Raw genomic sequence first — 144179 nt, 5'->3', positions numbered from 1 at the left:
AAGACAACCTGGCAAAATGGCACTACCTGGAAGCATCTTCCACCTTGTGTGACTGTGGAGCAGAACAAACTCTGCATCGGTATGCTTGCCCGCAAAACCATGCCTCATGCACAAAGGAAGAATTGTTTAAAGCTACTGACAATGCAGTTGCTGTTGCCCATTTTTGATCTAAAACTATCTAGTAGCTTGTGATCTCTTTATTTTATCAGTTTTATGGAGCCCCCGGTGGTGCAGTGGGTTAAACCCCTGTGCCAGCAGGACTGAAGACCGACAGGTCGCAGGTTCAAATCCGGGAGAGGCGGATGAGCTCCCTCTATCAACTCCAGCTCCTCATGCGGGGACATGAGAGAAGCCTCCCACAAGGATGATAAAAACATCAAATCATCTGGGCGTCCCCTGGACAATGTCCTTGCAGAAGGCCAATTCTCTCACACCAGAAGTGACTTGCAGTTTCTCAAGTTGCTCCTGACACGACAAAAAAAAATCAGTTTTATACTGATTTATGCAATGATTTTGACGCGAAATAAATAAATGGCAGTTTTAGACAAAAACATCAGGAGGGTCTAAGTATCTTCATGCTTCCTACAAATGGTTTAAACAAGTCAGATGAAGCTTTTAAAGATCACACTATTCTTTATCTCAGCTTTTCTAGTCGTGTGTCTTTTGGATGTTTTAGATGACAGTGGATGATGGAAACATTTGGAGAATGCAGTTCAATGAGGGAGCCTGTCCCAGGCTGTTCGTCCTCAGCTAAAGTGGTTCCATACTCCATTACAAGGCCAGTCACTTCTTATATCTTTGTTAGGAAGGCAAAACAGTATCCAACAGCAAAGACTGATATTTGATGTCGGAAATTCTTCTTTGAAACAGCTCCTGTTTCAAAAAAAAGGTTGATGATAACTAGATCACCATAAGGCTGGACAATTCAATCTCATCCCAATATGACTAGTTTATGGCTTATCACAGGTTATCTAATGTGGAAGACCACCTGTCCCCACAATCTTCCAGGGACTGGCACTATATTTATGCCCATTGGATCCAGTTGCATGTCTAATACTACATTTGATCTTAGCCAAAAGGCCGAGAAGCGATGTCTAATTAGTTGGCAGCTTTGATTGTGAAATGATGGCTGTGTGATCTCAGGGCTCAGTCTCTTCTGATGCCCGAGGCCACCCAGTACTTTATCTGACTCACAATGAGGCAGTGTCAAACCACACCCTTGTTCTTCTATGGTAATAATGCTATAAGACATCATAATAAGGCAACTAAAAAAAAAAGTCAGGACTAATACAATTTGGTCATACCTGTCCACTGAAGACACAGCCCCTGTCTACACTGCCATATGATGCAGTTTAAAACTGCATTATATGGTCAGTGTGGAGTCATATTATGTAGTTCAGTGCAGTTAAACTGCATTATGTATAGTATGACTGAATTGTATTAGGCCTGACCTTTTTTTTAGTTGCCTTATTATGATGTCCTATAGCATTATGACAATAAATAAAGATTATTATTATTATTATTATTATTATTATTATTATTATTATTATTATTATTATTATTTGCATCTATACTGATTATATGATGCAGTTTCAAACTGCACTGTATAGCATGGGCCACAGACTTCAAAAGGCTAAATAAGACAACACGAAGCTTTTCAGTGAGTAGCAGTTATCATATTTCTGTTAGGATTTGAAAAAAGGACTCCATCATATGGTGAGTTAACTGGAGAGGCATGTGCCAGCTACCGATTGGCTGAGTGTGCCAGGGTCCAAGGTTCTGGTTGGCTGCTGTATCTGGCTGGCTGCTGAGACCAATGGTTCTAACTGTCATTCTGCCATTTTCTCTCTTTTGGACAGTGAAGAGAAAGTGCTGGCTGCCAACTATCTTAAAGACTGACCATTTTAAGGCATGAGGCTTATTTTAAAGACTATTTTAAAAAACTATTTTATTCCTCTATTCCCTGCCTGAATTCAAATAGACCAATGTATATATTGTTGCCATGTTTGAACCTTTGAACTAAAGTAAAGATACTGATACTTATTTCACAAGCCTGAGTGACATTCTATTACACTGCAGGATGTATCTTGGTTTAAATACTGTGGTAAAGCTTCTGCTTATTCTGCTTATTCACATTTACCAACCCTCACAATTTCTCCTCCACCGCTCACTGCAGATATGGTTTCCTTATTCAGTTGCTAGTCCCTCTTTCTTTCCAAGCAAGATTATTCTTCCCTTTCATCTAATTCAGATTATTCTTTCTCATTCACCCAGTATAATCATGCCATCTTTTGCATTCCCCCGCTTGCAGTCACCAGCTTTGTCAGGGTTTGTGTTTATTCCTAAGGAATTCTTAACTGCTGCTACACAAACATGCCCATACTTCACTCTTGCCTCAGTGCCTCAAACCCAGAAGTGAATTGCACATTTTAAATAATAGTTTGCTACACATTGTATACTTTGGGTCCATGTGAAACATGACAGTGTTCTTTGAAATGTTAGCATGATGGCTTACCTGGTAAGTAACTTGAACCTGGGATTTCTTTTCTCCATCTTATTCCCTGATCACCCGCAATTTGGTAAGTAGGTGATTTTGGACCATTTTCTGCCTTTCTTGATGGACTCCTCAGGGTCATTGCTGGAAAGGTGGGACATGCATTAAACTAAAAAATAAATAAATAATTTCACCTCATGACTACTTTTCGAAATCCAGAATAACAATCCACACTGGAAGTTTCAAGTCTTACTGGGACATTTGATTTCCATTACTGATCTTCTCATGAAGAGATCATAGACATGTTCCTGAGGAACTTTACTTTTCTCTAAAACAAAGTATGAAAACCATTTCTGTAAAGTAGAATTTGGAGAATTGTTTTTTGAAGTACAAATCTAGAATCAAATTCTGGGAGCTAGAGAGGCCATTAGAAGAAGAAATTTTCCAAGGCCTGCCATATATATGCATTTATATTCCACCCTTCTCACCCCGAAGGGGACTCAGGTCAGAGCAAAACATATAAATGACAAACATTCAATGCTGAAACATACTAGACCATACACATATAAAAGCATTAAAATCACTTATCTTGACGTTGAGGATTTTAACGTCAAGATAAGTGATTTTAACGCTTTTGTATGTGTATGGTCTAGTATGTTTCGGCATTGAATGTTTGTCGCTTATATGTTAAAACTGTCTCAACAACCATATTGAATTTGGTTGGCATACTAAATTTCGATTGCTTCCTCATTGCACAATCCCAAAGGCTTGGTTCCACAGTTATGTTTTTATCATCCTTCCAAAGGACAAGAGGGAGGGGGCTGACCTGATCTCACTAGGAAGGGTGTGTTCCATAGCCGAGGGGCAATCACTGAGAAGGCCCTGTCTCTCATCCCCGCCAAACACGCCTCTGATGGTGGCGGGACCGAGAGCAGGGCCTCCCCAGAAAATCTTAATCTCTGCGGTGGTTCATAGGGGGAGATGCGTTCATATAGGTAAATTGGGCCAGGGCCATTTTGGACCCTGGGCCAAAGCCAGCACTGAGAGCAAACTGGGAGCCGGGGACAGGGAGAGCAATTAGAGAACGTATAGATCATCTACAAGTGTTGGAGCCCCTGTTGGTGCAATAGGTTAAACCCTTGTGCCAGCAGGATTGAAGACTGACAGACTGGAGGTTCGAATCCAGGGAGAGCACGGATGAGCTCTGTCTGTCAGCTCCAGCCCCCCATGTAGGGACATTAGAGAAGCCTCCCACAAAGATGGCAAAACATCAAAACATTTTGGCCTGAATATATTTCCACTATATGCCCTCTTTCTATTTAATGTAGAGTCACCATACGTGCTTCTTTTCCCAGTTCCTTTTTCAGAATTAAAATGTCTGTCCAGGAGATTTGTAAACTGTCCAGGGATTTAAAACATGCCTGGCTGCCGCCCATTAATGCTGCCTTCATTGTTCATCAGCTCCATCAAGGCTGTTCTAGGAGAAGAGTTGGAGACTTAGCAGTCAATGAGAAGGATAGAAGAGGAGGCTGAGCTTGCCAAGAAAGGCAGCTAAAGGGTGATAGAACAAGGGCTGCTTGGTGGAGCGTGCGAGGCAGTTGTCTGAAGAGGTAGGGACACGGAAAGGGAAGGTAAAATAGTGATTTAAGCACAACAAATGTTAGGAATATTTATAGAAGCAGATATCAGAGTTCATATGCTAGGAGCATTTAAAGTGAGAGTTGTTAATCTGTTGTTTGAAGTATTCCGTCACTAATTGTGTTTCCTTTTTGCTTTCCAATTTAAAAAAATAAACTTAATAAACTAATGCAAATACATTAGGATCCCCAGATCTGTAGTGCATTCATTCCCAGACTTTGCGTACATATGCAAAACTGCTGATAATAGCTAAACCCTGTTGAAATGAAAGACTTCTGGCCCAAGAATACCATATTGTTGTCCTGGACGTGGATAAATGAAACTGCAGATACAAGGATTGTAGTGTGTGAAGAACCATAGTGAAATAGATGGACTGGAATTATGTGCAATGACTATCGAAATGACTTGGATTATGACTGCGGATAGTGTAGTTTTGTGATTGTAGTGTTTTAAAATGTTTTTAATGTACTTTATTTTGATTTTAATTTAATGTTTATTTAAATTGTGTATTGTTGTTAAGGTATTTAATTATTGCCTGTCTGTAAGCTGTATTGAGGCCCCTTCGAGGTCAAGAAAGGCGGGGTATAAATATAGTAAATAAATAAAAAAGATGTATTGTTGAAGGCTTTCGTGGCTAGAATCATTGGGTTGTTGTAGGTTATTTTGGGCTGTATGGCCATGTTCTAGAAACATTCTCTCCTGACGTTTCGCCTGCATCTGTGGCAAGCATTCTCAGAGGTTGTGAGGTTTGCTGGAAACTAGGAAAAATGGGTTTATAAAAAAAAATAAGTGAGCCTTTTGGGGATGAGGACACTGCATAAAACAAATCCAGAGGTTGTTGGCTTTTATTATTCACACAAGAACAACACACAAGAACTACATTCTAACAGTGTTTTCATGCTAAGCAGCAACCACAGTGGTCTGCACTCCAGATTTTAAATTAAAAGGAGCCATAAAACTCTTGTTCCAAATGGTCATTTTCCAGGGCCTTGGGAATTTCTGGTTCTTCTGAGCTTGGGATCTCTTCAAGTCCTGAAATGAGAAAAAAGAACAGGTGCTGAAGGCTATATTTCAGAGGGTGCCTTAAATTTAACACAAGCATCATCATGCAGTTGTGACCACAGTGACTCCCACTTCTTACATAAACTCATAACCTCTTTTTACACTACAAATTTAATTCATTGTTCTACCGGTGTAACTGTTGTGGTTCCTTCCAAAGAACTCCATAAACCATAATTTGATGAGATTATCTTCTAAACACAGCCTTTGCTTCCTTCACAGAATTTCAGTTCCCAATAAGATTGGAAGGTGAAGTAGCAATACTATGCAGGCTTGCTTGGGAGAAAATCTAAATGAACATTATTCTGTACAGATTGTGTTTAAGGGTACAGTAAAAGGGTCCTTGTGGTCTAAATATCCTAAAGGTACCAGGTCCTGCCTTATATTGGAAGCTAAGAAGGATTGGCCCTGGTTAACACTTCAATGGAGTACCTCCACAGAATACCAAATTTTGTAGGTCACTGCTTTTTAATTGTGGTGGTTCCCAACCACAAAGTTCAATGTTGGAGTCTTGAAAAAATTGGCCAACTCCATAACAACTATTTTGTACAACAACTCTTGCTATCAGCTATGTAGTTTCTAAAATTTTCACTTGAAAATATTTCTTGTACAGTTTTTAAGATGAAAGATTTGGAATATTTGGATATTATTCTTAAATATCAATAATAAACATTTACTCCCATACAAGATTTTATATAGAAAATTGGGACACATATTTGAATTAGCATAAAGTGATTCAGAATATATATTTTGATCAAACAAACCAGGGGTAGAGTTAGGGTTCAACAGTAAATAAATGTCTTCTGAATTGTTCCATGACTGAAAAAGTTTGTGAATTATTGCTCTAAATCAGGGGTTCCCAAACAAAGGCCCGCGGACCAGATTCAGTTCTTCAAGGTCATTTACCTGCCACCCCACCCCATAACTTTAGATCAGTGGTTCTCAACTTGTGGGCCACGGCCCACCAGTGGGTCATGAGAATGAAAATCCAGTCTGCTAACCTCCTTTCTCTTTATTTTATTTTATTTCCACTCCTTTCCACAGAGCTAACCAGCCCCACCTCTTTTAGTACTAATGTTGGAGAATGGTCCCTGGTCAAAGTGGGTCCTGGTCCAAGTTGGCCCTGTTCAAGTGGGCCTTGATCAAAGGGGACCCTGGTCAAAGTGCCCCTGGTCAAGTGGTCTCTGTCAAGTGGGCCCTCATTAAAGTGTGTCCTGGTCAAGTGGGCCCTGGTCAAGTGGTCTCTGGTCAAAGTGGTCTCTGGTCAAAGTGTGTCCTGGTCAAGTGGGTCCTGTTCAAAGTGGCCCCTGGTCAAGTGGTCTCTGGTCAAAGTGGTCTCTGGTCAAGTAAGCCCTGGTCAAGTGAGCCCTGGTCAAAGTGAGCCCTGGTCAAAGTGGGCCCTGGTCAAAAAAAACATTGGTAGCCACTACTTTAGACTTAGGGTCACCCCAAGTCTGAAACAACTTGAAGGTACACATCATCAACAATCCTATTTAACTTGACTCTTTCATCAGCCAAAAGCAGGCTCATACTTCCCATGTCGGTTAAAATTGTTCTTCATTTTAAACACTGTATTGTTCTTTCATGTTTTTTCACACTAGAAATAAGATATCTGTACTGTGCATAGGAATTTGTTCATTTTTTTTCAAACTATACTCTGGGCCCCCAATAGTCTGAGGGATCGCAAACCAGTCCTCATCTTTAAAAGTTTGAGGACCCTTGCTCTAAAGGATTGAAGAGGCATCACTTTTCCCCCAGTTACTTGAAAGTTTCTCTGCAAGAGAGGTTTGCTCCTGGACATTCCTTACCTGGTGAGAAAAAGGGTTCACTGGCAGGGGTTGCCTGCTCAGCTGCCTCCTGCTGTGGAGTGTAGGGCTCTTCAGCTTCCACAAGAGGGATGGACGTCTCTGCTGGGAAAACCAGAGTAACTTCAGCTTTCTCTTCCACTTGAGTTGCCTGTGCCTCTGGCTCTCTTTCCTCTGCCACCTCCAGTGGTATCTCTGATTGTGTCTCTGGCTGTGGTTCTTCAGCCTGGCGTCGCCCTCGGCCTCTCCCGGCCCCTCTCCCTTTCCGAGCCCTTTTGCTCTTTTGCTGATCCCTGTCGAAAAAGAGCATAAAGGCATATCAGGGAAGATTGTTGCAAAGGGTCCTCTTTGAAAAGACTTAATGACAATTTGTGGCTGGCTCCTTGTCAACATTCAAAGATACAGAATGGGGGGACTCTTGGCTCGAGAGCAGTACGTGTGAAAAAGATCTTGGAGTCCTCGTGGACAACAAGTTAAACATGAGCCAACAATGTGAAGCGGTGGCAAAAAAAAACCAATGGGATTTTGGCCTGCATCAATAGGAGTCTAGTGCCTAGATCCAGGGAAGTCATGCTCCCCATGCTCTATTCTGCCTCGGTTAGACCACATCTGGAATACTGTGTCCAATTCTGGGCACCACAATTGAAGGGAGATGTTGACAAGCTGGAATGTGTCCAGAGAAGGGTAACTAAAACGATCAAGGGTCTGGAGAACCAAGCCCCATGAGGAGCGGCTTAAAGAGCTGGGCATGTTTAGCCTGCAGAAGATAAAACTGAAAGGAGACATGATTGCCATGTATAAGTATGTGAGAGGAAGTCATATGGAGGAAGGAGCAAGCTTGTTTTCTGCTGTCCTGGAGACTAGGACGCGGAACAATGGCTTCAAACTACAAGAAAGGAGATTCCACCTGAACATTAGGGAGAACTTCCTGACTGTGGGAGCTGTTCAGCAGTGGAACTCTCTGCCCCGGAGTGTGGTGGAGGTTCCTTCTTTACAGGCTTTTAAACAGAGGCCGGATGGCCATCTGTCAGGGATGCTTTGAATGAGATTTTCCTGCTTCTTGGCAGGGGGTTGGACTGGATGGCCCATGAGGTCTCCAACTGTATGATTCTATGATTCTATCTCAATACAAGCATTCCCCAAGTTATAAACATCCAACTTACAAATGACAAATAGTTAAGACCAGGGATGAGACAACAGGAAGTGAGCGAAATATACCCCTTGGAAGGGAAATTCACCCCTGAAAGAGTTATCATGGCGAAAAGGTGTCTCCACTGAAGCTTCATCACCAATCCTTGTTTCCACAACAAACCATTTTTTTTTCAAAATCCAATTCTCACAGGGACAGAAAGTGCGGTGAAATCTTCTGAACAGGGACACAGACATAAAAACAAACACCACAGGTTTGTTAACCTTTCCCTATGCTATCCAAAGAAAGACAACCTGTGCTTCACACGTAGCAAGACAAAGCAATTTAAATTTTGTTTTGTTTTGTTATTCGAAAGCATTTAGCTCATATTTTGCAAAACCATACTTGAAAACATGAAAGCAATGCTTTATGAAATCCCAGAAGCCAAAAACAGTATTAGAAGCAAAATAAATCATGTAAAAACAAAACTTTTGCAAAATAAATTATTTTGCAAAAAATAAATTATACAAATCTATTCTATACTTCTAATTTATAGATTATCCCCTGATGGGGCAATGTGTTAAACCCTTGTGCTGGCAGGACTGAAGACCAATAGGTCAGCGGATTGAATCTGGGGAGAGCGGGTTGAGCTCCCTCTGTCAGCTCCAGCTCCCCATGCAGGGACATGAGAGAAGCCTCCCACAAGGATGTTAAAACATCAAACATCCAGGCATCCCCTGGGCAACGCCCTTGCAGATGGCCAATTCTCTCACACCAGAAGTGACTTGCAATTTCTCAAGTCATTCCTGACACACACAAAATATATACATTGCAGAATCCAGGATATTTTGACACAGAACCTTGCTGCCTCCAGCTTCAATGTTTTAAATTATTTGATGAGGAAGACAAAACACCCCAAGAACTTTACATTCCAAAAGCTTGCATCCAATTTTGAGCAATGTGAATGAGAGGATGACAGCATAAGAAAAAAAGATAACAATTAGAAAGAAGAGAATCAGAAACCAAGACACTGAATGACAAATGAAAGCAAATGGGGCAATTAGAGCTTGTTTCAGCTGGAAAGATAGAACTAACCAGTAGAAAGACAGTTCCACTTAGGGCCCATCTACACTGCATATAATTCAGTTTCTGAATCCAGATTATCTGCTTTGGATTATATGAGTTTACTCTGCTATATAATCCTGTTCAAATCTGCATGCAGAAACTGGATTATGCGGCAGTGTAGATTGGGTCTCAATGAATAAACTTCCAAACATAGGGAGCAGAATTGTCTTAAGCAAACAAGACTCTGAGGCTCACATCTATTTCATTATCCTATTGCTAAAAGAGCCTTTTCCATAATAAACCATCACCTGCAACTCCGTTGCCACAGTCGCTCAGGTCTTGCTCTCTTAACAGGACTTATTAGTTGGAACTGATTTGAATGGAATTTAGGAGTGACCAGCTTGTTCTGGATTATAGACAAAATATCCCAAAAGTACCAGATCCTGTCTGATCTTGTAAGCTACGCAGAGTCAGCCTAGTTGGCGCTTCGATAGAAGACCGCCAATGAATGCCAACTGATGTAGGCTCTATTTCAGAGAAAGGCAATGACAAATCCAGCCCTGAGTATTCGTTGCCAAGAAAACCCTATGAAATTAATGGGGTCACCAGGTACATAAATATAAACAGTGTCATTACTGAGATTTAAAATATTCATTTATAGAGGCAATCCATACCCATGAGCAACATAACAGACAGCTTTGCTTCTAAAACAAAGTGTTAATTTCAACATCCTAATTTACCCCAGAACCCACTGGTGAGTGTCTTTTTCCTCTGCTTCCGCTCTCCTTTTTCTGAGAAGCTCTCGGTCTCTCAAACGGCGAGTGATGACCACTTCTACAAGAGAAAAACAATAAGAATTAAAATGTGGAATGAGTTACCCAGTAAGAGATCATTTGGGATGAATCTTCACTGCCACATAATTCAGTTTCTGAATTCAGATTCAGAACTGGGTTATGTGAGGCTACACTACCATACAGGGGGGCCCTGGAGGTGCAGCGGGTTAAACTGCTGAGCTGCAGAACTTGCTGATCGAAAGGTTGGCGGTTCGAATCTGGGGAGCGGGGTGAGCTCCCACTGTTAGCCCCAGCTTCTGCCAACCTAGCAGTTTGAAAACATGCAAATGTGAGTAGATCAGTAGGTACCGCTTCAGTGGGAAGGTAACGGTGCTCTATGCAGTCATGCCGGTGTTTATGGACGCCGGCTCTTCGGCTTAGAAACTGATATGTGCACCACTCCCAGAGTCGAACACAACTACACTTACTGATATGAGCACCACTCCCCAGAGTCAGACGCAACTTTTAAATACTACCATATAATCCAGTTCAAAGCAGATCATCTGGATTCAGAAACTGAATTATATGACAATGTTGATGGGTCTCTGGTAAATAATAAATCCCTTTAAAGCTGTAGCAGCTCGTGACTTCGATTCCAGTGAGCCAATTTTAGTTTTAGTCTGAACTAAGCTGTCTCAGGTGCCATACATCTCCCATATTAATTCATATGTCTAACATATTTATTACATCTCTTAGCAGAGCACTTAAAAATATATGTAACAGAAAAGGTATTTTATTGTTCTTCATTTCTGAAAGTGAAGAACATTTGCTCCCTTCCCCCTACTTATTATTTAAGCTCCTTCCTTTAAAAAAAAATAAAGAAAAAATATCGATTATTTTAATCAGAATAGACAAACATATTCCCAAACGTATTTTCAACTATAGTGGCCAGATGCAAAAAGGACAGTTATGTAAAAGAGAACTTTAGCATGCCAGCTGAAATTCCACCGTCAGCACAACTGGACTGTGAGAGGCAGTGTAGTGGTTTGGGCATAGGACTAGGACTCTGAGAGACCAGAGTTGAACCTCTGCTTAGTCATGGAAATCCATCAAGTGGGCAAGTCACACTCTCTCAACCTCAGAGGAAGGCAAAGACAAAATCCATCTGAACACATCTTTACCAGAAAACCATATGATAGGAGGAACAACACGACTAAATGGCAGTGTATGCTCAAACAATTGCCAGTAAAGTTACTTTCCCCATATTCTATTCATGTTTATCATCACATCATAGGCTATCATTCGTAGCCAAGTATGATTGCCTTCCATGATGGTGGGTCCGTAAGCGACTGTAGAGACCTATTCTGGATCCCTATGTTCTTTCATATCCATTTCCATGTTTTCCTCTTGACATGTTTCTCCCTTTAACATTCATGTTTACCCTTGATCTCTCCCGATCCTCCTGTCACTTCAGTTTTTATTAAAAGTGCATTATTGTCCACTTGAAGGCTCAATCCCTAAGCACCTCCAGCATGACCTGCAAAATATGCCAGGCTAACTAAAGGTTCGAAGCATAGACTGATGGTTACAGTTTGTTAAATACTGTATCTAGATGCTCATGTTCAGTCTTACCATGGGTTAGTTGTGATCCTAAAACAACTGCAATTCAAATGCACACAGTAGCATTGACAGTCCAGGTAGGACAGCATGGGAAAATGAAAGAGAAGTACTGCCCTCTAGTGTATTGCACCCATTTTTGTGCATATATTTAACTCAATGTGAACTGGGGACTCCTTAGCCCCATTGCAACTTGGGGAGCAGAAAGAATGGACAGCCAAGTTTTTCCTGCCACCCTTAAAATGTCTTTTCAGCCATCAGCCTTTTAGCAGGAGCCACAATGGAGCAATGGGTTAAACCTGTGGTTCTCAACCTGTGGGTCCCCAGGTATTTTGGCCTACGACTCTCAGAAATCCCAGCGAGTTTACCAACTGTTAGGATTTCTGGGAGTTGAAGGCCAAAACATCTAGGAACCCACAGGTTGAGAACTACTGGGTTAAATCTTTTGCTGGCTGAACTACTGACCTGAAGGTCGGTGGTTCAAATTCGCAAGAAGGGATGAGCTCCCGTCTGTCAGCTTCAGTTTCTCATGCAAGGACATGAGAGAAGTCTCCCACAGGATGGCAACGTATCCTGGCATCCCCTGGGCAATGTCTCTGCAGACAACCAATTATCTCAAACCAGAAGAAACTTGCAGTTTCCCGTTTCTGACATGATAAAAAAAATGGTGCCTGAAGATTCTTGTTGTATGTATTGTTGACAACTGTCATGGCCGGAATCACCCATATTTTAGCAGCATTTTCTCCTGACATTTTGCCTGCATCTGTGGCTGGCATCGTCAGAGGATCTGATGTTAGTGAAGCAGAGGATCTGATGGTAGTAAAGCATTACTATCATCAGATCCTCTGAAGATGCCAACCACAGATGCAGGCAAAACATCAGAAGAAAATGCTGCTAGAACATGGCCATACAGCCTGGAAAACACACAACATCCCATTCTTGTTGTAGATGCACAAAACATGGGAAAGACATTCCCAACATTCCCACCCCCCCCCCCCAAAGTTGAATGAGGGATGCAGTTCAAGGGTTAGGGTTAGTTAGGGAGAGAACCAAAGTGCATACAACTTTAGCAAAACTATGGGTTAACTTTCAATCTTCCCCTTCCCAGCATAAAAGTCATTACCTGGGACTGCATACTCCTCAGCGGTTGCTGCTGGCTGTTGTGGATTTCCAGAGTATGAATGGTCTTCTTCTAGGCTTGCCATTTGCAATGCTTTATTTTATATATTTATATATACAAAAGGAGTTTTCCCCTCATCTGGCACATCTAATGCTATAGTGCAAATGAGTGTTTCCAAAAAGAGAAAGAAGCTACCCACCCAACGCATCTTATCTGCTATGGACACTGGTACGTGAATACTGCATTTCCTTATCATGCCGCAAAGGTGTTTAAATTCGCGCTCCCAGAAAGGCATATCCCTGCCCAAATATGCTTTTACTTCTTTGCAGCAAACACTCCCTAACCACCCCGCAAAACAACAGCCAATTTCTAAAGTTTTGAGCTTTGGATGCTTTATTTATTTATTTACGACATTTATATGCCACCCTTCTCACCTCGAAGGGGACTCAGAGCAGCTTTTCTGCTTCACACATCAAAACAAGCTCGATGTCCTTGAGAACTAGAATTATTCACCTTGACTTAAGTGAGTGTGGGTCAAAGGCAATTCAGTGCTGCTCCCAACACCTCATAAGCTCTGGGGCCAGCCTGCCCTTTCCTGCACCTTCTTGGGTTGCTTTGAAGTGAGTCACCTAGCTGAGCCTGACATCCTGGATGGGATTTCCAGCTGGTGAAATGGTCTCTTCCATTTGCTTCTACATGATGGGATTGATTTCCCAGGTCACAACCTGCAGCATTTTACAAACCTGCAAGTTTGCCACACAAGAATGACTTTGCAAGAAAGCACCACAATATAAAAACTGCAAGGAATAGTATTAATTCATTGTAGTGACTTTTCATATCAAAAGCTGGGGGGAAATGCTGAATTATCTTTGCATAATCAGCATAAATTAAGTGGAAAATACCAGCCTGACACTTCCCAATTCAATGCTTTTTCTTTACTTGAAAGAGCATCCCTATAGGAATTTCTGTATAGTCAACTTCTTGTGGAAGGTGATTCCTTAATCGCACTACAGCATCTAGTGATTCCTAGGGAGGTGTTTTCTCTAGTAATCTCTAGGTCTTCCAGGATGACTCTATGCTCAACTCCAGATGAAGTTAATCACAGAGTTGAACTAAAGAACCTAGAGATTCCTAGAGATGATTTTAAAAAAATCAAATGCATGAATAATGAAATCTACAAAAATCAAATAAAAAAATGTGGAGGATAAAAAAATGCACCACTGGAGGAACTTACGTACATGTATTCTAGGAAAAAAAACCCCACAGTCTTTCATGGCAGAACTCTGTCATTTTTACCTTCGGTAAGCTGCATGCTTCAGTAAGGCATAGGAAAACAAAACATCTTAGCTTTGACCTCCTGACACAATTTAACATGTGTATATTCTAATGATCTAGAATTAAGCTGTGAAGTAGCACAGTAATGTAAACTGAATGGCAAATTTAATTTAACTTAAAATAAATTAGGTTTACTACACAAGTTTGCATGAAGGCATCCTTGCAAACCTTAAAAGCATTCAGAACAAGTACCGAGCTCTTCCTATGGTCTGTTCAGGGATGATAAGTACATTTCAGTTGTGACTCAGCACAAGTTTCAAAGGGGAGAAGGGAAGGCTAGATAATCCCTCCCTTCTGTACCTTTCCAATCCTAGCTGCGTATGTTAAGGTGACAAAAAGTATGTAACAGACAATATACCTTATTCAGTCCAGTTTGTTGAAATCTGGAAGTCCATGCATATGATATTTCCCCAAAAATGTGGGCTCAAGAGTCTCTTGCACTTGTTGCAGGTCTTCCAGTTATGTTCAGTATAACAGTTCAGCAAATGTTGATTAGCTTAAAGATTGACTCCTGACTGTTCATTCTTCAAAGTGCTGGATATATAAACATTTTCCAGCTGTTAGCAACAGAATTACTGAAAGGTTAAAGTGAGAAGCTTTCTGGCACCTTTTTAAAACAATAAGCACTTCCAGCCATCAGCTGGATGTTTCTTGTGTGCGTGTACACACGCACATATATGTAAAAATGTATTTGTCAGACAGATAAAATAATAGAACTATAAAACAAAGCAAGGGAGACAGAAAACACAGAAGAGTATCAACTGTAAAACAAATTTTTTTGTAATTTGCAGTATTAAAACTTCACAGCTACATTCTATCTCATTAGCTAGATGCTTCTGATGGGACGGTAACTCTTTTTAGGCATCCTGTCAGAATCAAACTGAGGTTTTATTACTAGATCTACTTTCCCGAGTTTCCTCAGTTGCACCCCAGATTACACAGATTAAAGACGAAGAGAGCTCATCTGTTCTTACATGTTGTTATGTGTAGTGCAGTTGGCAAATATAAATGGCAGACCTCATACTAATAAGCAAATAGTGAAGCTTTGAAAGTAATATTATGCTTAGAATATTGTTCATAAAATGTAAATTATAAAAGACACACTCTAAACACTTGTCCATTCCAGCACTAACCCACCCCTTTTTGTTTTTTTACATAAGTAGGTGATGCCAATGTGTAACCTGAGCGCCACCTCCTGGGAAAAATTCTGACATAACATGTCCAAGATAATTATAATCAAACCGCTAAAAGAAAAACCAGTGTTACTCCCCCTTTAGGTTCTTGTAAAAAGTGAGTGCCTAACCAAAGTTCCACCTGGTTGTGGAGATACAGTTGCAGGCATCTGAAAGCACTATTGCTCAAACCAGAGTAAAGACAAGGCATGAGAAGTAAACAGTTGGTATGGACAAATTTGTATCTTCTGCACATTTCTATGTTCGAAAAAAACTTCAGATCATGATGGTTACACAAACATAGTGGTCATACTGCTCTATGCCCATTTTTAGAAAGCAATAGATGGGAGAACAAAGCAGCATTTATTTCAATTAATCTTGTTCCACTGCATCATTTTTAGACCAGCATGCTCAGAAAGCCAAAATTGACTGTGGCCACTATTTTTGTTTTCTTAATGTTCAACTTTAAACCTGCCATTGTACTTTTCTCCCTGACTTTCTTCAGTAATTTTTTCAGGTCTTTGCTGTTTTCAATTGTGCCCAGTAACAGACTGGCAGCCAGTGGAGCTGCTGTAACAGGGGGGTTGTCTGCTCCCTGTAGCCAGACCCAGTGAGCAACCTGGCTGCAGCTCTTCGGACCAACTGAAGTTTCAGAGTACTCATTAAAAGGCTGCAAAAACATTAAGGGCCTTTCCACACAATCATATAACCCAGAATATCAAAGCAGATAATCCACAATGTCTGCTTTGAATTGGGTTATCTGAGTCAACACTGCCATATAATCCAGTTCCATGTGGATTTTATACAGCTGCATGGAAGGGGCCCAAATCTTCTCTTGGGATAGTTTGGTTTCAGTGTTTCTGTTTTCTTCTTGGGCTGAATACAAGTCTTGCCTCCTCAAACCTGGATTTAAAAAATCAATCTCATCCAGGCCTGTCACTCAGCATTGGATGATTATGATTGATCATCTCATTTTAATCAGCCTCTCATTGCCAAAATTTTACAGAGTACAAGCAAAATTTTTCAGTTATGATCCTCTGTTGCACTTCCATTTTTTATTATTTCCATTAAAAGTAAACATAGCAAAAGGTTGGACTAGATGGCCCACGTGGTCTCTTCCAACTTTCTGATTCTATGAAATATCCAACATAATGTATTCCAATTGGTAACACTTTTTTTTAGAACAGGTCTTCTTAAACATTTTCCACTTGCAACCTTTTCCCACCCAATAACTTTTTACACGAGCTTGGGTATATATGTATATTTTCAAAGTATAAAAAACAAATATTTAATAATAAATCAGCTTTTGCAAACTTGCTAAACTGGCTGGTTTTTCTTTTTGTGGAGTGCAGCTGAAGCATTTCATGCAGAGTCCACTGTAAACCCTGCATGTTATTGCCAAGATATTTGTGTAAATGGGTGGTATGCAGAAACCTTTTATTGTTGCCAATTTTTCTTGACCCCAACATTGATCTCAGGGAATCCCATTTCAGGTCAGGACCCACAGTTTAAAAAGCAATGGTTTAGAGGAATATCTCGCAAGGAGATTTTATTTATTTATTTTATTTACTACGCTTATATACCGCAATTCTCAGCCCAAGGGTGGCTCATTGCGGTGTACAACATGAAAAAACAGTGCAATTTACAAAACATAGTGCAAAATAGTCCACAATTCATCATAATCATAAAAAACATCTTATCAAAACAACATCATTACAAAATTACTACTACATTCCGAATCGTCTCATCGTCAAGCCACAATCCGATATCATTTCCGTTGTTCCATTCCTATGGCCAATTACCAGTCATTTGAGATGAAGGAAAGCAGGCTGTAAAGTTTGATAATGTCCTATATGTTTACTCTTTGGTCTTGATTTTATTTAGAACTTAATTGTACTCCTTTATGGAGAGCCTGATACCTGATTGGAACAACGTCCTAGCACCCTCTCCCAAATAATACATGGCTAAAGACTCCGTGGCTAAAATAACTGTTCAAATCCAAAGGAATCTTTTCGTAGCCTACTGAAGTAATTTATTCCTTCTTGCCAGCTTCAAACCTAACCAGTTCTCAGTCCTGACTCAACATGTAAACAACTAGCAGGACAATATACTTCTCTATTTCTCTTTGTTGTCTAAATTGTTTACTACAGAGGTGGGTAGCTCATGAATTGCATATGCACCCTGATCTCTGCTGCTGTCACCAAAATTCAACAACAAAAAGGTTCATTTTTGTTTTCAAGCTAGTTAGAGTGTCTCTTATTTTAAACATTCTGCTCCCTACTCCCCTTTGTGCCACTAAATTGCAATATCAAATCTAGATTGTGACCCCTAGTGGGTGTTTTTGAGAGATAATGAGAGGTAATGGAGCTTCCTACAGTTTCAAACCCTAATTTACTGAAAACATTTTTCCTACTGTATTGCCATAGAAATAGCAAACCCACAGTGGATTTTAACACTACTTCTATAACTATGAGAAATCAAATAGGGGTCTGCTGGCATTGAATCCTAGTTTGGAACCAGGATTGTTGCTGTTCAACTTGGGAGTGGTTGAAAGAGGAAAAAGCAAAAGCTAGAGTGAATGTACAACTCCAGTGTTTTGTTGTTGCTGTTAATGTTCTATTAAGATAGCTTCAATGTACTATAACCCTATGAATTATAACCCCCAAGATTAACCTGATTCCATCCCTGGGTCCATGGCTTCCCTGATTAAGTCAGTTCCTCTGTAATTTTCCTCCTTGTGACTTCAACTTTACTGAGCGTTACCATGTCATGCCATTTCATGGTATGTCCAAAGTACTTTATTTATTTATTTATTTACTATATTTGTATACCGTCCCTCTTTGCCCAGAGGTGACTCAAGGCAGTTTAGTCGGCAATCAATGCCCCACAAAATAAAATAGTCAAAAACATTACATATAATATAAACTATATAAAAGCAATACAGCAATTAAAACCATAAAGTACAAGTCCTCAGCATCTCATAATTAAAATAATTTTCCGTTGTATCGTCCAATCATTTCATGAGTCTCAATTAATCAGTTATACTGCGTCTGCAAATGCCTGGTCAAACAGCCAGGTTTTAATCCTCTTTTGAAATGTTAGGAGGGAGGGGGGCAATCTAATATCCCTAGGGAAAGTGTTCCATAGCAGAGGGGCCACTGCTGAGAAGGCCCTGTCTCTTGTTCCCACCAATCGGATCTGTGAAGAAGTCATACTGTCTTGTGGTAGTGAGAATTCAGCTTCGATTTGTTCTCAGGCCCATTTCTTTGTCTTTTTGGTTATATAGGCAGTCCCTGGGTTACAGACAAGATAGGTTCTGTAGGTCTGTATGTAAGTCGGAATAGATACATTTGTGAAGGGTAACACCAGGCAAATATATATATATAGCTTTGGATAACACAGGGAAGAGTTAACACCCCTGTAAACCTTGTTTTGCTGTCTGTGCCCCTGCTCAGATTTCACCTCACTTCTTGTCCCTGTGACCAATTTTGAAAAAAAATTACCTGTTGTGGAACCAAGAATTGGTGAGAAAGCTTCAATGACGACACCTTTTCCCCATTATAATAACTCTTCTAGGAGAGGTTTTCCCTTACGAGGGGTAGATTTCTCACTTCCTGTTGTCTCACCCGTTCTTTTTTTAAAAAATATTTTTATTAGCAATTTTTTAATAAATACAACAAGAATAAAAATAGAGGGGGGTTGGGTTATATAAAAAAGGGGGTAAATTGGGGAGGGGAGGGGGCAAGTAGGTCCGGGAAGGAGGAGGTTTGGGGGGGAGGGGGGGAGGGTTTGGGGGGGTTGACTTCCGACTCCGATTTCTCCGCGTTGTTTTCATTTCTTCTGGAAATATCTCTTTTGTGGCTTTTCCCTTGTGGTTCTTATTTTTCTCTTGTTTACTGTTCTACTCATATCTTTTTAAGAGATAGATTTTCTCTCATATATTCATTTAATGGGCTCCAGTCGGTTCTTTTGAGTGGGTGTCCGTATGAGTCTTATAACGCGTAGGTTAACGTGTCCATTTCTCTTATCTCTAGAACTTTCTCCATCCATTCTTCTTCTGTTGGTGTCTCTTTTGATTTCCATTTCCTTGCATAGACTATTCTCGCTGCCGTTGTAAGGAATGTGAGTAGTATGTCTTTATTTGCGCTCAGCTCCCATTCTTCTTTAAATATTCCAAGCAGGTAGCATTCTGCTCTTTCTTGGATCTTCAGCTTGAGAATCTCTTCGCATCTTTTGTTGATCTTCTTCCAGAAATTTTGTGCAATGGGGCAGGACCACCATTGATGGAAGAAAGTTCCAGTTTGTTTGTCGCATTTCCAGCACCTTTTACAGCTATGTTTGTACCCCCGTTCTTAACTAGGCGTCATTTGCAAGTCAGATGTTTGTAACTAGAGGACTGCCTGTACATCTTCATATAATAAAACTATTCCTGGGATTCATTTCAAATTTGTTAAAGAAAGAAAGGACAGTTTACAGTCTAAAGTCTGATGTACACACAACTTCTGAATGTTAACTATGGGGTGAGACATATTGTTTTCATAGCTGCATCAACTATTTGGGAAAATCATCTGACTGGCCAAAAAGGCTACTAAAAAGCCTGGATGAGATTGAATTTTAGTCAGGTTAGAGGAGGTGAGGCTCACATTCAGCCCAAAAAGAAAATAAAGCACTGAAACCTGCCAGAAAACTTTCCCAAGAGGTGGTTTGGGCTCTTCCACACAACTGTATAAAATCCACATGGAACTTGATTATATGGGTGTGGACTCAACCTAGCTGAAAGCAGATATTGTGGAGTAAGTGCATTAATATATTGAGATATATGGCTGTGTGGAAGCATCCTTAATATTTTCACGGGTCTTCTGAAACTTCAGCTGGTACAAAGAGTAGCAGCGAGGTTGCTAACTGGGGCTTGCTCCAGGGAGTGGACACCCCCTTTACAGCAGCTCCACTGGCTGCCAGTCTGTTTCTGGGCACAATTTAGTCCCACCTCCATCTCAAGCTCAGTTGGTTGGTAGGAACGAGAGAGAGAGCGCAAGCCTTCCACACAGCCATATAACCCAGCCTATCAAGGTAGACAACCCCACAGTATCAGATTTAAACTGGGATATATATTCCAGTTCAAAGCCGATAATGTGGGATTTTATACAGCTGTGTGGAAGGGGCCTCGGTGTCTGCCCCTGGTCTCTGGAACCCCCTTCTTCCCAGGGAAGCCAGAATGGCCCCCTCTTTGCTGTCCTTCCAGCGGCAGCAGACTGAAACCTTTCTATTCAGGCAGACTTTTAAAGAAGGAGTTTAAGATAAAGTCAGCAGGTTGCTGTGGTTTTTAAATTGGAGTATGTTTTGATGGATTTTAACTGATGTTTTAGTGCTGTTTGGGTTTTAATTTTTTATATTTTAAATGCCTTACTATTATAACTAGCTGTGCCCGCCATGTGTTGCTGTGGCCAACCTTCCCTCCCTCTTTCTCTCCTTTCTTTTTCTCTTTCCTTTCCTTCCTTCCTTCCCTTTTTTCTTTAATTTCATTTCTTTCCTTCTCCTCTTCCCTTCCTTCCCTTTTCTTTCCCTTTCTGTTTCTCCCCTTTCTTCCTTCTCTACCTATTCTTGGACTGCAACTCCCAGCAGTCCTTCTTATCAATCTATCTACCTACCTATTGCTATCTAATCTATCTATCTGTCTTATCTTTCTGGAGGATTGATGGGAGTCGCCATCCAGGAATAGGAAATTGAAAATATGCAGGGATTGGGATGCTCTCAAAGAAATCCAAGGAGAAGAAAGCTTGCAGCTTGGAAGCAGTGAATTTGGATCATCCTCCTCTCCTAAAGGGCCTGGTCTAGGGGATGCTGGGAGCTGTAGCCTGGAAGAGAGTGTGCTTTTGTGTGTAGTTTGCCAGGGGGAAGCTTTGTTTTTGCGCATGTGCTATCACTGTTTTTTTGTTGTTGCTTTTTTGGCCTTTAAAGTCCGTTCTGTTGTTTTTCAATGTTTTTAGAGGTGATGGTCATTCGTTGGCCTGAGCGGTGTATTGTGTCCAAATTTGGTGTCGATTTGTCCAGTAGTTTTTGAGTTATGTTAATCACAGAAATGAACATTAAATATTTTATTTATATAAACTAGCCATCTCCTGCCACGCATTGCTGTGGCCCAGTCTGTGTATATATGTGTGTGTGTGGTTTTGTGCATGTGTTGTAAGGGTGTTTTTTTTTTGCTTTTTAAGTCTCTTCCACTGTGTTTTTCAGTGTTTTTATGAGTGATGGTCACTCGTTGGCCTGAGAGGTGTATTGTGTCCAAATTTGATGTTAATTCGTCCAGTGGTTTTTGAGTTGTGTTAATCCCACAAACGAACATTACATTTTTATTTCTATAGACTAGCCATCCCCTGCCATGTGTTGCTGTGGCCCAGGCTGTGTATATGTGTTTTTATGTGGTTTTGTGCATGCGTTGTAAGGTGGGGGTGTTTTTTTTGGCTTTCTAAGTCTCTTCCACTGTGTTTTTCAGTGTTTTTATGAGTGATGGTCACTCCTTGGCCTGATAGGTGTATTGTGCCCAAATTTGGGGTCAATTTGTCCAGTGGTTTTTGAGTTATGTTAATCCCACAAACGAACATTACATTTTTACTTATATAGATTAGCCGTCCCCTGCCATGTGTTGCTGTGGCCCAGTCTGTGTATATGTGTTTTGTGTGTGTATATATTTGTGTATATGTGTATATATGTGGTTTTGCCCATGTGTTGTAATGTATTTTTATTTTTTGGCCTTTAAAATCCCTTCTGTTGTTTTTCAGTATTTTTATGAGTGATAGTCATTCGTTGGCCTGAGAGCTGTCGTGTCCAAATTTGGTGTCAATTCGCCCAGTGTTTTTTGAGTTATGTTAATCTCACAAACGAATATTACATTTTTATTTATATAGTAGATTAAATATAATAAGTAAATAAATAAATTCTTGTAATAATAATGATCGAGGCCGGAAGTGAGCAGAGAGGTGCATTTCATGGCTCCCACCTGGAGAAGCCTGGAGAAGGTGGCGAAAATCCTGTCCTTGCAAACCTGTTGTATAAACCAGAATCGAGCGCTGAGGAAGAGATGGACCTGCGGGAGCGATGGCCGGCCGCCATGCCTGTGGCGAAGATGGGGCGAGGGAAGGAGGGAGGGAGGCGGGGTTCCGGGAGGCGGCTCCCCTTCCTCCTCCCCCTCCCCTTCCTCGGCAGCGCCCCCTGCCGGCCGCCCAGCCAGTCAGTCAGTCCTCGCCAGGCCTCGTTGCCAGTTTAACTGCAGTCGCGACGGCGACGAAGGAGGCGCTCGGCGCTCCCGCCCTCCGCAACTCCCCCTCGGCCTCCCTCCCTCCCTCGTTCGCTCGCTCGCCCCAGCGCTGCCCCGCGAGTCCACTCCGCGCCGTGCGCACAGGGCCTAATTCCGGGCCCACACCCCGCTGCTGCTTCCACCTCCGACGACGCCGCCGCCACCACACGACGCCGCCGACATGGACATGAAGAAGCGCATCCACTTGGAGCTGCGGAACCGGACCCCGCCGGATGTAAGTCCGCCTCTGGGCGGGAAAGCGCCGCACTTTCTTTCCCTCACGAGCGGGGCCGGCTTTTAAGAATAGGAAAAAAAAGAGGGGCAAAGAGGGTCAAGCTGGGGGCTCGTGGCGGCGGGGAGGGGGGAAGGGAGGGCGCGTGGAGAGAGAGAGAGAGGCGGGAGAGAGAGCGCGGCTGAGGAGACGCTCCGCGGCCGCCATGTTGTTCAGCCGCTGCGTCTCTTACTGGAGGGCGCGTGGGCTTGCCTGCAGGGAGAGAGAGGGCGAGCGCGCGACACGGAGAGGCTGTTGGCGCCTCTCTTTCCTTGGAGCGCGCGCGCAGCCACCACCGCGTTCATTTCTTTCGTTTCTCGGCTCCCCACCCTTGGTTTTTTTTTTTAATTCCTTTCCCCCTTCTCTTAAACGGGCAACAGCTGCGCCAACGGGGCGGGCTCGCGCGTGCTTGCCTTCCTCGCCCTTCCCCCCCTCCCCCCTTTAAAAAAAGAGGCAGCTGCACAGAGAGAGAGAGAGAGAGCGAACGAGAGCGCGCGAGGAGGAAGCAAGCAATGTGCGCGTGCGAGCGAGCAAACGGGGTCGCGCGCCCTGGTTTCCGCCCTCCCCCCCTCCTCCTCAGAACGCTCGCCTTCCCGCCAAAAAACTTCTCCCTCACACAAACAAAAAAAAAATAGGGTGTAATTTAGACTCCCCCAAAACCCCCTTTGTGGTTTCAAGGAGAGCGCCTATTTAAAGAGACATACGATCTGCCCCTTCTTTGAAAAAGGGAATCGATTGAAAGCCGTAGAATTAAAGCACCCAAGTTGGGGGGGAGGGGGGAGCCGCAAGGAGGTCTCCTTCCTTGCCTGTGGAGAGGCCTCCTCGGCCTGGGGGCCCTGGCTCGGCTTCTGCGGGCGGCTCAGGGCCGTGGCATCCATCTTTAATGCGGTCTTCCTCTTCCCTGCTGCCTCGCACTCTCGCAGGCAGGGTAGGCTCTCCCAACGAGGCACATTTTCCCATGAGGCAACCCAAGTTTGACCGTCTCCTTTTGGTTATTCTGCCTTTCAGAAAGCATTGGCTCTCAGAACCCCCCCCCTTATTTTTTTGGGTAGCACCACATTTCAAATACATTACTTCTCCTCCAATCGTCACAGCCATCCATACAGTCAGCAGTACATAGAAACCACCTTTCTTAGCACATGTTCCTCATTTTATTTTATCTATATAAATAAAAATATAATGTTCGTTTGTGGGATTAACATAACTCAAAATCCACTGGGCGAATTTACACCAAATTTGGACACAAGACACTTATCAGGCCAACGAGTGACCACCACTCGTAAAAACACAGAAGAGACTCAAAAAGCCAAAAAACAAAATTTACAATACAACACATAAAGCCACACACACCTATATATATGCAAGCACACACACACACATAAACACACAAGACACATATACACAGCCTGGGCCACAGCAACGCATGGCAAGGGACGGCTAGTATATACATAAAAATATAATGTTCGTTTGTGGGGTTAACATAACTCAAAACCCACTGGGCGAATTTACACCAATTTGGACACCATGCACCTATCAGGCCGACAAGTGACCACCACTCGTAAAAACACTGAAAAACACAGAAGAGACTCAAAAAGCCAAAAAACAAAATTTACAATACAACACATGTACAAAGCCACACACACACATATACACACAAGACACATATACACAGCCTGGGCCACAGCAACGCATGGCAGGGAACGGCTAGTATATAAATAAAAATATAATGGTCGTTTGTGGGATTAACATAACCCAAAAACCACTGGACGAATTGACTCGAAATTTGGCAGCAAAACATAATAATCCAATTTATGTCTTTCAAACAAAGAACCTTTAAAAAACAAAGGGGAAATAACGTCAAACTCTCCAAAAAGAAAAATACCTTACAGCAAGCATACACAGACACACACACAAAACATATATACACAGACTGGGCCACAGCAACACATGGCAGGGGACAGCATGTTGTTAAAAGAATTCCCTTGCTTTGCACAGCAGGCGTGCCACTAAGTGAATTAAAGTGAAGCCATCTAACACTCATGGCTTTCACCCATGTGCCAAACAGTTTAATCTGCTTGATTCCTGCCCTTAAGAGAACGCATGGGAAGGGCCAAAGGGCCATGTGGAAGGGCCAAAGGTTTTTAAAGCCTGTGAAATTGAAAAATATTTGTAAGGGGTGAGGATGTCCAAAGGAGTGGAGAAATACGTTGGTACAAGAGTAATTTTAACCTGTTAAATTGCTCTTTTTTTCTTTAGTGAAACTGGGGGTCCCTTTTGGCAGATGTGGCACAGTGAATATTACTGATATTAGTGTTTATATCCCACTTTTTCTCCTTCAAATGAAACTAAGGGCCCTTCCACACAGCCCTATATCCCGGGATATCAAGGCAGAAAATCCCACATTATCTGAGTGTGGACTCAGATAACCCAGTTCTAAGCCAATATTGTGGGATTTTCTGCCTTGATATTCTGGGCTATAGGGCTGTGTGGAAGGGCCCTCAGGCCCACACTACCCTATATCCCAGGATCTCATCCCAGATTCTCTGCTTTAAAGTGGATTATATGAGTCCCCATTGCCAGATAACCTGGGATAAACAGATTATTTATTGATTTATTTGCTCTATTTGTGTCCTGCCTTTCTCTACCCCAAAGGGGACTCATGGTGGTTTTACATATGGCAGCTATTAAATGTCTTTGGATAACCAACAGTTAGAATACACTTAAAATTATGAAATTAAAATTAAATGCACATTAAAACATATAATCTGGGATCAGATCTTGGGATATAGGGGCAGTGTGGAGACCATGTATTTGTTCCAGAATGGTTTTCAGGCCATTTTGAAAATCTCTCCTTGACAGTGAACTGTTATTCAACATTTTGCTTGGTGGCTGCTCTTAGATTTGCGAAACTGCAGAGCTCTGTGAAATTGCCCTTTTTAAAATAGTAGCTTTGGATATTTTTTTTATACACCTTAATAAGTGAAATACTTTTTATATAAAAGAACTAGCTGTGCCCTGCCACGCGTTGCTGTGGCCTATAGTAAAACTTATCAAAGTTGAGGTAAATATCTGGACTATTATGTGTGTGCAGCGGCGGGGGGAATGATGGAGCCTGGGGTTGCGTGTGTGTGTGTGGCGGCGGGGGAGTGGGGTTGCGTGTGTGTGTGTGTGCGGCGGCAGGGGGAGTGATGGAGCGTGGGGTTGCGTGTGTGTGTGCAGCGGCGAGGGAGTGATGGAGCGTGGGGTTGCGTGTGTGTGTGCAGCGGCGGGGGGAGTGATGGAGCATGGGATTGCGTGTGTGTGTGCAGCGGCGGGGGGAGTGGGGTTGCGTGTGTGTGGCGGCGGAGGGAGTGATGGAGCGTGGGGTTGCGTGTGTGTGTGTGTGTGTGTGCGGCGGCAGGGGAGTGATGTAGCGTGGGGTTGCGTGTGTGTGTGCGGTGGCTGGGGGAATGATGGAGCCTGGGGTTGCGTGTGTGTGTGCGGCGGTGGGGGGAGTGGGGTTGCGTGTGTGTGTGTGCGGTGGCAGGGGGAGTGGGGTTGCGTGTGTGTGTGCGGCGGCGGGGGAGTGATGGAGCGTGGGGTTGCATGTGTGTGTGCGGCGGCGGGGGGAGTGATGGAGCCTGGGGTTGCGTGTGTGGCAGCGGGGGGAATGATGGAGCCTGGGGTTGCGTGTGTGTGCGGCGGCGGGGGGAGTGGGGTTGCGTGTGTGTGTGCGGCGGCGGGGGGGGTGATGGAGCGTGGGGTTGTGTGTGTGGCGGTGAGGGGAGTGATGGAGCGTGGGGTTGCGTGTGTGTGTGCGGCGGCGGGGGGAGTGATGGAGCGTGGGGTTGCGTGTGTGTGTGCGGTGGCGGGGGGAGTGATGGAGCGTGGGGTTGTGTGTGTGCTTGCGGCAGGGTGTGTGTGTGTGCGGAAACGGCACGGCGGGGCTTGGAGTGGGCATGGCTTCTGCAGAGGGAACGTTGGCCGGAAGGCTGTGTGCGCGCGCCAGGGAACTTGCGGCTGGGCACCAATGCGCATGCTCAGTTGTTTTGCCGTTTTGTGAGTGTGTTGTTGTGTTGTTTTTCATTTTGAGTAGATATGTTTGTACCTTGTGGGTTGTGCTATGGGCATGGGAATTTTGGTTAAGTTTCGTTGGGGGGGGTTGTGAGTTTTGTTGTTTTGCTGTTTTGTGAGTGTGTTGTTGTGTTGTTTTTCATTTTGAGTAGATATGTTTGTACCTTGTGGGTTGTGTTATGGGCATGGGAATTTTGGTTAAGTTTCGTTGGGGGGTTGTGGAGTTTTGCTGTCCGGTTGAACCAACCTAACAGATTTATATATATAGATTTCTATTAAACCAGCTTGTTTTAGCTAATGTTCTCTCTCAGGGCCCTTCCAGGCAGGCCCTATATCCCTGGATCTGATCTCAGGTTTTCTGCATTAAACTGGATTATGTGAGTCCCCACTGCCAAATAATCTAGGATAAACAGAAAACCTGGGATTGGATTCTGGGATATAGAGCCTGTCTGGAAGGGCCCTCAGTAGTCACGGGAGAGTTTTGCATGTATATTAATGTTTATATGAGTGCCACAAGTTCAGCAAGTTGTAATTGGCACTTCCCAGTATTTTTTTAGGACGACTGGTGCTTTGATGCAGAATTGCATAATTCTGGTGCTGATCTATGCTTCCTGGTTCAGCTGTGCATTTACTCCTGGGAGTGCCTTAGTGCTGCTCTGCCAGTTATATTTTAATAACTCGACACAACACTTTCATGTTTTTACTTCAATGCATAAGTTAACCTGTTCTGTATCAGTTTCCTTGTCCCAAAACACCACCAGCAATTTATACAAGTAATCCCATTTCCATGTCCCTTGTAGAGAGATTCTTAGAACAAAAAAAAATGACCTGAATTAGATCAATTCCGTTTTACTAACTATGTGATATGCAGGGAGGAAAAGAAATGACAGAAAATTAACTGGCACTGCCACCTTTGGTGAAATGAAAGAACTGTGCAAAATGAGGGTTTTGTTTTTTAAAAAATACCTCCAAAAACATTAATCCAACAGCTAAATTTCAACTTTTTCTAAAATTTCAAAAATTAAAAATAGTCCTTAGGCAGCAAATGCCTTTTCTGTGCTGTTCTTTGGCGCCTGTGTTATTCTTTTACTCATGTGAAAGTCTGAGAAATAGAATCATGAAAAACTTCTTCAGCTCATAAAATAGACATATTTAGGTGAATATCATTTTGGATATTTTGGTTATTTTAAAAACCATATTTGTAGAAGATGGGTTCACAAATGATCAATACCGTACATCAACCATTTTTTATTTACTGAGGGCAAGCTATTCCTTTCCTGTTACCATGGGCTATTTGTCTTTTGGTAGTGACAAAATACATGTTACACTAATGATGAACTTTTAAACTTACGACAATATGTTTGGACAGTTTGTTCACTAACATTGCTGTTCTGAGCAAGATTTAATGCAACTTATTTGGTTCTAATTATGTTCTTTAACACTAGATTAAAATCCCCTCAGGGATATAGGCCAGCCTATAAATAAAGCATTATTATTATTATCATTATTAATGTTGTTATTATTATTATTATTATTATTATTATTGTTATTAGATCTAACTGCTTAAACATTTTTGAAATATTACTCTGTTGCCCTATGGAATAGTCTTGAATCAAATGGAAGGGGTGCATAGTTATTTGGATACATTCAATTGCATGGGACATTGCATAGGAGAAGGAACATGAGTGCCATTGGGCTTTCATATATTTTAAAACAAGTAGGAAATACTGGTAAAAGCATAGCTAATTCTACACATAAATTCAATTACATGTGACATGTGCTTTCATTATGATAGCTGCAAGGCTAGCAAACTAATACTGTTGAACACCTTTATTTTTATGTCTTAAGTCTATGTTCTTATGAATTAATAGTGAAATTATCTATAATGTTGCACACTTTTTACTGCAATATGGAGTTGTCCTGGAAATATATGTCACTTCACTCTTGGGTGAGACCAGGTTTGGCATGAGCAGATAAACTCCCCAGCACACCCTTTTTTTCTTGGACATTTTTCTCTTTTTTTCCTCAAGTAGTGGCTGTGAAAGTTGGATATTCTTTGCTAAGTTAGCTGAGAAAACTGATGCTGTTTGTCTTCTGGTCAAACCTTTGCTAGGGAACCATGGGGCAATTCATCTGCCTGAATTAGAGTGCATTTTAAATGCACTGAGTTCTGTTTTATTAATAGCAACTGTTAATTTGATTATTTATGTAGACATTTTAAAGAAATAAATAGCTGAAGTCAGGGTACTCTGAATCTCCATACCAGCTTGTCGTTCATCCCTTTAGCCTCTCTATATGTTTTGAACAGGAAAACAGTCCTCTTAGCAAATGACAATTCTGCATTCCTTCTTTTCAACTTTGTAAGGTCCTCTTCCTTCTCTAGTAAGGGGAATGTATAGCAAGCATACTTCATTGAGTTGAATTACATTACAGCCTATTGATTTATGTGTAAGATAAGGTTGCATGGTAACAAGTTATCACAGCCTCTATATCAGGCATGGACAAACTTCGGCCCTCCAGGTGTTTTAGACTTCAACTCCCACAATTCCTAACAGCCAGTAAACTCTAGGAGTTGAAGTCCAAAACACCTGGAGGGCCAAAGTTAGCCCATGCTTGCTCTATATACAGGATGTTTCAAGAAGATGGACCCGATTTGAAATTGCTATATCTTTGCAATCAGGATCTGCCCATGAATGAAACCCTTGGCCCTTGAAAGGGTGGGGCATAATTTCAAAAGATTACAGTGTTCCCTCACTTATTGCGGGTATTACGTTCCAGGCCCACCCACGAAAAGTGAAAATCTGCAAAGTAGGGACACTATATATTTACAATCTCATGTTGGGAAGTAGTGTCTCAAGCGGCCGTGCAGATGACGACAGAAAAAGTGGGTCTGTGTCCTACATTCCTGTTGGCTATTCTCCATTTTGGGGCAAAACCCCATGAAACAGTGAAAATACCGCAATAAATATTTCTACTTTAATATTTCCTGAAAAACTGTGAAATAGCAAGTCCACAAAAAATGAACCTGAAAGTAGCGAGGGAACCCTGTACTACTACATGCCTCTCAGCACACTTATAGCTCCCTGGCCACAGTCATTTGCAAGGGGGTGACCCCACTCCATAAGGCCTAATGACATAGGGCCCTTCCACACAGCCATATAACCCAGAATAATAAGGCAGAAAATCCCACAATATCTTCTTTGAATTGGGTTATCTGAGTCCACACTGCCATATATTCCACTTCAAAGTAGAAACTGTGGGATTTTATTCATCTGTGTGGAAGGGGCCATATTCTCTTTTTTGGGGGATGGGGATTGTTTTTGAATTTGTTTCTAGCTCAAAATAGTAAAACTCAATAACTTGAGAACTCATTACACCATTTATAAAATGTTGCCATCGTGAAATATACTGCCTTGAACTTGGGTCCATCATTTTGAAACAAATTGTATTTCTTCAGTACCCTTGCTAAGTCTTCTCACTAGTCAAAGCATGCTTTGACTATAAAGTGACATATATATACACTTTTAAGTCCTCAGTTGAGTGCTAGTATTACACTTTTTAGAAAAGCATACAAGCCATAATATATCTTGTTCAAGTGAGACCATATATCAAAATTCCTGCAAGGTAGAATACTTCCATTCGTAATTATATCTACTCCATCCAGCTCCAATAGTTAGTCATTTCTGCCAAGTGAGGATGGTTGGTTTGTCTTATGGATGAATGGGTGGAGTGGAAGGACACACTACAGTTCAAGTCCCTACTCCATTTAAATATTAGATTTCTCCATCTACTTCATTGGATATCTCTTACTGCTGTCCCTGGAGAAATTGTAAAGTGGCATCTCAGTGCAAAGCAAGAAGAGATTAAAGTAGATCATGTGGTGATTCTTTCCATACCATAAATATATGTGTCTCTCCCATCTCTCCTTTCCAGTTACTCCATTTCTCCTCCATCTGGTTGTCAGGTTTCTTTCTCTTTTCACCTCTTGATCTCTAAACATTCCACACCATTTATCGTGTATGGTCTTTTAAAATGGTATCCTTCCAGATGCTTTTGCTAAAGATTTTTTAGCATCAGCAGACCTCAGAACTACAGCAGGTTTGCTAATAGTTCTCGCTTGTGCAAGAGTGGTTCCTGAGAGAACAGGAAAACTGGAAGTACTATTGGAAGCAATTATTGGTAGCAGAAAATGTAAGCTTCTGTTCTGTCTCACTTATCATATTTTTATAATAATGCATTGTGGCTGTAGTTTAGGAGCAGATTTTTCATAGACAGTGGGTTCAAACCACATAAATGCATGTGCAACGGGGGCTGATGAAGCTACTTCCACATTTGCTGAAGTTGCCGTCACGGAGTATTCAGAGATTTCCTTCCACTCCCCTAACCTATTGTGTACCGGTATATATATTTGAGACTGAATGAAATGAAAACAATATGTTAGCAAAAATATAATCTTGAAAATTGGTCCTTCTCCCTCTCTCTCTATATATATATATTGCTGCAACAGTAGAGTGAGTGTTTAGGTGGCTCTTAATGAAGTAAATACGCCTCTTTGTTGGAGACGACCATGTGAACCAAAGAGAGTATTAGTACTTTTTATTGTTTGCTGGCTAGCTACAGCTAGAAGCATTGACATGCCTAATAGGAACATTGTTCTATGGAAATCGTATTTCACTTTCTAAGATTGACCAATTTTTCAGCCAGCACATTTCCTTGAATGTAACAGTTTTTGTGATCTTGGAAGTATAATTTGGACAAATTGTTCCCTTGCATACTGTTGTCTTATGGTTGGCTCCTGTAGGATATTTTTCATTATCTCTAGTTGGGACAGTCACTCAACTGTATTGCATTCCTCTTCCTACCACTCACTGCTTTGCCCTCTTGGTATCATCAGGTAATGTGAGAAAAAGATCATGGGCAAGCAGTGGAAAGGGAGTACAACTATAGAGCTCTCTTGTAGCATGTATTTGGTTTCTATACACAGTGGGCCTTAGTATTTACTCAGGTTGCTTCCAAGACCTCATCCCCCATGGATGTTTCGTGCCATCATATACAGTGGTTTAGTAAAATGGCTTCTGTTATATAAAATGGTAAACAACTGAAGCTCTGTAAAACACCAGGAGGCTACAACAGGACATGTCTACACATTAGCACAGTGCTTGGCGCATGGCAAAATCAAATATTTTTGAGCTGTAGTTGGTTGAATCTGCGATTGCAGAATGCATAGAAACAGAGGGCCAAATGTACATTGATTTTGGTACACAAACGCTCATGCTGTTTGCTTTTGCTGTATTGCAGTGGTTCTCAATCTGTGAGTCCCCAGATATTTTGGCCTTCAACTCACAGAAAACCTAACAAGTGGTAAACTGGCTGTGATTTCTGGGAGTTGTTGGCCAAAACACCTGGGGACCCACAGGTTGAGAACCACTGTTATATTGGATATAGTCATACATGCTAAACACATTTTCTCAAGCACTTTTATAGTTTTTCTAGACAGATATATCTATCCTACATCAGCTGAATTAGCCATATTAGAAGCAAATTACTTGGAAGTTACTTCTCAGTTGTCCAGCTGCACTGGAAACACAAGGGAAAATACTCCCTAAAACATGGATTTAGTATTATGCAAAACTTTGTGTTGCACGTCTTTCTGAGCTATTCAGAGTACTCCAGTTTTGGTCGCCCTGCAATTTGCCCAGTTTGCAAAGCTGCATCATGTGTGCTAAAAGAGCACCGAAAAACAGTTCAGATGTACCTTTGGAGTAAGCAAGATTAAAGGTGCAGTCCTAAACACACATAAGTCTGAATCTTAACTGCTTAGAGCCATATAACCCAGAATATCAAGGCAGATAATCTACAATATCTGCTTTGAACTGGAATATCTGAGTCCAGACTTCCCATAACCCAGTTCAATGCAGATAATGTGGGATTTTATACAACTGTATGGAAGGGGCCGTGGTTCCAACTAGAGTAGATCCATTTACTACATTCTTGAGTGGCGAGTGAACACATAGACTAATCTCACTCATTCAGTTGAGTCTCTTCCAGTTGGGACTAACAAGATTCAGGGTATTGAACACATAGTGAGACTTATATCTTGGGGCCCTTCCACACAGCCCTATATCCCAGAATATCAAGGCAGAAAATCCCACAATATCTTCTTTGAACTGGGTTATATGATTCCACACTCAGATAATGTGGGATTTTCTGCCTTGATATTCTGGAATATAGGGCTCTGTGGAAGGGCCCTGAGTAAATATTCATAGGGATGCAATGTAAGGAGCTTTATAAGCTTGAAACAAAATGCACATTATAAATCACCTTAAGCTTATATTTTTACACCAAAACCGCTCTATTGAACGCACAGAAAGATGTTTTTGGAAGCTCCTCTTCAACCTTGAAAAGTTCTTCACACTAAAACCCAAGCCTCTAATAATAAGATGTAAGAGTTGGTGGTGATAATGATGGTTAATCAGAATATTTAGGTTGGTAGTATTGTGTTGAATTTTACTATGGGTGGTTCCTTTTACACTGAGGTATTGTTTTCTTTCTTTTTACTGATGTGTGAGTGTTGTTTTTGTTTCACTTCAGGTCCAAGAACTTGTTCTTGACAACTGTAGATCAGATGAAGGCAGGATTCAGGGGCTATCAGGAGAGTTTGTCAACTTGGAATTTCTCAGCTTAATCAATGTGGGACTGGCATCTGTATTGAATCTTCCGAAGCTCCCGAAATTAAAAAAGGTAAGGCCTCTGCTGTTCTTTCATGTTGGAGAATTGTGGGAAGTAGAGGTGGAGAATAGAAGGAGCTGCATAGCCCTGCTAATGTCCATATTGACAAGATTGTTTATTTGTTTTACTTTTGCAAAATCAGAATGTTTACCCTCATTTTTACTCAGTTACAGCTCGTTAAGGCTCGTCTCAGTTGTAATAATGGATTAAAGAAGTGATGCAATTCCATGCTGCTACTGCAAAGTCTTCCATCTACAACCTATTACCTTAGGTCAGTGGTTCTCAACCTGTGGGTCCCCAGATGTTTTGGCCTACAACTCCCAGACATCCCAGCCAGTTTACCAGCTGTTAGGATTTCTGGGAGTTGAAGGCCAAAACATCTGGGGACCCACAGGTTGAGAACCATTTCCTTAAGTGCTTTCTTTAAACAAGACACTACATCTAACTCTTGTTTTGGAGCTCTTACCAAATATATAATTGGCTAAGGTGAGAAAGTGATTAGAAGATTGCTGCTCCAAAACATCTCTAGGGGATTTGCCAGTTGGCTGGTAGGTGTGTGTGTGAGTATATATGTATGAGTGATGTTAAAATTGTAGAGTCCCAAATGAAAGCTTAGAAGAAATTCATGAAGAGCAGCTGGAAGATGCATATCTCTGAGGGATGTGATGGCCAAGAAAAAGAGAGGGAGTTTCTTCCTGTACCTGTGTATGATCATATAATCCTGCTCAAAATTTGGATAATAGAGCACCAAAATTTGCATAGAATCTGCACGAAAAGCACCTTACAGTTTGTTGAATTTCCCTCTTTGAAATGACAGTAATAGTGAAAATGAGGAGACCTCTTTCAAAGTGCTTGCAGTTAGCTATGGAGGAGCGGTTCGGCAAATTGTGGTGGTATTTCCAAAGTGATACACTATTGCTGTGCTTACGTTCTTTTGTACATCTCTCCTTTTTTTCTTCATTGCACTGCTCGTTATCCAGGTAATGAGAGGATGAGTCACTTGCAAACATATTAACAGTAAATGAATGTGTAAGGTAAACATTAAGACACATTACACCACTGTTAGAGAAGTACACTTGTAGATAGAGCTTAAAACAGCATGTACCAAAGACACTAGGAAAGAAGTTTAAACTTCATGAGGACTCAATATCTCTCTGGTCATTCTACCACCAAGAGATGAATTAATCACTGTGTGAGAGATTTTGGGGTTGGGTTTTTTGTAATATATTGTAAAGTGACAAGGGATAATGTGATCAAAAGGCAGATGTTATATATATTTAAAATATATACCTATATATACTTGAGTATAAGCTGAGGCACCTAATTTTACCACAAAAAAGTGGACTCGAGTTGACTCGAGTATAAGCTGAGTGTGGGAAATGCCGCAGCTACTGGGAAAATTCAAAAGAAAAATAGATACTAATAAAACTACATTAATTGAAGCATCAGTAGGTTAAATGTTTTTGAATATTTACATAAAACTGTAAGATAAGACTGTCCAACTCTGATTATACCATTATCTCACCTTCTACAATGTAAATGTGCTTACATATCTTTCCAATAATAATAGAGTAAAAGAATAAATTTAATAAAAATAATAATAGAGTAAAACAATGGAAATGTAATAGTAACAATAATAGAGTAAAAGAATAAATGTAATAATAAATAAAGTATAATAACAAATGTAATAATAATAATAGAGTAAAAGAATAAATAACCCTGGCTCGAATACAAGCCGAGGGGGGCTTTTTCAGTCTAAAAGAGGGGCTGAAAAACCCTGCTTATACTCGAGTATATATGGTATATGCACACATGCAGATTTCTAACTGCCCTTGTTCACTGTTGTAACTTCCATGGCAAAGAATGGTTGCAAAAAGAGATTACCTGTGATGGAAATTTTCAGAAATTTTTCCAGAGACTAAACTGGTTAGGGTTTGATTTATATTTAGTTTGCCACATTGATTTTATGTGCTCTGTAAATTTATGTATTTAAACTGATACAAGAAAAATATAATAAAGTACACAGTACAGTGTGTTTGTTATATTTAAACGTACTTAACACTTTTTAGAGGATACTATTTTTATATGAATACCTTTAAATAGTTTAGCACATGACAACTGTCTGTCTGTTTAAATCTTAAGAAAAACACAAAGATATATCAGGGAGTCTAAAAGGAGTTTGAGAAAGTGTAAGTTTAGAATAACATATATGTGAAAATGGTGGGCTCCCTTGTGAAGTAGCCAGAGATTCTTAGCTATTTTTTTCCTACAGAAATTCTGCTTCAGTGATGGAGTTAAAGCAAATGATAAGGTGCTAACCCCTTTCTTGTTCTCCACTTCACTCATCCAAGTGGCTTGCCCCCCCAAGCAGGGTTGCAAAGACATATATGGAGCGGAAGTTGGGACTCTGCCAAGGGGAGATGTGATTGGGAAGGGCCTAAAGAGGAAAAGTGGTAGGCAGATTCCATGCAAATTCTACTTCTGAAGCTACTTTTCTTAAAAGCATTGGGCTTTTAAAAGGCAAATTTGCATATATAGAATGTATGTCAGGCCATTCAGCTATTTGTTTCTGAAGCTATTTTTATAAGTGACTGAAACCAGAGGGCAGACTTGTTTCACTAGTATGCCTGAGTTGCATTGCTAGTTGAAGATGCCAGATTTCCTTGATCAGACATAGAGCTTCAGTAGTGAAATGATCAAAACCCTCATAATTCTGTATTGAGTACGAATATGGTCTTTTCTATATGTTTCGTTTCTACCTAATTATTTAAAATTCAGTCTCCCTTTTCAGATAATTTGGATGAAACCAGGATTTTTGCTTCTCTAAATACAGTTTACTTGACATTCTTCGGTGTAACTTAGCAAATTATACTTCTGAACCTATAAAATGGGTGGGAAGCCGTTGAGAGTTCAGGGGCTCTATTGATTCCCAGGAGACCTTCGAGGGCTGCAACTAACACAGCAACATTTAGTGTGTGCCTGTCAATACACGATTTTGCTGGACCAGCTTTGATAATCCAAATTTATTCGCGCATTTTGGACTTTTGATTGTTCATCAGCTGTACCATATATACTCAAGTATAAACCGACCCGAATATAAGCTGAGGAACCTAATTTTACCACAGAAAACTGGGAAAACGTACTGAGTCGAGATAAGCCGAGGGTGGGAAATGCAGCAGCCACTGGTAAATTTCAAAATAAAAAAGATACCCATAAAATTATATTAATTGAGGCATCAGTAGGTTACATGTTTTTGAACATTTACATAAAACTGTAATTTAAGATAAGACTGTCCAACTCTGATCAAACCATTATTCTAACCTTCTTTATTCTAATGTAAATGTACTTACATATCCTTCCAACAATAATAGAGGAAAATAATACTTGCAATAAAATAATAATAGAGTAAAATAATGGAAAAGTAATAACAGTAATAACTTTGGCCACATCATGAGGAGACAGCAAAGCCTAGAGAAGACAATTATGCTGGGGAAAGTGGAAGGCAAAAGGAAGAGGGGCCGACCAAGGGCAAGATGGATGGATGGCATCCTTGAGGTGACTGGACTGACCTTGGAGGAGCTGGGGGTAGTGACGGCCAACAGGGAGCTCTGGCGTGGGCTGGTCCATGAGGTCACGAAGAGTCGGAGACGACTGAACGAATGAACAACAACAATAACAGTAATAGTAGAGTAAAATAATAAATGTAATAATAGTAATAATAACAACAGTAAAATAATAAATAACTTTGGCTCAAATATAAGCAGATGGGGGCTTTTTCAGCCTGAACAACTCGGCTTATACTCAAGTATATATGGTATATAGTTTCAAGGAAATTTTATAAAAATAACTGTGTACTTTTGTTTAGTCATCAGGTTGCTCTAAGAAAACAGCTGAGTAAGAAACTTACATTTCTGTTAAATGAAGCTTGTGAAATATGGCTTGTGATTCCATTTGTTTTGTTGAAAATGACGTATTTACCTAATTATCCAAGATAGTAGAATCCCAACATCCATTTTAGCTACAGGAATCAATATGTTCATTAATTTGGATCAGGCAGGATTCATGCTGAGATATCAAATACCAAAAGAATGTGAAATATCATTTACTGTGCCAAATTCTCACAACCTAATTTTCTATATTTGGATTCTAACCAATCTTTTACTGATATGTATGTGTATTGCCTTTTATTTTCCCTGTTGCAGCTTGAACTCAGTGACAACCGAATTTCTGGAGGTCTTGATGTATTAGCAGAAAAACTTCCCAACCTCACACATTTAAATCTCAGTGGAAATAAGCTGAAGGATATTGGTACCTTGGAACCATTGGTATGTCACTGATTAACTTAGCGAACGCTTCCGCTTTTCTGTTGTGTACTTTAAAATCAGGAAAGTTTTACAGTCTCAAAAGAGCAAAGGTTTACCATCTCAAGAAGGATAAAGGTTTTACAGTCTCAGTAAAGATGAAATTGTTTTACTACATCAGGCCTCAACAAAAAAGGCATGTAATCACAAAGTTATAGAATGATACACTGCAGTCAGTGAATCTTTCCAACTCAGTTGCTAGGAGTCTATTTGACATTTAACCCATTGGTACAACTCATTTAAATAGGAATAGCAACTGAGGAACGAGCAGTAGACGTCCTACTGAACCATTTTCATTTAAGGATTTCCTGATAGCATTTGGCTGCCTGAAATTATTTTATATTGTATTTAATAATCTGGTTTTCATGTGTGTGTTTTTGCCTTATATTGAATAAACTTGGAAACTTGATGTGAGGTCAAGAAGGTCTCCATGACTAGACAAGGATTACTTTTATTGAATCTCTAGAAGTGGTAAGGGATTGTCCTGCTTAATCATCAATAAGCAGTGAGTGTTGGGGTTGGACCAGATGGGCCTTGTGGTCTCTTACGATTCTGTAGCAAGTGGAGTGAAGCTGTGTTCCCAGCAGATATTTTTCAGTTGTCCTTGATTGCCCTTGTGCTGATGGAAGCTCAAATTCCGCTGCATACAGACAGCCTCAGGTTTTCCATTTGATGTAAGAAGAATAATGGGAATAGGCCAGAAATCACTCTGGGGGGAGCTATATTGCTGTTTCTGTGATGTTCCTAAATCATTTCCTCAGAAAGACTGCTCTGAGAAATTGGGAGGGGGGGAACCTTTTGCGTTACTAAATTCTAGACTAGAGGTTCCCAACCTTTGGTCCTCCAGGTGTTTTGGACTTCAACTCCCAGAAATCCCAGCCATCTTACCAGGGCCGTAGCCAGAAAAACAATTTTCGGGGGGGGGGGGGGGGGGTTGAAACTTTTTTTTAGCAAATCATGAGTAGTTTGATAACACAACAACCACATTTTTAATACAGTCCAAAGACCCTTATTGCTCCGTAAAAGGTATAAGATACAAGGTATGCAAGGTTAGTAAGGCCAAAAATAGTTGTGGTTTTTTTAACCTGAAAAATTTCGGGGGGGGGGGGGGAAGAACCCCTAGGCCCCCCCCTCCCCCCGCGGCTACAGGCCTGCATCTTACCAACTGTTAGGAATTGTGGGAAATGAAGTTCAAAACACCTGGAGGACCAAAGGTTGGGAACCACTATTCTATACCAACCAAACCTTGATTTAGAGTTGTGAAGTGAAGATTATTCTGCTCTTATCATTAAATCAACACTTTTCCTTGTCTGCATAATTCAGAAAAAATTGGACTCGCTGAAGAGCCTTGACTTATTCAACTGTGAGGTAACAAACCTAAATGACTACCGAGAGAGTGTCTTCAAGCTTCTTCCTCAACTCACCTACCTGGATGGATATGATCAGGAAGATAAAGAAGCTTCCGACTCTGATGCTGAAGTAGATGGTGTTGATGAGGAAGACGAGGAAGGTGAGGCTACATGGTATTTATGGTGGGTTGGGGATGGCTGTCTTAAAAATCACATTTTGCTCATGTCATTTTGAAATTTAGCAGCAGAAGATTTCTGCTAAAGAGCTGAGTTGAGTTGCCCGACTTTATATCGTTCTTCTGCTGAAATCTTTTTTGTACCATACTTGAGAAAACTGTTAGAAATGATCATTCTTAAGTAAAGAAATAACAATAGTGTGTCTTGCAAATGACTGTAAAGTTAAAACTGTAGAAATGGACAAATAGTTTCACTCTAGATTTTTTTTTCCATGTTAGGAGTGACTTGAGAAACTGCAAGTCGCTTCTGGTGTGAAAGAATTGGCCATCTAGAAGAATGTTGGCCAGGGGACACCCGGATGTTTGATGTTTTACCATCCTTGTGGGAGGCTTCTCTCATGTCCCTGCATGGGGAGCTGGAGCTGACAGAGGGAGCTCAACCCGCTCTCCTCAGATTCGAACCACTGACCTATTGGTCACTCTGCCAGCAGAAGGGTTTAACCCATTGCGCCACTGGGGGTTCCACTACTCCAGAGATGTAACTAGTCCGCTCAGAATATAAATATAACATGTATCCTTTGTGTTCATGGCTAGCAGAATTCGATTTCTAAGGAAGATGTGTGAACATTGTCTCTTTTTCAGAAGGTGAGGAGGAGGAAGAGGAAGAGGAAGATGGTGAGGAGGAAGAGTTTGATGAGGAGGATGAGGACGAAGAAGGAGAGGGAGAAGAAGATGAGGAAGATGAAATCAGCGGAGAGGTTGGTCAAAAGCATCTCCAGCCTTTTCACTCTCCCTATGCTGCAGTCATTAGGTTTTATCTGAATAGCCAAAACGGTAGCTGGTCCTATTTCAGTGCCGTTCTTGGCATTGAAATAGTAATAATAATAGTCATCATTATCTTTATTTTTATCCTGCCACCATCTCCCAAAAGGGACTTGGGGTGGGTTAGAAGGCACTACAAGTGTAGTATATAACATAAACAGTGCACGAGTATAAAAACAATATCACATCAAAGTTATAAAAACAACCACTATTAAGAGAAATGCTTGAAATCGATTGTTATTCTCTGAAACTGCCATTTATGTACATTCTAACAGTTCGAACAGCAAGCTGTTTGCCCCTCTCCAAGAAAATTGAAATAATGAAACCCGTAGTTCAAGTTTAATTAACTTAACATAAATTGAGTGCCTACCCAGGGATGATTTTGCCAGTGGAAGAGAAAATCCTACTCTTTCAGTAGTAACTGTGCTTTTTATTTTTTCAGGAGGAAGAATTTGGACGAGACGGCGAGGAGGAAGATGAAGAGGAGGAAGAAGAGGAGGAAGGTGAGTTCAAAGTTTTTCATGCCAACTCTTTTATTCTAGGGAGACTAAAATTCCCGAGGATAAAGAACTTTCTGCTCTGGCAGGCTTTTTTGGGTCTGCAAGGGCTTTTAACCGACTGCTTATTGGAGGGAAGGATAGTAGAGACAAAGATGAAGTGCGTTGGCCACATCATGAGAAGACAGGAAAGCTTAGAGAAGACAATTATGCTGGGGAAAATGGAAGGAAAAAGAAAGAGGGGCCGACCAAGGGCAAGATGGATGGGATCCTTGAAGTGACTGGATTGACCTTGAAGGAGCTGGGGGGGGGGGGGGGACGGCCGACAGGGAGCTCTGGCGTGGGCTGGTCCATGAGGTCACAAAGAGTCGGAAACGACTGGATGAATAAACAACAACAAGGGCTTTTAACAGTGAGCTGTTGGGAAAAGTGGGGAAATGAAATAATTATTGTTAATAACTATGATAATAGGAGTGGTGGCGGGGAAAAATTGATAGGTGGCAGTTAGTGTTTCAAAACATTGGAATATATAACAAAAGCAACAGTCAAGTTGTCTTCACACCTTTATTACCTTGGCTCTGAACTTTGGTTTTTATATTATGTATGCATTTGTAGGCCCCCTGGTGACACAGTGGGTCACTTGTAAGCCGACCGAGTCCTTCGGGAGATGGTAGCGGGGTACAAATAAAGGTTTATTGTTATTATTATATTATTAAACCGCTGAACTTGCTGACCAAAAGGTTGGTGATTTGAATCCGGGGAGCAGAGTGAGCTCCCACTGTTAGCCCCAGCTTTTGCCAACCTAGCAATGCAAAAACATGCAAATGTGAGTAGATCAATAGGTACCGCTTCAGTGGGAAGGTAACAGCACTTCATGCGGTCATGCTGGCCACATGACCTTGGAGGTGTCTATGTACAATGCCGGCTCTTCAGCTTAGAATTGAGATGAGCACCAACCCCAGAGTAGGACACAAGTAGACTTAATGTCAGGGGAAATGTTTACCTTTTTACTATTCATTTGTGGGTGATTTAAATATTAATGAACATCATAAAACCTCACCTGTCTTATGCCATTGCTGTTCAGCACCTAGAACTAGAACATAAACCAATCCAAGTGCTACCATCAAATTCCAGATGCTCTCGGTGCCTCATTTCTAAGCACAAAAATATAAAACAAAGTGATACAGTCTCAGTTTCTCACAGAAATTGAAAGCTGCAATTGAACACTGAATGCTTCTGTGTGCCCATACATGATTCATTATGGGCACATAGTGGTGTCAACTGTGCCTTCTTAGTTGTACGATGGCAACACTGCATACTTTGCATAGGGATGTAAATGGAGGAAAAGTCTCCCAGTTAGAAAAGAAGTGCAAATAAAGACTGCAGTGATAATGTTGCTTGGTTTACAAAATCTAGCTCTTAGGATGCAAGCTCCAGTGTGTGTGATGAACAAATAGCTTTCTGATCCTTATAGCAATAGGACAATCTGGGCCCTTGTTGGTCTTTCTTCAGTTAAGGGTACCGTAACACCTGAAATGCTTTTTAATTGCTGTGTCAGCCTTGGTTTGAAAGGATATCATTGATAGTTGCAGAAATTGAAACAATCACTTTCGCTACCTATCTGTTTTTTGGGCGGTTCTCGCCGAGTGTTAGGGTCCAAGCCTAACCCTCCCAGTTCCCTGCTATCCTGAGTGTCCTCTTTTATATGGGCTAGAAGACCTGGAAACCATGTCCTCTGAGAAGGTTGGGAGAGAGGACATGATGACCATATTTAAATATTTGAAAGGATGCCATAAAAAAGAGGGATCAGCCTTGTTTTCTGCTGCCCTGGAGAATAGGACTCAATAGAGCAATGGGTTCAAATGACAGGAAAGGAGATTCCTCCTAAACATTAAGAACAACTTTATCTTCGTAAGACCCGTTCAAGCACAAAAATATAAAACAAAGTGATGCACTGCCTTGACTGCATTTAAAAGACGTCTTTGGAGGCTTTTAAACAGAGGCTGGTTGGCCATCTATTGGGGTGCTTTGACTGTGCCTTTCTTACATGGCAGGGGTTAGAATTGGATGGCTTGTGTGGTCTCGTTCAACTGTATGATTCTATAATAGATAACAACTATGTGAAATCTAAAGTTCTGGCCTTTGAAAAAGATTTTCCCCTTGCCGTTGGTCTCTTGATGCGCACACTCTAGAACAGGTCAGAAGTTTCCAATATCTGGGGCATTTTTCAGCACAGACTCCCCTGGTCTACTCATATTGCTTCTATTCTCCTCAAAACTAAAGTAAGCAGTTCAGCCATTTTGTGTTTTACTGCTACTAAAGGGGGGCAGTTCATATCTTCGGCAACTAGTCTTTAATGCTACGATAGCTTCCCAGCTGCTGTATGCTTCCAGCATCTGGATTGGGGCCCTAACATCAAAAATAGACCAATAGCAAACACAGTTTTTGAGGGTCCTTTTCCAGCTCCCCAGATGTGTACCATCCTGTTTCTTACTACAGTAGAGTCTGGCTTATCTAATATAAACAGGCCGGCAGAACGTTGGTTAATCAAAAATGTTGGATAATAAGGAGTGATTCAGGAAAAGCCTACTAAACATCACATTACGTTATGATTTTACAAATTAAGCACCAATACATGTTTTACAACAAAACGACAGAAAAAGCAGTTCAATACATGGTAACATTAGGTAGTAATTACTGTATTTATGAATTGAGCACCTAAACAGCGCAATGTATTGAATCAGCTGTGGATCTGGGCAGGAAGCACACTGCGTTGGATAATACAGAACGTTGGATGAGCGAAGGTTGGATAAATGAGACTACTGTACTTGAATCTAGGGAAGCATCCCTGTCAAGAAGAGCCTGAGCACTTAAATATTGACTGAAGATCAGAGTTTTTGATTTAGGATCCAGTTTGATTTATCATTTAGCTCTGGATGAGTACATAAGCAGTTGGATTAAGATCAATTCTAAGAAACCCTTTCCGCATCCCTCCTAACTCATCTGGGTTTTGACATGGCTCTCAAATCAATCAAACAGAGACTGTGGGGCACTGCCTTTTATGAGCTGTGCTCTTGCTCTTATGTATCTTGCTCCCCTAGTGCCCTGTCCATACATTATGTTGGGCCTTTCCATGCAGTAAACTAACATATTGCTTCTATTACCCTCAAAACTAAAGTAAGCAGTTCAGCCATTTTCTGTTTTACTGCTACTAAAGGGGGGGGGGGCAGTTCATCCCTTCGGCAACTAAAGTCTTTAATGCTAAGATAGCTTCCCAGTTGCTGTATGCAGCTGTGTTTTCCAAAGCAATGTGCAATGTGCTTCTGTTTTAATTGCTGAATGTGAGATTTGCAGGTACCTCATATAATGAAAGACCCTGCCCATGTAACAAACAGGAAGTTGAATGCATCTACCATATTCTGTGAACAGGCCTGAGCACACATAATCAACCCCTACTAAGAAACTTACCAGCAAGTCGAGTGAAATTTTATGTGAAGCTTTTACTTAGTGACAACTAGGCCTGTCAGTTTTGTATCGTTAATTCGTTTTTCGTATTTTAATCGTTATTTTTTAAAAAAACGAAGCGATATCAAAACATATTTTCAAACCCGGAAGGGTTTGAAAATATCGAAACAGCAGCCCCATTTTTTTTACGAGCTTCAGCTCCGCTCGTAAATGCAATGGCGGCTGCTGTGCTGACTTCAGTGCTGTGGTCATGTGCTGGTGCCTGGGAACCAATCAGGCGCTCCCAAGCACCCCAGCAGCACCGTGGCAGGAGCCGATTGGATGGCGCGCGCGCGCGCTCACCCGCGCTCACCTCCTCCTCCTCCTCCTACCAGCTGTGTTGCAGGAAGTGCTACGAGGAGGAGGAGGAGGAGGAGGGCGCAGGAGCCTGAGCCGGATGGCGCGCGGGGCTAACAGCAGGAGCGGAGGCCGGTTGTAAAGGTGAGCGGAGCGCGCGCGCGCCATCCGGCTCGGGCTCCTGCGCCCTCCTCCTCCTCCTAGCACTTCCTGCAACACAGCTGGTAGGAGGAGGAGGAGGAGGAGGGCGCAGGAGCCCGAGCCGGATGGCGCGCGCGCGCTCCGCTCACCTTTACAACCGGCCTCCGCTCCTGCTGTTAGCCCCGCGCGCCATCCGGCTCGGGCTCCTGCGCCCTCCTCCTCCTCCTCCTCCCAGCTGTGTTGCAGGAAGTGCTACGAGGAGGAGGAGGAGGAGGGCGCAGGAGCCCGAGCCGGATGGTGCGCGGGGCTAACAGCAGGAGCGGAGGCCGGTTGTAAAGGTGAGCGGAGCGCGCGCGCGCGCCATCCGGCTCGGGCTCCTGCGCCCCCCTCCTCCTCCTCCTCCTCCTCCTACCAGCTGTGTTGCAGGAAGTGCTACGAGGAGGAGGAGGAGGAGGAGGAGGAGGAGGGGGGCGCAGGAGCCCGAGCCGGATGGTGTGCGGGGCCGATTGGATGGCGCGGGAGGCCGGTTGTGTGAGTTTACTTTTCAGGGCTGTATGTATGACCAATCCAGAAGCATTCTCTCCTGACATTTTGCCCACATCTATGGCAGGCATCCTCAGAGGTCTGTTGGAAACTAGGCCTGTTTGATCAAGAAAAAATTTCGATATTTAAAATACTAGGCAAATGGAGTTTAAAAAATGTTTTGTAAATATTTACGAAATTTACGAAATTTCGTAAATAACAAAACATTTTTTTGGAAAGTTTTGAAAATATTTTAAATATCGAAACAAAAAAACACCCCAATTAAGAATCGAATTTAGAAACAAATTTTTTCTTGATCAAACAGGCCTAGTGACAACCTTCCCCACATGACCTTGGTGGTTGCCAAGTTTCTTTCTGAAGCAGCCAGGATTAGACAATTCCTAATTTTAGACACAGGCTGAAACACGCCGGCACTTCTTGTAGTCTTTGCCTATGTTTTTAGCCAATATGTATTTTAAGCAGTTTTTAACTGTTGTTAAAACCGGTGGCAGTGGGTTAAACCGCTGAGCTGTTCAGCTTGTTGACCAAAAGGTCACAGGTTCGAAACTGGGGAGCGGCGTGAGCTTCTGCTATCAGCTCCAGCTTCTGCCAACATAGCAGTTCAAAAACATGCAAATATGAGTAGATCAGTAGGTACCGCTCCGGCGGGAAGGTAACGGTGCTCCATGTAGTCATACTGGCCATATGACCTTGGAGGTGTCTCCGGACAACACCGGCACTTCAGCTTAGAAATGGAGATGAGCACCAGAGTCGGACATGACTGGACTTAATGTCAGGGGAAAACCTTCACCTTAACTGTTATACATTTTATCAATTTTATCAATTTATGTGTTTAATCAACCGAATGTTCTTAATCTCATGAACTGCATACCTTGTACACCTGTGGTGCAATAAGGGTCTTTGGACCATAATAAAATGTTCTTGTTGTGGAAATCGATATGTGGGATAATACAGCCACGTCACGTTCACTTATGGGACATTTTCCCCTTTGTTTCCCTGTATAGATGAAGAGGAGAGTGGAAAAGGTGAAAAAAGGAAAAGAGAAGCAGATGATGAAGGGGATGAAGAAGATGACTAGGGCCTCCTGTGCCCCCAAAGGACTGTTCAGTATTGCTTGGGGCCCCCCTTGGATGATCTGCAACTTGAGGAGCCCGTGAGGCACACCTGTAGTCAGTCGTCTAACCAACCCTCCCTCCCAGGTGCAGCCCTCAGAAGAGCCAAAGAGTCGGCCATTCCTGTGACATTCCACACACCCCGCAGCTGATCTGTCCTGGTGGTTACGGATCTCGCCCTTTGGGGCTAGCCCCCTCACTTCTCCTCTTGGGGTTCCCAGGCCTTCATCTCCCACTGTTGCCATAGCAAGAAGAACAAGTGTGATGGGTCAGTCCTGATGGTCAGGGGCGACACACTACCCACTGACTGTAGTCCTCTTTTTACTTTCTGTGCGACGAGGCTTTGTAAATAGAGTCCTGACGTTTTGGGGACTGTTCTTCATGCTTTGCTTTCCCTGCCTTCCTTTTCCTTTTCTAAGCCGTTGGATATTTTTTACATTAGGATGTTTTATGCAACAACAGAAAAGTATTTTTAAGAACTTGAATGAAATAAACGTTATTTGGTAAACTAACCTTGTAAAGTTGTTATGTTCAGACTTACGGTCTGAAATCCTTGTGGCCTTTTCCTTTCTTGAAAACCATGCTACTGGCAGGGTTGTGTATCCTATACTCTGCACTTCAAAAATAAAATTCTGCCCCAGGAGCAGCTTGATTTTTTTTCACTGATTTACATTTTGAGGTGACAGAATTTATTGTTTCTGCAAACCAGGAGGTGGAACAGTGAATTAAAAGCACTGAAGTCACGACCATTGGAAGGCTTAGCAGTGCCTTCCTTTGATTTCAGATTGAATTAGGCATTGCTACTTAAGGTTTAGCAACCATAAAGATCAGAAATTTTCACACCTGAAATGGTCAGTTTGTCGACTTCTCTGGACAATACCAAGTTTTCAGATGTTGGGGGTCCACACAAAGCTACACAAGATGGTAGCGGTGCTTTTTAGATGTATTCTTGTGACCAAAAGGTTGGCAGTTCAAATCCGGTGAGCAGGGTGAGCTCCCACTGTTGTAGGTTTTTTCAGGCTATATAGCCATGTTCTAGAGGCATTCTCTCCTGGTGTTTCGCCTGCATCTATGGCAAGCATCCTCGGAGGTAGTGAGGTTGCTTGCCATAGATGCAGACGAAACTTCAGGAGATAATGCCTCTACAACAGGGGTCCTCAAACTATGGCCCAGGGGCCTGATGCGGCCCTCCAAGGTCATTTACCCAGCCCTCACTCAGGGTCAACCTACGTCTGAAACGACTTGAAAGCACACAACAACAACAACAATCCTATCTCATCAGCCAAAGGCAAGCCCACACTTCCCGTTGAAATACTAATAAGTTTATATTTGTTAAAATTGTTCTTCATTTTAATTATTGTATTGTTTTAAGTGTTTTTGCACTGCAAATAAGCTATTTGCAGTGTGAATAGGTATTCATTCATGTTTTTTCTAATTATAATCCGGCCCTCCAACAGTTTGAGGGACTGTGACCTAGCCCTCTGTTTAAAAAGTTTGAGGACCCCTGCTCTAGAACATGGCCATATAGCCTGAAAAAACCTACAACAACCTAGTGATTCTGGTCATGAAATCCTTCGACAATACATTGACCTCCCACTGTTAGGCCCAGCTCCTGCTAACCTAGCAGTTTGAAAACATGCAAATGTGAGTAGATCAATAAGTACCACTTTGGTGGGAAGGTAACAGTACTCCATGCAACCATGCTGGCCACATGACTTTGGAGGTGTCTACGGACAACGCTGGCTCTTCGGCTGAGAAATGAGCACCAATCCCCAGAGTCTGATTCGGCTAGATTTAATGTCAGGGGAAATATTTTCCTTTACCTTTGTAACCACACTCCTCCATTTTGTTGTAAAATATTTATACACATTAAATACAGTCCTCCCTCCACTTTCACAAGGATTCAGGGTGCAGTCCCAGCATACAAGGCAAAGCTGTGAATATCTTAGGAGGAAACAGCCCTGTGTATGCCTGCAGTATCAGTTACCCTGCAGATACAGCTCAATTTTATCTTCCTGTATGGCTTGTGTTTTTGTTCCTGCTGTAACTCCCTTCCTTTGCCCAAGAAAAATGCATAAGAAAAGAAAAAAAGAGATCCCAAAGGGAAGTGAAATTACACCTGGAATTGCTTCTCCTTCCTGCGTGCCACAAGGCAAATGGGGAGGAACAAGCCTCATGCGTCACCCTGCAGATCTGGCTCTGTTTCTTCTCCCATTTCCCCTAATACCCCTCTTTTTTGCCTGGACGAAACAAACATTCACAGTGGATACGAAGAGGAAAAGAAGCCAAATCGGTAGCAGTGGGTGCAGCAGCACAAGCTTGTGCATGATTAAAACTAAAAGTGTGAAACCTGTGAAAATGGAGGGACAACTGTATTTCAAACTATCATCTTCATCTACTACAGCAGCGCTTCCCAACTTTAGTCTTCCAGGTGTTTTGGACTTCAGCTCCCATAATCCCAAACAGCTGGCTGGGACTTCTGGGAGTTGAAGTCCAAAACACTGGAAGGACCAAAGTTGGGAACCACTACACTGAGGGAAACTAGTTTTTTTTTCTGCCCTTGTTTCCAATTCATACAAATAAGAACTACCCTATTGACGCTACAGGGAGTTAATGTGACAACTCACAAACTGAGACCTTTCTTACACACGTTGTGCAATCGTACTCTTAATGGTACAACCCTGTCCATGTTTACTCAGGTTTATGTTTAATCAGATGTATCCCAGACAAGGTTGGGATTGGGTTGTTGTAGGTTTTTTCGGGCTACATGGCCATGATCTAGAGGCATTCTCTCCTGACGTTTCGCCTGCATCTACGGCAAGCATCCTCAGAGGTAGTGAGGTGGGATTCCAGCCCATCCTGCTGTTGTGCATGGAGGCACATTGCTATATTCCAGCAACACGTCAACCCATCATTTGCGTTGCTGTGAGTTTTCCAGGCTGTATGGCCATGTTCCAGAAGCATTCTCTCCTGAAGTTTCACCCATATCTATGGCATAGATGTGGGCAAAACATCAGGAGAGAATGCTTCTGAAACATGGCCATACAGCCTGGAAAACTCACAGCAACCCAGCGATTGGCCATGAAAGCCTTCGACAACACAACCCATCATTTGCTTCTTGGCCCATATTGATGGCTTGAAAATACAGTCATCCGCATTCATCATTAGACTGTCAACCTACACTTGGCTTTGGAATTGAGGTAATGATGGCTTTGCCTTGTTTAAGACATTGAATATGGACATTAATCTAGTTATAATGGGCTTAACCCCTTGTAACTACGTATAGGATAGTGCAAAACCATGTAATGAAAATGAGCACACTTTATAATCAACAGGGGTTATACCTCTTGCGTGGAAGTACCGATACCCCTAATTTTCATCTACAGACATTTGAACCTGACCTCTTTCATCCAATTCCTCACAGCATGGAATGCAAAGTCTCTTGCGTTTACTTCAAGATGACCCCATATTTCCACAGTGAGAAAACATTGCCTCTGCTATGCAATTTAAGACAATGGAACTAATAGCTATTTTGAAACTAGTAAAAAAAAATCAACACCGTCATCCATCCTTAAACATAATTAGGCACTGTTTAATAAAGCATAGCCGGTTGACCATTATTGTCTTTTCTCCCTCGCCTCCAGGAAATGAGCACAAGTCAAGCTTTGCTTTGACATTAAGACTATTTCAAAAAGTTTTCTTAAATACAGAAGTGATAGTTTTAAAAATCATTTTCAAGTGCTGTGATTCAATCACCTTTGCTGAAAACAAAACGCAATCAGTACTTACAATTGTTTCAAGTAGTTTTGGGATTAATGAATCCTTTTGATAAATGGGGAACATCTATGCTGATTGGATCAATGCATTTTAAAAAATCAATATACATTTGGGAGAAAAAAGCATTTTAAAACTTCTTTTTTCCCCTCTTGCCATACATAGCTGACAAATGGTTTTAAAAGTAATTTATTCTGCATGTAAACAAGAAAATAGGAAATCCCTGCCCATTTCAAGATGTCATTCTTCAGCATGCCTGCCCTGGTAATCCCAGCATCAGGATTAAATGCTGCACATGTAGTTCCTCAGTTCGTAAAACTAAATGCTGGACTTTACTCCACAGCTGTTTTGGATGGCTATATAGTAGATTGCCTACCACATCAGTAGCAAAATGGTTGTAGGTACACTGGGTTGCTGTGAGTTTTCAGGGCTGTATGGCCATATTCCAGAAGCATTCTCTCCTGACGTTTCACCCACATCTATAAGAGCCCCAGGTGGTGCAATGGTTCAAACCAGGGGTCCTCAAACTTTTTAAACAGAGGGCCAGGTCACAGTCCCTCAAACTGTTGGAGGGCCGGATTATAATTTGAAAAAAAGCATGAATTAATTCCTGTGCACACTGCACATATCTTATTTGTAGTGCAAAAAAAACCCCTTAAAAACAATACAATAATTAAAATGAAGAACATTTTTAACAAATAAACCTATTAGTATTTCAATGGGAGGTGTGGGCCTGCTTTTGGCTGATGAGATAGGATTGTTGTCGTTGTTGTTGTGTGCTTCCAAGCCGTTTCAGACTTAGGTTGACCCTGAGCGAGAGCCAGGTAAATGACCTTTGAGGGCCGCATCCGGCCCTCGGGCCGTAGTTTGGGGACCCCTGGTTTAAACCATTGTGCTGGCAGGACTGAAGACCGACAGGTCAGAAGTTCAAATCCGAGGAGAGTGTGGATGAACTCCCTCTGTCAGCTCCAGCTCCCCATGCAGGAACATGAGAGAAGCCTCCCACAAGGATGGTAAAACATCAAAATATCCAGGTGTCCCTTGGGCAACGTCCTTGCAGATGGCCAATTATCTTACACCAGAAGTGACTTGCAGTTTCGCAAGTTGCTCCTGACACGGAAAAAAGAGGCCACCTCTATGTCAGGCATCCTCAGAGGTTGTGAGGTCTGTTGGAAACTAGGTAAGTGGGGTTTATATATCTGTGGAATAATGTCCAGGGTGGGAGAAAGAACTCGTGTCTGGTTTCAACAGACATGGACATCCAAGTCTCTTGGATGCCTAGTTTTCAATAGACCCCACAACATCTGAGGATGCCAGCCACAAATGTGGCCAAAATGTCAGGAGAGAATGCTTCCGGAACATGGCCATACAGCCAGGAAAACTCACAGCAACCCAGTGATTCTGCCCATGAAAGCATTCGACAAGACATTGTAGGTACATTGATTTGGAAACCGAAATCACATTTTTGTATTGGGGGAAAAGGTGCCTGGCTGCCAAGCAAAACTCAATTTGTGGAGATCACTTGACAGACGTGGCTGAGGTTATTGAAACAAGATCAGTATTTCCATGAGGCACTGGTCATTCAGACACACATAATGGTTGACCTAGAGATAACATGGAAGGGAATACATTTTACCTGCCCTCCTGATTTAAAAAAAGTTTTCCTGCAGTTTTTGTTGTTGTTTACTTCCGTTCCCGCTAGTTTTCACATTTCTAGACCAGCCTCTTTCAGCCACTAGATAAAATGACGGTCTATTTGCCTGCGGAATGACCAGCTTGATTGTTTATACTGTAATGTAGGTAAATATGTCAAAGATGTTCATTTTGAAAAAGCATTAAAAAAATTCCACATGCGTGTCATATAAAATATTTGAAGCATTTAGTACAGAAATGTAACACTGACATTCAAATATGGTTCGTTGTTTTCTGTCAGTTTCATGATGCTTTCTATATTATTCTGAATACGAGGGTTGAATGAAAAGTAATGCCTCCACCTTCGTAACTCCTCAACAGATGGCAGTACTGGTATGCGGCAGGTACTGGCTTGTTCAGTAGACTCCTCTACAGTTCCATTTTGGCGGGAAGCCTTAGCATTGAACGATTGGTTGTGCTCTCCTCTCGCCTCTTCTTCTATCACAGGCAAGACTTGTGAGAATGAGGGAGAGAGCCTTCTCCGCTGTGGCCCCCCACCTTTGGAACTCACTACCTGGTGAGATCAGGCAAGCCCTTTCCTTAGCAGACTTCAAGAAAAATCTGAAAACCTGGCTTTTCCAATGTGCCTTTGGAGAGTGACCATCCATCCCATTTTTGTCACCCCATCTATAGTGTTGACCCCTATGATGCACTTTCCCCCAGTCTATACGGAAAGCCTTTCCCCACTGTTTTATTTCCCTGGGCTCTCCCGCTACACATTTCCTACTCCTACCTTACCCAGAGTTTTATCATTTTATATTGTTCATTTGGCCTGCCCATCCTGTTCGAGTTTATATTGTGTGGATTTGCTTTACTATTTTATTTTGCTATTGTAATTTATTTTCTGATGCATTTTGTTTTTTGTATTTTGTGTTTTAGTGTGTTGTATTGTATTTTTAAAAGGCTTGGCCTCATGTTAGCCGCCCCGAGTCCCCATTGAGGAGAAGGTGGCGGGGTATAAATAAAGATTATTATTACTATTACTATTATTATTATTATTATTTATTAAAGTGTGAAGTATGGAACCCTGAGCAGACGGTCGGTCAATGCGACTTAAGCATCGTGCAGTCATTGAATTCTTGACAGCAGAAGGTGTCACCTCAACATCTTTAAACTTACTTCCCCAACAACGCACAGTACTCACATCAACACAATCATCATAAACAGCTTGCATTCCATACTTCGCACATTAACAACACAACCGTTCAATGCTAAGGCTTCCCACCAAAAAGGAACTGTAGAGGAGAGTCTACTGAACAAGCCAGTACCTGCCGCATACCAATACTGCCATCTGCTGAGGAGTTACAAAGGTGGAGGCATTGCTGTTCATTCAACCCTCGTAGTATTCCGCAGTGGCGCAATGGGTTAAACCCTTGTGCCAGCTGAACAGTTAACCTGAAGGTTGGAGGTTTGAATCTGAGGTTCGAATCCATGAAACAGGGTGAGCTCCCATCTGTCAGCTCCAGCTTCCCATGCAGGTACATGTGAGAAGCCTCTCACAGGATGGTAGCACATTCGGCCATCCCCCGGGCAACGTCTCTGCAGATGGCCAATTCTCTCACACCAGAAGTGACTTGCAATTTCTCAAGTTGCTTCTGACATAAAAAAAATAATAATCAAGAACCATACAGCTTTTCCTGGATTGTATCATTTATAGAGTGGGAAACTGCCCTTCTGAATGCTGTCCCTAAATAAAAATATAAGACTAGGCAAGAATATTTTGCACTGCCACGTTTTTTCATAGCTCTTATGACAGATATAAAACTAGGCAATAATATTTTGCACTGCCATGGTTTTTCATAGAGAGCCTGCACCACTCTCTTCCCTCTCTCGGGGTGTATTTAGCCAGCAAATACTCTGAATATACAATCCGGGGGAAACTGCACCACATGCATACATTGGCTGAAGGTGTACTTCAAGCAACAGGTACTGGCGGATTAAGTGAGAAGTAATACGTATAGAAAAGAACTAGGCAGTTCTAACAAGCCAGAGGGGAGTGTTGTGGTTAACCCAAGTATGATCAGCTCATCCTTACAACTCTAGAGCAAGAGGCAACGCATGGACTCGGGCGGGATATGGCATCCCCACATAAAACCTGTACTAAATGTTTCATGCCACAATCCTCAGTTTGTGAACTCAGCCGTTTTCTACGATTCAGCCTAACCTTATGTTCTTCATTTGCTAAAGAATTATTTTGAAGATAATTTAGATAAAGTTACGGAAATCAGGAATTGTCTGAGATGCAAGTAATGCACTGAAGAGAGGATCCTTTATACAACAGTCTTCAGAATTGAAAAGAGAGAGAGAGACGAGAACAGCAAAGGATCACTCAAGAGATTTAAAAAATGGAGGAAGAACTTTTAAAAAAATAACACGCAAATATTGCAAAGTATAGAGCAATATTTCCCATCCTTTGGTCCTCCAAGTGTTTTGGACTTCAGCTCCCACAATTCCTAACAACTGGTATTTCTGGGAGGTGAAGTCCAAAACGCCTGGAGGACCAAAGGCTGGGAACCACTGATATAGAGATATTATAACTGCAATATCAATGTTGACGGTATGAGAAGTTGAGAAAAAAGAAAAATACATGAAACATAAAGACGTTGAGTCAGCAAATAAATTTGGAAAATGGCCTAAAGATGGAGAAAACAAAGAGAGAAGACACACACACACACACACACACACATATATATATGAGGAGGAGGAATGGATCACAAAAGATCTTACAAGAATTCCACAAATTTTACTCCAATTTGTTTAAGAAGAACCAGATCCCTATAAAACAAATTTTAAAAAATATTTACAGACACAAATGTACCACAAATATCAAAACAACAACAACAAACTAATAAAACAAGAAGTAATTTCAGAGGCAATTTTAAAAATGAAAAGTGGGAAAACTCCGGGACCAGATGGGTTGTTGGCATTGCATTACAATAGATTTAAGGATGAACTAAGTGTACACTTACAAAAGATATTTAACTTAATTTGGAAAGAAGATAAACCAACAGAGATGTGAGAGATAGCAAATATAGCATTAATCCCTAAATAATGTCAAGATGGAACAAAAAAACTGATTTCGCTAATGATGATAAAATCTTTATATCAGTTTCGGTGGAAAGAATTAAAGGTATCCTTCAAGAAATTATACATTGAAATAACATATGTGTTTTTACCCAAAAGACAATTTTGAAATAATATAAGTTATGGAATGGACATTACTGAATATTTGAAAAGAATAATGAAAAGAATTAGCTTTGATTTTCTTAGGTGCGGAGAAGGCATTTGACAATTTAGACTGGGACTTTATGCTTGCAGTAATAGAAAAAATGAACGTGGGAAAAACTTCAAGACTTGGATAAAAGCTATCTATAATAGACAATCTGCAAAAATACTAACAAATGGAGAATTAACTGACATTTGCAAAAAATTAAAAGGAAAAAGACAAGTGTCCACTTTTCCAAACTTCTTTTTGCTCCAATGTTGGAACTACTGAGAGGAATAAAACAAAAAAGAAGGGATCAAAGATTTGAAGATTTCAAAAATCTATAAAACTGACAGCATTTGAACATTATGTAATGATTGTATTGGAAGATCTGTTAAAAAACGTAATTCCTCTTTTGAGATCCTTGGAACAGCATAGAAAGTGGCAGGCTTCAAAGTAAACAAACAAACACAAACATGTTGACGAAGAATTTAACAAAAGAAGTTTTACTGTTGGAAACGCTATCTGGATACCAAGGGACAGTTGGAAAAGCTATCTGGCAAGGGGGGAAATGAGGATTAGGTGCAAGATTATCCAAGGCGATTTTAAAAAATGATTTTTTAAAATCATCTTGGAGAATTTCACACTCAATCCTTGGTTTACCCAATCTGAAATTACATTTTGCAGCTGGTTTAAGGATTGGATTTTACTGGAAATGACTTCATCTTGAAGTTCATGTCCTCAGATTTGGATGGCATGGTTATTTGAGATATGATAAAGTAGAAGCGGGAGATAATGCTGCTCCCCAGATTAGAACCTGTGATCTTTTGGTCAGCAAGTTCAGCAACTCAGCGGTTTAATCCAATGTGCCACCAGGGGCTCCTGGCTGCATGGAGCGCCATTACCTTCCTGCCAAAGCGGTAACCTATTGATCTACTCACATTTGCATCTTTTCAAACTGCTAGTTTGGCAGAAATTGGGGCTAATAGTGAGCTGGGGATAATAGCGAGCTGGGGCTAATAGCTCCTGCTGTCAGCCCCAGCTTCTGCCAACCTAGCAGTTCGAAAACACGCAAATGTGAATAAATCAATAGGTATCGCTCCAGTGGGAAGTTAACGGTGCTCCATGCAGTCATGCAGGCCACATGACCTTGGAGGTGTCTACGGACAATGCCGGCTCTTTGACTTAGAAATGGAGATGAGCACCAATCCTCAGAGTCGGGGAAAATCTTTACATTTACCTACTAAAGTGAAAGCAAATAAAGTCCTTAGCAAGCATTTTGTAAGAAGAGCTGTATTAAGAATTTGGAATAAATTGAAAACAAGACTAAGTAATAAAATATCAATTTGGATTTCCATTCTGGAGACATTTTATAAGCTAGATAAGAAAACAAATGTAAAACGTATAATGTACAGATATTTCTATAGTGTTTGAGAAGACTCAACACAGATTTAAAACACAGGAAATATTGGATGTAGGAGTGGAATTCAATTGGTGCAAACATAAACAACTTTATGAAAGATACCAAATGGATAAAAAAATGAATGTGAAGAAAATAAAACTAAATTTGAAATCAATCTACGCACAGATGATGCCTACTAAGTTGAAAATGTGTTTATTTTTTCCTGAAAATGAAATTAGAGGAAAAATAAATGAAATAATGTATGATTCTTGGGCAGAATATTGAGTTGCAGAAAGTGGATATTCTAAGTTTTGGCTTGAAAGAGACTTTCTACAAAATGATCACATAGATAGTACCTGATTCCAGTCAAACTGGCGAGAATGTACAAGAACACTAAAAACATATGTTGGACATGTGAAACACATCAAGGTATCAGAGGAAAAAGAAACAGGAGGAGGAGGAACTAGACCAGTGCATGTCTCCAACACACTCACCCTGCTTGCTGATGGAGCCTAGAAGGATAGGAAACCCTTTGGTACCAGTCAAGAGAGAACAGAAGGGCCAGCCAGGCTGGAGAAAGCACAAAGCAGCTTCCCTGACTATTGGCCTTTGCAGAGTAACATGCATTAGCTGGGAAGGGACAAAGCAGAAGCAAGAAACAAGCTGACATGGGAGTGTTAAGGGGAAGAGAGGTGCAAACAAAAGAGGCCAGTTTGGTATTACTTGCAGATTACCCAGGCTTGGCTTCACTTGCAGGCTCTCCAGTTGGGCAGCCTGTTTGTATAGAAATTTCCTCATTTTGCAGGGCCAAGTAAATACAGATAAACAAGTTGTTCAAGCATTTCACTCCCAACTGCAGGACGGAAAAGAGGCAGAAAAGAACTGGGAGGTGCCTGAAGTTCATGACATAATGAGGAGGCCTCTGTGTAACTGTTGGAACAGTGTCAAATACTGTTAATTGGGCAAAAGATATCGAAAACGTCAGCTGTCAATAAAGCAGTTTCCACCATATACCCTGGTGTCAGCTTAAAGAGCGGAGGGGATTTAGTGTTCCTCTCCTGGAGAGACATCACACAAATGTCCCTACAAGCCCCAGCTGGTGCTGTCACGTCTAATTTTTTTTGGTTTGCTTATTAACATTTTTGCTCCTCCTGATTGGGAGAAAATGCATAAAAGTACAGTAAACAATACGCAGAGATTCACTGATGTTATTTTGTATTGTTTTGAGTCGTGTGTTTTGTTGACTATAGAATTGAATGTTTTCCTTTTTGCATGGAAACCGCTCTGAGTTCCCTTGGGGAGAGAGGGCAGTCTGTAAATAAAGTTGTTGTTGTTGTTATTAAAACGTGCACTGTAGTGTAATGTTTTTCTGATGTTGTTTTTATTTTGTTTCATGTTATTTTATTGGTTGTGTTTTTTCGGTGTTTTCGGGCTCGTCCCCTTGTAAGCCGCCCTGAGTCCTTTCGGGGAGGTGGTGGTGGGGTATAAAAATTAAGATATTATTATTATTATTATTATTATTATTATTAGAAACACAACAAGATGAGTCCACAGGAGACAAAATCACTCTGCTGGCTGTTGTATTGGATCACACGTTGGATACTTCCTAAGTGTCTAGGACTGTGTGATGTATCAGCGAATAATGCACGCAGATCCCAGTAAGGTAGCTGGCAGATGATGATTTTGTCAGCGCCGATTGTGTTTAAGTGCAGGCCAAGGTCTTTAGGCACTGCACCCAGTGTGTCAATCACCACTGGGACCACCTTGACTGGCTTGTGCCAGAGTCTTTGCAGTTCGATTTTAAATCCTCATATTGTGTCAGCTTTTCCAATTGTTTCTCTTCAATTCTTCATTATTATTATTATTATTATTATTATTATTATTATTATTATTATTATTATTTCTCCCATTTTCCCCAGGACTCCACTATCATCTGAGATGATCGACCCTGAGATTAGCCAAGGACAACTGTTTGGATGGCAGTGCTTTGCATAGTCAAGCAGGAAAAGGAGAAGGCAAAGGAAGAACTGGGGAGGCTAGGATAAAAAGGATTTAGTGCAAACTCAAAGCAGAAGATGTAAATCAATTTGAATAAAATGGAGTGCGATCTTACAGCGGTAGAAAGCAAGCAGCACAGAATTGATGGCTGTGAACCTGGCAAAACACGGAAGGACGGAGAATGATCAAGATTACCTGAAAGCTGGCATTAGCTTTTTTGCTGGACTCTGTCCTGCAATGTCCCCCATACTAGTTCTAGTAGAACCTTTGGAGAGACAGAGAAGCAGCAACCCAGAAGACAAAGTTTGAGACAGTTGGAAGGAAGCCATCTTGGAGGACTGCTTTAAGGCATGAAGTGATCCCTAGCAACTTTTACAGGTGAAGTGTATTGACTAGAGCTACCGATTTCTCTTTAGTTCCCAAGCTGCTCCACTTCTCAGAACTAAGCTATCATCCCATTCTGAATGCTCAACAGGTGAGCACTCATTCCAGAATCCTGTCTTTTGACTTCAGGTGTCTACGTACAGATTCCTGACTTCTCTAAATACAAACTCTGATTTGCTCCTCATCTCTCAGACCCAACTATGCTCCCCCAAAAAAGGAAAACCTTTGAAACGAAGGCGATGACTTGACACATCCCACATACACTGCTCCAGCCAACAGGAAACACAACCCAAGGCAAAAACATTCAGTTTTGCCACCAGAGTTTGGAAGGGAACAAGAAAGAGTCCTGAGCTGCTCCTAGTGGCCTTGTATCCATCCTGCAGTAGAGAAGGCAGCCTCGCAAACCCAGACAACTGTGCTGCCAACCACGGCTGGGCACCAGGGCTGCAACTTGAGAGATGCCCAGCACTTCAAGCACCAGGCCACACAGGTACAAGGAGGCCACTGGCCTTCGTCTTCCCCTTGAGATTCTCCAATTCAGAATGAATCTGGCACCACTTTGAGATGAGGAAGGAAGGTGACCAGTAAACAAAGCACTAGTTAAGAGCCCCAGTGGTCTCCAGCTTCTGGGAATTGGGCACGCAAGGCAGGCAATGATTTGCCAGTGAATCACAAGTCTTTTTTCCAATCCATCATTTCCTCACCAAGGTACTTTGGGGCAAACATTGTCCTAGAGCGGAGCTGCCTGTAAAAGGCAGCCAAGCCACATCCAATCAAACCCGGCCCGAATCCATGCGAAAGTTTTTAATCTCCAGCTCCAGTTGTTTCATCTGGACGTCCCGTTGGATCAGCAGTTCACGGAGCCTCCGGATTTCTTCCTGCTGACGGTAAAACATTTGCAGCAGCTGGAAAGCAGAGATATCACATGTCAATGTTTCTATCTGTCCACTGCGATAACTATGTAATGCCTGTTTGAAACTGTATGAAAGGGAAGAAAAACAAAGAGACAACAAAAAAGGATACAAAAAATTGAATTGGGAGCAAAAAAAGAAAGGAGAGGATGCCACTAGAGAATGGGAAAATGTATGGTATGTTCTGGGAGGGGCCACGGTGGCGCAACAGGTTAAACTGCTAAGCTGCAGAACTTGCTGACTGGAAAGTTGGCAGACAGGGTGAGCTCCTGTTGTTAGACCCAGCTCCTGTCAACCTAGCAGTTCAAAAAAATGCAAATTTGAGTGGATCAATAGGTACTGCTCTGGCGAGAAGGTAACAGCGCTCCACAGTCATGCTGTCCACAAAACCTTGGAGGTGTCTACGGACAATACCGGCTTTTCAGCTTAGAAATTGAGATGAGCACCACCCCCCAGAGTTGAACACGACTAGACTTAATGTCAGGGGAAATGTTTACTTTTTTATTATTCATTTGTGGGTGATTTAAATATTAATGAACGGACATGACTAGACTTAATGTCAAGGGGAAACCTTTATATTATGTTCTGGAAATTCTTCATATATTCAGTGAATAAAAAATAATCCCATTAAATTTTTTACATGTAACAAACCCTCAAGTTCATTAATGTGTCTTATCTCTGTCACAACACCATACCTCATTTTCTGTTTTGGGTGGGGGACACTCAAAAATGTCGAAGCCATTAGACAACCCCACTGGCCTGTCTTCCTTTCCTCTTTTTTCTGCTGTCCTACAACCCCACTTCTCTTGGATTCTGCTCGATTTTCCAGGAGTGTCAGCTATTCGGACAGATTCTGTTTCTTCCAAAGAGGGCTCCTTCTCAGGTAAGGGTGGCAAAGAGTTCAAGATTACAGAGCCTGGCCTGAGAGACATCAAAACAGGACCTGAAAGCAAAGAAAGAAGCCTTTTACACGGGTGACACAGAGGATTCAAGTGCAATCGAAATACTTATAAAGACATAATAGCCAAGGTAAGGAATGACATCCCTTTACAAAAAAATAAGAAGTCTAAATCATTCTAATATATAGAATTGAAGCTTATATATAGGACTAATACACTAAAAAAAAACCACCAAATGCAACAAAAAATTCTGAAATTAAATTCCAATAAATTAATATTGGGTCCAAAGTAAAACTGGCCCCCAACACTTGCATCTATTACTTGAATGAGGTAATTTTGCATAATCTCTCTTATTGCACTATGTAACAATTTTTTTAAAAAAAATCTGTTTCTGGTTTGAAAATGTTATTTCCTGTTTAATTGACCTGTACTTACTTTGAAGGTCATTGTTATATTCCAGAAGCTACATTTTTGTGGCTGCCACAAACTATGTTGAATTGGTCGAGACTCTATGAGATACGTATTGAAAAACTATAGCAAAATGTGCTGCAGGATGTCCCGGAAAAACAAAGATTTTGCAGTTAACACACTCTTTCCATGTTTTTATGATAAACCCAATTAAGAAATTACATTTATAACCCAGGAACAAAAATCGTGTTACTCAGGGCCCTTCCACACAGGCCCTATAGCCAAAGATATTATTCCAAGTTTTCTGTTTATCCCAGATTATCTGCCAATGCGGACTCATATAACCCAGTTTAAAGCAGAAAACCTGTGATCAGATCCTGGGATATATAGGACCTATCTGGAAGGGCCCATAGTGGGTTGTTGTAGGTTTTTTCAGACTATATGGCCATGTTCTAGAGGCATTCTCTCCTGACGTTTCGCCTGCACCTATGGCAACCATCCTCAGAGGTAGTGAGGTCCTCTGAGGATGCTTGCCATAGATGCAGGCAAAACGTCAGGAGAGAATGCCTCTAGAACATGGCCATATAGCCCGAAAAAACCTACAACAACCCAGTGATTCTGACCATGAATGCCTTCGACAATACAGGGCCCATAGTGTTATGCATTGTATATTCCAGCTTTTTCTAGACAAGAGCTAAAAAGGCTCTTCCACTAACCAAATGATGGGAGAAGTAAACTACTCAGTGTCAGAAGGTAGCGGCAGTCTACCAACTGAGGATCTGAGGTAAAGGTTTTCTATTTCCCTTCCTCATTATGTCGTACCCATACTTGTGTCCTGCCTTTCTTCCACAGAGCTCAGAGGCCATTTCGCCTGCATAAAAACTCCAGGTTGTAGGCTAGTCCAAAATCATCTGACTTTCCTGTGTCACCATAGGTCTAGGTGTGGCACGTTCTTCACCATGGACTCTAATCCCAAGAAAACAGAAATAAGGAAAGCTCATCTCTTGGAAGTAGTCTCTTAGCTGAACCATTATACATTATGGCAGTGATTCCCAACCATAGGTCCTCCAAGTGTTTTGGACTTCAATTCCCAGAAATCCTAGCCATCTTACCAGCTGTTAGGAATTGTGGGAGCTGAAGTCCAAAACACCTGGAAGGCCAAAGGTTGGGAATCACTGCATTACGGTAAGACCCCAGGATCAGCAGGGATGCATTCTTGAACTTACTGTGGAAACAGGAAACCATGGATAATAGCAAATGCCATTGAAACGAATGACTTCCATCGGTAATTACCAAAGAGTCATCCTGGAAGGCCTAGAAAATTCCTAGAGGAGTATCCTCTCCAGGAAATTGCTAGGATCTCAGGTACACTCAATAGTAACTTCCAAAAAAAGTTAATCATAGAATCACCTGGGGAAATAGAAAAATCCTAGAGAGAACATTTTGTCAGATGAAAGCAGGTATTGACTCCTTTTGAGTCCAGCAATAACTTAATAGTTACTGACCACATTTGCGGACTGAGGTGAACTTGACTCTATCTTGGTGATTTGGCTTATATGTATTTATTCTGTCTGTATTTTTAACTTACTATGATTTTATGATGTTTTAGATGTATTTGAGCATTGAATTTCTGCTGTTAGCCGGTCTGAGTCCCTCCACGGAAGTAGAGAAGATCGGGATATAAAAGTTTTAAATAAATAAATAAATAAAATTGTTACGGGAGTCTACTGTATTACTAGCAGTATGGGCCCTAATTTTATTTTTCATACAGTGGTTTGTATCCTGGATGTGTAATTCTGTGGTTAATATAATATGGTAGAGAAACTAGACAGCTGAGGCAATTGTTCTGATTCCGACCCTTCAGATATTAGTGCTGCTGACCTTTATTAGTACCACTTAGCCACTCTTGTGCAGTCAGCGCTGGCTGGACTCCAACTGTCAGTGGATAGATGTCTTCCTGGTACGATTCAGACTGCAAAGAGACGACAAAACAGGCTTATCGATTGTGAACCACCAGCCTCCACAGAAGCCCCACCCTGCTCAAAAACCACCTCTCCCCCAATGGACGCATCCACTTACTCGCCGAGGCACAATCATAGAAACTGGCTCAATCAGGCTTTTGACTGGTATCAGTTTATAGAATCGGAAGATCTCGCAAGATGAGACGTTCAGACCCCTCTTTGGCATGACACCTGAGGACCAGGAAAGGGATTGGGATAGGGTTAGACTGTATGTTCGGTTGTCACATGGAGTTGGGGAAGACAGTTGCTGTTCCTGCACTTCTGAAAAGGGCCAGGAAGGCTGGGAGGGGAAAAAATAACCAACGGCAACTGCCTTCTTCCCACCTCTCCACTTCTATGGTCGCTTCCTATTCTCCTTCTCCAACCAAGAGAGAAACACAATTTCTCTCTATAGGTAATTTCCTCCTCCCTGAAGCATTTCCATTTTCAGTTTCTACCCTGTGTGGGATCATCAAGTGATATTTATTTATGTATTTATCTATCGTGTCAGGAGCAACCATACATTTGAATATAAATAAAGTAAACAAATAAACAAAGAAGTATGAACAGCACCAGCTTGGATAAGGCTGTTTAATCAGTATTTTCAGTGGCAAAGGAGAAGACGAAAAAGAAAGGCCAGGCTGTATAGCTGTGACAACACTGAGGGGAGGGAAACCAGGCAGAGGGCTGTTATCTGCCCAGGACCAGATGTCCCTCCCTTGTCCCATCAGCCGTCCACAGCCATCTTTCTTATCACCACCAAAGACATATAACAAGCAAGGAAACCGCTGCGTACTCACCGATTCCTTTCTGGGGCAAAGGGGAGCGGTATTCCATCAGGTAATGGAGGTATGGCTTCTCTGGACTTATCTCATAGTACTTAATATTCCCGTCTCCCTGCAAATGATGTACAAGACAAATGATGTCCAAGAGGTGCTGAAAACAAGACACCTGACTCCTCTCACCAACATGAGTACTATTTTATGGCTCCCAGGTAAGAAGCAAATGTGTTCTCTCTAAAGAAATGAGAAAGACAGATTCAGAGCCTCTCCCTTTCACATTAAAGCTAAGTCTGTACGCCAAGATTGAGGCCCCTTCTACACTGCTATATAATCCTGATTATCAAAGCAGATAATCCAGATTATCTGCTTTGGACTGGATTATATGGCAATGTAGACTCATATAATCCAGTTCAAAGCAGATAATGTGGATTATCTGCTTTGATAATCTGGATTATATAGCAGTGTAGAAGGGGCCTCAATCTTGGGGTACAGACTAAGCTTTAATGTCAAAGGGACATTATAATCCAGTTATAATTGGATTATATGAGTCTACACTGCCATATAATCCAGTTCAAAGAAGATAATATGGATTTTATATGGCTATGTCATTTTTTAAACTAGTAGCTCATAAAATCATAGAGTTGGAAGAGACCTCATGGGCCATCCAGTCCAACCCCTGCCAAGAAGTAGGAATATTGCATTCAAAGCACCCCTGATGGCCATCCAGCCTCTGTTTAGATGGCCATCCAGGTCATCTGTTTTGGATGGCCAAAACAGATGGCCATCCAGTCTCTGTTTAAAAGCTTCCAAAGAAGGAGCCTCCACCACACTCCCAGACATCCCAGTCAGTTTACCAGCTGTTAGGAACTGTGGGAGCTGAAGTCCAAAACACCTGGAGGCCCAAATAATTTATTCATTTATTTATTTATTTACTATATTTAGATACCGTCCCTCTCAGCCCGCAGGTGACTCGGGGCGGTTTACAATTGGTACCAAGACCATAAAATACAATTTCAATACAATAAAAACAATCAGATAATAAAACCATAACAAAATCAATAAAAACATGAACATTAGCGTCTCCAATCACATCATTCCACCATTCCATTTTCCTATGTCTATTACACTGTATTTGGAAGTCTTGACTCTCTTTCGAAATGTTAAAAGGGAGGGGGCCGATCTGATATCCGTAGGGTGTTTCCATGGCCGAGGGGCCACCACTGAGAAGGCCCTGTCTCTCGTCCCCACCAGCCGTACTTGTGACGAAGGCAGGACCGAGAGCAGGGCCTCCCCAGACGATCTTAAAGTCCTGGAGGGTTCATAAGGGGAGATTTTATATAGCTATGTTGGACAGGTAAGTAGGGCCAGAACCGTTTAGGGTTTTACAGGCAAAGGCCAGCACTTTGAATTGTGCTCAGTAGCAGAAGCAGCCAGTGGAGCTGACGCAACTGGAGTTGCATGCTCCCTGAGTGCCGCTCCTGTGGGAACCACTGTTTTAAAGTGGGGCTCAGGAGGGCTTAGATCTCCCCTCATTAGAAACGACACTCTCAGCCAAGATGCTTTTCTCCTTGAATGGGGATGCCTTATTCCTTCACAGGAAAAAGCAAGCACTGTTCAGGGAAACTGTGCATGAAGATATGTTGAATTATTCCAGCCATTTACTACTGCTCCACTCCAATTCTGACCCCTTATGGCTGCATCAAGTAAAAACCAAAAATGTCAAAATACAGCGTAACTCCCATATCACACTGAGCTCCTATCTGAGCTAGGCTTAATAGGAAACACTGTTTTGTGTTTTCTCTTTCTACCAAGTGTCATGCTTGTCAATCCAGTCTTTCCAGAAGCAGGGCTGGGTAAACACTGTGGCCCTCCAAATGCTTATGAATTGCTACTCCCAGCAATGCGGAGTAGGGCTGAAGGAAGTTGCAGTCCAGCAATACCCAGCCAGTTTTAAGCATGCATTTTAAACTCATGTCCTATGTTTTAATTTTTGTCCTGTGTATTTAACATGCATTTCATAGAAATATGTTTTAAAATGTGTATTTTATAGAACTACATTTTAATATTTGTGTTTATATAATTTTTACAATGTTTGTGTGTTTTGACCGTAGTGAGATCTGCCTCAAGACACAAGGAGAGGTGGGTAAAAAATAAAATTAAGGTGGAGTCTCACTAATCCAACATTTGCTCATCCAACATTCTGTATTATCCAACTCAGTCTGCCTCCTGCCCAGATCCACAGATGTTTCAAAACATTGCGATGTTTTGGTGCTAAATTTATAAGTTGCTTACCTGTAACTGTAGTTTCCTGAGTAGTCACCTGTGAATTCGTACATTTGGTATCCCTGCGCTTGCGCAATACAACTTTTCGGAACCTTCTAGAAAGAAAAAGAAACTTTCAGCCCTCAGCTAGGCCCGCCCCCCCTCCTCCCGAGTATATATAGCCCGAAGGCGGGACTAGCCGTCAGTTCTCTTAGCCGCAAAAAACAGCTAAACGGCGTGGCATGATACTCGAGGGGAGGAAGGGCGGGTATGTACGAATTCACAGGTGACTACTCAGGAAACTACAGTTACAGGTAAGCAACTTATAATTTCCTGTCGTAGTCACTGTGAATCGTACATTTGGTAGATTAGCGAGCATCCATCTTGGCAGGCGGGATCATGCCACCGCCGAAGACAACACCGCTCTACCAAATTCCATGTCCCTTTGGGAGACAGCGTCCACCTTATAATGTGACACAAAGGTCAGAGGGGACGACCAAACAGCAGCCCGGCAAATGGCCTCTAAGGAAACTCCCCGTAAAAAGGCTGTCGACGTTGCCACAGCCCTGGTGGAGTGACCCCGTATCTGCAACGGCAGATCTTTGCCAGCCAGGCGGTAACATAAACGAATAACAGAAACTATCCAGGAAGAAAACCTCTGGGAAGACAAAGGAAGACCAATGGCATCACTACGATATTTTATGAACAGTCTAGGAGTCTTTCGCAGCGGAGCTGTCCTATCCACATAAAAAGCGAGAGCTCTGCGTACGTCAATCAAATGCAGAGCACGCTCTACAGGCGTAGTTGGGTTTTGGAAGAACCCCGGAAGTACTAGTTCTTGAGATATGTGAAAACGAGTAGCCACCTTAGGGAGAAACCCCACATCTGTACGTAAGACCACCCTATCTCCATGAAACTTAAGATAGGGTGGGTCTACTCGTAGCGCACATAGCTCGCTGGAGCGTCTGGCAGATGTAATCGCCACCAAAAAGGCTGTCTTCCATGACAAAAAGGAGAGGTCGACCCTAGCCAATGGTTCAAAAGGAGGTTTGGACAGGCAATTCAACACCAGTTCCAAACTCCAAGAAGGAGCGATCGGGGCCACCGCAGGCCTAATGTTAGCAAATCCCCTCAAAAAGGTCCTGACCAGTGGGTCCATAAAACAAGACGGCAAACCCGATTTCCTCCTAAACCAGGAAATCGCCGCCAGGTAACATTTTAACGAAGAATGAGATAACCCCGAGTCCGCTAGGGACACCAAAAAATCCAAAACAACAGAAGTCTGAACAGTCACGGGGTCAAGTCCCTTCGAACGGACAAACGAACTAAATTTTGCCCATTTGTAGACATAGGAGCGTTTTGTTGATGGCCTATGTGCAGCGTCAATGATTGCTAGCACTGGAGAAGACAATGTCTCAAATGAAGTTAGTGGAGCGGAAGAATCCTCCACGCTGTGAGCTTTAGCCTGTCCACCTCCGGATACAGGACCTGGTCGCCCTGCGAAGTTAGAAGGTCGATCCTGTCGGGAAAACGGAAGAATATCCCTCTCGCCATCTGGTGGAGTGGGGAGAACCATGGTTGGCGAGGCCACCACGGGGTTATTAAAATGCACCGCGCGTTTTCCCTTTGGATCTTGGCCACTACCCTCAGAAGGAGGGGGAAGGGAGGAAACGCATATAGAGGCCGAATCGACCAGTCTAGAAGGAAGGCATCCCCCAGACATCCCGTCTCTAATGAGGCCTGAGTCCGAGCGCAGAACAGGTCGCATTTCGAATTGGCCTGGGTCGCAAACAGGTCCACCTCCGGTGTGCCCCATGCCAGAAAGAGCCTCCGGGCCTCTCCGTAATGAAGAGACCACTCGTGGTGTGTCAGAGGACTCCGGCTGAGTGTGTCTGCCAGCATGTTCTGTTCCCCCGGAAGGTGCGTTACTAAGAGGTGCACTCCCCGATCCAGGCACCAATCCCAAATCCGGATTGTTAGATTCAACAAGGGGAGGGAGTGGGTGCCCCCCTGCTTGTTGAGATAGTACATCACCGTGGTGTTGTCGGTGAGAATTTGTACTATCTGACCCCTTACGACTCTTTCGAAGGAGAGTAGCGCCCTTTCTACCGCGAGGAGTTCTAACATGTTTATGTGAAGAGCGTTTTCTTCTCCTTCCCATACGCCTTGAGCGATGAGACCCTCGGAGTGGGCACCCCAACCCCTGAGGGACGAATCCGTAGTAATGACTCGAGTGGGGCGGGGCGGATGAAATGGAAGCCCCGCACACACCCACAGCGCATCCTGCCAGCAAGAAAGGGATTGACGAACAGCTACTGGCAACGTGAGTCGCATGGAAGGGTTGTCCACAAGCGGGTTGAACGTTGAGACAAACCAAGACTGGAGGGGCCGCATGCGTAGTCTGGCATACGGGGTGACAGACGTGGTGGAGGCCATATGTCCCAACAGTATCTGAATTTGTTTGGCTGACACCGATGGGGATTGCATGACCTGGAACACCAGCTCCCTCAGGTTGGCGAAGCGATCTGGTGGGAGGAAGGCCCTCTGGGAGACCGAATCCAGCACGGCACCGATGAAGCTGATCCGCTGGGAGGGGCACAGAGATGACTTGTCGAGGTTGACCACCAGGCCGAGAGACTGGAGAAGAGATAGAACACAAGAGATTTGGGATTGAAGTTGGTCTCTTGACCTCGACACAATCAGCCAGTCGTCAATGTAAGGGTACACCGTGATGCCCCTTGTACGCAGGTATGCGGCCACCACCGACATACACTTCGTGAACACTCGGGGGGCTGTTGACAACCCAAAGGGGAGAACATTAAAACAGTAGGCCTTATCTCCCACCATAAAGGCAAGGAATCTCCGGTGGTGGTGTGCAATTGATATGTGGAAGTACGCGTCTTTTAAGTCGACGGTAGCAAACCACACCCCTTTAGACAACAAAGGTAAAATGGAGGCAAGAGTGACCATTCTAAACTTTTTTGGCCGAATATGTTTATTGAGGTGTCTCAAGTCAAGGATGGGTCGCAGCCCACCTCCGCGTTTAGAAACCAGGAAATAACGGGAAAAGAAACAGTATTTGAAAACAGAAGGATCCAGAGGGGAAATAGCCCCTTTTTCCAGTAACATTTGTACCTCTTGTAGCAAGGGACCCGATGGCAACGTGCATCGGGTATGACCCACTCTGGGCGAGTCAGAGAACTCAATTTCATAACCATGAGTAACAATAGAGAGCACCCAGCCATCCGTGGTGATGTCAGACCACGACTGGCGGAATGGAAACAATCTATCACCAAACACTAGAGGAGCAGCGGGTAGGGGATTTTGAACAACAGGGGTGAGGTTAATCGCAACAGGCGAACTTTGGTCACCCTCCCCTAGAGTGGTCACAGGAGCCTCTGCATCAAAGACGCTTCTTGGGTCCCTGTTGGGTCTTAGACTTATTTCCGAACCCCTGGTTGCGAGATCTAGGGAAATAGGGGGGTCGACGACCACCCTGAAACCGGGAAGAGTTGTTGGTGTTCCTGCCCCTAAAGGAATTACCATAAGAATTTCCATAACCCCTACGGAACCCAGGAGAAGGTAAGCTCCATCTCTGGCGTTGCTGGGGGTAGGGCTGCCAAGCATATCCGAATTTCCCTGCAGCTTGTCTCACGTCTTGTTTTTGTTTTAGCCTGTCATCCGTTTGCGGATTGAAAAGGCCGTCCTCATGGAAGGGAAGGTCCTCTGCGAGGGCCTTCCCCTCCTCAGACAAGTTAGACGCACGCAGCCACGCGTGTCTTCTCAGTGAGGTCGCTGTGGAATATAGGTTGCCTGCAGCCTCGGCCATATGCTTGGCTGCGTCCTTTTGCATTTTTGACAACACAAGTGCTTCCCCCTGTATGGCTCTAGGAAAGCGCTGCTGATCGGCCGGTAATAGCTCAATGTATTCCAACATCTTTCCCCACAGGAATGTTTGATAGCCACTAGCATAAGTGGCATAGTGTGCCATCCGGGTGAACAACCCAGCCGCAAGGTGTGCCTTTCTTCCTAGAGCATCAATTTTCTTACCCTCCCTATCCGGGGGGGCGGTAAGTGAATTTTTGGGCCTCTTGGTCTTTGCTACCTCGGCGACCACCGTATTCGGTCTGGGAGGAGCCGAGACCCATCTGGCTGACGCCACATCAATTCTATATAGCAAGTCCAGCCGCCGAGGAATAGCTGGGACGAGAGAGGGGGACATGTCGGAGACCCTTGCCAATTTTAAGAGGTAGGGAAGCACAGGCAGAGGGGATGCAGGGGTTACGACCTGCTCCTCCGACGGAAACATCGGATCCTCCACGTGTTCTGGAGGTTTGGGGGCAGGAATGTTTAAGGCTTTGATCATTCTATCAATGAGTGCAGCAAATTTATTGACATCCGCAGGGTGAATAAAAGAGGCATTTTCTCCCTCCCCCTGGTTGGCAACGTCAACAGGTTCCTGATCAGAGTCAGAACCGTCCATGTCAGCCCCCCTGTGATCAGGGCCTTCAGGTAACAAAGCCGGTCGCATGGGAGTAGAATCACCTTGCAGGTTGACCTGAGGGGTGGCCAGGGTGGTGACGGCATTGCCGGACAATTCGCTTGGTACACAAGCAGGTAAGGCCACTGTTGACTGGGACAATGTTGCCCCACAGGACGCACCATGTAAGTTCATGTCAATAGAGTTCAGTGCGGAGGAGGCTGTGCACGGAGGGGCCCTATCAGGACCATGCTGAGAGGAAGTGGAGGGCAGCTCACTGGGCATCGGAGGGCAAGCAACTTGTGGGGGTGGTGCCCTGGACGTCGTCGCCACCGGGAGCGTTGGTATGGGCATGGCAGGAGGAGGGGCCTGCACAAATACCATCTGGCCTGAAGGGCCCATCTGCCAAAAGCCTGGGCAGGGAGGCGGAGCCATGGAGGAGCGATGCCAGCGAGAACGCCTGGAGGCTCGGGACCGCCTGCGCCGTCTTGAGTACGCTGACGAAGAGGAGGAGGACGAAGAGGATGAGGTGGAGGACGAACGGGATCGCCTGGAGGCCGATCGACGCCTGCGCCGGCGCGATCTCGTGCTTCCCCTGGATGGGGACCTCGATCTCCTGGGCCTCGCGCTATGGCGGCGCGAGGGGGGTCGCTGCCAAGGTTGGGCCGGCATCGCCGATACCGGCGCATCAGAAGCCCCTTCAGTCCCGGGAATCTCTCCTCCAGGGGCGCCCTCGGCCGCTGGTTGGCCGCAACTGGAGGTCCCTTCAGCAGCCTCCCTCGAGCCCGAAGGAGGCGGGGTCGCTAGGGCTCCATCCTGGAGCAGGATCGGCAGCGGGGACAGGAGCATGGGCGCCTCGGCCGTCGCCGCCGATATCGGCGGTAGCGCGGACTCCCGGGCCCGGCTCAGCGGTGGGGGCGAGAGCATCGGCCCCATTGCAGAAGGTGGAGTCAAAGAGGCCGGCGCGGCAGCGGGCGCATGCGCAGGCAGCGGGGTCGACGTCGAGAGCGTCACCCGAGGTATTTCGGCTGCCTGCAGGGGGCGCACCGCATCGGCTGGAGTCTCCGGGACCGGCGAAGGCGCCATGGCGCGGTGGGCCTCAAGCGGTCTTCCCGCTCTTTCCTCCACAGTTTTCCTCTGTGAGGGCGCCTGGCCGCCATCTTTTGGCCCTGCAGACTTAGGCCTCTTGGCCTTCTTCTTGGCCGGCCCGGAGGAGGAGGACAGAAACGGTAAGTCTGGCCGCTCCGCGGTCTGCGTTGGGGCGGCGGGAGGCATGAGGGCCCTCTCGTAGAGTGCGGCCCGAAGCCTGGACACTCTATTTTTCCTCGTTTGAGGCGTAAAGGAGAGGCAAATGGCACAAGATTGGGTTAGGTGGGCCTCCCCCAAGCAAGTGAGGCACAACGTGTGCCCATCAGTGTCCGGCAGGATATTCGGGCACTTAATGCACTTTTTAAAAGAAGTAGTAGCCATAGCGGGAAGCTACTGCAGAGGTTAGTCAATTTCAATCCGGGTCGAGTACCTTATAATCAGTCCAATCTAACGTCAAGCAAGAGGGCTAAGCAGAAGAATCGTCAAAATAGAAGTCCAAAGTCCAAAGTCCAAAATCAAAGTCAAAGTCAAGTAGATGGAGAATCGCAATGTCACAGAAGGTTCTCAAAGCTGTCACAAGCGGATTAAGAGAACTGACGGCTAGTCCCGCCTTCGGGCTATATATACTCGGGAGGAGGGGGGGCGGGCCTAGCTGAGGGCTGAAAGTTTCTTTTTCTTTCTAGAAGGTTCCGAAAAGTTGTATTGCGCAAGCGCAGGGATACCAAATGTACGATTCACAGTGACTACGACAGGAAATCATAAATACAGTAATTACTACATAACGTTACTGCGTATTGAACTGCATTTTCTGTCAATTTGTTGTAAAACATGATGTTTTGGTGCTTAATTTGTAAAATCGTAACGTAATTTGACGTTTAATAGGATTTTCCTTAATCCCTCCTTTTATCCAACATTTTCACTTATCCAGTGTTCTGCCAGCCCATTTATATTGGATAAGCGAGACTCCACTGTATTATTAATATTGGGTTGTTATGAGTTTTCCGGGCTGTATGGCCATGTTCCACAAGCATTCTCTACTGATGTTTCACCAACATCTATGGCAGGCATCCTCAGAGGTTGTGAGATCTGTTGGAAACTAGGCAAGTGGGGTTTATATCTCTGTGGAATAATGGGAGAAAGAACTCCTGTCTGTTTGAGGCAAGTGTAAATGTTGCAATTGGCCACCTTGATTAGCATTGAATAGCCTTGAAGCTTCAAAGCCTGCAAGGCAATTCAAACACCTCCCAACAAACAATTCCCAAAGGCAGGCCGCAACCAAGCTTTGAAGCTGCAAGCCCATCCTTGCAGCTTTCTCCCATTCTGAACATTCTGCAGATATATAACCTCACTTGCTTAGTGTGATGAATTGCCTACCTGTAGGCCAAGAAAAAGCTCAGGAAGTAGGCCCAAGTATTTTGGCAGCCATTTTGTGGGATGGTGCATGGAGGCATCCATCTTAGGTTAGTCATTTCCTAGAGGAGGCGGAGCTTAGGAGCAGCCTGGAGGGAAATGTGGAGAACCTTTGTGATTGCCTGGGAGAAAGTGGGTAGAGTGCACGGGAAAAATTGTCTTTAGAAGTGTGTTTTAAAAATCTGACAGTTTAGTCATGGTCTGTGTGTTGAAGAAGAGAGTTAAGTTTTGGGAGAGAGTTAGGAGAAGTTAGAGAAGTGGTTAGTTAGAGAAGATAGCTAGCTATTAGTGAAGAACAGCTGGTATAGAGATATAAACAGATCCAAAGGGAAGGACTGTTTGAAGTATTAGGAATTCTAGTCAGAAGGAAGTCTACTAGTTTCCTGAGGGAGTGAAGAGTTGTTATTGGAACCAAATATTGATCTGCTGTGGGTCTAATTGTCCATGTCTTTTAGGTCTTTTTTCCACTTGGGAGAATGGGTTGAGATATGGCAGGTGTGAGGCAAAAGGGTAACTAAATAACTCCAATCTCTGGATGCAGCCCACCCAATTTAGACTTTTCCACTGGAATAAAAAAAAGAACTCACCTTGCCCAGGACATAAAACATGCCAGTGTCTGAGTCATAGAAAGGAAACAAGAGACCCGATGAGCCATCCACATCCTCCTCAAGTAAAGGCACAGAGAGGTCATCCTGCATGAAAAATAATAAGACAAAAATTCACTGTAGCTGTAAGTTGAGGACAACAAAAGCCATCAATCTGTGACTCCTCTCATGGCACACGAGTCCACTGACAGAGAATAAATAGCTCAGGAAACTACAAATCTTAGAGTTCAATACCATAGAGTCGTGGTGGTTAATGTGGTGTCAACCTGCTATAATTCTGCAGAGCATCAGGTACAGTAATCATAATCAAGCTTGCCTAAAACTTGTAAGGCGCAGTTATGAGGAAGGGGAGAGTTTTGAAGGTGTTCAATGACCCAGTGTTAAGTCAGAAGAAAAAACTCTGGCATAGACACTGAGAACTGGGAGGCCCTGGCCCTTGAGCGCTCCAGCTGGAGGTCAGCTGTGACCAGCAGTACTGCAGAATTCGAGGAGGCACGAGTGGAGGGTGAAAGAGAGAAACGTGCCAGGAGGAAGGCGCGTCAAGCCAACCCCGACCGGGACCGCCTTCCACCTGGAAACCAATGCCCTCACTGCGGAAGAAGATGCAGAGCAAGAATAGGGCTCCACAGCCACATGCGGACCCACAAGGAAACCCATGATGGAAGACCATCTTACTCGTCCAACGAGGGATCGCCTAAGTAAGTAAGTAAGTAAGTAAGTCAGAAGACATAACAGTGAGACCCAACTGGATGGAAGGGTAGTCTGTGAACTGAGCCCAGGCTCTAAAAATAAGCCTCAAAATGTTTTGTAACATGCCGGAATGACTCAACAAGCAAGCCAAAATGGAAAGGACACCTTGGAGGAAAGAAAAGATCACAAAACCACAGGCAGCACAAGAAAGAGGCACTGAGCATCAAACAAGCAGACAAGCAAAGCTGTGAGGTTATACAACTGAGGGAATGGTGTGCCAAATCGCCAGCAGAAAAGGTCATCAAACTGGTCCCTTGTGTGGTACTTCTCCAGTTTGGTGGACCCAATGTGTGGCTCCAAGCTATCCACAATTAGGTTGATGATCTCCACAACGAGCCTTTACACACGACACAATTACAGTGCTCTGATTAGTCATGGTTCCATCCTATGGAGTCCTGGGATTTGTAGTTTGGTGGGGCATTCGAGATCTGGCTGAGGATTCTAAACAGCCCTCTGCAAACTGCAAATCCCAGAATCCCATAGGATGGAACAAAGGAAGTTATAAAACGGAATTGCAGCATTCTGTAAGTAAAGTGAAAGGATTCCAAATAGGCTTAGTCCTACTTTCTATTGCCATCTTCCCTTCTGATCAAACCATCCACCTCCTAGCATTTCATATCTCCCCATTTCCAGAGTTGGGAGAACCCCTTATGAATCCCTAGTTTTCCATCTGCATCTGCTACCATACATGTGATAAAGTGTTGCTTGGACATATGTATTGTGGAAAAACCTATTACAGAAAAATATTGCAGCGGTCTGCTTTTGCCTGGGTCTACTGGGAAGGGCTAGATTCCTTCGCTTCCTTTTCTTGATACGTTAACTGAATACAAACTACTTTTATACTTTGAGCTCGGTTTGCAGCCATTAAAGGAAGAGGACAAAAAGGAGAAAAATGACAGGAAAGAGGAACTGGGACATTTACAAAGCAGATGAAAAAGTAGGGTGACAGAGGTTTACGTGGGACAGTCCCCATCAAATAGGGACAGTTTATGAGATTTCACCATGTTCACAGCCATCTTCGGCCATTTTAAGTAGAGTGTAATCTGGTGAGGCTCCTGTTTGCATAGAATGATTTCAGCAGCTATTGCTTGTTACCTACTGAAATCTGGTTTTTATATTTATTTATCTATTTATTTATCTATTTATTTATACCCCACCCTTCTCAACCCTGGACTCAGAGCGGTCTTACAAAGGCTACAATTCAATGCCATATACACAACAGGCATAAAATAAACATATACATTAAAACATGAATTTAAAATTACATAAAGATTAGAACACATTATTAAAACCATGCAATCTGAGAGCATAGTCAAAAAGTTGTTGCAGTTGTCATTGCACATTTTCCACCATAACTTATTGCACTGCACTATTGGCCAAAGGCTAGCTCCCAAACCCTGTTTTTACATGCTTTCTGAAGGTCAGGAGAGAGGGAGCTGACCTGATTTTGATGGGAGTTCCATAGCCATGGGGCCACCACTGAGAAGGCTTGTCTCTTGTCCCCACCAGTCGTGCCTGCGAAAGAGGTGGGGCCGAGAGAGGGCCTCTCCAGATGATCTTAACCTCTGAGAGTGAGATGTATTGGGACAGGTAAGCTGGGCCAGAATAATTGAGGGCTTTATAGGCTGAAGCCAGCACTTCGAATTGTGCTCGGTAGCAGATGGGCAGCCAGTGGAGCAACTCACCTGATCCCATATTGTAATCTGCCTGTTATTCCACTTGGATGTCCCCGTGGAGAGCACTTTTTTCATGTTTCCTAGAAACAAAACTTTATTCACTCTGTGAGACTTGTTGTTTGCTTCCTGTAAGAATACACGGTGTGTTATTAACAGGCAATCAAGTGCACCAGCACACAGTTCTTTCCATGAATTCTGTCTAGCCATTTTGAAATGTTAACAAGTTCTGAATACCTTCTCCATTGTCACAATTCACTTTCAAATCTGCCTGCTCAGCAGTCCACTTTTTACACGATTCCAGATCACTTAAGGTAAGACCATCAAGGTGCTGAGGATGCAAATGCAGTGAACCATCTGAGGTAGAAATGAATGCAAAGGACTGCCTGACTCATGGATCCCCTTGTATGCCTCCTTTCCATTCAAATAAGCCATGTCAAGTGGACTTATTAACAAAAGACCCTACCCGTGAATGTATAGCAGAGTAACTTATTTGCTGCAGTGTGACCCAGCACCAGTACCCAAAAGTAATAGAAAGAACAAAAACACACAGATCAAAGTTATCTCTTCCATAGGATGCTTTTGTAGTAAAATCATATGGTTGCACTATTTACAAGAACTAGGTTTCCATAACACAAATAAACAAATACATAGTAGTTTTACATGCAGCAGCCTTCACACTGCAGCTTTCTCACAAGGCTTTTCTCACACTGAGGTTTACCTCACACTCCTCAGCATGACACTAAGGGATGCTCATCTCCATTTCTAAGCTGAAGAGCCGGCGTTGTCCATAAACGCCTCTGAGGTCATGTGGTCGGCATGACTGCATGAAGCACCATTACCTTCCTGCAGTAGTGGTACCTATTGATCTACTCACATTTGCATGTTTTCAAACTGCTAGGTTAGCAGAAGCTGGGCCTAACAGCAGGAGCTCACCCTGCTCTCCAGATTCGAACCGCTGACCTTTCAGTCCGCAAGTTCATGCAGCTCAGCGGTTTAACGCGCTGTGCCACCAGGTTGACCACTGTAAACCTCAAATATATCTGAGTTTTTATTTTGTCTGGTGAGACATGGAAATTCATACCAAAATAAAGAGCAGAATAGCATATTAGGTGAGGATACCACAGCGAGTGCACTCTCAAATATTCATTTGGGGCAATATTCCAGCAAGAGAGGAAAGGAGAAGGCACACATAATATTGGCTTTCTGGTTGGAGATCTCTCCAAAGGAATCTTGGAACTGGAACTCTGCAGGTAAGGACACCTCTGGCTCCCACTTGGACATCTCTCAAGGCTACTTGGGAAAATCTCCAACACTGAGTTCTTTTCCTCATTTTTTTAAACATCATAAAGCAGCTAATAATGCTTCATTCAGTCTTCTCTGCGATCCTTAATCCGCACCCCACCCCACCCCCAGAGGCCTCCTGGGTTTTAGGAAAAGCAGCGTGAAATAGAGATCACGCTGTGGCAATTGTGATGAGAACAATGCACATTCACAAGGGAAGCAGCTGCCACCTGGACACCAGAGAGCATAAACCAGGATTTGCAGGTTTCACACAATTATGCACTCTTGTCTAGTGCTGCTGGCTGAAGGGTCAATGCAGGTTTTAAAAACTACTGAAATGCCTACTACTTCCCACCACCACCTAATACTAGGGACAGATCCTTTTTGCCAGTAGTAGGAACTAGTTGCTTTTTCTGGGTTTCTGGAATTAGTTGGGGGGCAATAAACAGTCCTCGCACGGCTGCAGATTATGCACTGCTGTCTGAAGAGGTAATGCATTTCCTGCATCATTTCTTTCTATCTGCTCTAGTAAAAGGTAAAGGTTTTCCCTGACATTAAGTCCAGTCGTGCCCAACTCTGTGGGTTGATGCTCATCTCCATTTTTAAGCCGGAGAGCCAGCATAGTCCGTAGACACCTCAAAAGTCATGTGGATAGCATGACTTCATGGAGCGCTGTTACCTTCTTGCCAGAACGGTACCTATTGATCTACTCATATTTGCATGTAGGTTGGCAGAAGCTGGGGCTAACAGGAGCTCATGCCGCTCCCCGGATTCAAACCTGCAACCTTTCAGTCAGCAAGTTCAGCAGCTCAGCGCTTTAACACACTGCACTACCAGGGGCTCCTCTAGTAGTAGTAGTAGTAGTAGTAGTAGTAATAATAACAATAAAAATCTGTATTTATATCCCTCTTTTCTCCCTAAAAGGGACTCAAGGCGGCTTGCACAATTATATACCAGTGGTTCTCAACTTCTGGGTCCCCAGATGTTTTGGTCTTCAACTCCCAGAAATCCTAACAGCTGATAAACTGGCTGGGATTTCTGGGAGTTGTAGGCCGAAACACCTGGGGACCCACAGGTTGAGAACTACTGTTATATGCCATGCAAACCAATATGCATATGTAAAACAATAACCTATAAAAACAAATTCACAATAAGAAATAAATAAAGATATTTAAAAACATATGTCTAATACAATTATTGCAGGCAACTCAACAAGACTGATGGTAAACCTTAGCACAACTCTAGGGTTGATACTAAAACAGGAACAAGCCTATGTGTGGTTGGCATTCTCAAATATTGTCTAACTCTTGGATCAGATATTCTGACCATGCAGTTGCTTCATGATCTCCTGCATATAGGAGAAAACGTCATCCCTGACATCCATCCTGGCCACATAGCAAGCAGCTTCCTTGCGCTCCGAGCCAGTCCATCTCAGCCACCAGGCCTACCTGCAGGAGGGTTCCCTCGCGTGGATCGATGATCCGTATTTTCCGATCCCTGCAGGCTGTGGCCAAGAGGCTGCCATCCGTGTTGAATGACATAGAGAGGACCACATCCGTGTGGAAGCTGATTGTCTTCACTGGGGCCTGAATGACGGACTCTTTGGTGTCAAGGTTCCAGATCATGATCTGAGGCAGAAAGTGAATAGGCATGAATGCTTCTCAAGCTATCTGCCCATAGGTAGTAGAGAACCATGCAGTAGAGACAAAAGACAAGAGAACCATGCAGGGACTGTGCCCAGTGGTGTCCTCATACCTCTTACACTTTCATTACAAATTTAAAGCTTACAGTCATTACTTTTGTCAGACTACTACACTGGTCCATTATTGTAGGGTTTGCATGTACAACAGTTCTCCTAGTATATGTACATAGCGCTCTCTCTCTCTTTCTTTCTCTCTCTCTCTCTCTATATATATAGGACATAAAGCTGTTGTAAACACAGTCTTGTCACAATGATTCCCTTCTGGAGAGCCGTGTAAAGAACATTCAAAAAAAGTTACAAGTTTATAACCATAAATACTTTAGAGAAGACTTCATGAGAGAATTATCTTTTCATAAATTTTTGGATTTATAAACTTCTACTTATAAGAGAGTATGGAATCTAAGCCCTCAAGGAGAAGTCTTCTCTAAAGTATTTATGGTTATAAACTTGTGACTTTTTTAATGATATTTACACTGCTCTCCAGAAGGGAATCATTGTGACAACAGCTTTATGTTCTTTATCTACATGCACACTCATCACTCTATTAGTAGAAGCCCACCACCTTGCAATGTTGCCTAGTGGTCAGAAGGAGAAGGATCCTGGCTACATGTGCCTTCAATTAATGTGATGCCCAACTTACTTAAGCATTTGAGGTTGCATGCCATGGTGGGCACAGAGCATGGTGTTTAGATTCGTCTGTCGTGACAGAATCCACCATTTTTTCATCTTCCTGTCAGGTTTGGGTTGGTTGAGTGAATAGCCAATGAAAGGGCAGATGCCTGCTAGTGGGCCCCACCATCTGGACGGATGGAGGTTTCCAATCTGGTCAAATGGTTGGGTATTTATAGCCGGAGGCCCCTTCCACACAACTAAAAATAATCCCACATTATCTACTTTGAACTTGAATATATGGCACTGTGGACTCAGATAACCCAGTTGAAAGCAGATATTGTGGGATTTTCTGCCTTGATATTCTGGGTTACAGTGGGGAGGGGGGAGTATTTAGTCAGAGGTTTTCTATAGAGTTGAGATCTGGAGACTGGCTAGGCCACTCCATGACATTGAAATGCTTCTTATGAAGCCACTCCTTCGTTGCCCTGATGGTGTGCTTGGGATTATTGTCATGCTGAAAGACCCAGCCATGTTTCATCTTCAGTGTCCTTGCTGATGGAAAGAGGTTTGCACTCAAAATTTCATGAGACATGGCCCCATTCATTCTTTCACGTATAGGGATCAGTCGCCTTGGTCCCTTTGCAGAAAAACAGCCCCAAAGCATGATGTTGCACCCCCATGCTTCACAGTAGGTACGGTGTTCTTTGGATGCAACTCAGCATTCTTTCTCCTCCAAACATGACAAGTTGTGTTTCTGCCAAACAGTTCTACTTTGGTTTCATCTGACCATATGACGTTCTGCCAATACTCTTCTGGATCATCCAAATGCTCTCTAGCAAACTTCAGTCAGCCCTGGACACGTACTGGCTTAAGCTGGGGGACACATCTGGCACTGCAGGATCTCAGTCCCTGGCGACATAGTGTGTTACTGATGGCAGCCTTTGTTATGTTGGTCCCAGATTTCTGCAGATCATTCACTAGGTTCTCCCATGTGATTCTGGGATTTTTGCTCACAGTTCTTGTGATCATTTTGACCCGACGGGGTAAGATCTTGCGTGGAGCCCCAGATCGAGGTAGATTATTAGTGGTCTTGTATCACTTCCATTTTCTAATTATTGCTCCCACAGTTGATTTCTTCACACCAAGCTGCTTGCCTATTGCAGATTCAGTCTTCCCAGTCTGGTGCATGGAGACAATTTTGTTTCTGGTGTCCTTCGACAGCTCTTTGGCCTTCACCATAGTGGAGTTTGGGGTGTGACTGCTTGAGGTTGTGGACAGGTGTCTTTTATACTGATAACAAGTTCAAATCGGTGCCATTACTACAGGTAATGAGTGCAGGACAGAGGAGCCTCTTCAAGAAGAAGTTACAGGTCTGTGAGACCCAGAAATGTTCCTTGATTGTAGGTGACCAAATATTTATTTTCCTCCATAATTTGCAAATAAATTAGTTAAAAATCAGACAATGTGATTTTCTGGATGTGTTTTCTCATGTTGTCTCTCATAGTTGAGGTGTACTTATGATGTCAATTACAGGCCTCTCTCATCTTTTTAAGTGGGAGAACTTGTACAATTAGTATCTGACTAAATACTCTCCCCCCCCCCCCAACTGTATATAGCTGTGTGGAAGGCCCCAGTATCACACTAGAGTTTAAACAGTAAGCAAAGAGTCTGCCTCCCATCTAAAATCCCATGGCTGCCTCCTGCAGAATCCTAGGGCTTGTAGTTCAGGGGAAGGGCCTTTAAAAGTCTCAGCCAGAAAGGTTCTGGGTCTCACTAAACTACAAGTCCCAGGATTCTGCAGGAGGCAGTCACAGGATTTCAGATGGGATTCAGACTCTTCACCTACTCTTTCAGCTTTAGTGTAATAAGACATTATCCATGTTGGAGTGAGCTCCGAGCAGCCATCAGCGGATTCATGTGGGTGGTTGGGGGTCCCAGGCCTCTACTGCTGCGGTCAGTGACCACAACCCTTAATTCCTACTGTAACCAAATAAAGGTTGTGGCCGTTTTTCTCCAAGCAATATGTTTCTTTGGTTTAGTATGCATAGCGCATCTCGCACCTGATCACATTCAAAATTTACAACATTAAATGAGATTCTGACAACAGTGAATTGTAACAAAAGGAGACACGACGAGACAAAATCCTTCCACTACCTCTCATAATCACTGTATAGGCATCAGATGTCAACTATCACCCACATGAAAACGAACAAGAAATACAGATTTAACACGAAGCCCCCATAAACTCACTTTGTAATCATATCCAGTGCTGAAAAGGATATTACTTGCAATGGGGTGCCACTCAATGAGCCCCACTCTTCGCGTATGACCGAAAAGCTCCTTCTGTGGCTCAGTGATACTTTGGGTGAGTAAGTGCTGAGGAATGTTCCAGATTTTGACCTATGGAATAGAATGGAGCAGCAGAGTATAAGTAGGTGCCATTTATCAACACCAGACATGGGCAAACTTCAGCCCTCCAGGTGTTTTGGACTTCAACTCCCACAATTCCTAACAACCGGTAAACTGGCTGGGATTTCTGGGAGTTAAAAAGTCCAAAACACCCTCAAGACTGAAGTTTGCCCATTCCTATCTACACTCATCATAAGCAGCAGAAGTCAAGAACAACAATATGGATTAGAAATAATGTGAAGCAGTAGCAAAAGGTGTGGCAGAATGTAAAATAAAGCACATGTAGTTTACGTTGGATCAGGCCACACATTGACTTGCCAGAGAAAGAAAATATGCCACGCAGGTGAACAGTGAAAAACAAGTAGTTTACTCTTCTTAAATCAGAACAACATGTGTACAATATCATCAGTTGCATCAACTCACTAAATGTCCTTTTAGAGAGATTTAAATTTTTCTTTCTTTGTCCATATGAGACCATCTTTCAGCGGCCAAGAAGCAAATCAGTCTGTCTCCCTCTGATTCTCTCTACTTCTCTCTGCACGTGCATAGTTTGAGACTGAACAAAAATGCAACGGCATCCAAAAGTCCCAGGCTCAGCCATTATCCCGTGCATTGCCTGACCAATTAGCTTCATGCACCTTAGTTTACAATTGACACACACACACACACACTGATTTCTTTGAATGCTCCAACAAAAGGTGGAGGCTGTAAAAATGGCTTGCAAGCGGTGAAGAGAAAGGAGAAAGAAAAGCAGGCATGGAGTATACATCAAATATTCAATCTAGGTCTGTTTCCTTTGATCAAAAAACATAAATAAGTAGCATTTCATTGTGAAAACAACCCAAGGGGTGAGGAGAAATTTCACCTATATGTGTAGTTTCTCAAGTTGCTCCTGACAGATATACACACACACACAAAATCTACCCACCCAAGACTTCACCCCCAAGGCTCAACACTGAAGCACACTCACACTGTAGGCACAAACAAAATAATCCAGGTTTTCCAGAAAAGTGCAGAACAAACAGTCAATGTTTTAAACTTTGACTCAAGCCCTCAGGGATGAAAAAACAACAAACATTAATTAGATTTGAATATTCAAGACCGTTGTGTGTTATGCTAGCACTGAATATGAACTGGATTTTTTTACCCATGTAGATAACCTCTAGGACATGAGTTAGGCCACTTCCACACAGATAAATAAAAACCCACAGTATCTGCTTTGAACTGGAATATATGGAAGTGTGGACTCAGCTAACCCAGTTCAAAGTAGATATTGTGGGATTTTCTAATAATAATAATAATAATTTGCCGATACATCACACACTCCTAGACACTTGGGAAGTGTCTGACATGCGATCCAATACAACAGCCAGCAGAGTGTCTGCTGTGGACTCATCTTGTTGTGTTTCAAATAATAATAATAATAATAATATTATTATTATTATTATTATTATTATTATTATTATTATTATTATTATTAACCCACCCTATCCCCCCAAGGGGACTCAGCGTGGCTTATAGTAAAAAACACAGTGGCAAACATTCAGTGCCAAAACCAAGAACAACATAAAACAAATCAAGAAAGACAAAGAACAAATCAAAGACAGACTCAATAAAAATTAATAAAACAGCATAAATAAACATAGCATAATATAACACACATTTTACAACATATTAAGCTCTTAAAAACGCTTGAAAAGCTCGACCAAAGATTATGATTGGAGCTAAGATGGTATAAACCAGTGGTTCTCAACCTGTGGGTTCTCAGGTGTTGTTTTTAAAGAGTTTTTATTGAGAATAAGGGTGGGCTCCCTAAAGGAAGGAGCAACCATTAAAAGGAAGAGGTAGTGATGAAAGTTTTTTTTTATTTACATAAAAAGAGTGAGAACAATGTGTGTGGAAGAACAGTGGAAAATATAAGGAATAGAAGAGCCATTAAAAAAAAACAACAAACAAACAAAGGGGGGCATGGGGGGGGGAGGGGAGAAAGGGCTGTTGAAGAAACTTCCAGGCCTCTCCAAGTTGCGGAAAATAAGGAAAACACATAAACCTATATTATTAAAATATAAACAAAACTCAATGGAACTATCACTGCGAAATCCGACAACAAAAGTAAACAAGGTTAAGAAAAATGTAAAGAATCCACAACCCAGGTGTTTTGGCCTACAACTCCCAGAAATCCCAGCCAGTTTACCAGCTGTTAGGATTTCTGGGAGTTGAAGGCCAAAACATCTGGGGACCCACAGGTTGAGAACCACTGGTATAAACCAATAGTTCCAAACCTTTTTTTGACCAAGAACCACTTGGACCAGGGAGCACTCTCCAACATTAGTACCAAAAGGATTACGAATCAGTTAACTTTAGATTCGGTTTGGTTACTTGGGATGCTGATTCAGAAAACTGCATTGGATAGACCACATCCGCTCTAGTTTCTGATACAGAACATATGCCATCCAGTAGTCGCCATCTGCTCACCCACAGAAACCCATATTTCATAAGCCTCTGCACTATAAGAGGGCTTTGCAAGACCAGTAGCTCTTGTTGCAATGGTGTAGTAACGGTGAGACTGTGGGCCGTATTTTACTTCTTGCGGACCACTGGTGGTCCATGGACTGGGAACCACTGATATAAACAAATAGACAAAGGTAGGTATTGAACACTTTGGCGGGGGTATGTATCAAACTTAATACTCTAACTATAACACCATCATAACTTTTTAGCAGTTACTCTTTTAAGCCTTCCAAACGCATGAGTCCAAACTGCAGTTTGCAACCACATTCAATTGCAAGTTGTGGTTTGACTTATAATAATAATAATAAGAAGAAACCTTTATTTGTACCCCGCTACTACCTCCCGAAGGACTCGGTGCGGCTTACACGAGGCCGAGCCCAAAATACAACAATAAACAACAACAACAATACAGCAAAATAAAACAAAAATAAGCAATAACATTAACAACACGCAGTGACGCAGTTAAAAACGATGACTTAGCTATGGTTATCAAAAGTGGCAACATAATCCTAACCCCAAGAGCTTCCAAAAACTTACCGTTGCATCTTCGGAGCATGAAGCTATTACGAAGTCATCAAAAGGATTCCATTTAATGTCTAAAACGTTTCCCTTGTGGCCACAGACACGAGGGTAATGTGGATCAAGCTTTCCTGTCTGGAAAGAAATGCGGTAGTTTAGTCTCCAAACAAAAAGGAAACAAATGACACACTAATATGGTGATCCGTGAAAACTTTCAAGTACAATTTGTGGTCCACATAAAGAAACCGAGTTGGAACCACTTCCTCAGGGAAAGGCAATATGGGTATATGGTAATTAGAAAAAAAAATCAGGATATAGTACAGGCAAGTTTTTTTGTGTGTGTTAGAAGCAACTTGAGAAACTGCAAGTTGCTTCTGGTGTGAGAGAATTGGCCATCTGCAAGGATGTTGCACAGGGGATGCCTGGATGTGTTACCATCCTGTGGGAGGCTTCTCTCATGCCCCTGCATGGGAAGCTGGAGCTGACAGATGGGAGCTCACCCCTCCTCGCAGAGTCGAACCACTGAGCTTCAAGTCAGCAGTTCAGCCGGCACAAGCATTTAATCCACTGCACCAGGGGTGGGGGGGGGGGGGGCATCTCTCTTTAATGGAGATAAGGCAAATACCCTCTTGAATGGTCAGCCTGGAGATAAGAAAACAATCCTTAATTGTTTGAATACAGAAAAAATATAATTCCTTTATGAACCATTACATGGCTTGGACAACATTTCTTTATGTGTATACAACAGTATGAGTGACTGGAGCAGGAGGGGGAGGCAACAGCCTAAACCAAAACATAGTACTTGTCTGTTTTACTGATAACAGCCTTAGAGTTAAAGCTGAAAGCAGTAATTCTGAAATGTGAACCCGCCAAAAGAAACAAGCGGGTGCCTCGTATGCCCAAATCAGACTGCCTGCAGGAGTTACTATCCTAGCCTCCTTTTCCTCGGCTTCTCCTGTGAGTAGGGAATTCTGACCTGTTTTTGCACCGAATGCGCATGGGTCAGCCACAGCAGGATCCCATGCATGTTTGCTTAGAAGCCAAACAAGCTTCAACCTAGATTAAAGGAGGCTTAGTCTCAAATAAGTGGTTATAAATTCAATTACTCCTAATGAGGAGACTCGGGAGAAACGCCCACCCTTTGTGTCCTCGCATCACTAAGCGCTTGTAGCCAGAACAATGGCATTATCATTAACTGGCTGGCTCCGCATCCTTATAATTTCATGATTTGAAAGGGGGATGGGAATTGCACAGCCCAAAGGCCATCTGTGAATTCAAAATCAGTTTCTGTTACTTTCACTGCCCATTTTAGAATGTATTGAAAATAATAATAATAATAATAATAATAATAATAATAATAATAGGTAAATGTGGTCCCATGGTGATCAGCATACTGGGTGCAGTGCCTAAAGACCTTGGCCTGCACTTAAAAACAAGAAGCGCTGACAAAATTACCATCTGTCAGCTGCAAAAGGCCACCCTACTCAGACCTGCACGCATTATTTGCCAATACATCACACAGTCCTAGACACTTGGGAAGTGTCTGACATGTGATCCAATACAAAAACCAAAATAGCTATCTTGTATGTTGTGTACTAATCTTGCTATGTATCCAATACTAATACTAATACTAATACTAATACTAATAATAAACTTTATTTGTATCCTGTCCCATCTCCACACCGGGGACTCAGGACGACTCACAACAAAACATGGTAGCCATTCGATGCCAGGCATACATAATAAATAAGCGAGTAAAATAGCACAAATAAACAAGATAAACAATAAAAAAATCAATGTATTGTCAAAAGCTGTCATGGCCGGAATCATTGGGTTGTTGTAGGTTTTTCGGGCTATATGGCCATGTTCTAGAAGCATTCTCTCCTGACATTTCGCCTGCATCTATGGCAAGCATCCTCCTGTCAAAGATGCAGGTGAAACGTCAGGAGGGAATGCTTCTAGAACATAGCCATGTAGCCCAAAAACCCAAAAACAACAACCCAATAACAAATAAATAAAAACACAACAAAAAAGCAATTTTTTTGTCGTGTCAGGAGTGATTTGAGAAACTGCAAGTCACTTCTGGTGTGAGAGAATTGGCACAAAAAATATTTGCACAAAAGCAATTTGTGCAAATATTAAAAGCTGAGTCTATAAGTTAAAACACATATCCATATTTAAAAGCTTTTTCCATTAAACATTGATTTCACAGGAAGCCAAGTGGTTAAACATACGATCCTCATAATCCTGGGTGCATAGGTGGGTTCTTTAATTATTTCCTAAAAGAGGGGAGTGTGGGTGTCATTCTAAATAAGAGAGAATTATAATTCCAGGAGTCATGATTATTTTCTAAGGTAAATTTCTCCACTATGTTTTCTTTTAGCAAGGGGAAAAACTGTTTTTGAAACCAGATCCTTTCTAAAAGAAAGCTTGGACAAGAGCCCGCAGAGCCTTCAAACCTGCCTTCCAACTCTCCTCCGAAAGGAAGTCTTGCCAGGCTTTCCATTCTCAATTGAGCTCAAAACATGACCTCTTATTAAAAACAAATGACAAATTTGGGTTTTGAACAAAGGTGGGAATTATGTGACCTTCCAGTTGGTGTTTAGCTACAACTCTCAACAGCCCTAACCGGCACAACTGCTGGGAAGGAATGCTGGGAACTGGAGTCCAACAACATCTTGGAGGTGCAAGATTCTCCTCTTTGCTTTACAAGGAGATGGCTGCATCTCTCTCCCGCTCAACATGTCAGTTATATGGGACAGATTTAAGCCTGACTTACTTGACTGATTGGTATTACAAGAAAGGCTCCTCCACCTGCACATTCTGTCACAACGGCAATGAAATGTGGGTTCACAGCACAGAAGTGGTTGTCATGGACGCTCTGGGTGATGGGGACACAGTCGTAGCAGTTCTCCTTGTTGGCTGGCTTTCCATAAACATGGCGGAATTTGGAAGTGCGGTACTGAGGGCACCATGACATCTGCAAGGGACAAAGAAAAGGTTGAAGTAAAGCCACCAGACTTTGATTGTGTTGACGAACCCAACCCCACTCACAAAAATCGGTGCTCAGATAGATGACCTAAGGAGGTCATGTGGGCTGCTACTTTGAAATTCCCTGAAAATCCATTCTTTTCCCATCTTACCTCATTCACCTACTAAGTATGCATAAGTACTACACATCCCCCTGACTTGCACCTTCACAATAAACAGGGATCTCACAAAGACCCAAATGTGCTTGACAGAAACCAGAAGTTCATCATCGCCCCTTTTCAGGCTTTTCATCTCTGAGCCCATCAGGGCACCTGGCCATCTGATCTCCGTAGAGACACCAAGGTGCTTGTTTATAAAGCTATTATCCTTCTGACCCTGTTATACACCTGTGAAACATGTCTACAGACGTCACGCACAACTCCTGGAATGATTCCATAATTCTTGTCTCCGAAAAATCCTGCAAATCTCTTGGGAAGACAGGCAAAAAAATGTCAACGTGCTAGAAGAAGCAAAGACCAACAGCACTGAAGTGATGCTCCTACGTCATCAACTCTGATGGACTGGCCACATTGACCGAATGCCTAATCACAGTCTCCCAAGGCCGTTAGTATACTCCCAATCTCAAGGACAGGAAACAGAATGCTGGTGGACAGGAAAAGGGATTTAAAGATGGACTTAAAGCCAACCTTAAAAACTGTGGCCTATACACCAAGAACTGGGAAGCCCTGGCCCTTGAGCTCTCTAAATGGAGGTAAGCAGTGCTGTGGAATTTGAAGAGGCACGAATGGAGGGTGAAAGAGAGAAACATGCCAAGGGGATGGCATGTCAAGCCAACCCTGTCAGGGACCATCTTCCACCTGGAAACCAATGCCCTCACTGCAGAAGAACATGCAGTTCAAGAACAGGACTCCACAGTCACTTACGGACACACTGCCAAGACACTACACTTCGAAGGCCATCATCCTCAGGCTACAAAGGATCCCCTAAGTAAAGTAAAGTAAGTAAGTACCTTGTCCCAGATCTGGGAACACCATGGGACCAAGAATAAGCTCGCCATTTCTATGAACCACTTCGCATTCTTTCCCAACCCTTCCACTCCCCAGAGAGGGTGGATACAACAAACAGCAGAAAGCTTCAAATTCAATCAGTGAGTTTATTGAAATTCCCACCAGACCTCTCTAACAAACAGCAGCCAAGATTCATGGACCTTTAAACTTCCAACCAATTGGAGGTCAGAAACAGACGGCCCTGTAACCAATGGGACTGCAGATCCTGAAACCGCACCAATTATCGTCGTTTCTCATCTTTCCAAACACGTGTAAAATCTCTATAAAATGTCCATGCTTGTAAATGGAAGCCTTTTCAAATCTGGGATTACACTATGGCCCTTGACATCCACTTTGGCCATCTGCAAATAAACAATTTCTATTCCACGCACGTTTTAATTGGATCAACTGGAGCTCTAGCACACCAGGAGAACCCGACATTTTGACAACAATGCCAACAGGGGGAACCTAAAACATAGCTATTTACATGGGCCTTTGACCTGGAGTAATGTACTGTGGTCATGTGATGACGTCAACCATTGTTATTTGGTACTTTAGTTCGTGTTTAAAAAAATCCAATGACCCACAGGTATGACTGTGTTTTAGAAATTTTAATTTTTTTAAATTTTATTGATCAATGTTGTTCATTGTTGTATTGAGTCAAATTGTGCATTGTTTTTATGTTATGTAATACTATTTAATGTGTGGCACCTTGAGTGCTTTGTGAGCTGCCCCGAGTCCCTTCGGGGAGATAGTGACAAATAAAGTTTTATTATTATTTATTATAAATAGGGATACATTTTGCATAAGTATAACACCTTATTCTCCCTCACATCAGTGATCACTGTCTCAGTGCCCACCAACACTCATCCAAATAATAACAACAACAACAACAACAACAATACGAAATCCAGCGTATAGATCTCGTTTGCTGTGACATACTGTGCTTTTGTGTCAACAATAATAATAATAATAATAATAATAATAATAAATCTTTATTTGTACTCCGCCACCATCTCTCCAAAGGGACTCAGAGTGGCTCACAGAAGCACTTCAGGTGCCACATGCAGACAATACATAAGTATAAATACAACGACATAAGTACAATCAACAGCACATAAAAATCTCGCCAATAAAGTGATAAAAATATAAAACTATAAAATTCCTAAACCTGTGGGTAAGCCAAGCTATATGTCATAACAGTCAAAGTGCAGGGCAGTACTATCAATGATTCATCCCATTGACCATGGATTACTCAGGATCAAAAGGCTGTCGAGAGGGGCCATGACTTTAGACTCATCTGGAAGGTCTGAAGAGAGAGGGCTAATCTAATTTCTTTAGGGAGGGTATTCCAGACTTGGGAGGCCACCACTGGTTCCCACCAACTGTGCTTGAGATAGTGGTGGGATTGAGAGAAGGGCCTCCCCAGCAGATCTTAATGCCCGCGCCGGTTTGTAGAAGGAGATGCAATTTCAAAGATAGGTTGGACCTGAAGCGAATAGGGTTTTATAGGTAATCACCTGCACTTTGAATTCGGCCTAGAAACTTATCGGGAGCCAGTGGAGCTGCTTTAGAAGGGGCGTGGTATGCTCCCTAAAGCTCACCCCAGTTAATAATCTGGCTGCCACTCTTTGCACTAGCTGCAGTTTCTGAGACGTCTTCAAAAGCAGCCCCATGTAGAGTGCATTACATTAGTCCATTCTGGATGTAACTAAGGCATGGACCACCATGGTCAAGTCACATACAGATGTGAATACAGAGGACTGAAAATTCAATTTATCACATAACTGCCTGCCTTGAGTTGGCTTGTGAAATTGGCATTTTGACCATTTGCAATCTGAGACATAGTGACAACAGTGGCCGTTTTGTTTTGGGCAACAGGGCTGAACCAGTATCCAAATTTTGAATCAGGAAGACGTGCCACTGGGAATGGACTAGCAGATACCTCTGGGTTATGGAAAACTTCAGAAAGAAGTCACTGGTCATGAAAGCCTGGACCAATGCTACTGAAAAATTGAAAAGGCAATGGCAGACTTTTCCATGTGCTTGAAAGGTATCTTTGCAAGGAAGTCTAATAATCTTTAAGTGCCACCAAATCCAATCCATTGTCAGGCTATTGTCAAGACTGAATCAGTAGACCACACAAGGCAGCCCTCAAGGGTAGCTACACACAGACTGTAATTGGTGACCAAATGAGGAAAATTGCGGCAGCTGTCAAGTCCTTCTGAAGACAATGTCGCAAGGCGGGAAGACATATTATGTTGTCTCAGCTGGATAAGCATTTCAAAAATAAATAAACACAAAGTGTATTACGACATGAAGAGGGCAAGTATTTTGCCAACAGAACTTGAGGCTGAATTCCAACATCTTTCTTAATCCCTTCTTCTGCATTGTAAGTGTGAATATACTGTGTGATTTCTTTACACAGCACAAAGGAATTTAACAAGCAGATTTCCTGGCGCTAAACAGAGTATGATAGTTATCTCTCCTTTGAAGAGCATACCAGGCATGCTTCCTTGAAATCTTTGAGGATATCTTTCAGTATATCTGTGTAGACTGAAGCCTGTGGACAAGAGAGTGTTGTGCTAACTCAAAGCACATTATGTTCTTCATACAGGCCCATCCCATTTCTCTACCAGTATGGGACAGACACTAAATCATTGACTCTATACCTGATTGCCAAACATACAGGGGTTGAATGAAAAGTAATGCCTCCACCTTCGTAACTCCTCAACAGATGGCAGTACTGGTATGTGGCAGGTACTGGCTTGTTCAGTAGACTCTCCTCTACAGTTCCATTTTGGCGGGAAACCTTAGCATTGAATGGTTGTGTTGTTAAAGTGCGAAATATGGATCCCTGCGCAGATGGTCAGTCAATGCGACTTAAGCAACAGGCAGTCATTGAATTCGTGACAGCAGAAGGTGTCACCTCAAAGGAGATTAATCAGAGAATGCAGGATGTTTATGGTGATTGTGTTGATGTGAGTACAATAGGTGGGTAAGTAAGTTTAAAGATGTTGAGGTGACACCTTCTGCTGTCAAGAATTCAATGACTGCATGCTGCTTAAGTCACATTGACTGACTGCCTGCGCAGGGTTCCATACTTCACACTTTAACAACACAACACTCAAATTTGAATAATGGTGGAGTTGGGGGGGGGGGATTGATTTTGTCATTTGGGAGTTGTAGTTGCTGGGATTTATCATTCACCAACAATCAAAGAGCATTCTGAACCCCACCAACGATTAAACTGAACCAATCTTGGCACACAGAACTCCCACGAATAACAGAAATTACTGGAAGGGTTTGGTGAGCATTGACCTAGAGTTTGGGAGTTGTAGTTCATCTACATCCAGAGAGCTCTGTGGACACAAACAATGATGGATCTGGACCAAACTTGGCACGAATACTCAATATACCTAAATGTGAACACTGGTGGTGTTTGGGCAAAATAGACTTTGATATTTGGGAGTTGTAGTTGCTGGGATTTATAGTTCACCTACAATCAAAGAGCATTCTGAACCCCACCAACGATAGAATTGGGCCAAACTTCCCACACAGAACCCCCATGACCAACAGAAAATACTGGTTTTCTGATGCTCTTTGGCAACCCCTCTGACACCCCTTCGCGACCCACCCCAGAGGTCCCGATCCCCAGGTTGAGAAACGCTGCTCTATGTCATCCATCACTAACCACAAAGTTGCATTGGAGGACCCAGAGACTTGTTGAGAAAATATCTTAAATCAAATCTATGAATAATGAAATCTGGAAAAAGTCAAACCCACAAAAGTCAAGGGCCAACTGTACAAAAGCCTTTTTTCCCAAGGAAGAGAACATGCCTGGAAAAGGATGAATTTAGGGAATTTTACATGTATATAACTGCATGTTAGTACTTACTGAGGCAAGGACTATCATGTACTGACTTCCGTGTAAGTGAGCCACTGTGTATGTATGTGTATATAAAATATGCTTCGTGTCACTTGCCAACGTATCGCTTTTAGAAGGTTTTATTTGGCAAAGAATACTTAGAGAAGATTTTCCCAGTTCTCCCACTGAACTATAGCTCACAGCACCTGGCATTTGTTGGTGACCTCCCATCCAAATAATAACCAGGGCTGATGCTGGATGTGTTGGGAAAATCTTACAGAGCACTGGAAGATAAGATAGCGATAGTTGCAGCTTGAACAAATAAACTCAATTACTATCTTTTGGTGAACAGACAAAATACAATACAATACATTTGGGTACCATATGTGGAAAAAATAGTGTATCAATCAAATAAATACATAATGTTTTCTTAAATCATCAAACATAATATGGAGATGAGGCCAGTGAAGAACCTTGCTTTCTCTATAGTTTGCATGTGTTTTGCTTGTTTGATCACTGGAATCTGACTATGTTAAACTATGTCAAAATGACCCTAAATGCTTTATTTACAGCTAAGTCTTTTTGCAGTGATTCCACTTCATTTCTACTCTGTAAAATCTATTCCTTCCTGGTTATTCATTGGAGAGCAGCATATATATTTCTTGTCCAAATTACAAGCAGATTACAATAAAGGTTGCTGCTTCCATTTTTTCTATTCATACCTCTAACTTTGCTGTCTCCCATACTGTTGAAACAGAGACTCGGGAAATAATGTTTTGGATAACAGCTAGGAAGACTCCACCAGTCAGCAAGGTCACCAACTACATTGCCTGGGGGACCATCCTAGTCCAAGATGTAATTTCACTATGTTCTGTATCTATACACATAATAAAAGTGAAAATATTTCTGTGTGTGTGTAGCTGGGGTGCCCACTTACAACAGTAGTTCCCAACCTTTTTTTGACCAGGGACCACTTGACCAGGGGCCACTTTGATCAGGGACCACTCTCCAACATTAGTACCAAAAGTGTTACAAATCGGTTTTTGGTCAACTTTAGATTCGCTTTGGTTATTTGGGGTGCCGATTCAGAAAATTGCATTGGATAGACCACATCAACTCTAGTTTCTGATACAAAACATGTGCCATGGTGAGTGACAGGGATGGAGTGGCAGGCAGCACAAAATATAAAATAATATCTATATCTATAATAAAGAAGAGTGTTTGTTTGTATAGGACAGAGGGCGGACAGAGGGCGGAAGGGGTATGTGGCAGCGTTCTGATTGGCTGCCGCTGTGGTGCTATTTGCATATGGTCTCTGATTGGGCAGCTTCAATAGGAGCCCCTGGTGGAGAAGAGGGTTCATGGCAGAAACGGGGCATGACAGAAGGAAATTTGCATATGGTCTCTGATTGGCCAGCCTCAAATCCAACATTCCGAGATGAGAAAGAGAGGAAAGGAAAGGCCGGGGGCTGAGTCAGAACACTCCCAATAGAGACCGAAATAGGCACACAGAGCCCCCATCACCCACTCTACATCCTACTGCAGTTTGGAGGAGGATGGACCATGGATGATGGGACTTGCAGTACCACCACTCACATTCTGAGACCGCTGTTAACCTTATCCAATGACTGATCAGGACCAAACTTCGCACAGAGACCTCTCATGACCCACTTTACGTCCTGGTGTGGTTTGGCCGGGGATGGACCGTGGATTATGGGACTTGCAGTGCCATTGCTCAATTCTTGAGACCACTGCAACCCTCATCCAATTACCAATAAATACCAAAGTTGGCACACTGAGTCTCCATGACACACTCTACATCCAGGTGCAGTTTGAAGGAGGATGCACCATGGACGATGGGACTTGCAATACCTGCACTCCCTTCCTAACACCATTACAACTGCCAACGATGATGGATCAGGACCACAATTTACACAGCCTGCATAACTCACTCTACATCCTGGTACGGTTTGGAAGAATTTGACAATGGATGATGGGACTTGCAGTCATTTCACTCACTTCTTGAGACCACTGAGACCCTCGCCAATGACTCATCAAGACTAAACTTGGCACATGGAGCTTCAATGACCCACTCTACATCCTGGAGCACTTTGGAGGACGACAGACCATGGATGATGGGACTTCAAGTACCTCCACTACCCAAGACTGCTGCAAAACTCATCTAATGACCAATCAAGACCAGCGTTGGCACACAGAGCCCCCATGACCCATTCTACATCCTGCTGCAGTTTTGGAGAAGGGTGGACCATGGATGATGGAACTTCCAGTACCTTCACTCACATTCTGAGACCTCTGCAAACCTCATCCAATGACGGATCAAGACCAAACTTGGCACATAGACCTCTCATGACCCACTTTACGTCCTGGTGTTGTTTGGAAAAATTTGGAGATGGATGATGGGACTTGCAGTACCTTTGCTCACTTCCTGAGACCACTGAGACCCTCGCCAATGACTCATCAAGACTAAACTTGCCACATGGAGCTCCAATGACCCACTCTACATCCTGGTGCAGTTTGGAGGAGGACAGACCATGGATGATGGGACTTCAAGTACCTCCACTCCCTTCCAAAGATTGCTGCAACCCTCTTCTAATGACCAATCAAGACCACACTTGGCACACAGAGCCCCCATGATCCACTCTACATCCTGCTGCAGTTTGAAAGGGGATGGACTTTGGATGATGGGACTTGCAGTACCTTCACTCACTTACTGCCACCACTGCCACCCTCATCTAATGACTGATAAAGACCAAACTTGGCACACAGAGCCCCCATGACCCACTCTATATCCTGCTGCTGTTTGTAGGAGGATGGCCCATGGATGATGGGACTTCAAGTACCTTCACTCACTTCCTGAAAATAATGCAGCCGTTATCCAAAGACCAATAAAGACCACACTTGGCATACAGAACCACCATTACCCACTTTCTCTAATAACCCGGGCAACGCCGGGTCCCCAAGCTAGTAAAATATAAAATAGAATAAAAAAGAGGAAGAAGGCTTGCAGACCAGATTTTCGTCCTCATGCCCACTGGTGGTCCAAGGTCCACAGGTTAAGAACTTACACAGACAAGCTCCTGCCTCCACAAACAGCTATAGCTCCCACTACTCAGGCGACACCAAAGGCCCTCCCTTCAATGACACTGCAGGTTATAGAGAGCGCCATGAACATGTACAACCCCTGCCAATGTCCTCCACAAACACCATACTGCCCATCACCCAAGTGAAGGCTTTCACACTGGACCATTTGATCCTATGTTTTTATGTGTTTCCTCCACCACAGACATCCCATTGTTCCTTAATCTCTCAATTGGTTTGGAATTTGCATGACCCCACCCGCTGCCTCTCCCTTAACCCTTTCCTATTCTTTTCTATGGCACACAGCAAACAGAGGAATTGATCAGCAACTGAATATACTAGAGAGGTTTGCAGAGAATTCACCATGATTTACAGGAGTTGTAGGTACTGGGATGTATAGTTCACTTGCAATCTAAGAGCACTCTGAACTCCTCCAATGATGGACCTGGAACTAATTTGGCACACAGAACCTCCATGACCAACAAAAATACTGGAAGTCTTTGGAGGGATTTATAGAAGTTGTAGTTCGCCTACATCCAGAACCCAAACAATGAGAGATCTGAACCAAACTTGGCATGCATACTCGATATGCCCAAATTTGAATACTGGTGGATTTAGAGGGGAATTGGCCTGTACATTTTGGAGTTGTAAGTACTGGGATTTATAGTTCACCTGCAATCAATGAGCACTCTGAACTCCACCAAAGATGGCATTGGACCAAACTTGGCACACAGAGCCCCCATTACCAGCAAAAAAAAAAATGCTACGGGTCTTTGGGGGAAATTCACTTTGATTTGGGGGAGTTGTAGTTCACCTACATCCAGAGAGCACTGTGAACTCAAATTGGCACACATACCTGATATGTTGACATTTGATTACTGAAGGGGTCTGGGGGGAACTGACCTTCCTTTCTGGGAGTTGCAGTTCACCTGCAATCAGAGAAACTATGACCTCCACCAATGATGGACCTGGACCAAACTTGACACACAGAACCGCCATGACTAACTCAACCTACTGGAGGGGTTTGAGGGAACTGACTCACCATAGTGGGAGTTGTAGTTTACCTTGCTGCTGAATTATATGCACTTGACTTTCTGAGGAGTATGACTTTCTACCCTCACTCCTCAACTAGTTGACCACTCTACCCAAAATCAGCATATTGCGATTTGCCAGCTGCCTGATAACCTTCTCTCTTCTTGAAGCCTTATCTCTCAGTGTATCAGCCCCTAGGAGAGCGTCTATACACAGCTGGAGGGTTAGTTTGGTAGATCACAAACTGTGCAGATCGGTATTACTATAATGGGACAATATCAATGTACAGTATGCTACAGAAACAGTACCTATCAAAACCACTTACCTTTCATTTGTTTGCAACCTGCTCACAATAATTAAGTGCTTCGAGAAGGTCTCGTTGGCTATGTTCTACCACTCCCATGAAAAGAGAAGTGCTGGAGGGTTTTCAAAAAAAGATCTGGGCACAGATTGGCTCAGAAACCCACGCTGACTTATGATCCACGTCTACCTTCAGCCTGCGCCACCCGTCCAGTGTGTGTGGAGTAAGGAACACAATGAAATTGGAACCTGAAACCTTGCTTGCTTAGGCGTGGCCGTAGCTGCCTTCCTGCCAGTCAGGTGAGTCAGCTCTGTTTACCGTCTTTGCATGTTTACCTGTGACCCCAGGGCATCACTAGTTTGATTGATCTGCTTGAGGGCACCAACTGCAGCTCAAGTTGAACTCCAAGGGCTTCCACCAGCATGGATTTCTCCTCAAGATAGACACATGTTGGTGTAGCCCATTTCCCATGTACTGTTATGTTTTTTTCTCTCTCCACACTTGCCCCCTTTTCCCCCCTTTTCTAAACTGTCAAAGACAAAAGCACCAATTGGATTAATACTAAGTAACTTCTTCTTATCACTCAATATTATTCAGTGCTTAAGAATTTAATCCATCTAAAGAATGATCTGAATGGAATAGAAGAACAGGCTGTTTAGGGATGCATCTACACTGTAGAATTAATGCAATCTGACTTTGTATTGTTGAAGGCTTTCATGGCCGGAATCTCTGGGTTGTTGTTTTTTTGGGCTATATGGCCATGTTCTAGAGGCATTCTCCCCTGGCGTTTCGCCTGCATCTATGGCAAGCATCCTCAGAGGTAGTGAGGTGGAACTACCTCTGAGGATGCTTGCCATAGATGCAGGTGAAACGTCAGGAGAGAATGCCTCTAGAACATGGCCATATAACCCGAAAAAACCTACAACAACCCAGTGACACTACCTTATCTGCTATGGTCCAACACTTTGGGATCATATGAGTTTTATATGGTCTTTAGCCTTCTCTGCCAAAGAGTTCTGGTACATGACCAAACAAATTGCAGAATTCCATTGCAGCATGACAGTTAAAGTGGAATCAAACTGAGTTAAAGCTACAGTGTAGCTGTACCTTAGGTTTTTTTAAAAAAATCGTGGTCACTCATTGGGTTGTTAGGTGCCTTGTGGCCAAATTTTATGTCAATTTGTCCAGTGGATTTTGAGTTATGTTAATCCCACAAACGAACATTAAATTTTTATTTATATAGATTGATTTAACCTCCAGTTTGCTAGTAAAAACTCATTACTTGTGTCGCAAAATGATGCATGTCCAAAAAAGTGTATCACCGACATGAAATGTTGTAATCATAAATAATAATAAACTTTATTTCTACCCTGCCACCATCTCCCCGATGGGGACTCGGAGTGGCTTACATGGGGCCAAGCCCGGACAACATAATACAGCAATAAAATCAAAGCATATACATCAGACAACATTATCAAAATGACATTAAAATAATAATAAAATAATAATAGTAATAATAAAATAAAAATAAAATAAAAATTCCAATAGACACAATCACGATAGAGAAAGTTATGAAAGCTTTGTTCTACTTAACCAATAAAGGTACAGAAACTTCCTCCAATTTTTCACTTTGGCAACCCTACAATCTCACCATTAAGCTACCCAAGAAATGACAAGAGGGTTCCTCTCACTTCTGCAGAAGTCTACCGTATACCATGCAGCTGTGGACAAGTCTACATAGGGATCACCAAACGCAGCAATGCCCAGACACGAATCAAGGAACATGAAGGGCACTGCAGACTACTTCAACCAGAGAAGTCAGCCATAGCAGAGCACCTGATGAACCAACCTGGACACAGCATTTTATTTGAGAACATAGAAATGCTGGACCACTCTAACAATCACCATGTCAGACTACACAGAGAAGCCACTGAAATCCACAAGCATGTGGACAATTTCAACAGAAAGGAGGACACCATGAAAATGAACAAAATCTGGCTACCAGTATTATAAAACTCTAAAACCAGCACAGTAAATAAAGAGGATCATTCAAAAAATGGGGGAATTCCACACACGAAACCATCAAGGCCAGCTAACACCTCCCAACAAGGGATTCCTCCAGGAAGCAATCAGCCAGGTCTTGAAGCTGCAAGGCCATTCAATGCTAATCAAGGTGGCCAATTGAAACATTAACACCTGCCTCAAACAGACCAGAGCTCTTTCTCCCACCCTGGACATTACACAGATATATATAGACTCCACTTGCCTAGTTTCCAACAGACCTCACAACCTCTGAGGATGCCTGCCATAGATGTGGACGAAACATCAGGAGAGAATGCTTCTGGAACATGATCATACAGCCTGGAAAACTCACATCAACCCAGTGATTCTGGCCATGAAAGCCTTCGACAACACATTCCCCAGCTTCTGCTTCACACTATTTAATGGTGGAACTCTGCTCACTTTCACCCATCACCACCAGCATGTACAGTACAATAAAGATTCTTCCCATCTACCCATAATATTTTGGGCAAACAAGAGCACCCCATTCAAGGGGAAAGGAAAGCCCAAGATATATTACCACTGGTGTTGATATATTTCTAAGAAACGTATTAAGCTAAAATAGTCTCAAATATGTTTACAAGGTGGTGACTAAAAGTCTAAGCAATAATCCAGGAAATTCCTGGTCAAATAGTCTCATCAGTCATAAATTTACTAGCCTTTCACTATAGAATTTTTTTTTTAATTCTGAAATCGGTCCCTTGTTCCTCAATCATCTAAATCAGTGTTTCTCAAACTGTGCTCCTCCAAATGTTTTGGACTTCAGCTCCCACAATTCCTAACAGCTGGTAAGCTGGCTGGGATTTCTGGAAGTCCAAAACACCCGAAGGAGCACAATTTGAGCAACAGTGATCTAAATTATGATACTGCACTTTACACTTTCTAACAACCTTAGTTTGACACTTGCGGACAATCACTAGATTCACAATTACAGTGTGTCTACAAAAACTGGTATTCACAGCTGGGCTTTTACAAATCTGCAATCTCATAATGGAGAGAGGCGTCATGGACATTCCTTTGTGTGTATGCCAACAGCTAATGTCATAAAGAGGATGTCTGTAGTGTAATTTAGAGCCATTAACAGGGCAAAAATGAGAAGGCAATCTAGCTGGTTATGTCATGCATGACTCTTGCAGATTTAATTTGGCAGAGCCTCCTTCGTGGTTGCTCCCAGCCTGTCAATTATGTTCTCTGGGAAGAGACTAAGCTGGCCTCTTCTCTGCTCTACTTTCATTAGCGGATAAAGACCTTTCTTTCAGATAGTCATGTAATGATTATTTGGCTGCAGGGTTTCAATTTCATACCTTTTAAACTTTATTGCCATGTTTTAAATATTTGATGGCATTTTAATGTAACTTATTTAGTTGGGTTTCAAATTTTATTATCAAGGTTTTACTGTTTTAGCATTTTTGCTTTGGGTTGCATACAGGGAGAAAGGTGAGCTAAAAATAAATAGCTAAAGAAAGAATTCAGCCTCTGCATTTTTCCTAAAAATAAACAGTGCAGGCCTTATTCTTCGCATCCCTTGTTGTAGATCAGCCCGAGGCTCTTGAGGCTGATGGGTTCACAGATGATTTAGAGAAAATTCTGGGATTGCATGTGGGATTTCCTGGGGCTCGAGGTGATGAAGATTCAAGTCAAGGGAATTATGCTTCTCTCTGTAAGAAATCTGACTTGGAAAGTGCAGGGCTTCAAGGTCAGTCAGAGGAGCCAGAAACGGCAACAATAGATAAGGAGTCAGGCAAAGAATTAAGTGATACAGAAGGCTCCCAGGAAAAAACACCTGGAGCTACAGAAGTCAACAAAGTCTTCGTTTACAGATCAGAGAATACAATAAGCATCGTAGGTCTGAGCAATTACGTGGGAAAGTTGAGGATTTTTCAAAATCCAATTTTCACAAGGACAGAAAATGAAGACAGACAGCAAAACATACACCATAGAGGTGTTAACCCTTCCCTATGCTGTCCAAAGCTTATATATATATATATATATATATATATATATATATATATATATATAATGAATTTTATAAATAAACATAATAATAATAATTATGAATTTTATAAATAAACATAATAATATGTATGTGTGTGTGTGGCTGGAGATACACTTAAAAATGTACCTGTTCCGTGTTACAAACAAATTCAACGTAAGAACCTACAGAGTCTATTTTGCTTGTAATTTGGGGACTGCCTGTACATCAAACCAATGAGAAAATGGATTTCTACACGCCTGGTGTTTATTTTTATTTTTTTAATTTATTACATCTGGCCTGGCCATAAGGTTTTTAATAGTACTCACCTACAAAGCCCTAAACGGTTTGGGACCTGCCTACCTGCGTGACCGCATCTCAGTTTACGAACCCGCACGCTCCCTCCGATCATCTGGAGAGGCCCTGCTCATGATCCCACCTGCATCGCAGGCGCGTTTGGTGGGGACGAGGGACAGGGCCTTCTCTGTGGTGGCCCCCCGACTCTGGAACTCTCTCCCCAAGGACATCAGACAGGCCCCAACGTTGGATGTCTTTAGGAAGAGCCTGAAGACCTGGCTGTTCCAGTGTGCCTTCTCAGAATAGGAAACTCCTGGCTTCAAGTCCCAGACACACTTTGTTAGAGATTCAGGATTATCTGCACATTGCACCTACCGCCAAATACCTCTATATATTACCTGTCAGGTTCAGCACTTTTAATTTTTGTCCATTACATTTGACCCGGCCCCTAGGTTTTTAATTGCATCATGGTGTCATTGTTTTACTGTTCTATTGTTTTGCTTGATGTTTTATTATTTGCTTATGAGTTTTACTGTGTATTGTATGTTGTTGTTGCCGGCGGCCTCGGCCTTTGTAAGCCACATCGAGTCCTTTGGGAGATTTTGCAGGGTATAAATAATAATAATAATAATAATAATAATAATAATAATAATAATAAATTCTGTGTGTTATTGTTTATATGTAAGTTATATTAATTGTACTGTTTTATTTGCTTGCTGTTTTGTTTTTACTAATGTGTTCTTGGGCTTGGCCTCATGTAAGCCACCCCGAATGGTAGCGGGGTATAAATAAAGCGTTGTTGTTGCTGTTATTATTATTATTACTATTCAACTTTGAGTCAATCAGAACAAAGTCTATTTTTTGAAAGACCACAAAATTTTGATGATGCCAGATCTGGGGCTCTCTATCATTGATCAAGCGAGGATCTGGTAACAAAGCAATTATTTATTTATTTATTTATTTATTTATTTATAATATAATTATAATTAATTAATTAATTAGGTCACAAAGAGTTGGAAGCGATTGAACAAATAAAAAACAAATTTACTTATGTATATTCCACCACCATCTCCCTGAAGGGACGCAGGGCAGCTCACAAAAGCACTGCAAAGTGCAGCACACATAAAAATACACAATAAAATCGACGTCTGATTCGGCCGTCATCTCTGCATTTCTTAATTGGGAAGCATCGGAGCTAGCATGCTGGGAACAAATCCCAAGATTTGGGACAACGGGAGCATACCATAGAATCACTGGGAGAATTTAACAAATTCCTAGAGAAACCATCTTTTCCCAGGCAGAGGTCAGAGAAACCATGCATAGGTTCAGCAGTTATAGGAGTCTGAAAGAAATTCAGACACAAAAAATATGCCCACCCCTGATTTACACTGAATGGCAGCAGATGTCTAGGGAATGCCAGCCAGAAAGTTTCTCCGTGGATTGTCATGTGTGTCTACCACTGGGCCACACTCCTCCTTACCCTGCTATAACAATCTCTGCTGAGAAGTTTCATAGAATGCGCTGCTACTACCTTGTGCATTGGCTAAACTAGGATGAGGCAAGCCTCTGCTTGCAAGCCCTGCTAGAAAGATGCTGACTCTGTGATCAATGCAGACTGCTGAACAGGAAGTTTTAAGTGCTGTTAGCAAGCCAGCAATTGGCTTCTGGGGAGAGCTGAAGCTGGCTGACAATGACACAAAAGAAGGAGTTTTTCAGAATCGATATCCAGAAGTGAAGTAGCGCTCGCTAAACACAGCTTTTCCCTTCTTCAGATTTTTCCCAATGGGATCCTAAAACATTACTTTTATTCTGTTGTACCTTTTTTGGGGACAGAATATAAAACTGTCAGCAGTCAACATGTCCTACAGCAAACAAAATGTGTGGACATGCCACCAGATGAACACAAATGAATGTTGATTTATTTATTTACTTACTTACAACATTTATATGCTGCACTTCTCACCCCAAAGGGGACCCAGAGCGGCTTACAAGTTTATATGTAAATACAATATATTATATTATTATCAGAGCACAATATTAGTATTATATACTTACTTACTTACTTAGGCAATCCCTCGTAGTCCGAGGATGATGGTCCTCCAAGTGTAGTATCCTGGCGGTGGGTCCATAGGTGATTCAAGGCCAGAAAGTCCTTCTTCTTGTGTCTGGGTGCTTACTTACTTTACTTACATGCTTAGGTGATCCCTCGTTGTCCGGGTAGGATAGTCTTCCAGGGTCAGTGTACTGGCGGTGGGTCCATAGGTGACTATGGAGTCCTATTCTTGATCTGCATCTTCTCCCGCAGTGAGGGCATCAGTTTCCAGGTGGAAGATGGTCCCGGTTGGAGTTGGCTTGATGCGCCTTCCTCTTGGCACGTTTCTCTCTTTCTCCCTCCATTCATGCCTCTTCAAATTCTGCAGCACTGCTGGTCACAGCCGACCTCCAACTGGAGCACTCAAGGGCCAGGGCATCCTAGTTCTCGGTATCTATGCCAAAGTTTTTAAGGTTGTCTTTGAGCCCATCTTTAAATTTCTTTTCCTGTCCACTAACATTCGGTTTTACATTCTTGAGTTCGGAGTAGAGCAACTGCTTTGGGGGACGATGGTCAGGCATCCGGACAATGTGGCCGGTCCAGCGGAGTTGATGGCAGAGGACCATTGCTTCAATGCTGGTGGTCTCTGCTTCTTCCAGCATGCTGACATTTGTCCGCTTGTCTTCGCAAGAGACTTGCAGGATTTTTCGGAGGCAGCGCTGATGGAATCGTTCCAGGAGTTGCATGTGACATCTGTAGACAGTCCACGTCTTGCAGGCGTATAGCAGGGTTGGGAGGACAATAGCTTTATAAACAAGCACCTTGGTATCCCTACCGATGTCCCGGTCCTCAAAAACTCTCTGCTTCATTCGGAAAAATGCTACACTCGCAGAGCTCAGGCAATGTTGAAGTTAAGTGTCAATGTTGACTTTGGTGGAGAGGTGGCTGCCAAGGTAGCAGAAATGGTCAACATTTTCTAATGTTACACCATTAAGCTGTATTTCTGGCATTGGAGAGGGATTGTCCGGTGACTGCTGGAAGAGCACTTTGGTTTTCTCGATGTTATTGACAGGCCGAGCTTCTCGTATGTTTCTGCAAAGATGTTTTAGAGTGGCTTGTAGGTCTTCTGAATGTGCAGATGACGTTGTCATCAGCATACTGGAGTTCTATAACAGATGTTGTTGTAACCTTGGTTTTGGCTTTCAGTCTGCTGAGGTTAAATAGCTTGCCATCTATCCGATATATAGTATTATATATTACTATATTGTACTATGATGCAGGTCAAGAATAGGGCTCCTCAGCCACCTACGGATCCACAAGAATACTGATCATGGAAGACTATCCTACTCGTCCAACAAGGGATCGCCTAAGTAAAGTATTATACTATAATTAATTATAATTATAATTGTAATTAGTAATATTACATGTAATATAAAATACATAATTATAATATCATATTATTATTAGTATTATAATGAATTACATTATAATATTATCAATAATATCCTCAAATGTTGCCCAGTTATTCTAACATAGGTTGCGTTGGCTGGTCAATTTCTAATCCTTTCAGTCATTTGCCGTAATGCACAAATAGCAACAAACACAACTGATTGGATCATACCACATTCTTAAAAGGCGCATCACAGGAGAAAAAAAGGTATGATATTGTCCTAGAATAAAACCTGTTGTTTTATTACTATTCTGGAAGAAATGCTGAGAAACATCAACATGATTCCATGTGTCTAAATGGAGACAAGTCGCCCCTAGGGCTGAGAGTGGCGGTCAATAAGTGCAAGAAATAAATAAATAAATAAATAAGAGACTCATTCTAGTGGGCTGACAAATGCCCTCTGCTGGTCAATATCATTTTGAGAAAAATAGCTACCTGAAAAATACGGATATTTAACAACTCCTACTTCCTCAAGGAGTAGGAAGTCCCACGCAAGTCCTTTTATTAGAGTCAGTTGAGTAAAAGATCACAGGTGTCCTATAAGACATTCGTTAGGTACAAAAATGGAGGTATAGCATGCTATAAGCATCAGGGATGTAAAGAATCTTGAACACGTTCTTAATAAGATAGAGTGTCTTGAGATGTTGACATGGCCAACTGAAAAAATGGTCAACTGCCACAAGATATTGCAGTCCTAAGAACATGAGTTGTGATTGTTGTTGTCTGCATTGAGTTTTCTGCAAAACTTCCTTGGTTGTTGTTTGCGCAAGTAACCTTGCCCAGTGAGAATTATATATAGGTGAAATATCCCTTATTGCAGCGTTTCTCAACCTGGGGGTCGGGACCCCTGGAGGGGTCGCGAGGGGGTGACAGAGGGGCCGCCAAAGACACAGTATTTTCTGTTGGTCATGGGGTTCTGTGTGGGAAGTTTGGCCTAATTCTAACCTTTGTGGGGTTCAGAATGCTCTTTGATTGTAGGTGAACTATAAATCCAAGTAACTACCACTCCCAATGTCAAGGTCTATTTTCCCCAAACTCCAGCAGAGTTCACATTTGGGCATATTGATTGTCATGCCAAATTTGGTCCAGATCCATTATTGTTTTTGTCCACAGTGCTCTCGGGATGTAGGTGAACTACAACTCCAAAACTCAAGGTCAATGCCCATCAAACCCTTCCAGTATTTTCTGTTGGTCATGGGAATTCTGTGTGACATGTTTGGTTCAATTCCATCATTGGTGGAGTTTGGAATGCTCTTTGATTGTAGGTGAACTATAAATCCCAGCAACTACAACTCCCAAATGATAAAATCAATCCCCCACCCAACACCACCAGTGTTCAAATGTGGGTGTATCGGGTATTTTTGCCAAATTTGGTCCAGTGAATGAAAATACATCCTGGATATTAGATATTTACATTATGCTTCATAACAGTAGCAAAACTACAGTTGTGAAGTAGCAAGGAAAATAATATTATGGTTGGGGGTCACCACAACATGAGGAACTGTATTAAAGGGTCGCGGCATTAAGAAGGTTGAGAAACACTGCCTTATTGGAAATGCCTGGGACTAGCATGATGTTTGAGATATTGGATTTTTTCAGATTTTCTAATACATACATAATGAGATAGCTTGAAGATCAAAAGACAACCTGGCTAAATGGCACTCCCTAGACCAGGGGTCCTCAAACTAAGGCCCGGGGGCCGGATGCGGCCCTCCAAGGTCATTTACCCGGCCCTCGCTCAGGGTCAACATAAGTCTGAAATGACTTGAAAGCACACAACAACAACAACAACAACAACAACAACAACAATCCTATTTCATCAGCCAAAAGCAGGCCCTCATTTCCCATTGAAATACTAATAATTTTATATTTGTTAAAGGCAGCACTCCCAGTGACATCACAGAGGGCCACTTTACCTAACAACAGCCAATCCTTCACCCAGCCATAGCCAATCCACTTTGTTCTTTTTCTTTCCCTGTGTGTTCTAGGCCCAAAGAGCGGTGGGTTTTTTTAATAGTTCAAACACCTCCATTATTTTAATTTGGATTGTGAAGGGTAGGTGTGTCAAGTTTGGTCCAGATCCAACAAGCAATTTAGGAGCCTTTGTGTTACAAACAGACAAACCAACCAACATACAGGGCCAGGCTTTAACACAGCCAGCTGCAGTAAATCTTGCCAATCGAAGGGTTGACAGTTCAAAGCTTGGATCAGAGTGAGTTCCTGGCCTTTAGCCTAGCTTCTGCCTACCTAGCAGTTTGAAAGTCAATGTGAGTAGATAAATAGGTATCACTTTAAAGTGGGGAGGTATTAAAGGCACTCATAAGGAAATGCCAGAAAAATGCCGGAGATTCGATCAAGGAGGAAGTTTACGAACAAAGCTCTTTGGCAGGGAAACTGGAGCGAATCCTGAGAACTGCAGTTTTGTGAAGAAATCCTCTAGCAGAGAATTCTCACCAAATATCAGCTCCTAAACTCTGCATTTTAAGTCTAAATCATCATTTGGAGTACATCATGAAGAGTACACAACAAGAAACCTCTTTGAATGTCCAATACGTGAATCAAGATCTGAACACAGCTGGCCCAGTATCAGCTCATAAGCGCAGTCTTCTCCTGTTTTACTATTTTGCAGCCTGCATAACATAATAAATTGCCAGATACTTGCCATCTGCCTCCTCCATTCACGTCATGACATCTTACACTGGGTGCTGTACCTCAGAGGGGAGCTCCTTTTGTGAAAGGAGAAGCTACAAGAAACATAAGGCACGCAGGCAAGAACACTACATCTCCTTCTGCCACAAAAAAACAAAACATTGCAGACAAACTCAACATGCAAACAATACATTCCTATTAGTGCCGGATTCCTTGAAAGAATTTAGCCACAGCCATGTTGTGATATATATCCTGCATATAGGCTCTTATACATGTAATTAATTCCAGTGTTAAAAGCACTACCTGAAACTAATTTATTGTGCCTTAGGTGTCTTGATGGATTACTATGGAATTGAAAATGTTACATGAGTCTTATTTTTGGTATGAATCTGGACCTGCCCCTATTAAAACAGCTCAATTGGCTACCAATATATTTTTGGTCTCAATTCAAAGTGCAGGTTATTACCTCTAAAGCCCTAAATGGTTCAGATCCTGTCTATCTTTGTGACCACATTTCCCCCTATGTACCTGAATGAGCATTAAAATCTGTCGGGAGGCCCACCTCACAGTCCCGCCACCGTCACAAAGAAGCACACTTCGGACTGAGGCCTCTTCCATACTGCCATGTAACATCCAGATTATCTGCTTTGAACTGGATTATATAGCAGCGTAGACTCATATAATCCAGTTCAAAGCAGATAATCTGGATTTTCTGCTTTGATTATATGGCAGTCAAATCTTCCCACTCCAAGGCAATGTTAGGCTATGAATGAAAGCCAAAAGGTAAGTATGGATAAAGAGTAGTCTACCTCTTATTTGTCTTTGTATCCCTCATTATCTCTCTTTGTTATGGTCCTGGCCTTGTCCTTCAAAGGAAACTCATCCAGGAAAGATTACTATTTCTGCATTCAGGGAAAAAGAGAGAAGTCTCTGTGTTCTTATAACAAAGATAATCTGAAGAGTTTTCCTTGAGAAAATTCAGTGTTTAAATGAGAGGAATTATAAAACAATGTTAAAAGCAGATTAGAGAGATGTCTGTTAGCTTCATTTCCCCATCTATCACATTCCTAAACTGCAAAACAGTTTCAAAGTGCTCGGCCAATGATACATATCTATCGTACAGTACCTACCCAAATGTGCCCAAGACTTTGCAATGCTGTTACTATGTCTCGCCATTTAAACAACCAAAGTGTATTGCCTCTAAACAGTAGGTGAGGAGGATAAGCAAAATAGAACTCACCTTAATCCCTAAGAAAGTGTCCAAAATTTGTGTTCAATTACACTATGTAACATGATTTTTGTTTCTGGGTTACACATGTCATTTCCTAATTGGTTCAGGGAAACATGGAAAACATTTATTAATTGCAAAAAGGTTGTTTTTGTGGGACATCCTACAGCACATTTGCTATAGTTTTTCAATGAATGTCTCATCAAGTACCAACCAAGTCAACATAGTTTGCGGGAGCCACAAAAACAAGGTTTCTGGAGTATAACTACTACTTTCAAAGTAATTACTGCTCAATTAAACAGGAATAACACAATGACAGGGTTTTTTTTCAGTTTTTGTCCATCATACTCCTTGTACCACTGCAATGTGGAAGCCACACAGCCAGAACACACTTGGATAATATCCATGAATAGCATTCCCTATCTATTTGCATGAACTTATGGAACACCAAAGGGAGAATCAACAACAGCTTCTTTTCTGCAAGAAGGAATCTGTATGTAGTATCTGAAAGGATTTTGCAGTGCAGCTTCTGTTAGTCATTGACATAGCAAAGATGTGCAGGGGATAGAACTAATTCCCACATTCACTGCTAACAGGTATAGCTGCAACCAGGTAATAACATATTTACCCGATTCTAATGTCACCTTTTCTGGTTAAGTTAAGATTATCCCCTGACATTAAGTCCAATCGTGTCCAACTCTGGGGGCTGGTACTCATCGCCATTTCTAAGCCGAAGAGCCAGCATTGTCTGTAAACACCTCCAAGGTCACGTGTCTGCATGAAGCGCTGTTATCTTCTTACCGGAGCGGTACGTATTGATTTACTCACATTTCCATGTTTTTGAACTGCTAGGTTGGCAGAAGCTGGGGCTAACAGCCGGAGCTGTTACATCACTTAGCTGGGGCTAAATTACATCACTAACAATTGAGGTGTGTATTAGATTTGATGGCGCATTAAAATTGGACACCCAAACCTGGCTGCACTGTTGGGCAAACAGCCTGCAAAAAGGCTGTTGGGAATAATAATAATAATAATAATAATAATAATAATAATAATAATTTATTTGTATTCTGCTTTATCTCCCCGAGGGGACTCAGGGTGGATTCCAGCATATACAGACATATATAGACACAAGGTAATGCCTCAAAACAACGAAACACATACATACAGATAAAGCTAAAGGCTTCTCTTTCATATCCGGCTCTGGGAGTGGTGTTCATCTCCATTTTCAAGCCAAAGAGCCTGCGTTGTCTGTAGAGACCACCTAGGTCATGTGGCCAACATGACTGCATGGAGCGCCGTTTCCTTTCCCACCGAGATGCAATCTATTGATCTGCTCACATTTTGCATGTTTTCGAACTGCTAGGTTGGCAGCGGGAGCTCACCCCGTCTCACGGATTCGAACCACCAACCTTCCAGTCAGTAAGTTCCACAGCTCAACGGTTTAACCCTTTGCACCACCGTGGCCCCGAGATGCTGGGGCACGGCTTCTCACCAGCCTTTTCATGACCACCACCTCTGCACATTACATTCAAGAGCAAATCCCCCTTTTTTAGTAAAGCACATTTTCAAAAGTGAGGTGCACATTACATGTGATGATGCATTATACTTGAGTAAATACAGTATTTCCTTCCCCAGACAGTGAATCTTTTGTTCTGAATTACATTCCAACCCCAGCGTGGTACTTGCTGATAAATCCACTGCATATGAATTAATGAAAAGGTGGGTATCCTGGGGGAAAGTAGTATATGAATAAAAAGAAAATGGGGATGGAAACAGAGGAGAAGCAGAAGCAGATGAAGCAGAAGTACTAGTAGTACTAGTCGTCCACTTTAAGCATTCTACCATAATAAAATAACAAGAGATCAGTCACTGCAGTCTTACAAACACTTCAAAAATCTATGGTAAAATTGGACTCATGACTCCACAAGACAAAATAGCACCCTGTGCAAAAAAGCTACCTACATTATTAAACAGTAAGGAGGCAGATTCATGCGCAAATGGCTCTCAGGAGTATAATTTGCATTCCATTACGCAGCATCTCCCGGAAAAAGAAGGAACAAGACCCAAGCAGCAAGAGATGCACTTAAGTGCCTAGACAGAATAATTCACGTATAGTTCTTCTGTGCAGGGCTGTCAGGAGCAGACAAACCGCTTTCTCCCCTCCCGCCCCTCCACAAAAGTTCATAGCATCTTCCACACACCAAAATGCTTCCATTTGTATGTCTGCCCTAAAAGGATTAGGGAGGAAGAAGCATTATTTGGCAGTGTTAACCAAGAGAGAAACTGCCCAATAGACAAATAAATTGGTCACTTTGGTTGCATCTCTTAATTGGCTGTTTCAAACTATTTGCGACAGCATTTATTTTCAGTTCCAAACCATATAATCTTCCTCGTCTGATTAAGGATACCATTACTTGCTTAGTCCGGGGCCAGCTTCCCTCCTGGAATTTATTTATCCTTACCACTTCAGGGCCTTATCACTCCAGGATTACTGCCCGATCACTTAAATCAAGATAGGTTTCCAGATGTGGAATCCATGAGTAATGCCCCTTCTACACTGCCATATAATCCAGATTATCAAGGAAGACAATCCAGATTATCTACTTTGAACTGGATTATCTAAGTCTGTTGTTGTTCATTCGTTCAGTCGTTTCCGACTCTTTGTGACTTCATGGACCAGTCCACGCCAGAGCTCCCTGTTGGTCGTCACCATCCCCAGCTCCTTCAAGGTCAATTCAGTCACACTCCAGTTTAAATCAGATAATCTGGATTTCATATCTAAGTATAGAAGGGGCCTAAGAGGAAATGGTAGTCCAAAGAACAGAAGTTCAATGGGGAGGATATCTCTTTTATAGGACATTACAAAGCCCCAAAACCAGTCTTGGAATATCTGGAAACACAGCTGGAAACAGAATAGCTCACAATCCTTAGAAGTATCCCGTCCATAATGCACAATATCTAAAATGACATCACAGTCACAAAGAGAAAGATGTCAACCTTTGGCATGCATCCCTAATTAAATTCAGGCATAACCGAACTTGGAACCTATCAGAAACTCAATGCTCAAGGCTATGTTAAAGTCTGCCAAATGCTTGCCAACCAGGTCTCTAGTACAGTGTTTCTCAACCTGGGGGTCAGGACCCCTAGGGGGGGTCATGAGGGGGTGTCAGAGGGATCGCCAAAGACCATCAGAAAACACTGTATTTTCTGTTGGTCATGGAGGTTCTGTGTGCGAAGTTTGGCCCAATACTATCCTTGGTGCGGTTCAGAATGCTCTTTGATTGTAGATGAACTATAAATCCCAGCAACCTCCACTCCCAAATGTCAAGGTCTATTTTCCCCAAACTCCACCAGTGTTCACATTTGGACATATTGAGTATTCATGCCAAGTTTGGTCCAGATCCATCATTTTTTGTGCTCTATGGATGTAGGATGTAGGTGAAGTACAACTCCAAAACTCAAGGTCAATGCCCACAAAACCTTTTTCTGTTGGTCGTGGGAGTTCTGTGTACCAAGTTTGGTTTGATTCCATCGTTGGTGGAGTTCAGAATGCTCTTTGATTGTAGATAAACAAAAAATTCAACAACTACAACTCCCAAATGACAAAATTAATGCCCTCCCCAACACCACCAGTATTCAGATTTGGGCAGTACGCAGTATTTGTTTCAGATTTGGTCCAATGAATGAAAATACATCCTGCATATCCAATATTTACATTGCGATTCATAGCAGTAGCAAAATTAAAGTTATGAAGTAACAACAAAAATAATTGTATGGTTGGGGGTCACCACAACATGAGGAACGATATTATGGGGTTGTGGCATTAGGGAAGCTGAGAACCACAGCTCTAGCAGAAGACAAAGAGGGGTTTTAAGCCTTTGCTGGGCTAAATTTGGTGAGACATGTCTCAATTTATGTGTGACTGATACATTATACAGTTAAGTTAGTCCTCCGTGTCAGTGGTTTTCATTTTTGTGGATTTGGGTATTCACAGATTTGATTTAAGGTGGTCTTTCTAGGAACTTTCTGGGTCTTCTGTGCCAAATATGACTTCATTGTTCTAAGTTATGACAGTAACACTGTAAGTTGAAGCTTCACCAATAGGTTCAAGGCAAGGAACAGTGCATAAAAAGAGATGTGCCAGCAAAATAAACATCCTTGCACTATGATACAAAACAGGTCTTTTTGATAAGCAAAGCTCACAGCCCATTTTTCACATGCACAATTATTACAAAGGGGTTGATTCATGCTGCCAACCATGGGACAAATAACAATTGTCCCAGTTCTGGCCAGTATAGCAACTGTCTGTGACTAGAGATCAAAACATGCTCCCTTCCATATATTTAAAAAACAGCTCTGAACGTTCTGCCCCATTTCCTATCATTCCACCACATTCTGGTGTAGCCAAGCAAGAGGCACCAGAAACAGAGGATATTGAGATGAAAAGCTGGGAAATGAACATGGAAATGTTCCTTTTTTTTTACTATAGCTTCCATAATCCCACAGCCACCTTGTGCAATTAAAAGTGATGTTTTTAAATGCTTTATTGTGTATATAAAACTAGCTTAATCTTCAGCAGCTTCAAGCAACAAGGAGAGAGGAAATAATTTCGCTCTTACCTCAAAGATGTTCCAAAGTACCTTTCACAACATTTTATTCACCCAAGTGAATTATTACCGGTAGTATTTAATTTTATGCATTAAGTAAACCAGGGCAAAAGCATTCATAATATCAATGGGTTCAATCATTATTACGGTTTTGTTGGTTTACATCTATGGAACTCTAATAGTGGCACATTCCAAAAATTGGGTTGTTGTAGGTTTTTCCGGGCTATATGGCCATGTTCTGGAAGCAATTTTTCTCCTGACGTCTCGCCTGCATCTATGGCAAGCATCCTCAGAGGTAATGAGGTCTGACCTCACTACCTCTGAGGATGCTTGCCATAGATGCAGGCGAAACGTCAGGAGAAAAATTGCCTCCAGAACATGGCCATATAGCCCGGAAAAACCTACAACCACCCTTTGATTCTGGCCATGAAAGCCTTCGACAATACATTCCAAAAATTGTTTGCCCCCCAGAAATGTTTGTGAGCCCTTCCACACAGCCATATAACCCAGAATATTCAGACAGATAATCCACAGTATCTGCTTTGAACTGGGTTATCTGAGTCTGCACTGCCATATATTCCAATTCAAAGCAGATAATGTGGGATTTTATATAGATGTGTGGAAGGGGCCTGAGTTCTCTAGTGTGGTTTCATAGTATGCTTCAGTCCCAAGCATAGTCATTATCACTTGGGATTTCAGTGTTGAGGAACCAAGTCTTATTCACTTGTACATGCACATTGTCCAGTTGACCTCATACACACAGCTGAGTGACAAGGAGAGTGAATTTGATGGGAGGCAAGGTGAATGCAATTATAATGGAATTATTAATCCTAACATGGAAATAGATGATAAATGTTCAAGTATGTGCCCGTCTTCAAAAGAATATGAATCAAATACTCTCTATCCAAAAGATCCTAAAACAGGGTATTACAGTTTCTTAAGTCAAACCAGCAAGCTCTATGCAGCATAATTTTCCCGACACTACTGTACATATGAAATTATTTCAAACCTATTTACATCTCCAAACTGGGATGAAGTCAGTCTCGTCCTAAGAAACGCTCTGCCTCTCTTCCTGTGTAATTGTCTCTAATGCAGAGATCCTCATGGACATGATCACATCATAAAATTAGCAAGAGACATCCTGATTTGCTTTGCCTGGGCATGCTGCCCGCAGAAAAGCAATCTGAACATAAGCCATCATTTACCAAGTCTGACATAGGGCTTAGAGCACAAACGTCAAACACAAGGCCCGTAGGCCAAATTCAGCCCACCATGTCAATTTATGTAGTCTATGAAGCTTTTAATGTCAGAGCAACATTCAGTCCTTTGAAGGCAACCATAATGATGATGTGGCCCTTGGTGAAAATGGGGTTAACACCCCTATCTTAGAGATTAAACCCAATGAGATATTATATGCCACTTACAATTTAGGCCCCTTCTACACAGACACATAATGCGGCTCCAAACCAGTATGAAAAATGCTTTTTGCAAGGCACAATGAAGCAAAAATGCATGTCCTGAGCCACCATCACAGGGGAAAGTCCAAATTCTGCTGCAGGAGTCAAACTGTAGGTCGCTTCTGGTGTGAGAGAATTGGTCATCTGCAAGGATGTTGCCCAGAGGATGCCCTGATGTTTTACCGTTCTGTGGGAGGCTTCTCTCATGTCCCCACATGAGAAGCTGAAGCTGATAGACAGAAGCTCACCCCATCTCGCAGATTTGAACCACCAATCTCATTGCACTGCCATGGCTCCTCTGTGGTTTGGTGAACAACTATTTGACAGAGAAAGCTAAAGATCTTGTAAAACTACATCTCACAGGACTCCATAGCATTGATCCACGGTGTTTAAAGTGATGTCAAACTGGATTAATTCTGCAGTGTAGGTGCACCCATACTTGCACAATCCCTGGCTATCTAATCAATTAGGATCTTACTTTACTGTCCTAATTCCATTATAGTAAAATAGGTACCGCTCTGGAAGGAAGGAAGCGACGCTTCTTGCAGTCATGCCGGTCACATGACCTTGAAGGTGTCTACGGACAACGCCGGCTCTTCCGCTTAGAAAAGGAGATAAACACGAACCCCCAGAGTCGGACACGGCTGGACTTAATGTCAGGGGAAAACCTTTACCTTTACCTAAAATACATATTAGTTATACAAAATGTAAACATTAATTTCACAAACCAAATATGACAGGCACTTACTGACAAAAATTGTCAGAATCACTTACAATAAAACTATTATCCTTTCTAACGCCATCTTCCAGGCATCCACTGCAGGAAAATCAAGTGAAACAAGCGCCCACTTGTCTCCAAAGGTAACACACCATCTAAATCATACTAGCCTCTTCAGGGACCACAACAAACTGAGAATCAGGGTCAGGGCTAAAGCCTCTTTAAATCACAAGAATTAACTTTTAAAGGGTTTTGACAGAGCCCCAGTGTGTCTGGACATTTCCTGGGGAAAAAATGAAAAATGTAATATTGCTGGATGCCTACTTCATTTTTCAAAGGATCTTAATTTGCTCTTATGCTGTTTTATCTCAAAAGCAAGCAGGAAAGTCTTGGACGTTCACCGCAACGGGTGTGAAATCATCTCTGTTTGTCAGAGTTGCTAAGGAGTCGGCCGCAGGCGGGTCCGAGCCTCCATCTCGGGGGAGAGCCATGCTCCTGCCCTATTTGTCGTTCACAATGACGTGTCCAAGGTGGACGGGATCCACATGCTCTCACAAGTAAATGCACTGTTTGCCTTCACAGTTCAGCTCTCAAAGCAAAGTTTAAAGAAAATCCATGTACATCCTCAGAGCGATTGCATCGTAAAGTCAGCCAATTTATTCCTGTGTAATTACCTTTCTCAAATGTATCAAGTAACAGAAACTAAGGCCAGGGAGTACTTTTAATAAAAGCCTCCCATATGCACTCTCAAGGAACTCTATGAAATGTTCTGATCCAAGGAAGGAGCAATGTCAACAAAGTCAGTTCAGCCCTGCCAATTTTCCAATACCCTCAGGAAGATTACATCACTTTGTAACATTCACGTTAGCAGACTATCAGTGGGGACCAGTTGAGTCTTCTCATCCAGCATCGTTTGGTGCTCCATGAACAAACACTGAAAGACTCTTGGGGTAAAACATTTCCTCTTAACTTTATGCAATGATTCCCCATTTTTTAATCCGAGTCAAATCATGCTTATACTCAATCTTCAAATTGTGTGTTGTGCGTCCCTTTAGAAATCAGAACTTGATATTGTAGTCAGTTCTGAAGCTGGTTTGGACAGCAACCACAACCACAGTTTGCTTATTTTGACTAAAGGTTGAGCAATCTTATCCAAAATCTTGGGACCAGAAGTGTCTGTATGTCGGATTTTTATTATTATTATTTTAGAATGCTTAGACATACATAAAGAGATATCTTGAAACACATGTGTAATAGGCTTGTGCAATCCAGGAAAAATCTTGACCTGTTTTGGTGTCCTGGATTTCGGTGGAGATCCCAACCCGAAATCCCAAATATATTATTATTATTATTATTATTATTATTATTATTATTATTACTACTACTTCTACTACTACTACAGGTAGAGTATCTCATATATGGAATTCTGAACTCCAAAATACTCCAAAAATCATCATGATGGGATGCTGAGATAGCCACACCTTTCAGGAGGACAGAATTTTTTTTTTCAATCTGAAAAGCCGAAATATTCATTTTTAATCCAGCTCATTGGGGGCAATGGGAGGGGGACTTCCAAGTTTTAAGGCAAGGACTTAAGAAAAGCTCCTTCCTCTGAACCTTTCCCTTCTCTCTTAAGACAAGACCCCGGTTGAAGGTAAAGACTTAAGAAACCCTGCTCCCTGCAATCTTTTCCTTTCTGTATTTAGAAGAGACCCAGGTTTAAGGTAAGGTCACCAAATTTGGACACAACACACCTAACAGGCCAACGAGTGACCATCACTCATAAAAAACACTGAAAAACACAGCAGAAGAGACTTAAAAAGCAAAACAAAAATACAAAGAATACATTGCAATGCATGTGCAAAACCATATATCAACACACAAAATACATATAATCAGAGTGGGCCACAGCAACACGTGGCAGGGGACGGCTAATAAATTTCTGGGAGTTGTAGGCCAAAACAGCTGGGGACTCACAGGTTGAGAACCACTGCTCTAACATTTCACAAGTGAATCCTGGGACATGTGTTAAGCATGCTAAGCAACATCAGAGTGTAGTCGGGATGTTTAGAGATGCAGCCACTTAGAAAGGCAGCAATGTGCTTCTGCCTGATCTTAAAAGGAAGGACAAGATCCCACTCCTCTCCATTCTTCTTCCTGCTGACTTAATTAAGCACTTTCTACTTTTAGACTTTGAGTTCAGTTTGCAAGAACTGAAGTAAGCTAAGAAAAATTTGAAAAGTGAAAAGAAAAGAAACTGGAATATTTAAAAGCAGCTGGAAAAGTGGGATGGTAGAAGATTAATGAGGACAGTTTCTACACTTCAGGCCAGTTGGGAGTATAGGCCAGCTTGATAAAAGAAAAGAGACGATATACCAAAAACCTCGGTGAAACCTCTGGGGAACCCACCTCTCTTCAGCATTAAAGAGGAAGCCTGAGAATATGTTTACCTTTGCCCAGCCAACACAACTTCCTCAATTTCTTTCAAGAGAATTAGCATCTCCCTAGTGCAAAAATGGCCTAGATCTGCAGGACTCTCAAATGGACTGTCCGTGTTTTTGGAATTGGCCAAGGTCAGAATTGTCACACGGTATAAATCTGTTGGCACAAATCCCTCTGTCCAGATTAGCAACATTGCTCATGCTGCCTTCTGGTCATTTTTTAAATAGAGTCCAAGAATTCCCATACTGTAATGTCAACACTCACTGGGACGTACACAGCTATGTTTCCAGTAATAACAGGCAATAACGCGAAAGAAACAACCTGCCATTCCGGACAGATCAAAGTCTGCTAATGGGAAGTAGCAAACAAGGACGAGTATTTTGGTTTCTTTTTAATGCAGTGGTTCTCAACCTGTGGGTCCCCTCTTGTTTTGGCCTACAACTCCCAGAAATCTCAGCCAGTTTATCAGTTAGGATTTCTGGGAGTTGGAGACCAAAACATTTGGGGACCCACAGGTTGAAAACCACTGTTAAGGTTACTAGTAGCAACAAATTCTCATTTTGGCTGAATGTATGAGACCAAATGCAGCCCCTTCTACACTACCATACAAAATCCAGATTATCTGATTTGATAATATGGATTATATGGCAGTGTAGAAGGAGCCTAAATTTCATTCCGCAAAGCTAAAAGTGCATCTCGGTTAAATAACATTTCTGTCTCGGAACAAGTGGTGGGATGAAAAGTGACAATCAGAGACATAAAATAACTCACTGCATTTCCATTGCAGGTTGAATGACTGGAGGGTAAATGTTTGCAACAATAAGAGCAATAAAAGAGCCCTTTGACTGTATCTTGTTCAGAAAGAACAAATAATCTTCAGATCAGAGTCCTGCTGCTATTTAGTCCCTTAGCCTCTAATTACCTTGTTATGTGCCGTCTAGTTGACTCTGATTTACGGCAACCCTCTCCTAGGATTTTCCCGGCAATATTTATTCCCATTAGGCTGAAAAAGAGAAACTTGCCCAAGGCCACCCTATAGGTTTCCATGGCTGAGTGAGCATTTGTTCCAGGAGTCCTAATCCAATCCATCACACCAGCCCCTCCAATTACCTGCATAGAGGTAAGTTATGAAGACAGACATCAGTATAGCCTGGTGGCACAAAAGGTTAAACCCTTGTGTCAGCAAGACTGCTAACCACAAGATTGGTAGTTCGAATTCAGGGAGCAGGGTGAGCTCCCATATGTCAGCTCCAGCTTCCCATGTGGGGACATGAGAGAAGCTTACCCACAGGTTGGTACAAACATCCGAGCATCCCTGGGCAATGTCCTTGCAGATGGTCAATTCTCTCACACCAGAAGCGACTTGCAGTTTCTCAAGTCGCTCCAGACACAAAAAGAAAAGTACATCCTAAAACCCACTGTCTTTTGTGCTCAAAATTATGGACTCTAAAAAAAAGTGAAAAAAATAAGGAGAAACATCCCCTTTGATTGATCATTAGTAATAAAGACTGATGAGTTAAGACAGTATATTATAGAGTCCTATTGGAAATTTCTCTCTTCCAACCTATTTACATTTAACATCTGTTATTAAAGGAGGTAACTCTGCTGCCAAAGAAGGAAGTGGTGGATGCAGTAAGTAAGGAATATGGGCAACAATTCTATCAATACAACATAGAATCAAAGCCAAATTTCAAAAGAAGTCTGGATGCCTCTTACAAATTCTCCTCTAAGTAAGTCTATTTTTCTTGCTTACTAGACTCCTGCTTTCCAAACTAATATAAAAAGGATCACCAAGGGGTCAGAAAACGCAACAAATAAATAAACTGCAAATCTCCCAGTCTACTTTCTCTAGAGACAATGCTTCATTTCATTTCATTCTGTTACTTGGACACCATGAAAATATTACTCCTTATCAGTTTTCTCTGCATGTAATCATGTACTTTTGGTTTCGGCGATAGGGCAAACTTCAGCTGACAAAGCTTTTATGTCTTGGCAAATTACTTCCTTCGTTATTGGAGGAAAATGATATGCCGACCATGGTCGCAATAGAGCTGGAAAAGAGCAAAATGATACTCTAAAGACAGCAATGAGTATCATTTAGGTTGCAAAACCTAAAATCAGGAATTTCTGGAAATATATCCAAGACAGCTAGTGAAAAGGTTACATGCAAAATAGGTCCACTGAACACATTCTGCCCAGTTTTCTCTGCGAGAAGGTATAGAGCCTTACTTTACATAATGATGTCCAAGTTACAAGTGGAACATCTGTAACACTTCATGAATGAAAAAGAGCCCCAACATATCAGAACCTGCTAAACAAAGCTGACACAGATTGGATGGAAATCTATATAAATACAAATGTAATGTTCAGTTCTTGTGGGGTTTTTCGGGCTATATGGCCATGTTCTAGAGGCATTTCTCCTGACGTTTCGCCTGCATCTATGGCAAGCTTGCCATAGATGCAGGCGAAACGTCAGGAGAAATGCCTCTAGAACATGGCCATATAGCCCGAAAAAACCCACAAGAACTGAGTGATTCCGGCCATGAAAGCCTTCGACAATGTAATGTTCGTTTGTGGGATTAACATAACTCAAAAACCACTGGACGAATTGACACCAAATTTGAACACAAGACACCTAGCAGGCCAATGAGTGACCACCACTCAAAAAATTGATTTTGTCATTTGGGAGTTGTAGTTGCTGGGTTGTATAGTTTACTTACAATCAAAGAGCATTCTGAATTCCACCAATGATGGAATTGAACCAAACGTGGTACACAAAACTCCCATGACCAACAGAAAACACTAGAAGGGTTTGGTGGAAGTTGACCTTAAGTTTGGGAGTTGTAGTTCACCTCCATCCAGAGACCACTGTGGACTCAAACAATGATGGATCTGGACCAAACTTGGCACGAATATTCCATATACCCAAATATGAACTCCGATCGAGTTTGGGGGAAATCGACCTTGACATTTGGGAGTTTTAGTTACTGGGATTTATAGTTCACCTACAATCAAAGAGCATGTTGAACCCCACCAATGACAGAATTGAGGCAAACTTCCCACACAGGACCCCCATACTTAAGGCCATCCAGTCCAACTCCCTTCCCCAGGACAAAACGTAATCAAAGCCTTCCTGACAAACAGCCATCCAGTCATAGATATAGATAGATGTATATGATTCACACACACACAGAGATATCCTAGATTTGAAAGGGACCCCTAAAGAAGGACAATGATATGTTGCCTGTTCCAGAGCAGGCAACCCAGACAATCTCTACATTGACAAAGAAACAGCAAGAAATACTATTTACCCACAAGCAGAAAGAAATTACATATATTAGAAAACAACATTTTCACATTACTTTATTTTCCAGATCACCAGACTGGGCCACAGCAATGCATGGCAGGGAACGGCTAGTAAATAATAAAGATATAAAAATGAGATTAGAAAATATATATTTTAAGGAATACTCAAAACAGGAAATTTATCAAATGGGAAATATACCATTGGAAAATATACTAACAATATGGAAAAAATGTAAGAAAAACCTAATCAAAGGGAATTCTAAAATAACGCCAGGTATAATGGAGGGGAAATTTCCTAAAAATATGAAAAATGTGATGGATAAGGAGTTGAAAAAAGAAGAAATTAGACAACGTTGGAAGTTGGATAGAACAAATAAAGAAGAGCAGCATTAAGGAAATCCTAGGCAAATTAAATATATCATGACTCCATTGGATCCAACTGGACCAATGATTCAAAAATTGGAAATGAAAGGGTTCGGGGGAAAGAGAACCAACAAAATCTGAAAATATAATATTAAAAGAACTGGCTAAAGAAGAAAATGAGCATCAAAAAGAGATAACAAGTATGATATACAAAATATTAATAAAGATTAAAGGGGGAGAAAAGGGATACAAACAAGGGAACTATGGGAGGAAGAATTGGGAATAAAAATAGGAGAAAGGAATTGGGAAAAATTATGGAAAGCAAGACACCTCAAGAATTTATCAATTAGGATAAAAGAAAACTGCTACTAGATGGTATGGAAATGGTACCTGACCTCGACAAAGATACACAATATGGATAAGGGTTGTTCAGAAAAATGTTGGGGTGGCCAAGAAAGGGGTACATATATCCACATGTAGTGGCAATGCAAATATGTACAGAGGTTCTGGGGAAAAGTTATAGTAGAAATAGAAAGTATTATGAAGAAAAAATAAATATAAATCCGGTGACTATACTGTTATCTATTTATAATACAGATGAATGGAAGGAAAATGAAAAGAATCTGATAATGATGTTGTTAACGGATGCAAGGCTACTAATAGCAAAATATTGGAAAGGAGAGGTGGAAATTAAGATAATCTTTTCTAGAATCTTGCCCTGCCTCACGTCGATACCGGGCAAAATTCTGGAAAAGATTGTTAAGGAAGCGGTCTGCAAACACTTAGAAACAAATGCAGTCATCGCTAATAGTCAACATGGATTTATCAAAAACAAGTCATGCCAGACTAATCTGATCTCTTTCTTCGATAGAGCTACAAGCTGGGTAGATGCGGGGAATGCCGTGGATGTAGCGTACCTGGATTTCAGTAAGGCCTTCGACAAGGTCCCCCATGACCTTCTGGCAAGGAAACTAGTCCAATGTGGGCTAGGCAAAACTACGGTGAGGTGGATCTGTAACTGGTTAAGTGGACGAACACAGAGGGTGCTCACTAATGCTTCCTCTTCATCTTGGAAAGAAGTGACAAGTGGAGTGCCGCAGGGTTCCGTCCTGGGCCCGGTCCTGTTCAACATTTTTATTAATGACTTAGATGAAGGGCTAGAAGGCATGATCATCAAGTTTGCAGACGACACCAAATTGGGAGGGATAGCCAATAGTCCAGAGGACAGCAGCAGAATTCAAAACGATTTTGACAGATTAGAGAGATGGGCCAAAACTAACAAAATGAAGTTCAACAGTGACAAATGCAAGATACTCCACTTTGGCAGAAAAAATGAAATGCAAAGATACAGAATGGGGGACGCCTGGCTCGAGAGCAGTACGTGTGAAAAAGATCTTGGAGTCCTCGTGGACAACAAGTTAAACATGAGCCAACAATGTGATGTGGCGGCAAAAAAAGCCAATGGGATTTTGGCCTGCATCAATAGGAGCATAGTGTCTAGATCTAAGGAAGTAATGCTACCCCTCTATTCTGCTTTGGTTAGACCACATCTGGAATATTGTGTCCAATTCTGGGCACCACAATTCAAGAGAGATATTGACAAGCTGGAATGTGTCCAGAGGAGGGCGACTAAAATGATCAAGGGTCTGGAGAACAAGCCCTATGAGGAGCGGCTTAGGGAACTGGGCATGTTTAGCCTGAAGAAGAGAAGGCTGAGAGGAGATATGATAGCCATGTATAAATATGTGAGAGGAAGCCACAGGGAGGAGGGAGCAAGCTTGTTTTCTGCTTCCTTGGAGACTAGGACGCGGAACAATGGCTTCAAACCACAAGAGAGGAGATTCCATCTGAACATTAGGAAGAACTTCCTGACTGTGAGAGCCGTTCAGCAGTGGAACTCTCTGCCCCGGAGTGTGGTGGAGGCTCCTTCTTTGGAAGCTTTTAAGCAGAGGCTGGATGGCCATTTGTCAGGGGTGATTTGAATGCAATATTCCTGCTTCTTGGCAGGGGGTTGGACTGGATGGCCCTTGAGGTCTCTTCCAACTCTTTGATTCTATGATTCTATAGAAGAATGGTACAAGGAAATTTGGAAATTAGCAATAAATGATAAATTAACATGCAATCTAAAGGTTAAAAAAGGCCTAAGGAAGGATCATGATTTTGAAAATATATGGAAAATATTTACTGTGGAAACATTAAGGAAAGAAGATGGGAACCAATCCCCACCAGAAGAAATGAGGTACTGGTGGGAGCATAAAGAAAAGAAGAACTCTGGAGATGGGGAGCATAAGGGGTAGCACAACGGAGGAAAGGAGAAGAAGTAATTATATGAATTTTACAGATGTTTTTTGTAATGAAATGAATATAAATGCAATTAAAATGATTTTTTAAATGAACCTGAATGATGTAGGCGATACATGTGGATGTCTGCATTATGATGAGAAAAATGACAAAATATAATTAATATTAGTCAGAAACACCAGTCCTGTTCATGGCCATGGCAAACCTAAGCCAGAAGACACACCCGGTACAAAAATCACATTGTCACGAAAACAAATGGGAGTTGATCCCAGCTCCTTGCCTGCTTTTTGTGAGTATGTGGCACTCCATGCCTCCTTGCCTTAGAAAGAGAGTGTGTGTATGTGTGGCATGCAGGCCCAGAAAGTATGCACACCTGCCTGTAACCAAGAGTAAGAATGAGAATTTGCATGTTGCCTCCTTGCCTTGGAAAGACAGTGCATGTGTGTGTGGCGCGAAAGTATGTGCACCTGCATGCAGCCGAGTGCCTCCTCTAGAGTAAGAATGAGAATTTGCCTTCTTGCCTTGGAAAGAGACTGTGTGTGTTTGTGTGGTGCGCAGGCCCAGAAAGTGTATGCACCTGCATGCAGCTGAATGCCTCCTCTAGAGTAAGAATAAGAATTTGCCTTCTTGCCTTGGAAAGAGACTCTGTGTGTGTGTGTTTGTGTGGTGTGCAGGCCCAGAAAGCATATGCACCTGCATGCAGCCGAATGCCTCCTTTAGAGTAAGAATGAGAATTTGCCTCCTTGTCTTGGAAAGAGAGTGCATGTGTGTGGCGTGCAAGCCCAGAAAGTGTACACACCTGCCTGCAGCTGAGTGACTCCTCTAGAGTAAGAATGAGAATTTGCCTCCTTCCCTTGGAAATTTTGTGTGTGTGTATGGCGTGCAGGCCAGAGAAAGCATGTGCCTGTCTGCAGCCAGGCATCTCTTCTCCAGAGCAGAAACAATTAAGATGCCTCCTTAAAGCGTGTGCCTGTCTGCAGCTGAGCACCTCTCCTCTAGAGTAAAACAGCATCAATGCAATGCAATGTTTTCTATGTAAAACAGCTAAAATGATGAGAAAGGGAGTCTAGTAAGCTTTCCCTCCCCCCATAATAGGCCAATAGAAAATGGATCTTTTGGCACCCCAGAGTGAAAACAGGTATCTGCCCCTCCCGATTTTGGAAGCTCCCAAAATAGATTGGGCCCCCCACCAAAAGCCGGGGCACGCAACGGGTCAAGCCTGTGATCCCATGATCACCATCCTCAAGCTTGCCAATATCACCCCCAAGACTGAAAATATCAGGTTGAGGAGGCTGGAAGAAAGTAAAAGAGAATTTGTATTGTCGAAGGCTTTCATGGCTGGAATAACTAGGTTCTTGTAAGTTTTTTTCAGGCTATAGGGCCATGTTCTAGAGGCATTTCTCCTGACGTTTCGCCTGCAGAGAATTGCTCTCAACTTTCAATCTCACTTTGAGAAGAAGCTGAGATATAAATGCAATCAATTCAACCAATCAATTCCTGGCAGTGGTAGCCCTAATTTGCTGCAGCACGGGCCTGGCTTTAGAGCAGAGAAGCATGTTTTTGGGACTATTTTTGGATCTGCTGCAGGGTCCTTACCACTATAATTGAGGTTGGGCAAGTGGTACTCTAGTCCAATACAACTGGAGAACACAAAGTTGTGGAAGGCTGCATAGCTTCAGCAGCAAATATTTCTTGATGCAAGATGATGTGGATTTTATTACCACTTTTCTTCAGTTATCCTGAGATAGATTATGGAAATATGGCCACTTATCACTTATCTCCCTTGCTTTATGACTTAACGTTTTCCAGGTACAGTTATACATGTGTGGGAGTTTCTTTTCTGTGATTTGATTTCACGTAGGTCTTTTCATAGTTTTCCGTGTCTGAAGGTCTTAGCTATACACGCCAAGCACACAACTGAAGACTAAGCCCTTTGAACTCAGTGGGACTGACTTCTGTACTGGCATTTATTTAATTAATTTTTACTTCCTTCCAAAAGCCTCCCAGAGAGATTCAAAAGTTATGAGAAATGAGAGTCCCCGCTTGACAGCTTACATTCTAAAAGACACCACACAAAGGGACAAGGAGAAGGGATTAAGAAGGAGGAAGGAAAATGTACATATGGGATTACATAGTTAATTACTTTATTTCTTTTTTGTAGCACATTAGCTATCCTTCCATGTGCACCAATGCACATTTGGGATGACTCCAAATGAACATTTCTGATTAGTAACTTCCCATGGTGTGCATAAAAATGCTTGGTTAGTTAGTTATACTTCTGTCATGCTGAGAAATGTCAAGAGGAATTTAGACAAGCATGTTCCTACAAGACTATAAACATATTCAGTCCTAATATATACCGTAGCAACTGAGATTTCTTCACTAGGAGTGGGGTCCAGCAAGAGTATTCCTAAAATGAATGGGAGGGGAGAAAATTGAAAGTTACCTTGGTCATAAATTTACAGTCATAATGGGCAAGATAAAGTAAAGGTTTCCACTGACATTAAGTCGAGTCCAAATCTGGCGGGTGGAGCTCATCTCCATTTCTAAACTGAAGAGCTGAAATTGTCCGTAGACGCCACCAAGGTCATGTGGCCGGCATGACTGCAAGGAGCGCCGTTACCTTCCTACCGAAACGGTACCTATTGATCTACTCACATTTGTATGTTTGCGAACTGCTAGGTTGGCAGGAGCTGGGGCTGACAATGGGAGCTCACCCTGTTCCGCGGATTCTAACCACCGACTTTCCAGTCAACAAGTTCTGCAGCTTGGTGGTTTATTCCACTGTGCCACCGCAGCCCCATAATGGGGAAATGTGTAGTCAAAAGGGTGGAATTTACATTATGTTAGGATCTTATAGAAAACTGTTTTATCATTAGTATGTGTCCTCAGAGAAACGATGCAAACGTATAAAGGTGTGTCTAATGTATCTTGGAAGTGTGATCAACACAAAGGGGCATTTTATTATATGGTCCATGACGTATTGTGTTCCAAAACTTTGTCAGTCTGGATTCAAAAGTCCCACAATATTTTTGCGTGTTCATTTTCCACTACCTTTGCTACTACTACTACTACTACTATTATGTGGTATGATTGGAAAAAGCTTTAAAATGGAAAGGGGACTTGAATAGAAAAGTTTAAGAAGCCCTGGTGCAAAGGATCACACTTAGGTAAGTGGAAAACCTCCTTGACTGCAGCTGATGAGAATCTTTTACTGAAAGCTGGACAGAGAAGATCCTCGCTGTCACTTTCAGCTAGATAATCACGAACCATTAGCTATACAGCAGGTCTTTTAAAAGCATGATTAACTCAATGCATTAACTAGAAAAAGAGAGCACAATTTGCTCTATAAATCCCTGCTTACTTTCACTAGCCAAGACCTTACCGACCAATAGCAGAGCAGAAAGCTGTTCTGCACAGTATTGCTGAATTGCCACTGCTTACTGCTGTGCATATATAAATCCTGGGTTGTACCTTGCAAGCTTTGAGGATGCCTGCCATAGATGCAGGCGAAACATCAGGAGAGAATGCTTCTAGAATATGGCCATACAGCCCGAAAAACCTACAACAACCCAGTTATTCCAGCCATGAAAGCCTTCGACAATACACATATGAATCCGTTTGGAAGATGTAAATTCCTCTCTGTGAGGAAGTTTCTGGGTCTGCCATTGTACAAGTGGGAAGAGTGTCAAACTGGTCATACTATAACCCAGGCGTTCCTAAACTGAGGGCTGGATGCAGCCCTCCAAAGTCATTTATCAGGCAGCCACCGTAAACTTTAGATTTAGGGTTGCCCATGGGATGAGCAGTTTGCTGATCTTTATTGTTCCTTCTGCTCTCTGACCAGGTTCCCCGTCTCTAAGCTGCCACTTCTTTGGTGATTTTGATTTTTGTGTTTTGATGTTGATATTGTTTTTAAGGTGATATATAAATGAATAAAATAATAAGAATGAGAAAAGGTACCCTGCTTTTAAGGTCCAAAAGCTGCACAAATTAAGAACTACATAAAGGAAGATGTTTGATGTTTTGCATCTCCCTGCAGTCTCCCATTACATTTAAAAGGGTTCCCCAATCCTAAAAAGCAGTTTCAGGGAACAAAATCACAGGGGACTGCAACAGGTATCATGAAAACAGCAAAAAAATGGGCTTCCCAACTTGAACAAGCGCAACTGTTTTTCAATAGTATGAAAACACTACTGAGATACCATTCCACAGTATATTTTTAGTTAGTATGGCACCTATGGTGGCGCAGTGGGTTAAAGTGCTGAGCTGCTGACTGAAAGGTCGCAGGTTCAAACCCAGGGAGGGGTGTGACCTTCCACTGTCAGCCCCAGCTTCTGCCAACCTAGCAGTTCAAAAACATGCAAATGTGAGTAGATAAATAGGTACCACTCTGGTGGGAAGGTAACAGCACTCCATGCAGTCATGCTGGCCACATGACCTTGGAGGTGTCTACAGACAACGCCAGGTCTTCGACTTAGAAATGGAGTTGAGCACCACACCCCAGAGTTGGACATGACTGGACTTAATGTCAGGGGGCAACCTTTACCTTTACTTTATGGCACCTATGGCACCCTTGGTGGCACAGCGGTTTAAACCGTTGAGCTTCTTAACTTGCTGACCGAAAGGTCAGTGGTTCAAATCTGGGGAGCGGGGTGAGCTCCCATGGTTAACCCCAGCTTTTGATAAGTTGGCTAGCAGTTCCAAAACATGAGAATGTGAGTAGATCAATAGGTAGCACTTCTGTAGGAATGTAATGGTGCTTCCAAGCAGTCATGCTGGCCACATGACCTAGGAGGTGTCTACAGACAATGTTGACTCTTCGGCTTAGAAATGGAGATGAGCACCAACCCCCAGAGTCGGACACGACTAGACTTAAGTCAAAGGAAAACCTTTAACTTTACTATGGCAACTATAATTTTTAGTTTATGTGCAATTAAGAAGTAATGTGACAGACTCTGGGAAGAGGCATGACTCAGAACTGAATCCACAGAAAACGCTTCTCATTCTTACTATCTCAAAGTATCCCTGCTTGAAATCCCAGAAATCTGCAATGCCTGGGAAAATTCCTTTTTATATATGAAATCTCCCAGAATTTCTTGATCAGCTAGAGCAGTGGTTCCCAACCTGTAGTCCGTGGACCACAACTGGTCCGCATGAACGAAAATATGGTCCATGGCCTCACCATTACTGTATCACTGCCTCGAAACCACGCAGAAATGAGAGCGACTGGTCTCGTGAAACCCTCTTATAGTGCCGAGGCAACGGGGATGTTAGGAAGGAAGAGGCTAACTACCACAAAAGATTACCACTACCACATCAGCTCTAGATTATATGGTTTTCTATGGGCGAGCAGATGGTGACTACTGGATGGCATATGTTCTGTATCAAGAAACTAGAGCTGATGTTGTCTATCCAATGTAATTTTCTGAATCAGCACCCCAAATAACCAAACTGAATCTAAAGTTGACCAAAAATTGATTCGTAACCCTTTCGGTACTAATGTTGGAGAGTGGTCCCTGGTCAAGTGGTCCCTGGTCAAATACAAGGTTGAGAACCACTGAGCTAAAAGATGCAGTACAAAATATGTATTTTTTTACGTTCCAAGCTCTGGATCTGCTGGTAGTCATAGTAGAATAGAATCATAGGGTTGAAAGAGACCTCCATGGGCCATCCAGTCCAACCCCCTACCAAGAAGCAGGATAATCGCATTCAAAGCACCCCCGACAGATGTAGACACATTGGGTTGGTTCAGAAATAAATCAGCTACGGCTGGATCTACACTGCCATATAACCCAGTTTCTGAATCCAGATTATCTGATTTGAACTTGATTATATGAGTCAACGGTTCCATATAACCCAAGTCAGAAAGTGGATGTAGATGGTACCTCAGATGATAACCTGGGCATTGCTTTTGATAAGTTGGCTCAGAACAAGAGACAGATTGATGTATTGATGTATATCTATATTAAGATCAAGGTTGTGCACCAGTGAAGGAAGGCTTTATTCAACACCAATAGAGCATCACTGATACAAACACAAAACATCGAGAATAGTATTTAACAGAGCAGCTGCAGCAAATCAGTCTTGAATATCACATACCTGAAAGTTTTTTGGAGAACCAAGTAGAAAAAAAACACAACTTATCAAAGTATCATTTTACCTTTCATTAACTTCATATTAACCTCAAGAGACGATGGAAGTTTTATACTATCTGGGGTCCTCTGTGGATTAAAAAAGAACGCAGCCACAGTTTTGCCTTACTGATCCTACTGACATGTTTTTCTTTCATTTTTATTTCTAACAAAACTACATTTGCTTAACCACAAAGGAAAAAACAGATTGGACACTGCTCTAAAAAGAACAGTAATGGAAATAAAAACTGAAAATAAATTAACACTATGATATTCGACTTAATATGTTGAAGGGCAATATTAGTGGAATCTGCAATGTGGTCTATTTTGGCTGACAGTGTTGAGATATCTCTGGGCATGGGGAAGATTTCCCCCATCACTGCAAGTTTAATTTCATTTTTCCTGGTCACGCATGTCTCCAGTGATAGATGGTTTGACATTAGGTCTGTATTAGCTTTTACCGGAGAAGGCCTATTTTTAGCTGCGCTCATTCTCTTATGGTTGCTGTGTCCCACTTCATACTTACTGGCTTCTCATTGTTGTGGGTGCTGCCAACTTGTCTATGATCTTTCAAATGGAAAAAAAAATCTTGATAATTTCCCTGAAGATGTTCTGATATCCTTTTCATTCCCACTTACGACATCTATATTCTTAAAATAACATTTTTGCTGTGGAGTTTTGCTTATATTATTATTAATTTGGGTGATAAATAGAGCTACATATTTATGTGACCATACCTGATGGTAGCTAGCCACACTATGCCCTACTCCTTCCTGGTTATTGCTAGGACGAGTCTCTATTTGTTTGTGTATTTTTGTCTTTTATTGTTGCTATGTTCAGTGGACTAATCAATAAACAGATCTATATATCTATCTATCTGCTAGGATAAGGATCATTTTTTTTTTTGGTGCCTCATAGTACTTTAACTCCAAGAATTCCTTAGAGTTGGCCAAGTTGGCTAGGGCTTCCGGAAGGACCAACGTTTGGGAACCACTGGCCTTAGCAATTCTCACAAATATGGACACTGTCCTACTCATTCAAATCACAGTTTACTTCTATGCAATGTCTAATCAGATACAGATCCAAATACAACTGCTTGGTGGGCTGTAAAACAGTAGCTAGAACTACTGTATTTTGTTATATGTATTTTAATAATGTTTTGTTTTATCTCTCTGTTTTAACCCTGTTGTACCCCACCTCGAGCTGCAAGGAGAGACAGGCAATAAATACATTGTCGAAGGCTTTCATGGCTGGAAGCACTGGGTTGTTGTAGATTTTTTGGGCTGTATGGCCATGTTCTAGAAGCATTCTCTCCTGATGTTTTGCTGGTATCTGATACCTGCCATAGATGAAGGCAAAATGTGCCAAGTTCATTCCAAGTTTGGTCCAGATACATCATTGTTTGAGTCCACAGAGCTCTCTGGAAGTAGGTGAACTATAACTCCAAAACGCAAGGTCAATGCCCACCAAACCCTTCCAGTATTTTCTGTTGGTCATGGGAGTTCTCTGTACCAAGTTTGGTTCAATTCCATCGTTGGTGGAGTTCAGAATGCTCATAGATTATAGATGAACTATAAATCCCAGCAACTACAACATTCAAATGACAAAATCAACCCCTCCAACCCCACCATTATTCAAATTTGGGCATATAGGGTATTTGTGCCATATTTGGACCACTGAATGAAAATACATCCTGCATATTATATATTTACATTGCAATTCATAACACCAACAAAATTACAGTTATGAAGTAGCAACGGGAAAAAAATCATGGTTGGAGGTCAACACAACATAAGGACTATATTAAGGGGTCATAGCATTAGAAAGATTGAGAACCACTGGCTTAGGTGTACAGGACCACTCTGGTACAGAAAAAGTGAATTAAGTAATTACTATATTTTACCCCCAGAACACCTCTCTAGGAATTTCTAAGCTCAACATCTGCTGGAACCTGACCATAACATTGCACTGGAGGAACTAGATTCCTAAAGAGGACATTATAATCAAATGTGTGAATAATCAAATTTGCAAAAGTCAAATCCGCAAATGTGTAGAGCCAGCTGCTCTAATAAAGACACATTTACTGAACACAAAAATGTGAACACAAGAATAGGGCTACTTTGATCCCAACTGCTATGAAGTGTCACAGATATCTACCCATGTTTCATGTTACGTTTCTTCCCCCGGTGAACACATGTTAACTCTCTGAAGAATGACTCAATGATCCCCCTTAATTAATTGCCTGATAATTTGATCCTAGAGAAAAACTGGGATCCCCATTTAGAATAAAGTGTCTGGCTTGACCAGTGAACAACAAAACAAAACAAAAATCCACACGATACTCCAGAAGCTGAAAGGTATTAAAACAGACTCCGTTGCGGAGAACTCCACCTAGTAATTAGCACCCAGCAATTAGTAGCCAGCTCAGCTAACACTAGGCAACCTCTCCAGGCAATCACCCAAGCCCTGCTCAAAATACAATGGTAAATGTAACCTGCCATGGAACATTTCTACATAGGCCTCTGTCCCGGCCAAAGTCGCCTGAGAAAAAGAAACAAAACATTTTTAAAATTTGTTTATTTACTGTATTTATACTTCACCCTTCTCACCCCGAAGGGGAATCAGAACAGCTTACTACAGGCAGCGATTCGATGCCACACAAAAAAGCAGAAAAATAAAATAAACATTCATATCTACACCTATATAAATAAAAATATAAATAAAAATGTAATGTTCGTTTGTGGGATTAACATAACCCAAAAACCACTGGGCGAATTGACACCAAATGTGGACACAATAGGCCAACGAGTGACCATCACCTATCAGGCCAATGAGTGACCATCACTCATAAAACACTGAAAAACACAGCAGAAAAGACTTTAAAAGCAAAAAACAAAAAAACATGTGCAAAACCACATATATACATAAAAACACATATATACACATGTACACAAATATATACACACACAAAACACATATACACAAACTGGGCCACAGTAACGTGTTGCAGGGGACAGCTAGTTTATCTATATAAATAAAAATGTAATGTTCGTTTGTGGGATTAACATAACTCAAAAGCCACTGGATGAATTGACACCAAATTTGTACACAATACACCTATCAGGCCAACGAGTGACCATCACTCATAAAAACACTGAAAAACACAGCAGAAGGGACTTTAAAAGCCAAAAAATAAAAATACATTACAACGCAAGCGCATAACCACATAAATATACATATACACAAATATATACACACACATATATACATATACGAAACACATATACACAAACTGGGCTACAGCAATGCATGGCAGGGGATGGCTAGTCTTCTATATAAATAAAAATGTAACATTAGTTAGTGGGATTAACATAACTCAAAAACCACTGGACAAATTGACACCAAATTTGGAGACAATACACTTATCAGGCCAATGAGTGACCATCACTCATAAAACACTAAAAAAACACAGCAGAAGATACTTTAAAAGCCAAAAAAAACCCCAAAGAAAAACATTACAACACACATGCAAAACCACATATTTCCACAAACACACATATATACATGTGTACACAAATATATAGACACAAAAAACACATATACACAGACTGGGCCACAGCAACACGTGGCAGAGTACGGCTAGTCCATAATAAAAGTGAAAAATTGTGTGTGTGTGTGTGTGCGCAGCAGGGTGCCCACTTCCACAGACAGGTTCCCACTTCCACAAACTGCTGAGAAGCCACCAAAAGCCCTCCCTCCAATGTCATTTCAGGTTATAGCGAGCACCATGAACATGTAGACCAGCCCCTGCCAATGTCCTCCCCAAAACCATACTGCCCACCACCCAAGGAATGCTTTCACTTGGGGACAATTTCAACCTAGATTTTATGTGTTTCCTCCACCACAGACATCTCAGTGTTTCTTACTCTCTCCGTTGGTTTGGAATTTGCATGATCCCTCCCACTGCCTCTCCCTTAACCCTTTCCTCCTCTTTTCAACTCTGTCTGCCTAACAAACAGAGCAGAACTAAACAGCAACTAAACATACTGGTGGAGTTTGAGGGATTGATTCCACATGATGGAAGTTGTAGTTCACCCTGCATCAAGTCAGAGCACCGTTACCCCCACCAACATTGGGCCTGGACCACATTTGGCACACAGAATCCCCATGACCTAAGAAAAATACTGGAGAGATTTGGATGGAATTAACCTCGATTTATAGCTGCTGTAGGTACTGGGATTTATAGTTCACCTGCAATCAAAGAGCACTCTTAACCCCACCAACAATGGCCCTGGACCTCACTTGGCACACAGAACCACCGTGACAAAAAAAATACAGGAGGGTTTTGGGGAAAATTCACTTTGATTTATAGGAATTATAGTTCACCTACATTCAGAGAGCACTGTGGACGCAAACAATGATGGATCTGCACCAAATTTGGCACGCATACCCAATATGCCAAAATTTGAATACTGATGGGTTTTGGGGAAAATTGTTTTTGACATTTGTTAGTTGTAGGTACTGGGATTTAAAGTTCACCTGCAATCAAAGAGCACTCTGCACCCCATCGATGATGGAGCTGGACCTAACTTGGCACACACATAAGCCCCATGACCAACTGAACATATTGGAGGGATTTGACGGGACTGACCCACCATGGTGAGGGTTGTAATTCATCCTGCAGCCAAGAGTACAGTGAGCCCCACCGATGATGTATCTAGAGCCCAACATGACAAACTTTAAGTACTGATGGAGTTTCAGGGGGTAAACCTGGCATGATGTGAGTTGTAGTTCATCCACAACCTTATGCATTTTGTAAAATAAAAAAATGACTTCTAATAACCCAGGCAATGCCGTATACCCAAGCTAGTATATAATAAAACCAAAAAATTAAAAACATCTAAACTCAATATTAAAACCACATAATCCAAAACCATAATCCAAAGCCGTTCCATTTGTCATTGCACCATACAAATCCTTTTCCTTTTGCACCAGCCAGTCAAGCCATTCTGAACCCGAGGCCAAAACACAGAGCAATCTTCCTTTTCTACCTTCTCCTCGGTCTCTCCAGGGCAAAGTCAGAGCAATAAATCTGTCCCACTGCCTCAGTCAACAACTTTATCTGTGCTTGGAACAAGTCCGCGGTTCAGGAGGGCAAAGACATGCCACACAGGCAGGACAAATCCGGAACTTTTCTGCCCCTTACTCCCTAAGAGACTGGAATTCCCCACTGCACCCATAAAAAACCCTTTCGACATTATTTAGCACCCTGTTTCCACGTCCAAGGGAGTGGTCAACTGGCATTTGGGGAAGGAAGAATTACAAATATGTAAAAAGATTGTGTGTAGAAGCACACTAGAGAACTAAATCAATTGTGAGAACGAGAAGTCCATTTTAAGAAATTACATCTAGCTGACGTAAAACTTTGTTGACACAACTTTTCATATTTGATGTTATTGTATTTAAAATGAATCTGTGCTATGAAGATTATGCGGTATACATACAAACTTGAGTATGAAGTCCTAAGGGATAAGTAGCAAAAACAATTCAGTTTTAGGTTTTTATGTTGGTTGTGTTTATAACATTTGAGATAATTTTCTAAATGGACAGTCAGGAGATCTAAAAAGGCCCCCATTTTTGGGAAACCAAAAGGAAAGTCTAATACAATATATTCTCAAGTATAAGCCCCTTTTTTACACTGAAAAAGCCCCCTTCACCTTATACTCAAGTCAAAGTTATTTATTATTTTACTCTGTTATTATTATTATATTATTATTACATTTATTATTTTACTCTACTATTACATTTATCATTTTACTCTATTTTATTGTTACATGTATTATTTTACTCTATTTATTATTATTACATTTATTACTTTATTATTATTTTTATTACATTTACATTACTTTACTCTATTATTATTTTTATTAAATTTATTATTTTACTCTACTATTACATTTATCATTTACTCTATTTTATTATTACACGTATTATTTTACTATATTTCTTATTATTACATTTATTACTTTATTGTTTTTATTATATTTTTATTATTTTACTCTATTATTATTACATTTATCATTTTACTCTATTTATTATTATACTTGTTATTTTACTCTATTATTACTGTGATTACTACATTTACATTATTTTACTCTATTATTATTTTTGTTACAATTATTATTTTACTCTATTATTATTACATGTATAATTTTACTTTATTTTATTATTATATGTATTATTTTACTGCATTTATTATTATTACATTTATTATTATTATTATTACATTTACATTATTTTACTCTATTATTATTTTATTACATTTATTATTTTACTCTATTAATATTATTACATTTATCATTTGACTCTATTTTATTATTATTACATTTGTTATTTTACTATATTATTACTGTGATTACTACATTTCCATTATTTTATTCTTATTATTACACTTATTATTTTACTCTATTATTATTGGAAGGATACATAAGCACATTTACATTGAAGAAGGTTAGAATAATGATTCAATCAGAGTTGGACAGTCTTATCTTAAATTATAGTTTTATGTAAATATTCAAAAACATTTAACTTACTGATGTCTTAATGTAATTAATTAATTAATTAATGTAAGTAATTAATGTAATTTTATTGGTATCTGATTTTATATTGTTGTGTTGCTATTATATTGTTTTACATTTATGTATTTTATTTCTTGGTTTTATTATGTTTTCATATTATATTATTTGTGTAATGTACTGATGGGCATGGCCTCATGTAAGCCGCACCAAGTCCCCTTGAGGGAGACGGAGCGGGGTATAAATAAAGTATTATTATTATTATTATTATTATTATTATTATTATTATCATCTATTTTTATTCTGAAATTTACCAGTAGCTGCTACATTTCCCACCTTTGGCTTATACTCAAGACAATACACTGTCCGAGTTTTTTGTGGTAAAATTAGGCGCCTTGGCTTACATTCGGGTCGGTTTATACTCGGATATATATGGTATATGTATTTTATTTCTACATGGGGTAGTGAAAGGTAAAGGTTTTCCCCTCACATTAAGTCCAGTCGTGTCCAACTCTGGGGGTTTGTGCTCATCTCCATTTCTAAGCCGAAGAGCCGGCTTTGTCCGTAGACACCTCCAAGGTCATGTGGCCGGCATGACTGCATGGAGCACAGTTATGGCACACTGCATGGGGTAGAAATAATTTTTAAAAGGTAATTTGTGATAGGAGAGGTGGTGTATAATGCACTGAGCTACGTTCTATGCTTCAACTGTGTATGCCAAGCCAGGTAAGACATTTTAAAATTACTGGTCTGCAAGGTATTTTATTAACTACTGCAGACACCTATCTTAGTAATATCTGGCTTACTGTCTACCTGAGAGAGAAGCAGACCAAACTATCTTCCATTGGTAAAGGTTCTATGGGGAATTCTTTCTTCCCACCTGTGGTCAGGTCAGTGCCTATTCATAGATCTCAAACCCCTGCAAATTGCCATATCCAACAGGCCCATCCAGTTTCTCCACTGCCAAAAACCTGAAGTCTAGATTTCCCGATTCATCCACTAGCAATTTTACATTTGCCTGAGTCTCGACCTGTAATTAACCCTTTTTCCAGTTCCTCAGAATCAATCTACAGCAGCCTTCAACCATGAAGAATATTACTGGTGGAACATTGCTTATTTTAAAACATTAAAATACTCCAAAATCCTACAATGTCCACATGGCTGAAATAGAAACACCTTTGCTTACGGATGGTTCAAGGGACAGAAACTTTGTTTCATGCAGAAAATTATTAAAAATATTGCATACAATTTACTTTCAGGATATAAGACATAAATGAATTCTTAATACTGAGTTGGGTCTAACTGCCAATATACCTTACTGTGTATGTTTATGCAAATATAAAGTATATGTAATGATAACAATATGTAAACGTAAAGGTTTTCCCTGACATTAAGTCCAGTTGTGTGCAACTCTGGGGGGTGGTGCTCATCTCCATTTCTAAGCTGAAGAGCCGGCGTTGTCCATAGACAACTCCAAGGTCATGTGGCCAGCATGAGTTCATGCAGCGCTGTTACCTTCCCACTGAAGTGATGCCTATTGATCTACTCACATTTGCATGTTTTCAAACTGTTAGGTTGGCAGAAGCTAGGGCTAACAATGAGAGCTCACTCTGTCCTGCAGTTTCAAACCGTTGACCTTCCAGTAAGCAAGTTCTGCAGCTTAGCGGTTTAACCTGCTATGCCACCGCAAATATAGGTATTCCAAAATCCAAAACATTCCTGGTCTGAAACATTTCAGGTAAGGGATATTCAACCTGTACTGCTAGTGAACTCTTGACAGTATGAGATTGGCATGAACTTCATCCGCAAGACATCACATTATGTATGTATGTGCAAATATACTGTAAGTATTTCAAAATATGAAGAAAAAAAACCAACCTGAAATCCAAAACACGTCTGGACCAAACATTTTGGATAATGTTTGTGTTATCTATCCAAAAAATTGCTATGTCTTCCTATTTCTGGTGTCTAGAATAATGCAGGGTCTGGATCAGTTCCTCTAACATAGTGATTCCCAATCTGTGGTGCAAGGGCCACCAGTGGTCCGCAATATGATCCGCGGCCTCACCATTACTACACCGTTGACTCAAAACCACGTGGCAACGAGAGCAACTGCTCTCGCAAAACCCTCTTATAGTGCCGAGGCAACTGGGATGTCAGGAGGGGAGAGGTTGACTCCCCACGAAAATTACTACTCTCACATCAACTCTAGATTATTAAATATGTTTTTTTGTGGGCAAGCAGATGACGACTACTGGATGGCACATGTTCTGCATCGGAAACTAGAGCTGATGTGGTCTATCCAATGCAATTTTCTGATTCAGCACACCAAATAACCAAACTGAATCCAAAGTTGACCAAAAACTAATTCGTAACCCTTTTGGTGCAAATGTTGGAGTGCTCCCTGGTCAAAGCAGTCTCTGGTCAAGTGGTCGCTGGTCAAAGTGAACCCTGATCAAGTGGTCCCTGGTCAAAAAATGGTTGGGAACCACCGTTCTAGCACATAGCTTTTCCAAACTGTGTGTCGGGACACATTAGTGTGTGAGCTGCAGTGTTTAAGTGTGCCAGAGGAACTTGTGGGTAACTTCTGAGTCTATGGCCACTTCCACAGAGCTGTATAAAATCCACATTGAACTGGATTATATGGCAGTATGGACTAAAATAATTTATTTATTTATTTATTTATTTAGAGGATTTCTATACCGGCCTTCTCAACCTCGACGAGGGACTCAGGTCGGTTTACAATACATATCAAATACAATCAGATAAAACAGATAAAACAGCAAATACAACTCATTACATATTAAAATAGTACAACTCAGTACAATAAAATATCATCATTACATCATTACAGTTTCCTACGCCAAATCGTCAATCCAGTCATGGTCATAATCATATTCATAGTCCAGTTCAAAGCAGATATTGTGGATTATCATCCTTGACCTTCTGAATTATATGGCTGTGTGGAAGAGCCCTTAGTGAAATAAACAATACATTGTATTTTTTAAATAATAATAATAATAATAATAATAATAATAATACTTTATTTATACCCCGCTACCATCTCCCCAAGGGACTCTGTGCGGCTTACATGAGACCAAGCCCACAGTACATCAATAAACAAAGCAATAACAAAACAATTAATACAATACCATTAATATAAATCACATAAACAAAAAAATACAAATTAAAAAAATAAACAATCAACAATTGACAGTAACACACAAGCATTTAAAAACCAATAACAACAACAATAATAAATATTATGCTCTATCTCCCTGAGGAGACTCAAGAGCGGATTACAGAATACATATACAGCAAACATTCAATACATTAAATGCAAAAATCTATTAAAAGGTTTCCATGAGATACGTATGGGGCACAACATACCCTTATACATAATGATACATATGGAGAGGTATGTTGTGCCCCCATACATATCATTATTACAATTTAAGAATGCCCAGTATCTGATATGGAGTTGGTTGAACTTTTGATTTGCTAGCAAAAGCTAAATTACTGGGTCGCGGTATTAAAAAGTGTGTCACTGACATCAAAGCCCTGTTGTATGTCTCTGTGTGATAGGTGATGTTATTTTATGTGATGTGTTTATTAACATTTACTGTTTTATTAGGAGAGGGTCAATCTTAATGTTTTATCTTGTTTTTATCAATGGCACTCAATTGTTGCCAACACTGCGAACCGCCCTGAGTCTCCTTCGGGGTTGAGAAGGGCAGTATACAAATATCGCAAATAAATAAATAAATAATAGCATAGGTAAAGGTAAATGTTTCCCCTGACATTAAGCCCAGTCGTGTCCGACTCCGGAGGTGGTGCTCATCTCCATTTCTAAGCCGAAGAGCCAGCGTTGTCCACAGACATCTCCAAGGTCATGTAGCTGGCATGACTGCATAGAGCGCCATTACCTTCCCCGCCTGAGTGGTACCTATTGACCTACTGCCATTTGCATGTTTTTGAACCGCTAGGTTGGCAGAAGTTGGGGCTGACAATGGAAGCTTACGCTGCTCCCCGGATTTGAACCTGCAACCTTTTCGGTCAACAAGTTCAGCAGCTCAATGGTTTAGCCCACTGCGCCACCAGTTGCTCCAAATAATAGCATTATGAGATGATGATGATAATAAGTAAAAATGTTTGTATTTTCCCCCTTACAGTATGTAAATAAAACATTTCCCCAACTTCCTGATTGATCTACTAGTCCTGAGTCCTAGTAGCATCCCTGATTTATCCTCCCATGACTCCAAATAGGTGTGGTTTCAAAAGACAATGCAAAAACTGTTCAAATGCCTGCAACTACAAGGACAGATTATTATTTTTCCCTTGGATTGCCTTTGCCCCGCCCTCAGACCCAGAATGATGGAGAGCTGGGGTGCAATCCCCTAGGGCTGTGTAGGGCAGATTGAAAACAGGGCAAGACTTTCCAATATATATGTGTGTATTGAGAGAGATATATACATACGAACTAGACATCCCCTGCCACACGCTGCTGTGGCCCAGTCTGTGTATATGTGTTTTGTTTGTGTATATATGCATATATGTGTGTGTATACATTTGTGTATATGTGTGTGTTTGTGTATATATGTGGTTTTGCGCATGTGTTGAAATGTTGTTGTTTTTCTGCTTTTTAAGTCTCTTTCACTGTGTTTTTCAGTGTTTTTATGAGTGATGGTCACTCATTAGCCTGAGAGGTGTCCAAATTTGATGTCAATTCTCCCAGTGGTTTTTGAGTTATGTTAATCCAACAAACTAACACTACACTTTTATTTACATAGATTCTATTATTATTATTATTATTATTATTATTATTATTATTTTCTAGTTGTATTATTTATATTATTATATATTTATTATTATATTAGTCTATTATTCTATGTTGCTATTATTATATTTCTATGACCCTCTGCGCATGCTCATGAACAGTAGCCTAGCTTTGCAGTACTGGATTTCTTATTATTATTATATTAATTTTAATGCATTTTTAATTTTTTGGCTTTTTAAGTCCCTCCTGCTGTGTTTTCCAGTATTTTTAGGTGTGGTGGTCACTCGTTGGCCTGATAGGTGTATTGTGTCCAAATTTGGTGTATATGTGTGTTTGTGTGTGTGTGTATATGCATACACGTGTGTGTATATATTTGTGTATTTATGTGGTTTTGCGCATGTGTTGAAATGTTGTTGGGTTTGTTGTTGGTTTTTTTTTTTTTTTTTTTTTGCTTTTTAAGCCTCTTCCACTGTGTTTTTCAGTGTTTTTATGAGTGATGGTCACTCGTTGGCCTGTTAGGTGTCTTGTGTCCAAATTTGGTGTCAATTTACCCAGTAGTTTTTGAGTTATGTTAATCCCACAAACGATCATTACATTTTTATTTACATAGATTCTATTATTATTATTGTATTATTACATTATTTATATTATTATATATTTATTATTTTATTAGTCTATTATTCTATGTTGTTGTTATTATTATTATATTTCTATGACCCTCTGTGCATGCTCAGGAACAGTAGCCTAGCTTTGCAGTGCTGGATTACTAATTATTATTCTTATTATTATATGAATATTATTATTAATTTTAATGCATTTAATGCAGGGAGCTCTGGCGTGGGCTGATCCATGAGGTCACAAAGATTCGGAAACGACTGAACGAATGAACATTATTATTATTATTCAATTAAAATGCATTTTTAATTTTTATTTATTTTTTTGGCTTTTTAAGTCCCTCCTGCTGTGTTTTCCAGTATTTTTAGTTGTGGTGGTCACTCTTTGGCCTGATAGGTGTCTTGAGTCCAAATTTGGTGTCAATTCGCCCAGTGGTTTTTGAGTTATGTTAATCCCACAAATATTACATTTTTATTTATACAGATATAAATATATATAATGTGTGTGTGTGTGTGTGCATACACACATGCAAAGGTCTGGCATAAATATAATTCCACCTGTAAATCATAATTATTACCATTGCAGAGGTGGTCTGATGCCTTATTTCTTTCTCCCCCCTTGGAAACCCTTTTGCTTCTCTCTTTGCTCAGTGGCTGCTCCTGCATCCTTGCCTACCTTTGCAATGGTCATGCAGCCCGGGTCTCGAGCGATGCGCGCGCGCCTTTGGTGCAGCGTTAAAGGGCAGGTCTATCCGCAGCGGCGATGCCAGCCTGTCTGCTTTGCCTGTGCGCCTCCTCCTCTTCTTCCTCCTCCTCCTCTTCCTCCTCCTCCCGTCTCCAGAGACCGGTCCGCCTATCTCCTTACAGGTGCCGGCCGATCCGAGGATCCCGTTCATTTATTAATCATGATCCCGCTTTGCAAACCTTCCAAGGCGGTGCAGCAACAAGGAAAGCACCATCCCCCCTTTTCTTTCTCTGCTGGAGAAAGAAAAGAAAAAAAATACACAGACACACACGCCCCTGGGAAGATTGGAAAGCAAAGCCCCCAACCCGCCTGCAAGCTGCAAGCACGCTGCTTGGAAGTCACTGCAGGGTAGGCGCGCGCAAGAGCATGCACACAAACACCCGGGTGGTGGGATTGGGTGGAGCCAAAGGGAGAGAGGAAAACAAAACCCCCCTCCCTCCCTGCTTCCATGCCCGCCTTTGTGTGCCGCCCTTGGAGTCCAGAAAGACCCCCGAAGTGGGGCAAAGCAAGCAGCAGTAGGGTTGTTCTGGGAAATGGGAGGCAGCCCCTTCCAAAGCAAGAGTTTTGCCGGTTTGTTTTGGACTGCACACACCCAGATTCTGCAACCTGGATGCACTGTGCAACTAGACTGCGATTGCAATATTTTTGATGGCCATCAAATCATAGAATTCTTCCCCCTGCCATCCCTTGCAACCACATACTACTTTGCAGGAACACACTATCAAAGCTAGGAAGATGCCCCCAGAGAGGACCGGGCTGTGGCACAGCTAGCTAGTAGCCAGCTGCATTAAATCACTACTGAACGAAAGGTCATAAGTTCAGCCCAGGTCGGAGTAAGCTTCTGACCATTAATAGTCTAGCTTGCTGTCAAACGGTACAGCCAAAAGGACCAGGCTGTGGCATAGCTAGTTAGTAGCCAGCTGCATTAAATCACTACTGACCGAGAGGTCATGAGTTCAAAGCCAGCCCGAGTCGGAGTAAGCTTCTGACCATT

The 144179-nt window shown here is 42.0% G+C and overlaps 3 protein-coding genes across 6 annotated transcripts; 1 reads left to right on the top strand and 2 right to left on the bottom strand.

Annotated features, from left to right (window-relative positions):
• Positions 1 to 4959: 4959 nt before the first annotated feature.
• Positions 4960 to 12920, bottom strand: HEMGN (hemogen). 2 transcript variants are annotated; one of them, XM_060760921.2, is made up of 4 exons: positions 12704 to 12920; positions 9931 to 10024; positions 7000 to 7289; positions 4960 to 5164 (listed from the first exon to the last, which is right to left on the bottom strand). In XM_060760921.2, exons 1-4 carry the CDS (start codon positions 12783 to 12785, stop codon positions 5073 to 5075), a joined length of 558 nt encoding a protein of 185 aa, XP_060616904.2. In that variant the 5' UTR covers positions 12786 to 12920; the 3' UTR covers positions 4960 to 5072. The 2 variants fall into 2 exon arrangements, with proteins under 2 accessions (XP_060616904.2, XP_060616905.2); XM_060760922.2 differs by having other exon boundaries at positions 9943 to 10024.
• Positions 12921 to 22435: 9515 nt separating this feature from the next.
• ANP32B (acidic nuclear phosphoprotein 32 family member B) lies at positions 22436 to 46868 on the top strand. Of its 2 annotated transcripts, none has more exons than XM_060763779.2 (7): positions 22436 to 22736; positions 33417 to 33566; positions 37757 to 37879; positions 39239 to 39425; positions 40086 to 40198; positions 40705 to 40765; positions 46249 to 46868. In XM_060763779.2, the coding sequence occupies exons 1-7, from the start codon at positions 22683 to 22685 to the stop codon at positions 46320 to 46322; spliced, it is 762 nt and encodes a 253-aa protein (XP_060619762.1). In that variant the 5' UTR covers positions 22436 to 22682; the 3' UTR covers positions 46323 to 46868. The 2 variants fall into 2 exon arrangements, with proteins under 2 accessions (XP_060619762.1, XP_060619761.1); XM_060763778.2 differs by having other exon boundaries at positions 22438 to 22736; positions 40083 to 40198.
• An 11361-nt stretch (positions 46869 to 58229) lies between these two features.
• CORO2A (coronin 2A) lies at positions 58230 to 143630 on the bottom strand. Of its 2 annotated transcripts, none has more exons than XM_060763781.2 (12): positions 97479 to 97649; positions 87897 to 88097; positions 85136 to 85252; positions 81929 to 82078; positions 78813 to 78992; positions 76093 to 76209; positions 73640 to 73744; positions 63830 to 63926; positions 63109 to 63221; positions 62911 to 63001; positions 60418 to 60665; positions 58230 to 59716 (listed from the first exon to the last, which is right to left on the bottom strand). In XM_060763781.2, exons 2-12 carry the CDS (start codon positions 88095 to 88097, stop codon positions 59585 to 59587), a joined length of 1551 nt encoding a protein of 516 aa, XP_060619764.2. In that variant the 5' UTR covers positions 97479 to 97649; the 3' UTR covers positions 58230 to 59584. The 2 variants fall into 2 exon arrangements, with proteins under 2 accessions (XP_060619764.2, XP_060619763.2); XM_060763780.2 differs by lacking the exon at positions 97479 to 97649 and adding an exon at positions 143117 to 143630 and having other exon boundaries at positions 58231 to 59716.
• Positions 143631 to 144179: the final 549 nt, after the last annotated feature.

This window comes from Anolis sagrei, chromosome 2 (genome assembly GCF_037176765.1).
Source record: "Anolis sagrei isolate rAnoSag1 chromosome 2, rAnoSag1.mat, whole genome shotgun sequence".
Classification (NCBI taxonomy): Eukaryota; Metazoa; Chordata; class Lepidosauria; order Squamata; family Dactyloidae; genus Anolis; species Anolis sagrei.
The sequence above is the reverse complement of the archived record's forward strand: the minus strand, read 5'-3'. Positions and strand labels throughout refer to the sequence as shown.

Excerpts from the sequence above, each read along its gene's own strand:
- HEMGN (XM_060760921.2), bottom strand. The coding sequence starts at position 12,785 with ATGGCAAGCCTAGAAGAAGACCATTCATACTCTGGAAATCCACAACAG. Across the intron at positions 10,025-12,703 it reads TGAGGAGTATGCAGTCCCAG|AAGTGGTCATCACTCGCCGT; the intron begins GTAATGACTTTT and ends TTTCTCTTGTAG. Across the intron at positions 5,165-6,999 it reads TGAACCCTTTTTCTCACCAG|GACTTGAAGAGATCCCAAGC; the intron begins GTAAGGAATGTC and ends TTCTCATTTCAG.
- ANP32B (XM_060763778.2), top strand. The coding sequence starts at position 22,683 with ATGGACATGAAGAAGCGCATCCACTTGGAGCTGCGGAACCGGACCCCG. Across the intron at positions 22,737-33,416 it reads GGAACCGGACCCCGCCGGAT|GTCCAAGAACTTGTTCTTGA; the intron begins GTAAGTCCGCCT and ends GTTTCACTTCAG. Across the intron at positions 40,766-46,248 it reads GGAGGAAGAAGAGGAGGAAG|ATGAAGAGGAGAGTGGAAAA; the intron begins GTGAGTTCAAAG and ends TTCCCTGTATAG.
- CORO2A (XM_060763780.2), bottom strand. Across the intron at positions 76,210-78,812 it reads GCGAGGGAACCCTCCTGCAG|GAAGCAAACAACAAGTCTCA; the intron begins GTAGGCCTGGTG and ends GTATTCTTACAG. Across the intron at positions 63,927-73,639 it reads TGTTTTATGTCCTGGGCAAG|GGAGACGGGAATATTAAGTA; the intron begins GTGAGTTCTTTT and ends CATCATTTGCAG.